The sequence below is a fragment of the Acanthochromis polyacanthus genome, chromosome 5 (genome assembly GCF_021347895.1).
Source record: "Acanthochromis polyacanthus isolate Apoly-LR-REF ecotype Palm Island chromosome 5, KAUST_Apoly_ChrSc, whole genome shotgun sequence".
NCBI lineage: Eukaryota > Metazoa > Chordata > Actinopteri > Pomacentridae > Acanthochromis > Acanthochromis polyacanthus.
In genome coordinates, this window is record NC_067117.1 from 8,822,967 (window position 1) to 8,929,858 (window position 106,892).

At 39.2% G+C, this 106,892-nt stretch overlaps 4 protein-coding genes across 5 annotated transcripts; 2 read left to right on the top strand and 2 right to left on the bottom strand.

Annotated features, from left to right (window-relative positions):
• The first annotated feature begins 206 nt into the window (after window positions 1-206).
• Window positions 207-24,747, top strand: nckap1l (NCK associated protein 1 like). The gene is made up of 31 exons (XM_022208662.2): window positions 207-415; window positions 1,643-1,753; window positions 2,280-2,372; window positions 2,996-3,052; window positions 4,899-5,041; window positions 5,990-6,080; window positions 6,875-7,012; window positions 7,560-7,608; window positions 8,094-8,250; window positions 9,124-9,180; window positions 9,299-9,395; window positions 9,621-9,730; window positions 10,044-10,176; window positions 10,328-10,409; window positions 10,497-10,555; window positions 10,663-10,808; window positions 10,950-11,082; window positions 11,463-11,582; window positions 11,964-12,103; window positions 12,828-12,959; window positions 14,035-14,253; window positions 14,575-14,705; window positions 16,424-16,521; window positions 17,321-17,414; window positions 18,555-18,637; window positions 18,813-18,893; window positions 20,767-20,860; window positions 20,960-21,076; window positions 21,693-21,802; window positions 23,362-23,451; window positions 24,149-24,747. The coding sequence occupies exons 1-31, from the start codon at window positions 326-328 to the stop codon at window positions 24,263-24,265; spliced, it is 3,372 nt and encodes a 1,123-aa protein (XP_022064354.1). The 5' UTR covers window positions 207-325; the 3' UTR covers window positions 24,266-24,747.
• Window positions 24,748-25,858: 1,111 nt separating this feature from the next.
• LOC110961210 (dual specificity calcium/calmodulin-dependent 3',5'-cyclic nucleotide phosphodiesterase 1B) lies at window positions 25,859-49,223 on the top strand. Of its 2 annotated transcripts, none has more exons than XM_051948568.1 (14): window positions 25,859-26,295; window positions 32,780-32,893; window positions 35,250-35,432; window positions 35,877-35,943; window positions 36,060-36,176; window positions 36,539-36,679; window positions 38,478-38,578; window positions 40,549-40,674; window positions 42,648-42,749; window positions 42,937-43,057; window positions 45,726-45,807; window positions 46,104-46,221; window positions 48,180-48,316; window positions 48,762-49,223. In XM_051948568.1, exons 1-14 carry the CDS (start codon window positions 26,219-26,221, stop codon window positions 48,857-48,859), a joined length of 1,584 nt encoding a protein of 527 aa, XP_051804528.1. In that variant the 5' UTR covers window positions 25,859-26,218; the 3' UTR covers window positions 48,860-49,223. The 2 variants fall into 2 exon arrangements, with proteins under 2 accessions (XP_051804528.1, XP_022064470.2); XM_022208778.2 differs by lacking the exon at window positions 25,859-26,295 and adding an exon at window positions 30,520-30,743.
• Window positions 49,224-58,077: 8,854 nt separating this feature from the next.
• On the bottom strand, window positions 58,078-93,156 carry LOC110949918 (protein phosphatase 1 regulatory subunit 1A-like). Its single transcript, XM_022192242.2, has 7 exons — window positions 92,755-93,156; window positions 78,044-78,104; window positions 68,817-68,854; window positions 68,646-68,709; window positions 66,790-66,972; window positions 64,233-64,361; window positions 58,078-62,054 (listed from the first exon to the last, which is right to left on the bottom strand). The coding sequence occupies exons 1-7, from the start codon at window positions 92,833-92,835 to the stop codon at window positions 61,975-61,977; spliced, it is 636 nt and encodes a 211-aa protein (XP_022047934.1). The 5' UTR covers window positions 92,836-93,156; the 3' UTR covers window positions 58,078-61,974.
• A 7,329-nt stretch (window positions 93,157-100,485) lies between these two features.
• npffl (neuropeptide FF-amide peptide precursor like) lies at window positions 100,486-103,206 on the bottom strand. Its single transcript, XM_022191073.2, has 3 exons — window positions 102,896-103,206; window positions 101,745-101,860; window positions 100,486-101,002 (listed from the first exon to the last, which is right to left on the bottom strand). The coding sequence occupies exons 1-3, from the start codon at window positions 103,043-103,045 to the stop codon at window positions 100,882-100,884; spliced, it is 387 nt and encodes a 128-aa protein (XP_022046765.1). The 5' UTR covers window positions 103,046-103,206; the 3' UTR covers window positions 100,486-100,881.
• Between the last annotated feature and the right edge of the window lie 3,686 nt (window positions 103,207-106,892).

Below are 106,892 nucleotides of genomic sequence, written 5' to 3' on the forward strand. Positions count from 1 at the left end.
CACAAAAGAGCATCCTTTATCCTTTTCACCTTCCCTGACAACTTTTTTGGAATTTCATATTTTCCTTATTTATAATCCTGACATTTACATGACAAGTTTGAAAAAAGAATCTTTAAAAAACAAAACAAAAAAAAAACTTCCATGTAATTATGTTATGAGTGATTCCCACTCAGTTTCGCTCATGACTCCACCTCCACAGACAATCCCCATGTGACCTAGTGACAGGGTGAGGCTCCGGGTGCACTTGTTTCCGAGGGTTCAACCGCTACGAAGGACCAGGAGGCCAAGGCTTGAACGGAGGGAGAGGTGTAGCGTGCCCAAAGCCATGGACTACCAACAGAAATTGGCTGAAAAGCTCACCATCCTCAATGAGAGAGGGAATGGGGTGCTGATACGAATGAACTACATTAAGAAGGTGAGGGAGACTTCAGAAACTAATAGTGTGCGCAACAGAGACGAGAAAGAAGGAACTTCTTCTTTCTTCATGTTTTGGTAATTTTCTCAGACATATGTGCCTACAGACAATTATTACACAAAACATAAACATATCACTATATACTTATTCACTGCTCAGCAATTTACTGAATTTGAAATTATTTGGATTAGTTTATTTTAATGTTTGTCTTAAGTTTCCTCAGAGCTGTTAAAGTGGAACAATGTGACTAATTTTATAGATTACAATCAGCTTTTAAATACACACACACACAACAGAATGAATAATGATGTATAAAGTAAATACAACAGGACATGTCAACATACTTTACATCTGTAAGGCACGGAAGTACAACAGAGTCCTCTAAGAATGCATGCCAGCAGTCAGGACCCAGTAATGCACAATTTCCCAAAGTCAAGAGAATCTTCAGACGGTGTAACTTAAACTGTAGTAATGAGATTTTGTGAAATAAACTGTGCTGTTGGTGCGGATTGTCTGCGTACTGACCGCACTTTATGAGCAGCACAATCTCCCAACTGCAACTGAGCGTTTTTCTCCAAAGAGGAAGTGCAATCAGGAAGTCAGTCTGTGCTGTCAGTCAAAATTTAAGTTCTGAACTGAAAGCTGTGAAGCTCACACACAGCAGAAGGAAATATACTGAACTAAGAGGGGCTCCAGGGCCACCGTCTATTCTTCTGTTGTCCAATTTCACAAACCAAATCAGATTTGCTACCAAATATAAATGTGCGCCACATCTCTTCCAAGTTTAACGAGAAATGACTTTTTTTTTCTATAATCTTGCTGACAGTCAAACAAATAGTCATGAAAACACTGCTGCCCTGGCAGAGGTAGCCTATCAGGGAATGTGATTATTTAAGCAACACCTTGGGACAGGTCCATGGTTTGGAGCTTAGCTATTATAAAATCACCACGTGAAAGCATGTTTGGTTCATGATAGTATAGACATTTGTGACATGTAATACATAAGCATGTGCATACACAAACTTCATGCTTGCATTTATCAGGAGAAGAAGTGAATGAACAGCTTTAATTTGAGCTATTTTAAATTTTAAATGTTGTCCAGTGAAGTTTTATGATGCATGCATTATTAAAGGTTCTGCACTCAGACATCACACTTGTGATCTACTACTCAGTTCAAGATTAGAGAATAACATCCTCACATAATTCATTATCTCACTTCCGTTCCAGTTATGTGCAGACCCCAAACTGCGACCCTCCATCCTGACAGACAAAGCTATGGAACCTGCTATCAAGTATATCAACAAGAAATTCCCGAACATCGACTTCAGAGGAAACATTGTAAGTATGAAGCAGAATCTTTGTCTAACCTAATCAGTGTGATCGTTTTTCATGCTTAGTTTGCTTGTTTCAGATTTCACTGAGATTTCATTGTCAGTTAATAATTATAATAGTGTGTGATCCAGTGAAAATACTGTGATTTAATGCTTCTCTGTTCTGTGTTGTGACAAAATGATTATCTCATGAAAACAAAAGTCTGCTATCTTGTGATCATATAATAATGCTTTTGAGAACAAAGTGTTGCATCAAAAGAAATATTCAAGATATTTATGATGTGCAAAGATACAGCATGTTACAGTATGTTACGGTTTTTGTTGTATTGGATTATGCTGTTTTGTCCAAATATCTCTGTTCATATTCTTTTTATAGGCATTTATAATTATCATTTATTTAATTTTATGCATTTTAAAGAATTGATTGATTTGAGTATTAAAGGGAGATTCTATGTTCAACCACTGGAGAAAGGATTCATACAGTTTGTCACCTCACACCTGACCAGTAATGTTTTCATTATTCTTCATCACAGCAACATCTGACCAACATTCAGCGACAGAAATCTGAAGTGCTTTCAGCCACAAGCAGCTACTACGACTCTTTCATGGATGTCATAGAATTCAGGGTGAGTTTTGTTTGCTTTGTTTTGTCCTTCTTATCTTCCCCCCTCTAAAATTTCACTTTTGGCATGACATGGAAATGACACCAAGCAAAGCATCGGACGATTAACAAATAGTGAAAAATACTCAAATTAGACCAGTGTAAACTAGACGTACGTCAGTCTTCAGATTTGAAAAGACAACTTTGAAAACCGTGGAGGTGGTTGCAGCAAACAGAGCCCTCTTTCTTTCTGTATACCTTTTATTTTACCTTTATTTTAGACTTCGTTACCACAAAATACATTTACATATAGAGTGGTTTATTATGAAACCAGAGAGTAATTGATTATATTCCTAATATCAAGGACGCTTACTGTAACTCAGTGTGGTTTGTTGCAGTTTTTACTAACTTCTTTACATTTGCATATTTCTGTGATGGGGGTCGCAGCCAAGCCAAAGGCATCACTGGTATTTGTGAGCTTACAAATGACTCAATCTTGATGCTATAGAAATACATACTAATGGTTAATGGTTAGCATGATAATATGCTTTGAAAATTTCATTAGAGACGTGAAATTAATGCAGATATTGCTTTGTTATTGTGCAGGTCTTTGTTTTCTAATCGATCTCTTCTCTGTTCTTCCCTCAGGACCACGTTTATGAGCTGCTGAACACCATCGATGCCTGTCAGTGCTTCTTTGATATTGTAAGTATTTGCTGGATGGCTTGTAATTGCTTTAGTCATGCTCAACCTCTGCTCATAATCTACAAAGCTGTCACTCTTGTCTCCTATCTTATTTCATGCTGCTGATGCACATTGTTTGCTGCTCCATGCTGCATTCTGCTGTCATTTTGGACTTTATGTTGTTTATTTCTTACTGCCCCTGGTGACATTTGTCAGATGTTCTCAGTATCACAAATAACCCTCCAGTTATCCTCAAATATTACTAACACACTCCAGGGATATTTGTCTCCAAAAAAATGATTTGCATAAAATTGCTGACCAAGTTTGTTCCAGGCACTGTATTTATTGAATACATAAAAAAACAACCCTTGATAATGAAACCTACCAGTGAGTTGACCTGTACTCTAGCGCCACCATCAGTCCAAACTTTAAATTAGAATTAATGTGTCTTGAAAAGGTGCCATACAAAATGTTAAATCTTATTTTCTGACAACATTAATGACCCCAAGAGTCTGAACCCTATTGGTTTTAGTGATGATATGACCTTTCCTGTAGCGCCACCATCAGGGCAAACTTTCAGTTTAGACTTAGTGTGTCTTGTATGACACTTGTATTATGGGACAAAGCTTGTATATTCCTGCCAAAAAGAACAAGCTAATCTAAGTTGTTCCAACTGTCCCCATACACATGCTTCCCCTCTAAATTTGTCATCCCAGGTACAATATGTTCCATCGGTGTAATGAAGAGCTCTAATGATGACATGATGACTTGATGTCTACAACATGGCTGACTGCATTTCTGGTTGGGCCTGGAACCATTTTGATAATATTAGGAGTGCTAAGTCTACCCTGCTGTTGAAGAGGGTAAAGGGACCACATTATCTTTCAATTTTTGGAAGGGATTGTGTCTGCTGGTTGAGAGACAACAGGAAGGTCAACACTCGTATTCGCATCAGATGAAAATTCTTCAAAGTCAGGGTCCTCCTCAACACAATCCTCTGTCTCAGAAACATTCTCCCCTTTCACTGTCAAAGAGCTATTCCAAAACACCATTGACAGTAAACTTTTCCCCACAGGACATTTTCAAGGGAAAGAGCCCACAGATTGCAGTACACAGAGCACAATGAGGAATGATTTAGATAGAGGGCTGCCCTGCAAGCTTTTATGTGTTTATTCCTCACTAATTTTGTATGAACAACCAATGTCCTTGGGAGAATACCCTCCACAGCATAGGAAGTACCAGTTCTACTTCAGCAGGCATCAGATGATAATTTTAGAGGGGGGAAATATCCGCAAGATGTATCAAAGTTCTCATGGAAATAGTTGTTTTGTTCACCCTTCTGTTATCAAATGTGCACCTGCAGGTGTGAGGATGTTAAGTTACACAGACAGACAGGTTTTAAACAGCTAAAGCAGGCTGGGGTCAATGTGACCCCAGAGGAACACCAATGAATGCAATATGTGTTCAGCACAGTGAAAAATATGAACATGATAATTTTATGCTTAAGCAGTTGTCACCGTCAAATTAGGAAAAGTCATGATTATGAAGCAAAAAAATAGTCAGTTTGACCCCATTCAATGAATGGCAAGCCAAGGCCTCCTTGTTCTTCAGTTATAAAAAAGAAAAAGTGAAAGCTACAACTTCTATAAATTAAGTGCTGTAAAAGAAGGCACTAAAATCAAAAACCATAAATACTGTACATAACTATCCTTTTCTGGTCAAATTTACCCCAAGAATAATAGGAGGGTTAAATTGCTTGTGATGTCTACAAAATAATCTCTCAAGCCATTTTACTCTGCTGTATCTGTGTTACACTATAAGCTGGAAGGAGGTAGTTTCTGACTCTACTGCAATTTTTTTATCTCAGTCAGTCAACTTTGACTTCACCAAGAATTACCTGGATCTGATCGTCACCTACACGTCAGTTATCATAACGCTGTCTCGCATCGACGACAAGAAGGCTCTGGTCGGAATGTTCAACTGTGCCCATGAGATGACCAATGGGAGCAGGTAAGAAAATGAAAAACTGCTGAATGGATCTGCACCGATCTCACTGATAGAGTACAGTGTAATTTGATGGATGACTGTGTTTTCCATTTACCTACTGCTGAAAATCCCATCTTTCCATCCTTGAGCACTTTAATTGAAAAAAGTTCCCACATCAATCAATTGGAGTACTCTGCTGATTATCATAATTAATAAGTATTATAATTCATCATGGGACCGACACGAACTTTTGTGCCAAGTGGTATTTTGTATTCACCGGTTTTGGAGGATGTATTCACACATTTCAAAACGAAGACATGGGCATAAGACATGAACAAATACGTGATAGAATAACAAGAATGTTATCTTCATTTGTATAGCACTATCAAAGCAAAATTAGAAACACTTAACATTGCAGATAAATGTCATAAAAAACATAGAAACAAAACATATGATGACAGTAAAGAGAAATAAAGAGCCCAACTAATCAAATTAAAATTAGAAAATGGATGGTTTGCAAACATGCAGATACCACAGAAAATGTAATAAACATAGTAAAATAAATATGAGTACTACCAGTAACAGTAACAGAATAACAGCAACCATAGTCAGATAAAATCAAGGAAGGAAAAATGATAAAAGCTTGCATAAAGTATAAGATATAAAAGAAACAATTTACTCAGTCTGCCTTATTTCCTCAGGCACACTTAGAATAGAAGTCACATTTGACTTGAGTAAGACCCCACACAGTTAAACCCCCACAGAGGGGCCTCAGCGCTTGGTTATTTCTGTCGCCCCAAAATTAAGCTGTGCAAGATGATTCAATTTCTTAAAGACTAAATTTGTACCCTCAATAAAATCCCTGCAGCTAGATGACCGTACTTACATAGTGCATCATTATTATGATGTCCTGCTTCTTTTCTTCTTCTTGTGACTCCACTGACTAATTACATGCTACATTGGATCCTGCAGTGACCCCTCCTACCCACGACTTGGCCAGATGTTTGTGGAGTACGATCATCCCTGGAAGAAGCTCACTGAGGAGTTTGGCCCCCATACAAGGGTAAATTCATCTGAGATAAAAATGTGTATTTGCTCATCATTAGCTAAAAATGGTACGTAAACATGTTATGATTCATTTCAGAGTCAAAGGTGGCTGGTGGCCTGGCAAAATATATAAAAATATGTTAATAAATTATGCAAAATGTTCAGTTTGATTTACTTTTCTGCTTATATTAATGTGATGTTTTTCTCCTTGCACCCCCTCTCTATATTTTTATACCTTTATTTATTTAAACACCGCACATTTAGTCCAAATTATAGACACTTTCGTCCTATCATGGTACTGTCTTGACAAACAATTCGTCATTTGATATTTTTTATTATCTTTAAGCTGGTTAAAGGTATTTTTATTCCAATCTGTCTAGCAGTATAATATGTTGTTATTAATCATAGCAGCATATTGTTGCAGCTCATTGTGAAAACAGAATCATGTTTTCACTTAGGAAGTTATTGCTATGGATTTCATGACTGCACCACTCCATCAAATGAAAATATTTTATATTCATCTTTCCAAAAATTACATATTATGGTATCCGTGGAATCCTCACTTTAGCTGTACAGAGGTAGGAATTTGCATCAGGTCACTAACTGCTGAGACGCTGACAGTTAGAAAGGGTTTGCTTGTGGTTTATCATGAAATATGCCTGTGTGTGCTTTAGACCACAGACTGCAGTTTATGAGCCTTGGATTTGAGGTTTGAAGCGCTGCCATCTCTTAATATCTGTGTATTTTGCTTTCTTTTTTTATTTTCCTTCTCTCTCTCTGTATCTCCCCCACTCTCTGTCCTCCCCTCAGTCTGTGACTACAGCGTTGCTTTCCCTGAAGATGCTCTATCCACGTAGGAACCTGCCAGCAGAGCAGTGGCGGAGCGCCCAGCTCCTCAGCCTGCTCAGCGCTCCAGCTGCCATGCTGGATCCAGCCTGTTGTGATACCGTGAGTCCCCCTCTGCTCACCTCTCCTCTGGTATTTATCTGTGACAGAGGGAGAAGGGCGCTAAGAGAAATTACAGAAGGAGTCACAGCCAAGATGAAGTAACAGCAAATGTATTATTCTATAGGTCACATACAGACTTCTTGAAATTAGGAGCTCTATGTCCCATTTTATATATCATTTCAGCATAACTTGCTGTATTGCCTTTTAACTTCTTTGCTCCTTCCTTACATCCATCTCACTAGAGGATATTTAAAAACACCCACTTATTTAACTTCCTGCATCAGCACATTTTGGGAGAACAGTCAATATTTCTTTGAAGTAAAAAAAAATCAATAAGCTCAGAATAACATGCAGAAAATTGCTGAGCTTCCTCTGCAAATATACAAGAGAACAGTGGCAAAGCAGTACATAACAGAAAACACAATGGCATGGTATGCTATACTGCCACCTCTTAAATAGACTTTTCTTAGGCTTTTCTTTTTTGTCACAAGATTGCTTTAGAAAACATGTCTGCGCTGGCAGCTTATACACTTGTCCTCCACCACAGATGGCATGTGAATACCTGTCTATGGAGGTGATGGAGCGATGGATCATTAGTAAGTGTTTCTCCTTCTGACAGGATGTTACCATTTGCAAATTACACATTAGTACGAGCAGGATTCAAGAGTTTTTTCAGCACATCTCAGACACTCTGACATCTTGTACATATGAGGAGAAATGCGGAAGCACAGCTACAGCTAATAAAAGGATCTGACTTCAGACACATTTATAATTGGCATTTCCCATAAATGACAAGTAACTTTAACATTATCAGTGCATAACAGCTAATTTTCAAATTAATTTTTTTTACTGTAACTGTCTTGATTTTGGTATTGCTTTTACTCTTTGTGTTAATATTGTTTTTGTGCCATCATATCTCCAGAATAGCAATTTTGTCTTCACACCTCACATCTTAATGATTGAAAGAAAAAGCAAACAGAGCCCTTGACCCAATTATTGACGATGTAATCACAAACAACAGCGGGATTCCCACAGATTTTTTAGACTTTCTAGTGATTGTTGCTGACCTTCCTCTTTGTAGTCGGCTTCCTGCTGTGCCACAGCAGCCTGAATTCGAACCAGGCTTCCCAGGAGCTGTGGAAGATGGCTCTGCGGAGCGGCATCTACCTCACCCTCACCAGAGGCGAAGTCCTCAACATACACAAGGTGTCTGAGGACCTCTTTGACAGTATTAAAGGGTATGAAATCTGTGCTGCTATGCTATGAGAAACGGTTGATGTATAAATATTTTAGAAACAAGATAACAGACAGTAGGCGCAAAATAATAAACCCTCACATCTCAAGCAGTAACGAATGGGAACTGATTTAAAAATGGATCTTAGATGCCGTACTCTGAGAGAGAACAGTCCTCAGCAGTAGCGTGAGTCATTTGGTTGTGTAAATTACTCATGGGTTGAGCCTGTATCAGCAGTGCTAACTGCCATATTTTGCAAATACCTAATAATTTTATGTACGAGTTTTAGGAGGACTTATTCTTCATGAGATTGCATATTGGTAGTAGCTAATACAATATGACTTGGGTGAGCAATACAAAATCATCAGGCTGAATTTTTGACATAATCAGAGCAGAGCAACTGTGGAGATAAACTACATTTTTTCTAAATCCACCTCTCCATAACATTGCTGGATATACACTCAATTTAAAATGAGTAAAATAATCCAAACTCAGCCTTCGACAGTTTCAAAATTGCAAAGGAAAAATGCCTTGACGCTGTAACTCTGGCAATAAGAGAGGAGCTCAGAGTAAAAATAGACCAAGGTTAGCAAGAGAGGACACAAGGTTGAAGAGCAATTATAGTGAGTAATCCCTTCCATGGATGAGTGTTATGATTTATAGTAAAACAGTTAAAGCACAGGACTGATCGCAGTGCAGGAGTGCAGTGTTTCCACGCAATCTTTTTCAACCTATTGAAAATTGAAACTGCCATGAAGTGAATAAATATCAAGAAAAAGACATTGTCAATCCCTGAAGACTGGCATTAATCCATCTATGAAATGAGCTTCTTACTGTGTCTGTTTAATTCTTTTTTCTTTACTTTTCTTTTTATCAGATATAGCAAGAGAGTCGCAGACATCAAGGAGTGCCGTGAGCATGCTATAGTGAACAGGTGAGCCTGGAAGGAAAATAATGAGTGTTTTTACCATTTTTGTACCATAAATGTGCAACCATGTGTATTTACTTTGGAACGAGCTGTGAGAGCGTAATGTTTTGAATGCTATTACCAGTGGAGCTATGCACAGAGAGAGGAGGCACTTTCTGAGAGGAGCGCTGAAGGAATTATTTAAAGTTCTGGAGGATGAACCTGGACTCCTGGGACCAAAGGTAGAAGTACAGTAAGGAGCATAACAGTGGTACTTGAGGAATATAAACCATGCCATTACTGCAAGTTATGACTCCAAAATAAAATTCTGGTCACATGACTTCTGATGTCTTTGATCCAACTTCCATCCGACTTGTATTTCATAGTAATTTAACTTTCACCAATCGAAGCTGAGGCTCTTTCTAACATTCATCTTCTGTGTTCTGTGGACCAATCAAATCCCCAAGGCTCTGTTTGTCTTCATGGCTCTGTCATTTTCCCGTGACGAGGTCCTGTGGCTCGTCAGACACTCTGAGAATATGCCAAAGATAAAGACGCCCGAGGACTACATTGACAAGTAGGTCACAGGTATATTGGAAGTAAACCACTGCTGTGGACTGCTGCAGCTATCTCTGCCATACTAGTCTGCAGAAGTATGGAAGCTATGTTGAATTTCAGTCACACAGAGAGCATCAGCAGTGAAGTAAATGAGGCATAACAATCACAAAACATCTTGTATTCATTTGATATAAGCAGGAAAAGCAGCAGTTATACACAGCAAAATTATCTATGCAGATGAGATTTTACAGTGGATTAAACATTTTAATTCTGCAAAGAAATAGCTACTAGTATTTCTGTGTCTGGTGTTGATTTGTTTCCTTTTTCTCCAGTCAGATGGCTGAGTTGCTGTTCCACATGGAGAAATTAAGAGGTCTGATGAGGAAACACATCCATGTAGTTCAGCGCTACCATGTTCAGTACCTGGCACAGTATGATGCCCTGGTCCTCAATGACACCATACAGGTACCTGCAGTCAGAAAGTGCAAATGTGCCCATAAATTGTTGAAAATGAACATGAGTGTTTCCACAGTTTTAAATTGTACATGGCAGGAATAAAAACAATGATGCTAACTGCATCTGTTGCTCACAATCAAATCATCTTTATCCACCACAGAACATGTATGTGTGTCCAGAGGAGGAATCAGTCCTGATGACCTCGTTTGTCTCAACCCTGTCTGCCCTCTCAATCAAACAAGGTAATCACAAGGAAATACTGAGCATCATCCACATTTAGAATTAATAGTAATGATCTAATGATAATAGCTATGTATTTTTCTTTACAGTGGAAAACAAAGAAGAGTTTGATTTCAGAGCGCTTAGACTCGACTGGTTAAGATTACAGGTATGAAAATGTGTTGCACAGCTTCATATGTCACGTAGTGTTCGTTTGAGAGTGTAAGATTTAGAAATGTATGGAAGATGTCACGTTTTCTTCATCTTCTGCTTCAGGCCTACACAAGTGTGAATAAGGCCCCTCTCCCACTAAAAGACTATCCTGACCTGGCAAAGGTGATGAACATGATCCAGTTTCACACCAGGACTGTGGACAGTCTGGAAGAGCTGCTGCAGGAGTCATCTGATGTGTCCATCCTCTGGTCAGTCCTCTTCTCTTCTCTTCTCTTCTCTTCTCTTCTCTTCTCTTCTCTTCTCTTCTCTTCTCTTCTCTTCTCTTCTCTTCTCTTCTCTTCTCTTCTCTTCTCTTCTCTTCGATAACTGCTTATTCTCGGTGTTTCCAGTTTCTACCCTCGCGTCTTTGAGAAGATGTTCATCCAGAGCAGTGAGGAGATGACCATGAAGCGTTACCTCATGGCCTTCCCGACCGTCTGTTCTCACTTCCATCACTGTGGACACCCTCTCTGCCCAGAAGAGGTCAGTGTTCAGTCACCTGTTGAAGAACAGTAGTTAGGAGATAGTTTTCTAACTCTCACACTGCACGGTGGATCATGACATTTGTTTCATACAGTCTACATTGATGCTGAAGTTTTCAGTCTATATAAAAATAGAGACATTACTTTGCTGATGCTATCTAACATAAGGGAACTAGTGATTATTTACAGGGATATGCTGTACATGCTTATTTGCTCCATTTGCCAGCTTAGTCTGCAAAACTAAAAACATGTGAAACAGTTTGTATTTTCAGCAGATTCATAATTAGTGTACACAGTGTTTGTGTAATATTTTGTGCATTACTACCTGTGTATTCAGTGTGTCAACCTGTTTGCACAGTCTCTCTCTACACTTGTGTCCAGATGGATCATATGGAAAAGAAGAGTCTGCGCCTGTGTGTGACCTTCCTGGAGCAGATAGCCAAGCAGACCAGCAGTGTTGTGTTAGAGATATGTGCCGAGCAGCGAAACCTCCATGACCAGGTGGAGTCTGAGTCTATTTCAGATTTGAAAAAAAACTAATTATCTAGCAGAGATTGATTCTGTGCTAGTTCATGTCCAAATATAATCACACTAGCTGTAGCTTGGCATCATTCTGTGTAGCTGGAGGCAATCAACACACTTGCAAAGTTGAATAAAATGATAAGACAGGTCTAAAAGTGTGGAGTTGATTAGTATAGTAGTGTTGTTTCTGTAATCTATTCATAAAAATATGACTATATAGAACAATGTTGCTTGTTTGTCTTAAAGGATGATATCTAATATTTGCTTTCCTGGTTTTTATTCTTTCACCCTTTCTCTCTGTTTCTTTTGTGCTCATTCTCTCCTTCTTTGCATCCAATTTTCCACATGATACCTCCTTAGTTGCTGCCAAAGCACTGTGCTGAGACCATCAGTGCAGCTCGTCACCGAAAGCAGAAGAAGCCCGTGCAAAAAAAAGGAGAGGTCCAGAAAGAGAAGCCAGGCGCTGAGAGTTTGAGGAAAGACCGGACAGTCGCGACCAAGTCAGCTTCTCCTTTATTTTCCTTTGATTATTCTCAACGTGTCCTCCATTTATCTCACACTGTCTGAACCTTTGATCATTATACTGAACTGGCAGAAGTTTAGAGTAAATCTGAGTGTAACTGATACACCCCAGATTTCTGGAGATGTACAGCTTTATCAACAGAACTGACTCAAGTGAAGTAGTTGTTAAGTAAACACTCGACAGTGTTGGAGTCTCGCTCTGCACTGTAGCTTCAGTTCTGCTGACATTTTCAAATTGTTTTCTTCAACCAGTGATGCATTTCTTGCCTTCAGTTACTAGGAAGACAGGATGAAAATGCTCTTGATTGCAAGACACAATTTGTTTTGAACTTTATTACCTTCAAATTGAATCAGTCAGTGTGGAAAAGTACTGAATCAAACCAGTAAAAGTTAGAAACATAACCACATAGCAGTTTTACTGGCATCAAGTTTATTTTGGTGTTCTCATTGTTTGGTCATATTCTGGATTTAGCCACACTCAGAGGGCTCTGAAGTCTGAAGAGTTGTAATTCTGTCTCTTTCCCTCATCTCAGTTTTCCTCCCCTTTTCCTCAGTTTGGAGGTTTTTCAATTCGTTAAGATCTTTATTACCTTATTTGTCTGAGAATAGAACATCCACAGTAAAGTCATTGTCAAAATATATGTCCTAATTTTCTAAAGACGTGCGTCGTCCCTACTCTTTATCCGCTTCTTTTTCTCCTAGTGTGGACAAGCTGCATCTGATGCTGACAGAGCTCTGCTCCTCCTACAGTCTCTGCAGTGACTTTATTGTTTTCAACCACATCGTCGTTCCCACAGAGTTCCTCCTTTCTCATCTGGAGACACGCCTCTCTGAGTATGCTGCCATTACATTTGTCTAAATAACTGAAGATGATATAATGAGTCCTGAAGGTGTAGAAAAAGTAGTGAGTCTCTGAAGTGACAGTTGTGGATTTTTCTCCCTCTTCATGTGCACCTTTAAGAGGATGTCACTTGAGCAGCTCTATAAACAATTAGTGCCAGAAATATGATAATTGCTGATATGAGTGCCTGCTTTCATTGTGAAAGGAACAAGCTGTCCATGAAATATTGTTTTGTCTGCTCGTGCACAAAGACTCTGTGCGAGTTCAACCCTGCATATTAACATAATGCCATTATTTTTTTCCCCCTGTTTTTACTCTGCTGATGTTAAAACTAATTGACTGAAAGCTTCCTATTCTGCAAGCTGTCATCCATGCTTAACAGAAACTGCAGAAATGGTAAAAACAAAAAGTCGAATCACTCCAGCCAGTGTGTGACAGAGAAAACTGAAAATCACCTCAAGTTGCATTTTCTCCAAATTGTCACTTCTTTGGGGTGCAGACAGGTTTTTGTCCTCCAGAAACTCAGGGAATCATTTGAAGCTTGACTCTTGTGAAATGTCTTCTCCATCTCTGTAATGAACCTGAATTCCCCCGTGTCAAGCTGTGTTGCACCCACTTAAAAATCTGAGCGGAGATCCATCATGTCACTCCCATGCTCTGTGTCATTTCAGTGCTAAATGCTGTTTAGATTAGGGCCTTGGTACCAGGGTAACCTAATGTTTCTCTGTATATGCTCTGTTTAGTCTCCCTGTCTTAGCTGATGATTATCTCCCCTGTCACCTTAAAATTAGCGACCTCGAGTAGCAGCATGCTCGCAGTGATCAGTCCTTCTGTGGCCAAAAATTGTAAATACAGTCAGGGAGAAGAAAAAAAAAAGTGAGAGAACGGAGGGTCCCAGCAAAAAATAAATACATTCACAGTGAAGCCCTGGAGCGGTGAATGTGCTGACCTAATGAGGGTAGGGCCGAGTCGCCATGGCTCGTTTAACCTGCTTTAAGTTCCCATCTGTCCACCCTCAGTCCACTTCAGCGCGGTGACAAGTGACGTTGGTTCAACATGTTTCCCCAGGATCATTGTGATAATGGCAAATTACAACCAGACCACCCAGGAGATAGCCCGCCCCTCTGACCTCCTGGCAGGGATAAGGGCCTATACAACCAACCTGCACAGCCTCTCCAGCTACATCAATGTGGACGTCACCCGGCTGGTGAAGAGTGTCCTGCTGCAGCAAACACAGCCGTTGGACTCTCGTGGAGCCCAGACTGTCACCACAATCTACACAAACTGGTGTGTGTGTGATATATAGGTGTACCTATTGTGTGCTGCATCTGCATATTTTTCTGAAACATATGTATCCAAGTATATATTCGCGTGTTGCCACCTGTAGCTCAAACATGTCACACACACAGAAACCCACAGGAAGCAGAACTACACATGCACGTTGCACAACTTGTACTGTAGCACACAGAAGTGCATCCTCCAGAACATTCTCAGCCTTGTTTCCTTTTCTTGCGTTCTCTTTGTCTCTCACCTCGTGCTGTTTAACTGGAAGCTAAAGTTGCTGAGGAAATTATATCTTGTTTTGCGTGTTTCCTTTCTGCATCTCAGGTTCCTGGAAAGTCTTCTGCGTCAAGCGAGCAACTCCCTCATCGTCCACTGTCCCACAATGCAGTGCTTTGTCAGCCAGGCTACTGACAATGAACCAACTTTCAGAGCAGAGGAGTTCTCAGATATTTCAGGTCAGCACTGGAGCTTGATTATGGTAATTTTATCTACAGTAAAAATGGAAGTGTTAAAAGTTAGAAGTGCTACTTTTTGAAGTATCACTTTTGTATTCACAAAAAAAGGCACTGACAGATAAGTGAGACAAATAATATAAAAGCAGCACACGTGGTAATGAGGAAATTATTCTTTGACCTTTATTGCACGTTACACTGTGTGATAAAGCAATTTACAAGACGTTTATCAGTGATGTGCAGCCCTTAGTATCCATAGCAACAACTTCAACTTTTGAGAGGTTTTGTTTTGAGCTTGTCCATGTTGTACAGTAACTTCACGTTATTAAGCTGCAGCCTTATAAAATATTTTAGACATGGTGTGTTACCTTGTTGCATTCTTCAACACATTTTACTCTATGAGAATGGAGTCAAAAAGTGTCAGTAAGAGAGATTTTATTTAGTCATTTTTACTTTTTTCGAATACATTTTTATATTTGACAGGTTTGAAAAGTTTCTCTGTGCCCACAGTTTTAATGATCACAAGGATCACCAATCCAAGAGATGACTCACACTTATTAAATGCCACAACTTGTAGATCTTGCTCACTCCTGTCACATCGCATGCAGACGGAGCGTTGTTGCTCAAGAGGATGTGAAGCTTGTCATCGCGGTGGTGTGTAGCGTTTTCTTCCACACCGCATGTCGTTCAATTTATTCTGATTCTGCCGGGCTAATGTGAACTTCAGAATTTGCTTCTCATCTCCTCCACTCTTCCGTCGCTGCCTCATAACTATTCCAGCATCACTTGTCTCTCCTCCACACAGCCTCCTGGTCCTCCTCCACACTACCTCGTATGAGTAGTGGACTCCTGTGACTGTGTTTGGGCTATATTCGTGCCACGTCAAACCATGGCTCACGCACACGCAAGCAAACATGAGCAGAATACATGCATTTATAAAGGAGACCGCTGCACTTAAGTAGACACCCCCACACAGTTTCATCATTATTGTCTATATTTACTCCAGAGTGAGGTATCTACTTGCCTCACAGTGACTCACCTGCACATCCATTAACCATTTCCAATTTTAGCCGCCCACATCCCTGTGCATCCATATTCATTTAGATGTCAAGCCGAGTTGAAGGTCTAATAGCTGCAGTCGCCTCTGTTTGACTGATTCAGACACTTTGAAATTACGTTGAATCATCTTTATCATCTGCTTCACTAGTAGAAAGTCTATCCATCCATCCAATACACTGCTTAATCCTTATTACGGTCACAGCGGGGCTGGAGCCAATCCCAGGTGACTTAGGGCGAAGGCAGGGGACACTCTGGACAGGTTGAATGTCTATCGCAGGGCTATATACAGTATATAGACACTTGCGTTCACACCTATGGACATTTTAGGGTTACCAGTTAACCTGAGAATGTTTTTAGACGGTTGGAGAAAGCCGGAGTACCCAGAGAAACCCACATATGCACAGGGAGAACATGCAAACCCCACACAGAAAGATCCCAGGAAAGCCGTGATGCAAACTGAGGATCTTCTAGCTAAAAGGCGAAAGTGCTAACCACCAAGTCACAGTTCAGCCCCAGTAGAAAGTCAAGCTTTGCATTCGATTCCTGTAAAAACGATGTAACGAAACAATGCATCTTCATTCAGGCTTTCTTTTGTGAATTCATTTAGGCAGGGCTGCATGATAACCACGATACTTAAATTATTCATGTCAACTTTCAAACAGAGTTACAGGCTCTGGCAGAGCTGCTGGGTCCATATGGCCTGAAGTTTCTGAGTGAGAACCTGATGTGGCACATCACCTCTCAAGTCAGCGAGCTGAAGGTACAGTGTGTAGCAATGAACTTGTTTTAAAGATGTAAACTAGTGGTTTGCAGTTGCAGTATGCATTGATGTGTCAAATTTAGTTTAAGCTAAAGTTAGCTCTTGTTTTTTCACCGGATAGCATTCATTTTATACAGTCAGATCTCATCAGATGTCTTGCATTAGGTGTTTTGGCTGTTAGTATGCAGCAGACAATGCAGCAAGTGTGGTAGATTGGCTTCTAAAGCCCACGAATTATCAAGCTACAGATCAGTTATTACTGTCTTTGTATAGAGACACAAAGACACAATGAAATAACTAAACACAATCTATTGATACAGTTCAGTGACTTCTGTTTGGAATTGATTTTAAATTCTGTTAAAAAGGAAATGGAAATTGGAAAGTTTTTTTTTTCACAGAAATGAAACATCATATGTTTCAATGGCATGATATTTTGTCAAAAAAAATCTGTCATTTCCAAATATATTATTTTTGCTACCAAAGATGTAGTCACAGTCTATAAATAAAAGTTAATTCAAATAAATTTACACACTTCCTTGTATTGTGTAAAAAGGTTCATGTAAAGGCAGTTTTATGCATAAAAGCTGTAGATCTCTTTTTAAACCAACCCTAGATCATCACACACAAGAGACCAGTTAATAATGCTGTACTGCGTCATGCTTCCCACTTTGACACCTTTAACTGAAGCGAGAGGTTGCAGGATGTACTGCCAGACAGACCTGTCACAGCTATGACCTCGCCATTGTAACTCCCTACTGTAAATGGTTTTATCACTTATTTCACTTTCATGTCTTCTTAGAAAATGGTGATTGAGAACATGGACATCCTGGTACAGATGAAGAACAACTTTGATAAGCCCGAGGAAATGTCCAATCTGAAAAAGAGGCTGACAGGTGAGAAGCACAGAGGGAAGAGATGTGATGGAAGAGGCAAAGGTGCTGAAAAGAGTTGTAGAAAAAAGGAGACTGGAGGAGGAGGAGGATCTGATGAAAAGTACGAGGTGAGAAGAGCGAATACGAAACAGATTAGAGGAAGAACGATACTAAGAAGTGAGGAGGAGTACTTTAGATAAATTAGTCTAAGCATGGACCACAATTACTTTTGTTCTTGTTGACATACAGATTCAAATTACATCTTTCACCCTCAGAAGGAAAGAAAGTGTGATCCTGCTTTAAGCTTAAAAACAGGCGTGGGCTGACTTTTTCATTATGAATGAAGCAATTTAGAAAAAACTGAATTAAGATGTTAAATGTAAGAAAATCTGATGCAGTGGCAGGCACAAGTATGAAGTACTGCAGACAACACTCAGGTGCCAGTAAAGAGATAGATGGAAAAAAATACAGCAAGAATAAGAGTTAGAAATCCCGATACATGCACCAGTACATCTATGTAAGTACTTTGCTAAAGTAGGCTTTTGAAATTCAATTTTGTGCATCTACATGTTCTCCTTAAACACCTAGTTTTTACTCCTTAAAGTACATTTGATTGCTCTAGTTATAGGTTTCATTGCTGTTTAGGATTTTTACACAATAAACATACAGTTATACATCCATGCAATGATAATCCAGTAAGACTTTAGATTCTGATGATAATGGTTACCAGTAAGAGTTTGAATGTGGGATTTTTTTCATTCATTTTTTTACTGTGTATGGGTTTTTCCACCGCATGCTTTTCCTACTCCAACGCACGACACGTCAATATCTATTCTTCTTCAGGCTGTAATTCTCATGATAATATATGATCTTAAGCCTCATCTGCTCCCCCAGAGTGACATTCTCATCCATGTAGGAGCCAGAAGTTAATTAAGTGCAAATAACCAGTTGTGCTGACAAACCCTGAACAATTGTTGTTTGTTGTTGTTATCAGTAATTTCATGTTTTTGTTCGTTACGACAGCAATTTGTCACACATTCAGCCATAGTGTTATAATTGGGGACACTGCACTAGCAGAGCAGCAGGCTTCATTTCATGCTCAAGTGTACATTATGAAAACAACAGGTGTAAAGCTCAGATTTCTTCCATATGTGCTTGTAGGTGGAGAGAATGTGCTGAAGAGGATGACCATCATCGGGGTGATCCTGTCCTTCAGATCAATGGCACAGAGCTGTCTGAAAGATGTACTGTCCAAGATTTTATTATATAACCTATATAATGATGCTGTGTAGAGTGTGGTGTAGATATGAAAGATATCTGGAGCTGATATTATCTTAAGTCCTTGACATTATATATAAAGGTCTTTCCTTTGTTATGGATGATCCCATTAATATTGTGTCATATAATTCTGCAATCTAGATCCTGCGAAAGCATTGTCCCTACCTGATGGGGCCCATCGAGTGCCTGAGAGACCTCATCTCTCCTGAAACCGATGTTAAGGTAAAGCACAGCTGTTCTCCCATTTTGAGAGAGCTACACTGTAAAAAAAAAAGAAAAAAAGTCATCCATATGTTAGAATCCCACTGAGGAACAAACGTTCAGTAATCAGGTTTCCACTGTGCATGAATCATCACATCACAGTTTACCAACAGTGTATTCACAATTTGTTTTCACTGGGTTACCTTGTTGAGGGAAACTTTGTATTGAAAGTCAAACACAATTTTGTCAAATTGTGTTGACAAAATATCTGTTTCCTTTGAGACTGTAAAGGCTGATGAGGTGATCGACTGTCATCAGAGGCTAAGAATGCAGAATATGCCTGTGTATGTGTGGCAGAATTTAATATATTTAAATAATAGACAGAAAGCAATGGTAAATCTGAGCTAAGGGGCTTAAGAGAAACATTTTTTTTGTTCTTTAGTACTAACCAAATTAAATTCCTTATCTCCCTCTGGGGTAATCTGTGTGACTTTGACTCATGAACTCTCCCTCCCTGTACTGACGTCTGGCCTCTGAGTACGGCATGACAGCCGTGCCACAGCCCGGGCCAGGATAACCTCAAAGACGTCAGCAGCCCTCCTTGTGCCTCCGTGAGAGACTCTGATCGCTGCTGCAGCTCTGCTCTCTGAGCCACATTAGTGGAAACATTCTGCCCAGACAGGCCAACCATGCATGTAACCAGAAATAGGGCAAGATCAAAAGCCGAGTGTCAAGACAAAGACACCCACCACTGGTTTAGTGTCACTCCTGGAAGAATATGGTGTATGTCACTTCTGTTACCGTCATGTGAAATACAAAGCATAGAAAAGTGTGTTTTGAAGAAGTTGGTGGGACTGTAAAATGTAAAGTGTTCAATTTGGACCACAGCGGTTCAGTCATTAAAAACGCATGACGTGCAGATTCAAGGGAAAGTGAAGGAGAATTCCATCAGTATCTGTCTAGATTTAATCTTTGACCTTGTGGATATAAAATGTCATCACTTCATCATTTTATCTCGTCAGATATCTCAGCCCGATCTCACGAGGATTCGTGAAACTGTCACGTAAGTTTTAGTTTCGGTTTCATGCGCACCAACACGATTTCGTCATGTTTTTCGTGCCGCTCACCACGAAATGCGCACCAATGTATTTTAAACGGCGGACTTTTCGTGCCACTCAGAACATATTTCAAAAGAATGTGTATATTATATTTTTAATGTAAAACCGTGGCGAATCCAACGCTATATTTTCCATGACATCGTTCCTAAACATAACCCTAACCATAACCATAACCATAACCTAACCATAAGCCGGTGGTACACTTACCAATTTGCATAGGAATTTCAAGCATGTCCGGCGGCCGGCGGCCGCAAACGCGATCGCACAAGCAGTATACGCCGATGGACAGCTTAGATCGTCATGAATCCGCCGGTATAAACCACTTTCAGATGTGAGTACCACAGCGAAAAACATTTCGTGGTGAGCAGCACGAAAAACATGACGAAATCGTGTTGGTGCGCACGAAACCGAAACTAAAACTTACATGACAGTTTCACGAATCCCCGTGAGACCGGGTTGGATATCTGTGTGACATTTTGCATCAAATAAGAATTAGGACCAAAAATGTGTTTTGGGAGTTGGTAGTATCCCTGATCTTTGACCATCAAAATCTAATCACTTCATCCATGAGTCCAGCTGAACATTTGCATCACATTTCAAGAAATTCCATCCAGTTGATGTAGTTTGGTGCAGAGACACTAAAGAGACCAAACTGTGGAAGCACTAAAAGGGAAAACTGCATGCAAAGGGGTTAAATGCACCTCATGTCAGCATTTTCTGAGGCTTTAAACTGCTTTTATTAGATAAACTTCCCTTAATGCTTCCTGACCTTACAGGTGACTCTGAGCGTGTTTGAGCTGGCGTCTGCTGCAGGGCTGCCGTGTGATATTGATCCCGCCCTAGTCGCAGCTATTGGCAGCATGCAGACAGGTAACACTAAAGCTACACATCATGCTATACTTTACCAGTTTACTCACCAGGAAGACAGTGTGTTCTTTTCTTTATTTGTAATTTACTGCAACCTTGCAGACAACACATCCATTGATGAGGAGTACAAATTGTCCCGTTTGTTGCTTGTCTACATCGCCGTGTCCCTGCCTACCTTGGCCCTGGACCCCAACTCGTACTACAGCCGAGAGCATGGAGGTGCATATTCATTCATTCATTTCAGCTTGCTTGACAGTAATTATTCTCCAGACAGCCCTCAAACAAACACTAATCACTTGTACTTCCAGCCATTATTTACCAGCTGCTGATGTGTAAAATGAAGGACTCCACCCAGGAACATGAGGCTTATTAGCGTCTCTGTGTAGCATATTTTCCAGTCTGACATGGTCCGAAGCAAAGCAAGTTGGTTAATGAGAAACACGTTTCTGCTGAGAGACTTTTGTTTACAGATAACTGTGGCTGACGTGCATTGATACAGTTACTCTTGGCATGTGGCCTTGCCGACCCCAACCGCTTGGCTCCGAGCCGAGACTGAAACATTAGAGCAGTAAATAGCTCAGATTTCTATCAAAGCACAAAGTGGCATTTTTGTCATAGATTATTTCCTTTGTCTCTATTTTCCATTGACATATTTTAACTAAATCTAGCCAGTGACCCTGTGGAAATACGCTCAGCATGCTTCCTCTTAAGCGTTACAGTTCATTAAGTAAATTTCTCCAATCACTGGGCTACAAAAACATCCTCTTTGCGGCTAAATTACAGGACATGCTATTCTATTATTCATCAATGCCTTTTGGGTTTTTTATTTCCTTAGGCCACAACAACAACATCCACTGCTTAGCGACGGCTATCAACCAGCTGGCTGCTGCTATGTTCACCATTCAGGACCAGAACATAGAGCAGCAGCTCAAAGATTTTCTCCTGGTGAGTGGCTAGCATTTTGTTTAGGAAACTTTACAGTGTGGAAACAAAGAGAGAAATGTTCATTGTTATATAGGATTGGCAAATATTTTACACATTTGACCATTCTATACATGCCACTGATTGCAGCCCCTTTATTAAGCTTATTAAGCTGTTGTTATAATTACTAGTATTAACCGTCCTGTCGTCCTCATTTACGGGCACCAAAAAATATTGTTTCCTTGTCTGAAAAAAATCCAAAATTCAGCAAAAAAAAAATTCTCCAAATTTCTGAAAATTTGCAAAACATTCAGGAATAAAATTCAAATAATTCAGTAAAGTTTCCCTTAAAAGTTTTATTTTTAAAAAATCCCCCAAATTTGACAAGAAAATTTTAGTAATTTTTTTTTAAATGAGTAAAAATCTTCCCAAAAAATTCCAAAAATATATATCAGTAACAATTCGCTAGATTTTGGTTGATTTTTTTGTGAATGTTCTTAAGAAACATTTTTAACATTTCTTTTTTTCCACCAAAAAATGTTCAAAGATTTCCTAAAAATGTTGAAAATGTGGACATCAGAAGTTTCACTGTGAAAATATGTATTTTTTTCCCCACATTTTCAAACTTTAAAACGGGTCAATTTTGACCCGCAGGACAACACGAAGGTTAAAACAGAGAATTATTCCAAATCTTTTGTGAGCTTCACACTATTCATGGATTTTTATTGTAAACCTTTGTCAAATGAAATGGATCACAGTAACATTGGGCTGCTAGGTGACACATTCAAAATGTTGTTGACTGTGTAAAACTTAAGATCTATTGTCCTATATGTTTTTAGTATGATGTGTTGATGATGTGTTGCTGCAATTACTGTTGCAACAACACATCATCAGTAGGGTAAAACTGGCCTGCCTCTCGACAGCTTAAACCCAGCTCTCGTTTCCTGTTGGGTGAACAATCCAACGCTTGGTATATTCTGCTTCACAATGATAGGAAGAGCCGACATGGAAGGATCAAACACAGAAAAGTTTGAGAACCAATAATTCAGTTACAGTATTTATAATCATAGAAATTAAAAAATAAACATTTATCACAGATTCTACACACCCAAATTTAATTATATTTATATATTCTTATAACAAGTACTAAACAAAGCACTTCTCATTGTAGACAAACTAGAAGCGTTAAATACATCTTTTTCTCTAGCAAGTACTTTACATTTCATGTGGAATAAATGTATAAAATTATTCACATGACATACAGTAGGCCTGAGAGGGAAAAATCACTCAGCTGAACAGTGCATTCCTCACAGACCTGGACAATTAGGCCATTTCACAGCAAACACAGGTGAGTTTCATGACTGTGTTTTGGTGCTGAGACCTTTATTAAAGCCACTAAAAGTAAAAGACACATGACGAAGGACGAATGGTTTTCTTGGGCACACAACTCTGACAATATTTTATTTGAAGAGCTTTCTCAAGACACTGCCAACCTTTTGCCCCAGTTAAGGTCAAGTCCAGCAGCGTGAAAACGTTCCAGTTGTTTGATTTTCTTCTCTTTGAAACTTCCTGTCACTCCACAGCTGGCCTCCTCCACTCTGCTTCAGTTGGGACAAAATGTGGAAAGAGTGGAGAGCAAAAACCGCGAGTCTGTCTACCTGCTCCTACACATGGTAGGTTCTCAGGGATTCATTTACTTTAAAAACGCAATAAGGAATTTGTGGGATTAGAACTTGACTAATGGAAAACCTTATGACCCTTAATTAGCTGAGTTTTTTTTCTCTTTACAATAACCCATCAGACCTGCAGTGTCTTCTATAATGGCTTGCTGCTTATCTCTGAAGCACTAATAAATGAACTTTATAGTAATTATGCATATTTTAGAGTGCTTCTACAGTTTTAAATGGATGGAGAGAGCTTTTGCCACAACCAAAATGAAAATTAGAAGGTAGATTTTTAATGTTAAGGTTAAAGTATTATAATTTTATCCAATCCTCAGTATCTTTAGAATATATTGTGGTTTATTCCTCTTTATTACTGTGGTAAAAACGATCAAAAATACATCAATGACCCTCACTGGAAACTGTGATCCTCTACTATCATGACCACAGGAACTTCAGTTTATTTTAAGTCAGTCCCACACATACCATCCTACTGATGTAAAAACCCAAATTCCCCACAAGCGCTCAATATCATCCTATTTGAGTATCATTTCTTACGAATTTCACTGTGCGGCTATTTTAAGGAAATGACTTTTTGTCAAATGAAACGATAAGTAAGTTGCTTTTAAAGATGATCAAATGCACGTATGGCTTTTGATCTCTTAACTGGATATGTTAACAATAAGAAAAACTCCTGTGATTCATCTAGATTGTGGAGGAGTCTCCGTTCTTGAGCCAAGACATGCTGGAGAGCTGCTTCCCGTATGTCCTCCTCCGAAACGCCTACAGGGAAGTGTACAGATCCTTCGTTGTCACTCTGGGCTGAAGACTCTGTTAAAGGCTTTGAGTTTAATGTTATTTATCCAAAAGATTTTTTCAGCGAGCATCCTTGCTTTGCTTTCATCACCACTCGGCAGCCTGTGATTCATGCAGGTCTCCAGGTTAAACGTGGCCTTGGATATTTTGATCGCAGTACATGTTGATTCCTGTGAGTCAGAACTCTGTATGTACCCACTTAAAAAAAATCCTCCTCCCTCATTTTACGTGATCTAGACTTACTTGTTTTCATGGTGCAGAATTGTAATGTAGATTAGAAGTTTTGTGAATATCAGCTTGAATAATTCTAATCAGCAGCTCTGGTCAATTTGGTAACATCAATTTTAAACTTACTTCTGTCATAAACATGTTTTTTTTAATATTTTTAGACTTGAGCCACAACCAGTATTACATAGAATATTGTAATAACAGTTCATGTGTAACATTATTTCTTACGATTGTAACCAAATTAAAAAAAAACAAAAAAAACAATAATAACATGCTTGTTTTCTTTTTGTCTGTATTCAACATATGTACTTTGTCTATTTCCAGTCTGTCCTCCATCGTCGCTACCCTCCCAGCTCTCCTCCTTGTCCTCTTCATATTTCATGTACAATTTAAATGATGCACTCCAGCTTTGCAGAGCTGAAAGTGCTCTTTCCGTTCGGTTGCCACACTGGAGATACGGGTGCTTACTTCTGTTTGCGTACAGGTTGTGCATGTGTGTGCATGTGTCTATGTGCAAAGTGTATTTAAGGTTTTACCATCTGAGGCCGAGGGACTCAGCCTTCTCACAAGAGCACAAAAGGCTCAATTCCCACTACAGGCAACATTTATGCATTCATGAATAAACAAACAACAGATCCTGAAAGCAGCACCTGACCAAATAACAATGCAATACTGTTATGCATAAACAAGAGTAAACAGTAGGAGTGAGTCAGTGTTTGTTGTGTGCATGCAAAGTCAGTGAGCGCAGTATGTAACAAGGTTTTGTGAGATATAATGTGGCATTTATGCACACACACACACATAATTGTCCTTCCTTCCTTTTACATTTTCATATTTTGCGTGTCCGGGGAATAGACACACATCAGTCAACAGGTTTGCTCATTCTTATTTCATCACACTTTCCATTAAGCACCTACCAGACCTGCCAGCTGCCTCTTTTTCTAAGAACCTTGATGCTTTTTTTCCCTTCATTTGCTTTACTGTTAAAGATTTAATGGTGATTTTTTTTCTTGACTGCTTGCTGCTCTCATCCATCAGGTTTGATATGACCATAACACAGTAATTGACCAAAAAAAAGACACATTATAATGCAGTTTTAACTATTTTTTGCTCACAAAAAAGAACTACTGGCTTAATGTGGAGAAAAGTGCAACATTTTCCTCTGAAATGTAGTTGTATGTGTAAAGTAAGTGAATTCTAACATGCTTTTGTTTTGTCATCAAAAACAATACATATTAAAGTTCTTTTATTGCTAATATCATAATTAGATTTAGTAATAATTTTGGTATAATGCATCTTCTGCCTGAGAATCTAACATGCAAATCAAGTGTCCCTGTGCAACTCCACAGTGGATCCTGTCCCGAGACCCTGAGGACGCTTAATGGTGGAAACTCTGGTCCTGATATAAAGACTCTCTGCTGATTGTGTTGGTGACGGAGCCTCTCCTGCTGACTTGTGGAACACTGAGGATTACACACACACACACACACACACACACACACACACACACACACACACTGTACTTATTGTACACACTGCAAAATAGAGTATACACACACACACACACACAGAGGGAAGATCTACATGTATCTGTGAGTGTAAACACAGAGCAAACTACAGCAGCTACACTCTCATTCAAACTACCACACATGCTGGATTTACAGTAACACACAGTCTATATCTCTCCAGCACTGACAAACACACACATGCACGTGGTCCTCACAAGCCAGAGATCATGACACCGACGTGTAAGATACAAGGAGCAGCTGACAGAAATGTCATTCGTGTGATGCAGACGACCGCACTGGAACGGTAAGGTTGTTATTATTTTTCTTACTGTACACTTTTGCATCGAATTACAACATTAAATAGTCCTAATTTTTGCAGTGGCACTGTGTGTTTGTGTGAGGGTGTTGGCCCATAAAGATGCAGGGGAGTAGTTTTGTTTCAGCAGTTATTGTCTTTTCATATTCTGTCTAATTGATCTTGAAGGGTTTTCTTAAGTAACACTTAAAGGCATTATGGAGGTTTTTTTTTTTGTTTAATTTGTCTGATTCACATAAAATGAATATACTGACCTTTAGTGGACTTGTATGTATGGTCTCTAAAAGAATAAAAAGTAAAAAAAAATAACTGTGGACATGGCAGGACCTGAAAAACATCAGCCAATCATTGCGCTCGGACCGAGGCATTTGGTTTGCTCCCTTTCCTGTCAATCAAAAATCTTCCGGCTCAGGCCTAGTTACGTAGATTACGTACGCCTTGGACTTACGTGTTTTCTGTATGTGTTGCTTTGGTATAGCTTCATAGTTAGCTGGCGACTTGTTTTGCTCATCTTTTTTTACATAATGGCAGATAAAGATCCAAGGGGACCCAGCCGTAAAAGACAACTTCACGAGTGCTACGCAAGTTTCTGGAGGGGGGGCGTTTCTTCGTAAATGTTAAGAGGGGGGAGGTTAGAGGGGGGTGAGGGAGAGGTTGTATGTGCGCATGCGCATGCTACGTTCAAGTCGTAGGAAATTAAATCTCCTCTAATGCCTTTAAGAAATCAAATTTAAATAGAGACAGTTGAGGGAGGAATAAACTAAGAATGTAAAACACTGCATTAGTTAAAGAGACCTAAATGAATAAATACATAAAATTCTAATTTACTTCCATTGGCATCAATCCATGCAAATATTTTTGGTTTTAGAGGCTCACTTGAAGTTGAGAAATCTCTCTGATATTTTTGTCTTCACTCCACTTCAGTGAAAGTAAACACATTTTTATTTGTGGTGCACAACTCAGAAAAAAACAACATTTAAACAAGACAAGCACTTAGAGAGCGCAGTACTCCTCCATGACTCCACAGTCGTATGATTTTCAACGGCTGAAATCTTGGAAATAAAAATTGTGCCTCTAATCACGGCACTATAGAATGTAGCCATTTAATATAGATGTAAACACAAACAAAATGACCTTGAGCTGAGCACAGGCATGTGTTATGTGTACCTTATGTACAGATGACATAAATATGCAGCAGGCAATGGGAATTGATGGAACTCGGAAACACCCTCACAATTTAATCAATTGTTCCCTGTATGATTTTCGATGGACAAGTCCCAATAAGTCCGCAGCGGTCAATTTATAGTAGGATCACAATCATGAGATCATCAGCAGGCAGCTGACCTACTGTTCACTTGTTGTCATGGTTACAGTGACGCCGTGCTGCTATCTCGGAATGATACGGAAACCTTAACAAATCCGTAGATCCAGGCTATAAGCTGCATCACTGCAAAAACCTAATCAGGTGGTCCTCGTGTCATTTTTGATCTTCCCTGAAAATTTCGTTCAAATCCGTTGGTCCGTTTTTGAGTAATGTTGCTAACAGACAGACAAACAGACAAACGTACACCAATCATTACAAAACTCCTCCAAGGCGCCGCCTTCTTGTGAGACCATACTGAGACATGTTTACTGTGTTTACTATCTGAGTGAACTAAATTTACCACTTAAAGGCATTATGGAGGATGTTTTTTTTTGTTTGTTTAATTTGTCTGATTCACATAAAATGAATATACTGACCTTTAGTGGACTTGTATGTATGGTTTCTAAAAAAATTAAAAATTAAAAAAAATAACTGTGGACATGGCAGGACCTGAAAAACATCAGCCAATCATTGCGCTCGGACCGAGGCATTTGGTTTGCTCCCTTTCCTGTCAATCAAAAATCTTCCGGCTTTGAGACGGCTTTGTTGCTTTGGTATAGCTTCATAGTTAGCTGGCGACTTGTTTTGCTCATCTTTTTTTACATAATGGCAGATGAAGATCCAGGGGGACCCAGCCGTAAAAGAAAGGCATTTTTTGATGTCAGAGAAAATAAAAGACAACTGGATCACGAGAATGCAAAAACAAAAGTGATTATTGGCGAGTCATTTGGGCGATGGCGTCAGCTCAAGCAACAAATGGACCTAAAGACAGATGCCTTGGTTGCTAAATTCCTTCTGGACAGGTAAAATGTATTATTGTATTATACTGCGGCTGTAGGCAACTTCACGAGTCCTACGCAAGTTTATGGAGGGGGGCGTTTCTTCGTAAATGTTAAGAGGGGGGAGGTTAGAGGTGGGTGAGGGAGAGCTTGTTTGTGCACATGCGCATGCTACGTTCAAAGTCGTAGGAAATAAAATCTCCTCTAATGCCTTTAAGATTGAACACGAAGTAGAAATGAGCTTGAGGGCAATGTCATTGGTTTGGCAGGGATTTGGTTGTAAACACAGGTATCGAATAAACTAGAAAAATAAAAAACTTTCTGCGTCAATAGTAATGATGTTTTAGAAAGAAGGATCAATGTGGTGAACCCATTGGCTTCCCTTTAGTCATAAAGCAAATGTAGCTAAACTTCAATCATAACAAACTTTTTTTTTTTAAAAAACCCAAAAACTAAATAATAGTTCTGTGAAAAAATCTTGTGTGAAATCTGAGCAAAACAAACCCAAAGCTATCTGCACTGATATATATCACAGCAAGAAACAGAGAAAATATGATTTCTGTAGTTTTATTGAACTGTCCCTTTAATCAAACCCACATTGTTCAGACTGAGGATCTCACAGGAGAACCTTTGACCTTTTCTCTACTTTGTTCAGCCAAAAGCCTTTAATTGATTCCAAAGCTGTAAAACAGAAATAACGGCTCTCCGTGCCCCTCAGCACCCTCAGCTCCTCAAACATCCAGTTCTCATGCAGAGACACATAACATTTAGATGTGATTTATGGTGCCACAAAGTCAGATTTCTCCCTCTGAAGTGTAGAGGCGGTGAGTAATAACTGGCTCAGGTCAGTCGGTGGACACGGACAGATCAGAGGGTGTTTGTTCGTCATCAACAGAGAGAAACTGTGATAATGACAGATGAATGGAGGAAAAAACGCAGCGCTAGATTAGAGTGTAACGCAAGAGGCTGGCAAGCACACAAAGGGAAATTACTTAAGAGTTTTTTAAATAATTATGAGCGACGCTGGATGAATTGCTCCTCTGCAGTCTGTAATTTACATCTACAATTGACATCCCAGCATGAATGTGACTGCAAGTCTGTTCTCTGGTATTTATACACGTTGATGCTTTTCTTTCGGCAGCTAACAGTGACACAGGAGATGGAGAATCATATGTCGCCGTGCTACGTTTCTTCATTTTTGCAATATGTCGTGCCATGTCAAAGAGCATGGGAGCATGAGAGTCAGCCTGACCCAGCAGCCGAAGCAGAGAGACGGACAGGAGGCAGGGGTTTTCCCAAGCCACGTTGTCGCACTGCTCTCACAATACTCTATAAATAAGGACCAGTAATGGTTTTTAGGACCTAGAACTGTAAAAGTGTTTAGGGCCGACTTTTAATGATTCCTCTGATCTTGTAGGTTTGTGTGCTGCCCTTTTATGGCGTCTCAGTGGACCAGAAATTGCTTTTTTTTGGCCAGACTTGCTCTCACTAAACACTCAGCTGACAGTTATTCATGTGGCATTTCAGTCTAGAGTTACAGGCTCTGTCACTGAAGTCGGCTTTTAATATGATTTTAACTGTTTTTGAAATTTTGTACACAAACTGGGCTATTTAGAGATTCAATATTATTTTCCAGGCTAACTTTTGTGGCCATTTTGTGTACCCAATGACAGCAGTCAACCTATCGCGCTGTTGTGGACGGCTTTCGAGGACAAGTTTTGTTTGTGTATTTTGGTTCGGGAGCCTCTGGTGGGTTTCAGTGAAAGGCTCTCTGTGTAGTTCCCTGATTTGAGGCTGCGGTGGAAAATTCTCATTTGGGATTTGAGTACACACGGCTTGAAAGCCTCGCAGTCAACACTTCATCAGTGAGTGAGGTCAACTCTCTCACACTTCACACAACGGGTGTACACATATACACAAACACTCACTGACTGACAGACACTCACAGCAGCTCTCTCTCTCTCTCTCACACACACACACAGATGTACACACACACACAGATGTGCACACACTGACACAATTTGGGCCTGCCCAACCAATCAGAGTGAAGTGGAGTAGGTCCCCCCAGAAGTGGGTGGGGGAGCTGTTGAAACAGAAGTCTGTCTCAGGACACACAAAGTTTGCGCTGGTGATTTGGAGAACTTTTCTGCTTACTACTCCTCTGCATCAAGTTTTTCTTTTCACCTTCTTATTATTTTTTATTGAACTCTGGGGTCCATTAGAGCGCAGCTTGAGTGTGGAATGGCTGAACTGGTTCGAATCCGTAAGAAAAGGCTGCAGATTCCCATCTCTAGGTAAGACGGGGTTGACAGTAGATTAAATTTAGTTAACTACACTCAACCTCCCTGGAAGACTTCACCAAACGTGCCACGTCTTTCATTGTAACATGATTAAGAAGCGTTTGGTGCAGCGAGGTTGTACTTCTATGTAGGAGAAGTTTTCTTGTTTTGCAGAAGTGGAAAGATATGACTCAAAAATACACCACAGGCTAGAGGCTGATGGTTTGACACCTTTTATAGTTGCAGATCTTGATCACTTCAGAAGCAAAGAATGAGAACTTTAACAAGTATACAATTCAAATAAACTGCAGTACACCTATAACAGTTCACCTATATGACTATACTTACCAGCTTGTGAGAAAACATTTGTCACTGCAGGTTGATGTGCAAACCATTGCCTTGCCCATGCTTTTGCTGTGGGAGGGAAATGTGATGCAGAGGTGACAGGTCATGTGGTTTTGTTTTGGTTAACAGGCTGATGTATTTGTGTCTACATAGATCAGAGTTTGCTTGAAGCCTTGTTGAGTTTTTTTGGGGTCATATTTGATTTCATACCTTTCCCAGAGAGTGACAGTCACATTTTAGTAGCTTACAGCTTGTTGAATGTTTGTGGTATTGTGTAACTTGATCTGATTGAAATCCAAGCTTTCATTTTCATCTTTTATTGAAGAGTTTTCTTTGAAGATTTGTGATGACAAAGCTGGTGCCACCACACTGATCTACTGATACATAGTGAGGAAAACACTATGCAGTGTGTAGATTCAACAAAGCCTCAGCCAAAGGAGGATTTGTCATCTTTCTCTATAAACAAAGTTTCACGAGTGCACTCGACGAGTAATTTCCTGTAAACGTCCTGTCAGAGGCTCTTCTACGGCAAACAGTTGAAACAAAAAAGACTGTGTTATCACGAAAGATTACTCGAGATTGAAAGTGAGCGGTGGCATTCAGATGCATGCTATTTTTGTGACTCAACAGCTTTTGAAAGCCCTTGCCAGCGTGATAAACACTTGAAAAGCTGTGAGCGTCTCATCCCCATGAGTTGGCTCCATGTCGTGGCCTCACGCAGTTTGCACACATTCATTCCGGTCACCATATGGGCAGCACACCAAGTTGTTTTAGAGGAATTATCCCTGGAACAAATATCTTATCATATCAAATAAATCTCGTTTTCAAACAGGCAGAGGGAGAACAAAATCCAATCACAGTCGAAAGATTCCATTACGAACCGGGTGAGATTTTTTTCGTATTAGACAATGAAAGCTTTTGGATTCATTCTTGAGATGAGATTACATTAAGACCCAGCAGGTGGGTTTCACTGTAGGTGACACATGCCTCGAGCATTTGCTTCTTATTACGCTGCTGGAGACAAACGCGTTTCCAGCAGTGTTCTATTGTAATTTGATTAAAAGTTTCAAGAGTGAGCAACATGTTCTCAGAAAACATCGGAATGTAGCCAACATTTCAAAACTCAAAAACATCATTTTTTTTTGGAGTGTATTTTGACAAAAATGTGGATTACATAAGAGCCTAACTATGGGAAGTTTTCCTCTCATGGAAAATTTGGCACTAATGATGCCCTTTTGCCAGTGGACAATTTGGCATTTCCGAGTAAGCTCTTTCTGCTCATGAGGATTTCTCAACCTGTTTCTGAAGCAGTTTGTTTCATTCACTCAAGGCTATGACAAGTGCTGTCAATTTAAAAAGCATTGGTCACAGAGCTAGTTCAAGTTAATTTGTATTTAACAGTATCACGCAAACCACCTCAAAGTGCTTAACAGAGTGACAGAACACAGAGAATAAATCACACAAATCTCACATTTTGTTCAAAATAGCCTTTCTTCTGTAGCTGTAACTTTTAGTGCTGTTCACGGTGGGATTTAATGCAGATACTTTGAAGACAAACTGCCGTCACCTTCAGCAATTTTTCCTCTCAGTGATTGCTGTCGGTTGCGGTGAGGTGAAACAGTTTTCCAGTACGTTCAAAAAGAGAATCGACCTTTTTTTATTTTGTTCTGCATCACATCCCAACAAATGATTGCTTTTCTTTTCAGGCTGCGGAGCATGCTGAAGCAGCTGGAGGAAAAAGATGTCGATTTTGAAGAAATCAAAAAGAATCTGGATTTCACCGCGTCATTGCTGGAGGCAGTATACCTCGATGGAACGAGGTAAAATAACAGAACATCAAAAGGAGTTTGAAAACAGAGGCAAACATATTGGGATTGTTGAGTAGTTTTCAGGCCAGAGTAGACATGTGTTCATGCTTTAAACAGAGTTATCAGTATTCATAGGTCAGTGACTATATTCGGTCTCAGCAATCAGAGCAGGGAAAAAAGACATTATTTGTTTTCAAACGTAATATTAGAAATAGATTCCCTGAAAAATTGCACACAGTTTCTTTTGACCTTCCACCACCACACCCCTGAATATTAGTGTTATACAACAGGTGCTAAAAGGACCCTAAAAATTCAAAAGGGTGTAACACAAATTGTAGTGCAAAGCAAGTGCTCCAGACCACAAATTCTGCTTTTTTTCACATGTTTGACTGAGATGGTGTGTTGAGGGACTTCACAGACTGCACTGTGCGACCACAGAAGAACTTGTAACTTCCTCAAAGATAAAGGATGACATTTTAAGAAAGACTCTTTTTGACAAAGGCATAGATGACAAGGCAGATAACATGCTCAAGTCTGCACAAGAAATATTCAGTTCACTTCAGTTTTTTTTAATATAGCACTGCTTAACAGCACATGTCATCTCAGTGTATTTTACATGGTAAGGTCAGACCTTACAGTATTGTGAAGAGAAGCCCAGCAAGTTCCTCTTAAGCAAATGCTTGGCGACAGTGGGTGAGAAAAAGTCCCTTTAAAGAGGAAGAAGCCTTCTGCAGAAACAGTCAGGGTGGACAACTGTTAGTAGTTAGCTTAGCTTGCAACAAAGACTGGAAACAGGTGACACTGTCTATGCTCTCTGTTTAATCCATACAAATTGCTACAGAAATCTTCTGCTTACAGTACTTGGATTCAAATCACATTGGAGCTAGAGCTGGATATCATCTGCACCTGGAACTGTTTCTCGTAAGAATCTGTTGTTTTGCCTTCACTGAAAGATGTACAGTGTCTCTGCTGCCCTGTCTTCAGTTGAGCTCTTGTTTCACCACTGTGACCAAGATGAGCAACCACAAGATCCTCTGAGTGATGGAATGTCTAACCGTCCAGAGGCTGCGGGTTTGCATGACTTATAAACACTTTCTTACATTGCTCTGCTGGCCAGCGGCGGAGGTTTGAACTTGTCGTAAGTAGCAACAGGAAGCCGTTCTGAATGAAGAAGAAGTGTGGGAAAATTTAGGAAAGGCTGAATACCATGTGGACAGCAGAATTCAGGATTAGCTGCAGACAACTGATAGCAGACACAAGAGCTCCAGCGAGGAGACAGTTGCAATAGTCCAGGCAGGAGATGACATGATCTTGGATGAGCACCCGGTCCGTGAGCAGCCATGTGTACCTGCACCTGAGTGTCAAGTCAAGAAAATGAATAGAGCAGCTGGGTGTCATAAGCATAGTGCCTATGTGAGTGTGTGACGGAACATGCATCCTTATGTAGAGGCAGAAGAAGGAGGGGCCCCTGGACGGAGCATATGGGGCTCCTGTTGTCAGCCTCTGAGGCTCAGACACAGATCTTCTTCACACCACCTGGTACGAGTGCAGAGCCTGAGGCAGTCAGTCCTTTAATGGTGGAGAGGAGGATCTGGTGGTTATCTGTGTTATATCATGTTTTATGGCACTTTGTGTGTTATTTCTCTGCTGATTTTTAGCTGGGAACAGAAATGTCCTGGAGTCTCTGCTGGTTGTGTTTGGACAGAACCAAGCTAGCTATTTTCAGTCTTTCTGCAAAGCAAAGCTGAACAGCTGCTGGCAATAGTCATATATCGGACAGAAACGAGAGTGATCCTCTAACGTAACTCTCTACCATCAGCCATAATAGTTTTAAAAATACTTACCAAACTATTCCTTCAAAAATGTTCCTTTTCATTCACTAAGCTGTACACACACTACTGTTCACCCAGGCAATTTCCATGAAAACTCACGTGTGCTAGCATAATTGCACAAGGGTTTTGTAATCATTAATTAGCTAACACAATGTAGCTTTAGAACACATGAGTGATGGTTGCTGGAAATGTTCCTCTGTACCCCTATGGAGATATTCTATTAAAAACAGCTTTTTCCAGCGAGAAAAGTCATTTTATCACATTAACAATGTCAAGACTGTATTTATGATTAATTTAATCCTATCTTCATTGAAAAAAACTGCTTTTCTTTCAACAATAAGGACATTTCTAAGTGACCCCAAACTTTTTATTGGTAGTGTGTATTATTTGTACTTTTTTTATTTTTCCTTTCTTAGCCTTTAAAAGTTATTCAACTCCAGTGACACTATACGAAAACATTTTCTCTGCTGCTTTCACTCTGCCCTCATTTGCCGCTCCGTTTCTTTACACTGTCTAACAATCACTGTCTCTAACAGGCAGTGTCTGGAATCTGAGGACGACCTTCAGCAGCTGCAATCAGACGGCGTGCCGTCAGAGGTCACTGATTGGCTGGCGTCCACCTTCACCCAGAGGATCCGACGCCCTGTGCGACGCTCAGACGAGAAGCCCAAGTTTCGCAGCATTGTGCATGCAGTGCAAGCGGGAATATTTGTGGAGAGGTATAGAAGCAGAAATGTTCGTTTTACTCCTATTCCAGTGATATAAGGTTGTGATTTTTGTCTGTGAAAGCCTGCATGAGTCTAACTGGATGTTGAAATAACAATGCAGCTGTTACAGAAATGAAGCTGTATGTTGTATTCATGACACATAAATACCATGAAATGAGGAAATAATCTCATACAATAAGACTCCCATTGTAAATGACTGATTTCCTTGTTTGTACTATCCCTCTAATATAAGCTCATACAGTGTTGTTACTATTATAACCACAGAAAACACAGACAGCTACACTGGCCTGTGAAATATTAGCCTCCTTTTGTCTTTAAAACATCCTTCCAAAGCAGACAGAGACTTTAGATGATTTATATAAACAGCTCCTGAGTTGAGTTTGCTGCACAGTGTCAACATCTGAACTTTAACTGAACTCAACATAAACATTGCAGGATGTTCAAGAGGGCCTACACAGCAGCCATGCCAGACCAACCTGCAGCGGTCGTAAACTGCCTTCGGGTAAGTCTCCACTAATCATCAAAGTACGCTGTGTGTTTGTTCAATAAATCAGACATCACAAAAGGGATCATTTGCCAGCATCAGTAATGCCGTCACTTTCCTTTCTTTCTCCTCAGGATATTGATCGCTGGAGCTTTGACGTGTTTGCTTTGAACTCGGTCAGCTCTGATCACGTACTACAGACTCTGTTCTTTGAACTGATCACCAGATATGAGCTCAACAGCCGTTTTAAGGTCTTTTAACTTTCCTTTTCATAGTATAGTACATATAACTCACTTTGCATGCAATACACTTTCAAAGTCTTGCAAGATTGCTTAAGCTTTAAATGGAACATCTCACAGTAACACAATCATTACTGGCTTGGTAGAATGTATTTTTGTGTGTTGTAATTTGCAGATAAAATCGGGCATATGGGTTTTGTTACCACTTTGCGGTGTTTGAAGGCATAATTATGTGTTATGCATCATACCGCAGTCAGTCTCAATCTTATTACAACATTCAGGTTGTTTTAGCTTTTGTTGTTGACACAAACTTTGTGAACTTTTGGCATTTTAACTCAACTTCACTTTCAGTGATTATGTAATGCTTTTTGCAGATCCCCATCTCGTGCCTGACAGAATTCCTCTCTGCGCTGGAGAGAGGATACTGCAAACACAACAACCCCTACCACAGCCACGTTCATGCTGCTGATGTGACTCAGACACTGCACTGCCTGCTGCTGCGCTCTGGACTCGTGGTACCCTGAGCTCACTAGAACACTCAACTGCTTCATCCTGTTTTTAGAACGATAAGGCTGATGTTCCAGTTTAAACACATGTTGAAAGATGGAGTAATGTATGTTAGATCATGTTCAACACTTTCCAGCCTCACTGATCTCTCTGTGGCTCTGTGCCACGTTTATTCTGGCTGAACACACAAATCTTACAAAACCAAATGTAAGCTATTTGTTAAGCGGAACTATATTTTCCTAAAACATCTAGGATCTCTCCTCTGTAGCAAGCATTACTCAACATCTTTTGGCATCTATTTACAGCTGTGGATTAAGGCACGCTTGGCCACTCATAATGTATAATTTTATGGCTCATTTATGTGTTTTAAGACATGCTGGGTTTATATGGACCATAGAAAGGTCAGAATTTCAAATTGGACTGAGGTTTAAGACCAAATACCCACAAAGATATACACATTCCCATTAGCCTCAGCTATACTTTCTGTTTTAGGCTAATAAGCAAATCCTAAGATCGTGAACATTGGAGCTACAGAGTTGGACTTTCATATAACTGGACATCTGTTACTTTCAACCCTTTGCCAATGAATACACAAAATTACTGATTGAGCTTATCAGTTCCAGATAAATCTCTCTCTGTATTTTAAAGCTGGTGTCTGAGATGGCATTCTTCTCCTGTCACACCCATAGCAATGATAGATTTATCAGAGCTGAAAGGGGAAGTGATTGTAGCAACAGAGATGGAGACGGCTACAGTAACTCAGGGTAAAGAAGACTCAAGAACCCAAGAAGGGTTTCTGATGCTCTTGATACAGAAGAATGTCAGTGTTAAGAAGAAGTATTACAGTAAAAAACAAAACAAGCACATAAACACTGAAAGCGATTAATGACAAGGTGTACGTCACACATCAACAGTGTTTGAATAATTACTCTCGCTGCCAGAAGGAGGAGACAAAAGTTCCTCATTGCAGGTTTAATCCTGCTAAGAATCAGCATTTCTATTAAGTCTGCTGATGCTAATACTTGGACAATCTAGTGACTTAGAGATCTGCAATGATTAGTCAATTAGTTGTGAACTCTTCAATTAATTACAAACTATTTGTATATTCAACTAAACATCCTGAGCATTTTTTTCAAGAAAAAAAGAAGACTAATTCCCCTGATTCCAGATTGTTAAATTTGAATATGTTTGGTTTCTTTGCTTCTGAATATGTTTGGGTTGTGGACAAAAAAAAAGGACATTTGAGGATGCCATCTTCGACTTTAGGAAACATTACATGACATTTTGTATTAATTGATTAATTGAGAAAAAAAATCACAAGATTATTTGACAATGAAAAGTTTGTTTACAGCAGCCCTAATTAGCAGTTGTTGCTGTGAGTATGTTAGCATACTGATGTTAGCATTTAGCTCAAAGTCCAGTTGAACCTCAGTAAGGCCTCGTTTATGAGTATTGACACTTCTGCATCACCAAAAACAAATTAATGCATCAGACTTTGCATCTTAGGGCAAATTCATTGTTATTTCTGATCTGCGGTGTGTATACTGCAGAAAAAACAAAAAATGTATGCAGCCTTTTACTTTTAATGTCAGCGGGTTACCGTTTTACACACAGCCACTTCTTTCTTAGCAAAATGTGTCGGATTAAGTCATAATTTGGAGATATTGCTTCTTTTCATCTCACAATGCTAACACAGTTTGATGTTTTCATACAGTAAAGAACATAAAAAACATGCTGTTGTCATTATACATGTATGTTCCCCGCTACAAAGGCAATATATTTATTTCTACATTTGTTTCCATCAAGCACTGGCTGACAGAGCTTGAAGTGATGGCGTCGTTATTTGCTGCAGCCATCCATGACTACGAACACACCGGAACTACAAACAACTTTCACATCCACACAAAGTAAGCTTTATTTCTGCAGCATGCTTTTTAAAGTCTCCCACGTTTAAGGCATCCGCTATATATACGCCACATCCTGTTGTGACATTTAAAAAATAGTAAGAGATATCAGAGAATGTAGAAATAGTAAGGTGGTGTTTGTTAAAGGCCTTTGTGCTGTTTGAGAAAGAGAGCGTGGAGAGCACTCTAAAGCAAACACATCTTCATGGAGGGAACATCATATTTTTAGATTTTCCACATAGGAGGGCTGAAGAACGCAGTCTCTTGGCACCCATCATCATCATCATGCTTTATTTTGGGAATAAAGCACAAAGATGGTTGTCCACAGCAAAAGAACACATCTTAGTTACAGCATCTAAACAGCGGCTATTAAAGTTATATTCCACTTAAAATTTATCTTCTGAATGTCAAACACTCTCCTCCCGTAGGCTTAGAAGATTAGGTGTTGTTGTTTTTGACCTCATGAAGAACACTGGCAGTGTTTAGGCTGAATTTAGGTTGTTTACGCTTTTATTTGACTTGGGATGTGTTTTCATAATGGAATAAAGCATCACATACCTCTCCTACTGCAAAAAGCAGTTTCACACCGTTGACTTGTAACATCCAAGATCTCACAATTTCCCAACACATTATGAATCTCTTTTCATATTTTCTTTTATTTCAGACAAGCTTTAAATGCTTAATTTCCATTAAATTGACAACAATTAACTGCTAACACATCTTTAAGTCAGTATACTTCTTGCAAAAACATAAAATTTGTCTACAGGTATGCATGCAATTTAGCATGCTTAATCTACATTTTTGCTAAAGTAACTGATGAAATAAAAACCATTGTCTTGGTTTTAGATGAAGCAGCTCTTTCAGTTAAAGTCCTCCACACAATACGGACTGCTTACACTAAACATAAATAACTAAAGCAATCTGGAAATGACTGCAGTGTTGACAAGTGGAGTACTTGGGACTAATGTGGTAACATAAAGCCCGTCATCTTCACAGTAGGAAAAGGCAGCAGTAGTGACAGTTTAATTAGCAAAGTGACAGCTAACGGCTGTCTCTCATATGGAAATGCTCTGAGCATATTCACTCTTTATATACAGTGTAGATATACTGTACATGTGTCATAAAAATAGCACAGAAGCCATCAAACTTCCTACACATCATATAAAACAAAACACTAGTTCCTTTAAACTCCACAGGAAAATCAAAGAAGACAAGACAGTAATTTCTTCATTTAGTCCATATCTTTAATTAGTTAGTTGTTCATAAGCAAATTAATCTTTTTAAAACTTCAGAATTTAGGTGCAGCACGCACACTACAGGAATTTTACCTAAAATATCAGTCTCAGAAAAATACTATTTTCTCTTAAGAAAATTTATACCACCACCGGTAAAATTAGGAAATTATGCACACATACATTTATTGGATTTTTTTTCACAATTAGAATCACCAATGTGGAATGAAGCTGACTGTAGCTGCTAAAACTGCAAACATTAAAGACCATTTCAACACACACATGAATGTTACCTCTGAAGAGGAGTGCTTTTTTGAATGTTTGGTTTCACTATAAAGAGTGATGAGGCTTAAAAATAAATACTAATTAAATTTTTTTTTTTTACGATTGACTCCTTTTTAACAGTCTAACAGAGTAGTTATGCAAATAACTGGACACTGAATGCCTAATTGAGAAATTGGTTAATTATCTTGCTATAGTGAGTCATTAATACCCACATGGTACCAGCTTTATCACATCCCACTCCCTCTTCAGCACCTCTAAATTCATCATTACAGACCTGCAGTCACAGAGCTTAAATTGCTCCCTGAGGACTCTCCTTTTATCTCATTCTCACCTCCTCCACCTTCAACAACCACTGCATTAGACTACACTTTTATGCACATGCACACTTTACACCCTACAACCTCTCTGTCTTCTGTCTGCCCTAATTTCTTCCCTGTCTTCCTGTCTGTCTTGCAGGTCAGAGTTTGCATTGATCTACAATGATCGGTCAGTACAAGAGAGCCATCACCTGAGTGCCGCATTTCGCCTGCTGCAGGATGATCAAATGAACATCTTTATTAATTTGACACGAGAGGAATGGATGTAAGAGGACAAATTTTCTACCATTTGAACATTTTTAGCAATTTAATGTTGATTTAACAATAAGAACGACTAAATAATGATCCATACCAAAAGCTTTAAAATGATCCGGATGGTTCTTTTCATCAGTGATCAAACAGCTGCAGGAAGAAACAAATCGATTTTAGCAGAGGCAGAAAAAAGAACTCCTCTCCATCAGCGGTATCAGTAATAGACCAAGATGTCATGTGAAGTCGACCCAGTATGTTGCATTTTGAACCTCTGCTCTACTACTTTCTCCACCCACAGGACTTCACAGCTGAATGTAACAAGTTCTTGGCTGTTCTCGGTTTGTCAAAGGGCTTTCTGAAAAATCTTTTCCTGAAATGGAACGAGCTGAAAATATTTCAAAGGAGTTCAGAAAATAACACAAGCTACGCTTTACTGCAGTGAGAAATAAACCGCAAAAAACAAGGATGTTTGACAATAAAGAAGATGTTTTTTTCCTAAAATTTTCCTAATATAGGACAGGTTGATAGCTACAGTGCTCTTCAATTTCTCTTCCCCTTTTATTATGGACATATGGGATGAAATGTTGGACAAAGAGGACAAAGACTGAGTGAATTTAGCATGAAATGAAAAGATATTTTTATAGTCAATAAATGCCATAATGCAGACAAAAGGGAGAAAAATACTACTAACATGATTTACAGGTTTAGCTAATGTCTGACATATCAGTAATTTATAATTCTGTGCTATAGGCTGCCAGTTTTTCCCAAAATCTATTTAAAAAAATCACTAACACTTAGGCTTTATTTGAGTCATTTGCACAAACATTGTCCAGCTGTTATCTTGTAAATAATCAGTTGAGCATCATTTGTGCATTAATCTGTTTCTGAAAATAATCCCAGAACAAATGAACTGTTAATGTCTGATAGAGTAACCTTTGCGAAAATCTGCACAGATGTACTTTTGTGAACTTTTTTTTTTTTTTTTTTAAGATTTCCACATTTAATCATCAGGAATGGTTTTGAGAAAGAGTCTGATGAAGGGAGAGTCAGAAAGTATTAGGAGACAGACTAGCATGTTGTTGGTTTTGGACTCAGTGAATGTTGATGTTAGGGGGAAATATCTGAAACACCAGCCATATTCAGCAATATAAACTAAATTATATTAGTACACGTGAACTGGCTATGGTCGATTTTGTGAAATGACTTTATGGAAACAGTGACAAATGTGGCAACATACTGATACTGATAGAAGACAAAGACCCCACGAGGGCAATTATCTTCCTGGCATGCACTGGCCTTTACTAAGACTTTATAGTTGCCTCTCTGGCTGACCTCTGACCTCTGACTTCCTGAGATAAAATTTCTCCTCGGACAATCAATAAAAGATCGTGTTCCTCTTACTGTTTAATGACTCATTCACCAACCAGCAGTGGAGCAGTGAATGAGTCACACGTACGTCCTCAGAATGCAGTGTCTAAACTTGGACGTGCAGGAGATGAGTTTAATTTGTCAGACAAAACAGTTATGATAAAATGCAGAATTTACATAAGCAACTAAACGTTAAAATCAACTGTGGCTGATGGATATTGACTGTGATGTTAAACTAAATGAGTGGCAGATGTTTTCTAGTCCGTGTAAACAGTCCATGTCTACACAAGAGTACGGTTTGTGGTTAGAAAATATTTAGACTGTTTATACAGCTTCACATTCATGGAGACTATTTCTATAGTATATATATGATGGAAACAGTATGTGACTGTGTTATCCATACAAGAGCTCTGCAGATATCACCAGAGATAAACACCTGCAGTATATTGTAATGACAGTCAGTGTTACCATGGGAACAAGAAAATCCATCTGGAAATCTAAAAAGGCTACAACCCTACCGAGTCTTGCTGCCTGCCCTTTTTACTTAACGCAGTTTTTTTTCCCTATCATGCAAGGTCAAACAGTAAACTGTGTGTCTTTGTGTGTGTTTGTTTAAAGGGAGTTGCGATCACTCGTTATAGAGATGGTGTTGTCCACCGACATGTCCTCCCACCTACTCCAAGTCAAAGCGATGAAATCCTGTCTACAACAACAAGAACGGTAATGCTCAAACGCTGCGCTGTTGTTCACACTGTGGCACACAACAGAGAGGTCATACAGCCAGTGCTCAGAGCTCATCCTGCTGGTAAATGGGCAAAAACAATGTCAGGCTGGCTGATGTTAGGTCTGTTTCTCAGACATGTCTGGAGTCACAACAACAAGAAGTGCATTATGCTTTCTCCAACAGGATTGACAAGCCCAAAGCGCTGTCTCTGTTACTGCACACGGCTGACATTAGCCATCCATCCAAGCCCTGGGCTCTGCACTCTCGCTGGACCAAAGCCCTGATGGAGGAGTTTTTCAGGCAGGTAGGCACTTTAATAGACCTCAGCTGCCAAAGTAACTTTGGCCTCTCTCTTGTTTTCTTATTTCTCTTCTTACTTGAAGTTTCTATGCTATGATTTTTGCTCAATAAAATGTTCAAATGCAACAAAAGATAAATTAGGATGCTGTAATGCTGCAATGCTCAGTGAGATGACAAGATCGATATCACTCTCATGTGGTGATTTTAGAGTTTAAAATCTGCAGGCTGCTGGTTTAGCTTGGAGGGACCGGGTAAACAACTTGACTTACTCTCTCAGAATCAGCCAACTAATATGTCAAAAGCTAAATAATTAAGACATTACATCTTGTTTCTTTTCTTTGTACAAAAAAATGAAGTGTAGCTGAGTTTTTGGACAGGCCAGCAGTTTCACCCTGTGGTTCTAATTTTCATCATCTCTCCACTGGTTCCTTGTTGCTGCTGGTGTAGAGATGAAGTTGCACAACCAAGATTCAAGTTTTTGAGCTTTTTCATTTGCTATGATCAGCAAATTAGTGACATCTTGTCCTCATACTACTTGATTTGGTCACCAAAACTCCTTTGTTTGTAGCTATTCCCACTAGAATACCCAATTAATATGTTATCTCTCTCACTTTCTCCTTGATCCTTCTCTAGTTTCCTCTGTAACTGTAATTGTTTGTACCCGAAAGCCTTATGGTACTTCAATTAAGTGGAGCGTAGTGTTGCGACTCTGAGTCACAGAAGCTTCTCCTTGATCTACTATTGCTTGGATTGTGCTTCATTTGTTGCCACATAAACTGAAAGCATCTGCAACATGAAAACACGCTAATTTAAAATGTAAAGAAAAGGGTTTTTTTCTGTTCTCGGATCACATCAACTGTTCCTGTCGTATCGACCTCTATTCTTATCTGACTGGTCTGATCTAGTATTATCTCAGCATGAGTGGTGAGTCAAAAGGATGGATGTCCAATAGCAACGCAACAGCTTTTCAAATGGCTCATTTTTGCCTGAAAGGGAGAGTAGGAAACTTTCAAAGGGGTTTATTAAATCAGAGCTAAAGAAAACCACATAAATAGCCTCTCAGGTATGAAGCATAGACAGCCAGAGAGGGCAAAAACTCTTTGAAGAGTTGTACACTGACAGTCATTAAAAACTTTGAGACCATATTTTTCAACATAATTTTTATTTTGAAGCCTGAAACTGGATTTTCTTCATATGAATCATTTGTTTAGCATATTGGCTTACAGAAACAAAAATCTAAAGTTTCAAGAATGATTTCAAAATAAAGAATTTCACAAAAGAAAGCGGCACCTGCCAGACACAAAGTCACAACAGTCAATACCGAGTACGGCCTCCATTTGCTCCGATTCAGGCAGCAATCCGTCGGCGCATGCTTTGGACCAGGCTTCTGATTGTGGGTTGGGAACAGCCCATACGCCTGGTTACATCACTGGAGCTCAAACCGGCCTCCACCATACCCAGTGCCCGGAGACGTTGTTCATGTGATAGACGCGGCATGATGCTGTTCACTGGACTAACAATGGTGGCCTTTTTTGGGCCTTTATATAGGCCTTCAAAACCCATTCTCAAATTGTGCAGATACTCACTGAGTATTGCTTGGTGTGTATTTGGTTCACTTTTGCAAAGTGACCAACCCATGTGCAATGAATCATGACAAAATGACAACTCATCATTATCTCAACTACCAGGGCACTAGATCATCAGTAAATCCACAATGAATAATTACAACCCCCCTACAAGTAGAATTCTGCATACATTTCTACCTCAAAGTTTCTATGGACTGTCAGTATACATTAATTAGTCGTCAAAGTAGTCGGAGCCAGAAAGGACATTACAAGATTTAAGTCTAGAAAACATTCAGAGAATCAGTTGAGCCAGATATGTGACAAAGCAACGGATGTTGTTGAAATGATGTTGTCTTCCTTAAAATCTCACAAACCTCATTATGCACTCACCGATCTTTAGGAGCAACGTGGAACATTAAACAAAGCTATTCAGTCTAAAAATGAAAGAAGACTAGAAGACGTGGTTTAAAGTCACAAAAATCCTTGGAGGTTTGTGCATCCACCATTGAGTGACAGCTGACAAGTCTCATGTTTCAAAGTAGGTAATGTAATACGATTGAAATCTCCTGCTACTAAATGGGTTTTGAGTTGAAAGGTGCCCAACACCTTGTGAAAAACTACGCTGAACTCCATAAAAATCAGTGTCAATCACATAAAATGAAAGATAGTTCTACAACTTAGTATGAGATGCATTCATACAATCAGGTGTAGGGAGTCTTTGTGTTGTTGGAGTTGATCTGAGAAGGAAACAGTCTTAAAATGACAATTACACCAATGACTGAGGGTGGTTTTTGGTACTGCTGGATTAGGTGGATTTGCAGTAAATGCACCAGTAAGTTGCTCCCACTCTTCTATTTTCTCTGCCATGTCTTGAAAAAGACATAGAATAGAGGAGGTGTTGGACGGTCCTACTCTCTTTGAAAATGAGATCCGATCTAATGTTTGTTTTGTTACTTTAAATATAAAACCACTCACATGGTGTTATTTGAACAATCCGAAAGTCTCAGGTGGTGAGTGTTGGAGCGAAATAACCTTTAAGAAGCTATTTCCAGGCGATGTGTGGGATTCCCTTTAAGGATCTTCTCTCTCTCTTCCTATCTTTGTGAGGGTGATAGAGAGGCGGAGCTCGGCCTGCCCTTCTCTCCACTGTGTGATCGAAAAAGCACCCTCGTAGCCGAGTCCCAGATTGGTATGTCTCACACAGCGCTCTCTACATACTGTTTCTTGACCTCAGGTTCCTAATCTGTAAACATAAATTTCATTCCTGTACATAGTTCTTATGTTACATATCCAATTAATAGCAATCCTTACTGCACAAGTATGAAAAATAGGTTTTTATATCACCCTTCATAGTGGTATTTCTTCAACTTTTTCTCTTTCAAAATGCAACAAGTCAGTCAATAATGAGCTTTGTGCTAATTTTATAGCAATTTATCATGAATGTCTTATTCTCGCATGTTGATTCAGTGTCATTTGCTCTTGCAGGATTTATAGACTTCATTGTGTATCCGACGTTCTCTCTGCTGACGGACATGGCTGAAAAAATCGTTATTCCTTTGGTGGAAGAGAACCCCGGCCCACCAGATCCCTGCAACAGACATAGGTAAACACACTGACAATTCCTGACCACAGTGATACCTATTACAAAAAGAGACCTTATTACATGTTTAGTTTTAGATACGGCAAAAGATGTGAAAGACAAACGCCAAAGTATCTGAGAGACACATGAGCACAGGACAACCCAGTGCAATATCACTTAAATGTCAAATAATTTAAACTCATCAACTCTTGATGATTACTTTATTTCTTCATTGACAAATACAGCATGTATTCTTTAATAACATTCAAAAACAAGTACTTTAGAAAGACTGCATTGAAAAGACAGGCCCCAACATGAAAACTCAATGCAGCAAAAGTGAATACACTTGTGTTTACTAAGAGACAAGTTACAAGACCAGTGATTACTGACACTAAAAGGAATACATCTGTGATTTACAATTAGCCTGAACCTGGTTATGAAATGACCCGAGAACTTTTTCAGTTTTGGGCCTATGAGCTGTGTCTATCAGTATGTCTGCATCATGGCTCCACAGGACAAAGAACTGCTAAAGGAAATGAACTGTGAGCCTTCAAAAAGATGGAAAAGGATACAGGAAAGATGGTGATCAGCTAAGAATTAGTGGAAGCACATTTAGAATTTCAATCAGGAAGGATGGAACGAGTCATAGCAGCATTTATCAGTGCTGCAGTGGTTGTATTTATAAAACGACACCATGGACAGTGTGCTACTTTCAAAATCTAGCTGAGAAAAACAGACAGACAAATGCTTCTGACGTAGCACTGGGGCTATTAATGCAAAAATGTAAGTTTCTGTGATAGCTGATGCAACATAATGGACATCGCATAGTGTCAGCTTCTATAAATTAAAAAAAAAAAAAAAAGCTTTTGCTTGCTCTTTGGCACAACACTACTAGATGATCTTTGTCTACAAAGATGTAAAGAAGCCTGGTGAGCGTTGGAAGAGAATTATTTGGGGAAATAATTCACCAAGATAAATTAGTTTGGGAAGGATGTGATCCTAGAATGCTTGGTGCAAACTACCACAGTCATTCCATAATCCTGATAGTGAAGCATGTAGGTGGAAGAGTGATGACATGGTGCCGCATGAGTGCAAAAGGTGTTGGGGAAATTACATTTATAAATGGCATCATGAATGCCTGTGGATGTATCAAAATGCTAGCTGACAAGATGACGCCCAGTCTTCAGACGTCTGGCAGAAGAGGAGTAATCCAGCATGACAACAAATCCGCAACTCTTTGTCAGAATCACACTAGGGTGTCTGAAGAAGGGAAAAGGGAAAACTATGACTTGGCCAATCATGTTGACTGACGTGAATCCAATAGAACACCTTTGGGGTCTTCAAAAGAGAAAGATAGCTCAAAAAATGAGCAGCTGAAAGAAACTGTCTCTGAAGAATGAAAGAGTATATGTGCAGAAATTTGTACAGCACTTGTATCCTCCATGCTGAGGAGAACTGAGCTTATCATCAGAAATGAAGGTAGACACACAAAGGGTTGAAAAAATTTAATATCTGAATCCCAGTACTAAAAAGTCTGCTCACTTTTGTTGCATTGAATTCCTACTGTGGGATCTTCATTTTTAATATAGTACATCTAAACTGATTTCATCAATTTAAAACCTGTAATTTTAACCTATGATCAAAGGTAAATGGCTCATCAAGTAGTTCCTGTTCATGCTGATGGGAACAAATCCGTTTGTACCAAATTTGAAGGCAGTCTATCCAATCATTGGCAACACATTTCACCCAAAACCACAAAGGCAAACCTCACAATGACACTAAAGTCATCAGAAAGCATCACGTGGGAAACACAAATGTCTTTACAAACTTATGTTTTGTTTGTAGATAATTTACAGGACAAGAGAAAATGATTGACCTACTGAGGGCACTAGATAAAAAGGCAGAGGATACCAGCAGTCGTTAGGATTCATCCTGTGGGGAAAATAAACGTCTGTGCAAAAAGTGCTGTTATTTCTCAACAGTAATCTTTGGAAGGAGAGCTCCAGAGGTCTGCAATGGAGTCGCGCTCACATCACAGCTGAGCTGGTGAGCTTCCGTTCTACTTGGACACGACACACCGAAGACAACAAGCTCAAGTGGAAGGAAAGTGGCTCAAATGGTGTGTTGTATATTCATTTGTCTTTGTTATGGATATGCTGTGTAAAATCATCTGTGTAAAAGCTACTTTGAAGTAAAATATGAAAGAAATTTAGATCTAACCAGCATTATTTCATGCAGTCATTTAATATTTGAAATATAGTTACATTGCTAAAATATTCACTGCACTTCTTAATAACAGTCTTGAGAAATGATTATATTTTTCTGATGTCACCTTTAGCAACAATTCTGTTTTTAATCTGTCATATCCTCTGTCAAGATGTTGGACTGATTTGGCAGGGACAAAGCCTCTTTGCTCCATAAATGTACTCAGTCCCCTTGATTTGATTTGTTATCTAAATTCATTTCAGAGTGATCTCATGTTGAGATCAACAGACACAGATATTGTTTTCCTTTCAGCTTAACTACATTTTCCACTGGCTTTTCCAATCTTCTTTCTCCTCCAGGATTTTCAGACCCCAGTGTGACCAAAGGACAGAGATCCAGACAAGAAGTGACGACAGAAAAATCCCTGCAAGACCCCACTACAGATACAAAACCGTAGACGGGATTCCATTTGTGATATGTGTTGGTTTCATAGAATATCTACACGGGTTAACTGAGGTTAACAGTGAGTCACTTTTTGTAACAAAATCACAATACCTTTTATTGTAATGACTGAGAGATGGAGGAGGACGGATGTTTTAAGATATCTTCCCAAGGTAAGATGCATTGTAATCACAGAAATGTTCTCATGTCTTATTTTAAGTGTAGTATACGACAATAATTTAAATGCCGAGTATACATGCTGGTCATGTTATACAGAATAGTCTGTGTCAATAATTTAATTTGCCACCTAAACACAACAACAGGAGCGTTTGAATTGTGCACCAATCATTTAACCTTGCATTAAACTTTAATATTTGCAATTTTTGTGTTTTGGTAGTTCATTATGAGACTGGCATTTTTTTTGATAGGATAAAGTGTTGTTTTGTTTCTTCTTTAAAACATTTTGCTGTGAGTAAATCCCTGTTGCTTGAGTTGCATCATTTGATCCACTTTCAAGTCTGGGAATAAGTTAGAGCACATCCATTGGCCTATTTTGTAAACCGAAAATAAAAATAACAGAAAAATGCAACTAATTGCAAGAGATGTTTTGCATTTTACTGACAACACTGTACACTTACAAGACAATAGTAAAGCCCATTTTAAAGCCCCTTTCGAAAATGCATGCTTAACAACAAGAAGTAAAGCTTGTAGCATACAAACTGCCCCTCCTTCGGTTTATTTAATTAGATTTAGTTGAAAATTTTCATCAGAATTACAGCAAATTACCGTACATTGTTCTTTGATGAAAAGACTCGAGAATCCAAAAAAAATGGAGCCTTTGTTCAAAAAAGTATCAGGACATATGACAAATGTTATATTTATTAATATTTACAAGGGCATAATCTGTAACTACTAAAACCAGTCCTTTAGCCATTTTAAAAGAGCACTGAAGCCTTCGTATGAGCAAATAAAATGTACAAAAAAAAATGGATCAAACACCAAATCCACTCAAATGCATTTATACTACACTTCCTATCATGTAACTAGAAAGTTTTCTTTGTTAGACTCTCCTTTGACTTCAACTTGCACAGTTAAAAATGTTAAAGTGCCCTTTTAAAGATGACCCAAAAAGATGACCCTCTGCTGGTTTGAGTTCTCTGCTCCTCCAGCAGGAGGGGCTGTGGAGCAACAGCACACTCAGCTCCAGGGTTGCCCAGAGGACTCAGCTTCAAACCCAGTTTCTTGTTTGAACATTTGTCAGCAAAGCATTTTAAAATTCCATCTCTGGTTTAGCACAGGGGACGGAATTATTACGTTTGAGTTAGACTGTAAATGAATAAATAACACAACAGCGACTGAACATGCAGATTCTCAGTAAAATGTGCATAACTTGAGCTTGCACCACAACACATGCATATGAAAATAATCTCATCACACAGCAGTGAATGTATTAAAGTAACACCAATCCTTCAAATGGTTATTGAGCCGTGTATATTTTGGCAGTTGGATTTTCCGTTCCGAATCGGGTATTGAAAAACAAAAATGAGTGGTTATTTAATTTTTGTTTTAAAATACAAAAAATAAAATTGAAATACAAAGCATTTTTTCCTTTTCATGATTAAAAGTGGATATACAAATTTTTTTAAATGCTTTGATTTTCATTTTATATTTAGAATAACAAAAAAATAAAGTCAGGAAGAGAGAGAAATGAAAGAAAGTCCTTTTTTTCATTGTCTGAGACCGGAAGTGGTCATTAACAAGTGTGGAGCAGGCGTGAACTAACCGTGATGTGACCCGTTGGTTTCAACGGCAAGAAAATGAAGCCCGGATTTTGCTGCTTCCTGGTCGCCATTTTGGATTTTTTGGAGCCAGTGACGTAAAAAGCGTCATCAAACAGGCTGGACCGGAGAGCAACTAGGGGCAGGACCAGTCTATGGGGAGGCCAGACTGAGAGGTGAAGACTCTCTTATCCCACCCACATTTTACGGCAGTGGCTTCGATGTCACAAAAACGTCATAGTTTAGTATGTCGTCCAAAATGTGACCAAAAACGTCATAGTTTAGTATGTCGTCCAAAATATGACAAAAACGATATAGTTTAGTATGTCGTCCAAAATGATTACGAAACTTCATAGTTTTGTATGTCGTCCAAAATGATTACAAAACGTCCAAAATATGACAAAAACGTCATATTTTAGTATGCTGTCGAAAATGTCATTAAAAACATCATAGTTTAGTATGTCGTCCAAAATGCCATTATAAACATCATAGTTTAGTATGTCGTCCAAAAAAATGACAAAAATGTCATAGTTTCATATGTCATCCAAAATGGGACAAAAAAAGTCATAGTTTAGTATGTCGTCCAAAATGTGGACAAAAACGTCATAGTTTAAAATGTCGTCCAAAATATGGATTAAAATGTCATAGTTTGGTATGACGTCCAAAATGTCATGAAAAACATCATAGTTTAGTATGTCGATCAAAATATAGACAAAAATATCATAGTTTAGTATGTCGTCCAAAATGTCACAAAAATGTCGTATTTTAGTATGTTGTCGAAAATGTCATTAAAAACATCATAGTTTAGTATGTCGTCGAAAATATCACAAAAACGTCATAGTTTAGTATGTCGTCCAAAACGTCACAAACATGTCATAGTTTAGTATGTCGTCCAAAATGTCACAAACATGTCATAGTTTAGTATGTCGTCCAAAATGTCACAAAAATGTCATATTTTAGTATGCTGTTGAAAATGTCATTAAAAACATCATAGTTTAGTATGTCGTCCAAAATGCCATTAAAAACATCATAGTTTATTATGTTGTCCAAAATGTGACAAAAACGTCACAGTTTAGTATGTCGTCGAAAATGTCATAACAAAATCATAGTTTAGTATGTCGTCCAAAATGTCACAAAAACGTCATAGTTTAGTATGTCGTCAAAAATGTCACAAAAACGTCATACTTTCGTATGTCGTCCAAAACGTGACAAAAACGTCACAGTTTAATATGTCGTCCAAAATGTGACAAAAACGTCATAGTTTGGTATGTCGACCAAAATGTCAAAAAACGTCATAGTTTAGTATGTCGTCCAAAATGTGGACAAAAACGTCATAGTTTAAAATGTCGTCCAAAATATGGATTAAAATGTCATAGGTTAGTATGTCGTCCAAAATGTCGCAAAAATGTCATATTTTAGTATGCTGTCGAAAATGTCATTAAAAACATCATAGTTTGGTATGTCGTCCAAAATGTCACAAAAACGTCATAGTTTAGTATGTCATCCAAAATGTGGACAAAAACGTCATAGTTTAGTATGTCGTCCAAAATGTCACAAAAACGTCATAGTTTAGTATGTCATCCAAAATGTGGACAAAAACGTCATAGTTTAGTATGTCGTCCAAAATGTCACAAAAACGTCATATTTTAGTATGTCGTCCAAAATGTCACAAAAACGTCATAGTTTAGTATGTCGTCCAAAATGTCACAAAAACGTCATACTTTCGTATGTCGTCCAAAACGTGACAAAACGTCATAGTTTAATATGTCGTCCAAAATGTGACAAAAACGTCATAGTTTGGTATGTCGACCAAAATGTCAAAAAAACGTCATAGTTTAGTATGTCGTCCAAAATGTGGACAAAAACGTCATAGTTTAAAATGTCGTCCAAAATATGGATTAAAATGTCATAGGTTAGTATGCCGTCCAAAATATGTACAAAAATGTCATAGATTAGTATGTCGTCCAAATTGTGACAAAAACGTCATACTTTAGTATGTCGTCCAAAATGTCACAAAAACGTCATATTTTAGTATGTCGTCCAACATGTCACAAAAAAATCATAGTTTAGTATGTCGACCAAAATATAGACAAAAATGTCATAGGTTAGTATGTCATCCAAAATGTGGACAAAAATGTCATAGTTTAGTACATCGTCCAAAATATGGACAAAACGTCAGAGTTTAGGATGCCATCCAACATGGGGTGAAGCTTGAAATGATGCCTATCAGTGAAGTGATTCTTCTTTCTGTCTTTTAGACCCAAGAGAACCAGAGCACAACATACACTTCTAACCATCAAGACATCTTTTGTGGAGATCTTCTGTTCACCCTCATTCAGATCTTTAACTTTTCTGCACCATCTTTTTTAAAAGTGTCACTATACACTCGTTATCAACTTTTATTTTACCCCTTGATTTCATGATCACACCTATGGAGAGATCATCTTTTTCATCTTGTTTTTTTTATTTGTAGATTCACATGCAGTTGTTGCTGTTTTTGTAGTCAGCAATTATGCAACGAATTCTGAATATATAGAAGCTACCTGATATCATTCCATAAAGTTTAACACACCTGTAAATATGTGAAATCTTTCACAGACTGATGAATTGTACATACTAAGTCATTTACATGTGTTTAATGAGATTTCAGAATACTGTATGTTGTGTGAAACAGATTTAAGTAAATGATTGCAAAGAGTGATGCATGTATGAAATTAATAAATGACTTCATTTTTTAAATCACACAAACATCTTATGTACAGTATTTACACAATGTACAATGGCAGGTTTAGCATCTAAACAGCGGTTTCGGTTGAAATCATTACTGGTGAGGTGGATCAGACGAAAGGAAAGAAGAAGTCAAAGATGCAGTTTGGCGTCGATGGTAGGCATGGTTCTGTAACCAGGAAGAGCAGCAGCAAACACAGGTATGAAAGCCACCGAGCTTCTGATTGGCAGGACACTGCTGCCTCCAGACGACAGGTACTGCACAAAACAGTGCAAATACGGACAAATACGACATACTAACCTATGACGTTTTTGTCACATTTTGGACGACATACTAAACTGTGACGTTTGTGTCCACATTTTGGACGACGTACTAAACTGACATTTTTGTGACATTTTGGACGACATACTAAACTATGACGGTTTCGTCCATATTTTGGCCGACATACTAAACTATGACATTTTTGTCATTTTTAGGACGACATAGAGGCACCCCATCTGAGCGGATTCTTCCTCTTTGGGTCTCGGTGTGTTCATTGCTCATGAATAATCCCTATGACTTTTTTTTCCACATTTTGGACGACATACTAAACTATGACATTTTTGTGACGTTTTGGATGACATACTAAACTATGACTTTTTTCTATTATTTTTTTTGGCCTTTTTTCAGTTTTATTTGATAGGAGAGATAGAGGGAGACAGCAAAAAAGGAAAAGAGACAGGGCAGGCACACAGCAAAGGGTCACAAGCAGGAATTGAACCTGGGCCCCTTTGTCAGTTTCCCTGCTTAACCCATTGAGCTATACAGGTGCCCGAACTATGATGTTTTTGTCCACATATTGGACAGCATACTATGACGTTTTTGTCACATTTTGGACGACATACTAAACTATGACGTTTTTGTCACATTTTGGACGACATACTAAACTAGAAAACCACTCAGAGAGCTCAGACCTCCGCCAAGGATAGAGGGGAAAACAGGAAACCCATGCAGTAAGAGATCATGAGCTGGAATTGAACCTTCACCTCTGACAAAGCTCTGTTTATGAATCCCCTTCTTAACCAGTTGAGCTATCTAGACACCTTGTTGTGATCCGTTGGACGACATACTAAACTATGATGTTTTCTTTTTAATATTTTTTTTGGGCTTTGTCCCGCTTTCTTTGATCGGAGAGGTACAGACAGAAAGGAAATAGCGAGAAGAGTTCAGGGAAGACATGCAGCTAAGGGTCACAAGCAAGAGTCGAACCCGGGCCACTGTGTCGGAGACCAGCCCCTACACATGGCTCGCCTGCTTAACACATTGAGCTATACATGTGCCCAAACTAAGATGTTTTTGTCCATATTTTTGGACGACATACTAAACTATGACATTTTTTCAATATTTTGGGCAACATACTAAACTGTGACGTTTTTGTCCACATTTTGGACGACATACTAAACTATAACGTTTTTGTAATCATTTAGGGCCACATACGAAACTGTGACATTTTTGTCCCATTTTGGATGACACACTAAACTATGACGTTTTTTGTCCACATTTTGGACGACATACTAACCTATGACGTTTTTGTCCACATTTTGGATGACGTACTAAACTATGATGTTTTTGTCCACATTTTGGATGACATACTAAACTATGACGTTTTTGTCCACATTTTGGACGACATATTAAACTATGATGTTTTTGTCCACATTTTGGACGACATACTAAACTATGAGTTTTTTGGTCCCATTTTGGACGACATATGAAACTATGACATTTTTGTCATTTTTTGGACGACATACTAAGCTATGATGTTTTGTCCCATTCTGGACGACATATTAACCTATGACGTTTTTGTCCACATTTTGGATGACGTACTAAACTATGACGTTTTTGTCCACATTTTGGACGACATACTAAACTATGACGTTTTTGTCCACATTTTGGACGACATATTAAACTATGATGTTTTTGTCCACATTTTGGACGACATACTAAACTATGAGTTTTTTGGTCCCATTTTGGACGACATATGAAACTATGACATTTTTGTCATTTTTTGGACGACATACTAAGCTATGATGTTTTGTCCCATTCTGGACGACATATTAACCTATGACGTTTTTGTCCACATTTTGGATGACGTACTAAACTATGACGTTTTTGTCCACATTTTGGACGACATACTAAACTAGAAAACCACTCAGAGAGCTCAGACCTCCGCCAAGGATAGAGGGGAAAACAGGAAACCCATGCAGTAAAAGATCATGAGCTGGAATTGAACCTTCACCTCTGGCAGAGCTCTGTTTATGAATCCCCTTCTTAACCAGTTGAGCTATCTAGACACCTTGTTGTGATCTGTTGGACGACATACTAAACTATGATGTTTTCTTTTTAATATTTTTTTTGGGCTTTCTCCAGCTCTCTTTGATAGGAGAGGTACAGACAGGAAGGAAATAGCAAGAAGAGTTGAGGGAAGACGTGCAGCTAAGGGTCACAAGCAAGAGTCGAACCCGGGCCACTGTGTCGGAGACCAGCCCCTACACATGGCTCGCCTGCTTAACACACTGAGCTATACATGCGCCCAAACTAAGATGTTTTTGTCCATATTTTTGGATGGCATACTAAACTATGGCGTTTTTGTGACATTTTGAACGACATACTAAACTATGACGGTTTTGTCCACATTTTGGACCACTTACTAAAATGTGACATTTTTGTCACATTTTGGACGACATACTAAACTATGACATTTTTTCAATATTTTGGGCAACATACTAAACTGTGACGTTTTTGTCCACATTTTGGACGACACACTAAACTATAACGTTTTTGTAATCATTTAGGGCCACATACGAAACTGTGACATTTTTGTCCCATTTTGGATGACACACTAAACTATGACGTTTTTGTCCACATTTTGGACGACATACTAACCTATGACGTTTTTGTCCACATTTTGGATGACGTACTAAACTATGATGTTTTTGTCCACATTTTGGACGACATACTAAACTATGTCGTTTTTGTCCACATTTTGGATGACATACTAAACTATGAGTTTTTTGGTCCCATTTTGGACGACATACGAAACTATGACATTTTTGTCATTTTTTGGACGACATACTAAGCTATGATGTTTTGTCCCATTCTGGACGACATACTAACCTATGACGTTTTTGTCCACATTTTGGATGACGTACTAAACTCTGACGTTTTTCTCCACATTTTGGACGACATACTAAACTATGATGTTTTTGTCCACATTTTGGACGACATACTAAACTATGACGTTTTTGTACACATTTTGGACGACATACTAACCTATGACGTTTTTGTCCACATTTTGGATGACGTACTAAACTATGATGTTTTTGTCCACATTTTGGACGACATACGAAACTATGACATTTTTGTCATTTTTTGGACGACATACTAAGCTATGATATTTTGTCCCATTCTGGACGACATACTAACCTATGACGTTTTTGTCCACATTTTGGATGACGTACTAAACTCTGACGTTTTTCTCCACATTTTGGACGACATACTAAACTATGACGTTTTTGTCCACATTTTGGACGACATACTAAACTATGACGTTTTTGTAATCATTTAGGGCCACATACTAAACTATGACGTTTTTGTCACATTTTGGACGACATACTAAACTAGAAAACCACTCAGAGAGCTCAGACCTCCGCCAAGGATAGAGGGGAAAACAGGAAACCCATGCAGTAAAAGATCATGAGCTGGAATTGAACCTTCACCTCTGGCAGAGCTCTGTTTATGAATCCCCTTCTTAACCAGTTGAGCTATCTAGACACCTTGTTGTGATCTGTTGGACGACATACTAAACTATGTCGTTTTTGTCCACATTTTGGACGACATACTAAACTATGAGTTTTTTGGTCCCATTTTGGACGACATACGAAACTATGACATTTTTGTCATTTTTTTGGACGACATACTAAGCTATGATGTTTTGTCCCATTCTGGACGACATACTAACCTATGACGTTTTTGTCCACATTTTGGATGACGTACTAAACTCTGACGTTTTTCTCCACATTTTGGACGACATACTAAACTATGACGTTTTTGTCCACATTTTGGACGACATACTAAACTATGACGTTTTTGTACACATTTTGGACGACATAGTAAACTATGACGTTTTTGTACACATTTTAGACGACATACTAAACCACCCTGTCCCCTGTGTGTCCCACCCCCCACCCCACTCAAATTAACCTGGATCCGCCCTGGGACATCGCCCCGAAGTCATCAAAAATTTGCACTAGAAGTGATCAGTCTCACACATATTACCCTAAAAGGCAGCTGTACAAATCTGCATAAATATCAAGTGTAACTTGCTGCAGTGTTACAAAATGCATTTGTGAAATCTCGTGCTGTTTATGAAAAATGGATGTGTTTTTAATGCTCTCGGCAGCAAGCACATTGAATATTTAATGACAGAGTGCCTATTTTTAGGGTAAAGTCAAAGTCAACCCCAACTAAATGCATCAAAAGCGGTGTGGGGATAAGTTGAACTTGAACATTTTGGAGACTTTCCACTAAAATATCTTTTTTTTGGCATTTTAACAGGAAAGCAGACCCTGGCTTATTCTGCTTTGAGCACTCAAGGTGACATCCTGTTGACACGATCAAACAATCTGTCATCTGTAATTGTAAAACTGATAAACTGGTGCTGGACAAGCATACAAATAAAATAACCAATCACCAATTTAAACATTTTATTGTATCAAACAAATTTAGATTACAGACGTAATCTTCAATCAATTCAAGTAAAACTGGAACAAAAACTCCCCAGGTTTAAATCATGAAAAGTACACTATTACCATTCAAAAACAGAACAAACATTACATGGTCCATAAATACATTGCAGAAGAAGAAAACGAAAGCTTTCAGAGGAATGTTTTACTGTCTTTCTTCATCGTGGATAAAGTGGCCACTGTTGACAACTGGGAACTTAACCGCTGAAGCTGTGGCTGATTAATCTGCTATGGTGACATCAATACTAAGGTGGCTTCAGTTTTCTGTTTCACTTCTGTTCATTTCTTTCTTTCAGACATGTCAAGTATGATGTGAAGCTTATGGAAGGATTGTCACATAATCTACATGATAATGCCACTTCAGTGATGCAAATAACAGCTGAAATGATGTAAAACATTTAAGAGTGTGGTGATGATTTTGTAATGTTTCTGTTACATATAAAACTAGAATTAAAAGAAAATGCAGCAATGACAATATGTGTCTCGTATTGAAAATGCTTGAGTTGCTGCTTACATTTGTTCCTGTACGAAATAAAGTACAGTAAATGACTTGGGCTGAAATTGAGAAGTCAATGTACATTCAGTGCCATGCAAGAACGTGTTTTATGACTAGGATTTAGATTCCCGAGGAGCATTCATGTGTCAAAAATGAGGGTGCAATTTGTTCGCTGGAAATGAATTCCTCCTTGTTAATCCAAAATATGTAAATGTCTCTGCAGACACAATGCTCTGTTATGTAGTCTGCTTGTCAACTATACCTTTACCCGTGGTCTGAGTGGTAAAAGTCAGGTTATCAATATATTCCTATAAACAGACATATCAGTGTCGTTAATTAATGACTGATTAATTACTCGACACCCTGTTCAAAGAGTAAAACACATTTCAGTTTGAATATTAGGAAGATAAAGGAAGTCTGAAGTCCGGCTGAAATCGCATTAATCATCCCTTTTTGCAGTCAGAATTAATTTAACTGTCTTTCTTCCATTAATAGCTTTTATACTATTAAAAGAAAGAAAAGAAAGGTCTTCTCAGGAAAATGTTACCGCCTGTGTTTGACTGACAGCAGCCGGAGCCTTGTTGGGACAATAAAGTTTAAGGTTGAAAAAATAGCTTTTTCTCTGTGTTTTGGTCTTTTGCAAACACACAAAAGATATTTCAGGTCATTGAAAACATACTGGACAACTCCTTCCAGGGTGAAGATGATCAGAAACTCTGACTGCAGTTTGGTTTTTGGCCTGTGACGTCAGAGTGTGCGTTACTATTTCCTTTGTTCACATGAGGCGCATTTGTGCCACGACTTGCATGGCCGAAACAAGGCTAATGCTAACCTTCCTAACAGGACCTTTTACATGCTTACACTTAAATCTACAGCTTCTCCTGTACGAGAGCGAGAAACGGAGCACAGCATCAATCCTTCTTCAGTGCACCGTTGTTGGGAGTCTACTGAAACCGTCTTTTTTGAAGCTTCTGATTGGCCAGCATGATTTTAGGATTATATTACCATCTGTTGATTTTGTTCACACTTTCATTGTGTTTTTATGTTTTAATGTGGAAACATATTTTTTGGGAACAAAGTAGGAAAAAGCCAGTTTTAAAAACAACATATTCAGGTCTAGACTGGGCCTCAGAGACGAAGTAAACAAACCTGCCCTGTAACGTACAATTTACAGGCATACAGCAGTTAGCAATTTTAATGAAGGGGACCCAGAGAAATACACCAGCTTCTAAATGCACCAAAGACATTTCCAGGTATGTCTACATCCAGTTTAATGAGCTACAGCTGAGCTAGACTGACATTATTGGTGCATTTTCCACTGGTGAATGATTGTTTGGTTGATTGTTAAGCAAGCTAAGGTGCAGGACAAGATGTGTGCTGAAGCTAGTTAAGCAGGAATGCTAGTGTGGGTTGTTGTTCAGAGTCTGCTGCTCCTGTACACAACTTATGATGTACAGAAAAAAGTGAATCACAGACTCAAAGATGGCAGCCATTCACTTGAATGGTAGTTGCTTGTTTTGAAAATACAAAAACTACTAATAGAAAGAATAAATCAGTCCTTGCTTGAAGTTGTGTTGTTGAAGTTGTGTCCCATCAGCAAGGTTACACGTGATAATAATGCTTTGAATAAAGCATTCTAGGCCTCTATGCCAGATGATTTTATGTTGCCATATCACAAGTGGCCACTGGGAAAAATTAGCAGCAAGTCTGAGAGGTGGTGCTGAATCCAAATCTCTGAACAATCCATCAAGGGATTTAATTGACTGTGTGGACATGAAGTCTCCAAATATTTCCATATGGTGGTATTTTGATGAATTAATGTGAAAACAGAGGGTACATTTACAAAGCAAAGATTAAAAAAAAAAGAAATCTAAGTTTCTCTCTTTGCGCTTCTATTTTTCTTTCTCCAAAATAAGTGTTTATGTTATTTTGTGACTCCTTTCATTGTGTTATCAGTCTGCCTAAAAGACAGCCAAAAAGTTGGGGTGCCATTCTGACGACTGACCCAACCTGGCAACCTTTTTCACAGAGCAGATATGTATGCTGACATTTTAATTAGCAGGTAATATGCTGATGACTTTCTTGATGCATTCATTATTCATGTCATGTACAAATTGTCATAAAATAAAAAATAAAATACCCCCAAAATTTCCCAGTGCTCAAAGTAACATTTTTCAATGTCTTGTTTTTTCCGATCAACTGTCCAGAGCCTATAAATTACAATTATAGAAGACAAACTGTATCTACAGAGAGGTCATGAGCAGTACATTAGCTGTGCTCCATTTGTGTCACACAGGAGGCTTTCAGGCACAGCACTGAGTTGTAGGCCACCCGCATTTTAGAGGCTTTAATAGGCAAATACAACACAATAACTGTGGGTATGAGCTTAAAATGTACTTCAGTGTAAATGCAAGCTGTTACTCCTGTGAAAATGCCCGGTTTCATTTAAATAGGAGCATATCAGTATGAAAGACTGAAAACATGGCTGAAATGCATTCTGTGTAAACACAGTTTAGCAAAAGCAGCAAAGCTGGAACCAGAAAAATCATATATTTTTAGTCTTAAAATTAGATATCAAAATATTTGCTGATTAAAATTTCTTTCATTTGTCAAACTCACAGGTTAACTATTAATTACCTAATTTTGTCATTCTGTAACAGAAATCCGTTGTATTTCTTGAGAACACTCTGTATTTGTAGTTGTTGAATCCAGTAATGTAAAATAAGTAAATATATTTGAATGTAAACTGTCAATCAACCCAGATGTGATCTCCACCAAGCTACGATTCAGCATCTACCTCAGTGGGACAAAGTGTTGGCATTTGAATTAAAATAGACGGTTTTGGCTCCAGTTACTTATGAGGTACGGATACAGTTTTATTGCTCTGAGATGGAACATTAATTGCTGAAGCCATGGCACATATTTGATGGTAAAAACTGTCCAGAAGAATTGCAAATAAAGCATTTGTTGCCTTTGAACATTATAAGGGACATTAAACACATCAGCTATAGTTTATGATGATGACTGTGTGACTGAGAAAGGAAAAGACTGCCATTAAATCGACTCTCCGTCTGGTTCATACGTACAGTAGGCTAGTTTTAGTTTAGTGCTGGGAAAGCTGGAACAGACAAACACAATTAAATAACTGTCCCTTTACACTGGGTTTTTGACACAAAATAAACGTAGAAACCTTTGTTCTTGTTCTCGAGGTGGTAACTAAGGCCTGAATGTAGAAGAATAAGAGATGCCCTGATGTTTCTAAAGAGTGAATCTGCAGACACAATCTTCTGTCATTGTGTTGGGCCGACTGAGCACACTGAACAGCATTGTGTTGTACAGAGGACTGCTCTATTTTTCTTTCTCCAGGCTGCATTTCTTTGTCTTCTCCTCTGCTGGCTGACTCGCACTGGATGCTCCCGCTTTTGTGTCTACAAAACGTAATCAGAGACATAACAGACAGAAGTGAGTGAGGAGGCTGACTGGCGATTTAAATGGATTCCTGAAGCTAAACATGTTCTGACACTCTTTACTGCCATTTATTGAATCTTTACTCTGTTGCTTTGTGTTTTTCTACATGCGAATAAAGGCAGTTGACGTATATACAACCAGACATCATTCTATTTATGAGTCTGAGTGGGGTATTTTGTATCAAATACAGTAGCATGACACTGTATTTGACACAAAATACAGTATCATGTTGAGATAAATATCAGGCTCCTGACAAGTCTACTTTCACCAGGGCTTTTTTGTTTGTACTTTTACTTTGAAAGTCATTCTGAAGCCTTCAGACATGCACCTTACTGGATAAATATGGTGTTCACCTCAATATGCAAAGGTCACAGACTTATCAGATCCAGTAACATTCTTAAAACAATTCCAAAAATTAAAGCTCCTCTTGCGTATCACAAGCCAAATATTGCGTGAGCATTGTTTCTGTTCCCACAAAGGTTCTGTCGCGCCGAAATGATTAAGTATTTAGATATCACAGGCTTGTATCTGTTCAGCAAAATGCCATGAACAGCAGAAACCAGATGCAGCCAGAAATGTTACAAAGTCCATGAATGAAAAAAATGTTTAAAGGGTTTAAATACAAAGCTTTAATTTCAGATCAGCAAAAGAAGCGTTGCCGGCTTCTGTTGGAGCATCGTACTCTGTTTGCTGTACATCTGTACATGTAGTGTTTTGGCATTTCATAGCTACAGCCTCCATCTGTGACGATTACATAAAGCACCATGAGATTCCTACTTTTATGACTTTATATGCAATCATCATGAGCACCAAGGCTGCCTGTTGAGAATATGCTTCTTATATATTCCTAGAAGACAAATTAAGCAAAGCACAACCAAACAGTGTGTAGATCACTGGAGAGGGACTTTATGAATGTCATGGCATCATAGTGGAGCTCAGCTGGATCTCCTTGACAACCAGTTCTGCCCACCAGGCTGCTGCAGGTATAGAGGCCTGCTCCAAACAGTGATTATCTACACATAGCATAACAACTATTTCTATGCAGCTTGGTCAAGTTCCACATTTCTTCACATGGTTGAGTGATATGCATGATGATGTTATTTTCAAGCTGTTCCAAGACCAGAGATACAAATGTGGGGAATTAGTCAAACAGAGGGTCAGATAATATTTCCAGTTCAAACTAAGAAGTGTATTATCTGCAGAACTGTGCTCCTTCTGGGCCAAGGAGCACATGGTTAACTGATTAAATTAGTTTGAAGAGTTACAGATTAGTGGTAATGCCCTGCTTTTTATTTAATTTGGAGAGTTCAAACCATAAGTGAGCAACTACAGACAAATTTATTAACACTTATCTGTATTTCTCAAAGCTGTATTTGTACTAAAACACACCCTTTGACTATATGAACATTAAAACAAAAACATGACATTTAAATAGCTAACTGCAGTTAAAATGTGCGAGCAAACACCTGGGATTTTAGCCAGTAAAGTCAACACACTTCATGCAGAAATTATGTGAAACCATATTTAAAAATCAACATGAGCTTCATTTGTTCAGTTTCCCCTTCTTTTTATCACTATAAATTGCATTAATAGAACAGGAATGGTAAGTTTACCAAGCATTAAAAAGCAGTAACTCAGGGGGGCACAGCAGCTGTAACATCTTAACTTTGATAATCACACCATCAGTATCTTGTGATTGTACTGTATACTTGTAAGACATCATAATTCACAACACTTACAGAAGCCACAAAAGACCACAAAGATCAACTTTGGAGAGACAGAATAAAAACATGAGGAGAGAAAAAAACCCATTAAAATCTACACTAATGACAGCATATGCACCGTAACAGCTCAACTCCACCAGTGAACAAATTTTTCCACTTTGGTGTGTAGCCAACTCCCAGGGTATTTCAGCCACAGCGCTGCTCTGTGAAGTGTGGATCAAAGCCACTTCACAGATGTCTGTTGACAAGCCATGATTACATGACACCAAGCCAAGGCCACTGAACTGTTTAACATACTTAAATAAACCCCGCCTGCTGAACAGAGGAAGAGGAGTCCCCTGAGAAAAAGACCATCAAGGAGCTGCGAGGGGCAAAGACTCCTGCCTAAGTGAGGCTCTCCCGACTCCTATGTACCTGCTTGTGCGCTGTTTTGTTGCGACGAGGGATCTGCTACATTGGCAACACTGGAACAATCCTCTTTCTCCTTGGAGAGAGGGCACTCGAGTCCACCTGCAGCCTCTAATAGACTCTCCCTCGAGAACTCTGCGGAGGTTGGAGAGACAAATAGAGGACAAGATAGAGGGGAAGATAGTGATACAATCAGACATTCATCATAAATCTGACTCGACAGAGATGAAGTGACACATTTTATTCCACAAAGATGTTGGTAAAACACCGATATGTCCTCTTAAATATCACAAAAGTCCACCTCAGCTCATCAATCAGTGCTACCTGACATTTACAGTTGTGTGTTGTTTGAATTTAAAAGTCTAATCTTTAAGTGAAACCACACTCGCGATAATGTTCATTTATTTGCTTCCTCTTTGCTCCTTTCATCTGGACCGACATTTGCAGCTCCTCTATAAGGAGAACAATCCAAAAAGAACATGGTCACTGCCTTATTTTGGACTCCAACTGTTCAGGCTTTTATAATACAAAAAAATATTTGTCTCAGTGAGTTAAATTTTTTTTTTTCATTGTGGTTACTGCCTCAGATAAACAGCCCCGTCCACTCATGATGCATTAGTCCTGGGCAATTACTGAATAGTGTGTACAGTATGTGCTGTACACTCTGAGCATCTCACCACCTGCCATTACACTGAATTATTTGGCCCAAGCTGGAGAGCTGACCTTTGTTTTTTGCCATTAGAAGTGAAGCATTTGGAACAGAAACAAGATAGTCTCTGCCAAGGTGGCGGTCTGGCCTTGATATTTTGGGAAACACACAGTTTTTTGTGTAATTTACACACCTCAACTGAAGAACTTGCTAATTAAAACAGTGCATTTCATTTGCTCAATGCATATGAAAACCAAACAGCTGATGTTTGACTGCAAACTGCTCCTGGCACACATACCCTGTAAAAATGGGATGAACCAGGCTCTCTGGCTTTATATTCACCAAACTGACAAAAGTGCCGTCTTCTTATTTAAGTCCTGGCAAAAAAGTGAATAAATGTACTTCCCAAAGTGTTGATATTTTCCTTTAAATACTTCTTCCCGCCTACCACCCTTCCCCAATGCCTTAGTTTCACTTTTCTTCTTCCCCCTCTTCCTCCTAATCTTCTTGCATTTACATACATCCCTTCCAGACATGCTCATGCTTCCTACCTCATTCTCTGCTTTACTTTCATCCCCTTTCCCCTCCTAACTCTACACCCCTCTCCCCTGGTAATAAGCTTTGTTTGTTATTCCTTTTTACTTTCTACATTTTCTGTTTTTAATGGTACCTCACTATACATTTGTAAACGATCTCCCCTACATAATCTCATGTCCGTCTTTTTATTCTTTTTATGCGTCTTTTCTTGACACAGATACGTTTCAATAGACACCCTTTTGACTCTACTCGTACATAAAACCATCTTCTTTATATTGCTCATTGACAGCTAGGCTGAAAATCTGAGGTTCTTGTATTCAGTTTTCTTTTAGTGCCGCTTCTGCTTCGCTATGTCTCAAAGAGAAATCTAATTTTTAGCTCTACAATGTTCAGGTTGAGCTTCTACATAAAAAAAAAAAAAAAAAACACAGCAGGCTTGTATTGAAAATATCATTTTCACAACCTTGGCTTATCCTTTTCAAATTTAAAACCTCTTAGAAAATGGCAGTGTCGTGTATTTGGTAATTAAAGGACCTGAGTATCACTGCTTAAATACCACTTGACAAGGTGCAGTTCCAAGTCCATGTAATCACTCAAAAAATTCATCCTGAAGTGGAATCTAAGTCACAAATCAAGGGCCAGAGTCTAAGACTTGACCGTGTTGAAATGTTAAATATCTTCAAAAAACAATCACCAAGAAAAGTCACTATTCGGAAGCAGCAGGGTGTATTGTCGATACAAATCCAGGAGTAGTTCTTAGCAATGATTAACACCCCAAGAAAAACCAGAGATACTGAGCTGTGCATGGTCTTTTGTGCTATGAAAGAGTTGGTCATTTTTCGACGCCTACAGGCGGTATGATAAGAGTAACAGTCCATTATACTTCTCTAAATCTATTGGTCAGATCATGATGTCAGGTTATTATATTTCACCCCCAGATCATGTGCATTAAGTTATCATTAGGTCATCTTTTACAGAGAATGTGCCCAGACATGTTCAGACTTTGCTCTATTATTTTAAAACAAATTTCATACATATTATACCTTTATGTATTGCTATGTTTCTGATGCCCTTCTTTTAAAAGTTATATTGCTCTGCAGCATGATGTTTTGAGTACACAACATATAACTTTCTTCAAAGCTTGCATCTTCACACCAAAGTTACAGGTTGTAGTTTGTGATCTTCCAGCTGTACATGTGTGTCCTCCACAGACACACATCATACCATCAAAACATCAGTCATTACTAGAATGAATCATTATGTATTTTACACGTGTTTTAGCTCTGGTCTTCAGTCTAGTCGCATTTGCTGTGGCAGATTTTCAGGGAGGTTTATTTTGCTGAATGAGTAGCTGCAAACACACGTCTCTATACATACCCTCCATTTGGCAGCGCAGTTTCTCAAAGGCCTCCGCAGTGGTCTCGTCATCGTGTGGGAGCTCCTCTCCGGTAGGAACAGAGTCGGGGCTGGGCCGGTCCGACAGGCAGCTCTCGGAGGAGCACTCGTCCCCAGCTCCCTGCTGCTGCCTGTACAGGTGGTGCTCCACCATGAACTGCAGCTCTGGGAGGAAGGAGGTGGAGAGAGAAGAGGTTGAAGCCAGGAAGAGGAAGAAAAAGAACAGAGAAAGAAAGTTGAAAAAAGAGGGAATGGGTAACATGCCAGGGAAGATTAGAGGGGAACGGAGTGGGTTGGTAAGAATATTAAAGTGAGATATGGGGAGATTCATTGGGGAGATGGGAGCAGAAAGAGGACAAGCAACAAGAGTAAAGTGGTGTGAGATGAAAGCAGCCAATGGGAGGAAAGAAGGGTTATGAGTAGCACAAATTTAAAAAAAAAAAAAAAAAGATGGAAGGAAGGAGAGCCAGTGTAGGTGGAAATTCAACAAGAAATCCAACACTTGAAAAAAATACCGTAGGTTGAGCATTTTAATAAACTGGCAACATTTAATTAACCCCCTGCAACTGTCTGGAGTGAGGGGGCAGGTAAAGACACATCAGAGTGGAGATATGATTTCTTTAATCACCGTCTTAGGCCTCCTTCATCCATGGTTTTATTAGTTTTAATCCCCTTGTAGCAAGAAACCAAAGTGCACTTGCTACCACACAGTTTTTTCTCTAAGAAGTGACTCATTATCATTATAGCAGTTTAGCTGTAAAACTAATTGAAAAATAAACATCCTAGAGCTTCAAATTTCACTTATCTTCTCATTATGGTCCTCTTGCTTCACTTCCTTTATTGGAAATTTGCTTATTCTCTCTTTTACTACAAATACTCTGTACAAAACCATTTGTATATATATAAATAAATATACACTTAAAATGGAATTTGCATTGCACTGATGTGACCAAACCACCGAAAGAAATATTAGACTTTTTTTGTTCCTGAGGCTTCCTTTAGGTTTTTTAGGACTCTATGCTACAATTCGACCCCCTTTCTAAATTAAAAACACAGAAAATGAAGGGAATTTTGGTCAGAAAATGGGATAATGAGTCGTAACTGAAGTATGTGCAGCACTGATTGGCTCTGAGTTCGAAATAGGACACTCAATTTCAAACTTGGCTACTTTACCAAGGAAATTCATGTTAAAATCTGCACTTGAATACTTTAAAGGCTAGAAACTGGACACACCACTGGCTTCATTTTTTTAAATTATACTTTAGATTTTTTCAAACAGTGGTTGCATGACTGTATGTAAGTTTAAATAGTTTTATAATGCTGTAATCTTTGCTTCTGCCCACATTGGAAGTGAAGAGACTCTGTCTTAACATGAATAAACTTAGCGAGAACAGATGGGTTTGATTAACTCACATTTGTTGTCTTTACAACCTTTAGCACATGAATACTTCTTTTGTATTTCATCTTCTTCAGGACATATGAGACACTTTTTGAGTTTTGGGTAAGGGTTAACTATATTTTGCTGACACATACACCTGCAAGAATCTTAAATGCTTCCATGTTTTGTTTTGTTTTTTTGCAAAATACAGCTATTCTGATACTGTGGTTTTTAAAGCTAGAGCCGACTGTGATAATACCCCTGCAAAGGACTGAAGTATTTGAATTATTTAAATGTGTATCTGCATTTTACATAGAGCAACGATGAAATTACAGTTTATAAAGCAGCTTTGAGAGCAACACAGATATGGCATTTGCTGTTTGCACACCAAAGGTGTGATCTAACACTTAAAAAGTCAGCATCACTCATACAAGAGTGTTGGTGACTCATAATAGACTACCTTTCATCGTAGGTGTTCCTTTTTGCCCTTTTCGCCGCTGTCGAGGGGAGTTCAACAAAGCTGCCTGTAAAATATCAACACTGAAAATCAACTGGGCAGAGAGCACAAAAATGGACGAGATTCTTTTAATAGACATAAACCTTTTTTTTTAAAGAGCATAAATTTGATTACCTTGTATAACTGGTTTGGGAGGCGATCTTCATCTATTTCTGTGAGAAAAGCAAATAATCAGTTAAATTCAGAATAAAAGTATGGAAACATGGAGTGTAAAGCGGAAACACAATGACCAGGCAAATATATGACACAGTAACTTCAACATAAACCACAAGAAAAGGTCCCACATTTTGCAGTCTTGATACTGTTTGTAATAGCACAGAGTACTGTAGCTGCTGTGTCCAGACAGAGTGGATTTAAGGCGACCTCCAGGCAGATGGTTATCTGACACACTACAAGCACAAGCTCTGCAAAAGTGCTCAATTTTTATCAGGCACTGGGGGTGGTGTTGTTTTATTTTTTACAATCATCTATCAAGGTAAACAGATTCTCTTTAAAAACGGGGTTGCTGATCCACTCTCATCATATTCCTAATAGACTCCATATACAGCCAACAGCTGGTAACAGATAAACAGTAAAACACTGTTTATGCAAAAACCCCTGAGGGGGAGTACATGTGAGGCATACTGAGGTGTACCCTGGAACAGAGCTGATTTATATTACTAAAAGCAGCCACTGATGGAAGTACATTTATACTTATTTATTTATAATACTGTATATAAATGCACAGCAGAGGCTCTGGATTTAATTTAGTTTAGCATTTTAAAATGTGCATATATAACACAATGCATTCCTCCACAGTTAGTTAAACCATCCACCAGCATATAAAATGAATAAAACTCTTTCTATGGCAGCTGTTTACGACATTAAAGTGCTCCATTAATAGCTGTAAACAAATAGTACAAAACATGATAATGCAGCACTGATCGAGTCCATTTTGACTGCACATCGAGTCCTTTAACTTTTCTATTCTATGTACATTTTTCCTAGAATATTTTTACTTATTGGTGTTACTGGTGTTGTTAATTGAATATTTCTTCCACCGTAGAAGCAGCTCCAATATGTACAAACACAGGAGTAGAGATTGTATTTGCCTCTCAGTGGAAGTGAAGGTCCAACACAATATAAGAGTATGAAACTCATATGAGCTTCAATGGATGAAGAAAAGCTCAATAAAAAAAGTCAATATGTGGAAACATGACTCTGTGGTCATTACATGAAAGGACGAAAATAGAATAAAAAGTCTGACTGGAGTACAGTGAAACCATTAGCTGTGATCAATAATGAGCACGTTGAACCCTCATCCAAATCTGCGTTTTACAGCCTTGAAACTTTTTTTTTCTAGGACACCGCCTTGTTGCTTGGCAACCTATGCATCCCTCGGCACTGGGAAGCCACTGTGTGTGTGTGTGTGTGTGTGTGTGTGTGTGTGTGTGTGTGTGTGTGCGCTACAGAACATGTGCATATATTATTCCTACTTAAAAGTATGCGCTAGGCTGTTCAAAATGCCAGTGATGTGCTTGTCGCTTCATTCATCTCTCTCTCTCTCTCTGCTCCAAACACAAATGCAGCGGTGTGTAAAAATCTGACATAAAAGCGAATAAATTTTATTTTGTGAAGAATTTATCTTCATGCTGTGTGTTTATACAGTGACGCCTGCAACTGAAATTTATCTTTAGCATCTCCCAGGAGTTGGAGAATGTTCCTACAACCGTTATGGATTTTGTTTCAAATCAATCCCAGGAAATGGGCCAGTCATGGACTGTCCTTCTAGTCAGCAGCTTACGATTTATAAATTACTTGACAGACAGCTGTCAAACAGTCTGAAATTAGACTTTCAGCTTAATACTGCAAAACACCGCAAATCTGATGCGTTTTCCACAGTAATGAAAAAGTTGCCGACATGTTTTCAAACAGAGGAAGCAAATATCATAAATCGAGCATGTTTAATACTAATAAGGACAAATTCAAAAATATTTATGCATTTCAGTAAAAGATCTAAACATGTGGAACAATCTTTAAGGATGAACTTTATACAGAAATTGAAAACATCGTTTGAAAACAGCTAATGAACAAACATGAGAGTGTAAAAGGCCATACATTGTGTACATATCATGCTCTTGTCAAAATCACACTTAATAGGGGGCAAAAATCTGTGTTATGATGTGAAATGGAGACATAAACAACACTGTGGTTGGATTAAAGTGAATGTTAAAGAAACGTGCAAGTTAAGAATTGATCATGTTAAGCAAAATATCACCTGAATTCCATCTTTACTCGTATTGCTACCGCTGCTGGAGGACTTTATCACATAAGCAAATGTTGCTGCTGAAATAATGCAGCTCAAATGTACAGTACATGTACGACATACACACTATATGTGGGTTTATATGTGTATTTACAGAGCTGACTGTTATTTCATCTGTACTATGTAGACTGTGTAGCTTCTACTGTATATTGCACATGGAGAGATTTGGTTAGTGCTAAGATCAGGAGTAAAACCTCCAGACTATGGTTAAGCTGTTAACATTTTCTACTTTTAATGAATATTTTTAATGGAAAAAGCTTTTAATTCCAGAGAACAATTTAGCACCTGCTGTGAGACAAAGTAGATGCTGTAGTTAGAGAACATGAAGGTGTCTTAACCCTGAAAACATGGACGTAGAATTAGAGGCACCACAGATGGAATCAACAAGGATTAAGATTTATCAGGAGCCTCCTTAGTTAGTGCATCGGATGACTGCACTGCAGTCGAAGACTTTAAATTTTAGAACAGCAGCTGTGCTTTAATTTGAACAAGCAATAAGATTAGTATTGTTCGACATGGCTGAAATATCATTTGGGTCAAGAAACATAAATTGTGGTGTTTCCGAGGCTGATATTCAGATTGCTTTGTCTGTGCGTGGAGCCCATCTGTGCTGCAGAATGAAAGAAAAGGCCAATAAAAAAAAAAAAGCCTCTCCAGCAGTGATGAGTCTATCGCTGCAACTCCCAGCTGACTGACTGTCTGACACAAAGCCAGATGCGAACAGAGAGGGTCTTCTGACTCCACTTTACTCAGCCAAGCTGCTCCAATTTAGCTTTCCACTGTAGCTGGTGTCAGATTATGGTTGTTCTGCTGCATCTGATGAAGAAAAATGAGCTAAACAGCAAAACCTCTTGCGTGGTGCGTTCTGTGAAAAAGAAGTGGATGTCTAAACAGTCAGCCATTTATGCATCTGAATGGGTTGTTTCATCTGTGCTCCTTTTGCTCTTGTTTACTGTTGCTAAGAGCAAAGGGAGTGGAGGGGGGTGGTTTTCTTTATTGCACGCATAATAACAAGTGGCTCCTTTCTTTTCATTTTACAGAAAACACAGATCCTCTGCCCCTCATTTCCACTTCTTTGAGCTTAAACAAACCAGCCACCAAATGCATTTCTGATGCAAATATGATCTACTCATAAATAATAGGAAAAAAACAACAAATGATGCTAATATGGAAATGTAGACATAAGGGCTGGGGGTCACAGTGTGAGGTAAACCACAATCATTTTATGTTGTTCATCATAAATATAAGGTAGCAATGAAAGTGTTGTTTTTACACTTTGGTTTATGATACAGTTTAGCTGTTCTACCTCCACTGGAAACACAATCAGAGTAGGTGTCCTGATGGCTGCTGAAGCCAACTCATTACACTGACCATATGGTCTTTAATGCCAGCGTTTCTACACTGTCCTTCAATACGCTGGCAGTTAAGTCTTTAGTTTTGACCAATTAAAAGTTTTTTCATGATAAAATAAAGTCATTAAAATTTACTTTATATGTCCATATCCATAGATAGACAATACAGTGTTAAAAATGTGGAAAAAAGTGGAATACTGTAACCTAAAAAAGCTATAAAATTGCAAAAAAAAAAAAATGATAAAAAAACAGCAAATATCTATGAAATGATTAAGTATTTAGATGATTTCCATTTACAAACTGTGTAATTTTACAGTCATGCAATGAAAGAATTCATTGCTTTTTGTAAAAAAAAAATTGATGTGGACCTTATGGCTGTTTTGCCTCATATTTTTTAACTGACTTGTACATTAAGATTTTTCTGTGATCCAATAGACATTATCTGTAATTCAATAAAACAGCAAACATTCGTCAAACAACAGTGTTAAAAATTGTTCACACTTTTTCAGTCCTTAAAACACATTATTTGTCTTTCAAATAACAGCAAAAGGTATGAAAAATAACTTTTCCCCCTGATTTAAAAACAATAAAAGCAGTAAAACTAGTGTAATTTTCCATTTAAACTTCATAAAAGAACAAATTATCCAGCCCGGTCTCACGGGGATTCGTGAAACTGTCACGTCAGTTTTTGTTTCGGTTTCGTGCGCACCAACACGATGTCGTCATGTTTTTCGTGCCGCTCACCACGAGCGAAACCTGCTGTGGTAATCACATCTGAAAGTGGTTTATACCGGCGGATTCATGACGATCTAAGCTGTCCATCGGCGTTTGCGGCCGCCGCTGCGGCCGCTGCTTCGGCCGCCGGACATTCTTTAAATTCCTATGCAAATTAGGCGGATTCATGACGATTTAAGCTGTCCATCGGCGTTTGTGGCCGCCGCTGCGGCCGCCGCTGCGGCGGTGGCCGCAAACGCCGATGGACAGCTTAAATCGTCATGAATCCGCCGGTATAAACCACTTTCAGATGAGATTACCACAGCGGGTTTCGCTCGTGGTGAGCAGCACGAAAAACATGACGACATCGTGTTGGTGCGCACGAAACCGAAACAAAAACTGACGTGACAGTTTCACGAATCCCCGTTATCTTATGTAAAAATACAGATTTCTGAAGTTGACATTGTCTGCGATGTTTTACATTTTATGTATTTTTTTTACCTTTAACATGTAAATTAACCTATATTTCCTGGAATTTGAAATAACAGTAAATTCCTCAAAACAAATGAGCTACAAAAAAAAGGTTCAAACCAGTTAATTTTCTACAATGCATCTAGATTTTAAAAATCAATACCTCACTTTTAAATATTTAATTCTATCTAGTTGCTACATGTAGAAATACAAAGAAGTCACAGTATGTTAATCATTGTCCCCGTTGAATTAGTTTTCAACTTAAACTTAAATTGTGTCACTCTATCTTAAATTTCCCATGCTGGTTCATCAATACTCCTTTTTTATTGCCGTCATCCAAGCAGGAAATGTGCGTGCCTGCATGTGTAATATTCATAAACATCTAGTCTTTAATTATAGATCAAATAGTATACATTCTAATGCTGTATTTTCTTTCATTTCATGTTAAGATTTTCTAGCGTCATGTGAGCCAAAGTGTTTCGCGTGGCAGCACAGACTTTACACAGACTCACTAACCAGCTGCTACGGCTGCTTCTGGGTATTTAATGTCTCAAAGGGGAACTATATATAAAAGTGAACATAATAAGTATGTACTAATGTTGTAATGTTCCAAATGTTCCAGTTCTATCTGCAGGAAACACAAAACTTCAGAACAGATGTTAATTAACCCATAAGAACCCACGGAGACACCAGTGTAACAAGCACTTTGAGTGCCCCAGTCTCTTCCTTGTAAAGCTTTATGTCTGACCTTAACTCATTAAGTCCTTTAAGGAAAAATGGGTCTGGATTCTTATGGGTTAAGAAGACATTACTCCAAGTTTTATTTATCAGTAAACTCATGACTGCACTCATAAGCCAAGCTCTTCTTGACAGAAAAATTCAAATCAGCAACCGTCTTGTAATAATTTCTGCTTCCTCATTATTTAGCCGGCAGCCTGTGTCTCGCTTGTCTGTGCATCTGTGGCTCTTCCTCTGATGTGCTTTTGGGGTTCGCGGTGCACAGGGCAGAGCAATCTGCAGTGCATTAAATAATGCAGGGCTCTGTGTGATGTGGGGCACACCATTACTGCACCAGCACAGCTCCTCTCCCTCATCATCATATCTATTCCTCCCCATCCCCCTCTTCTCTGGCTCATCCTCGTTGCCTCTCTCTCACACAAACACCCATAAAACTGTAACTGTCTCTGATCGAGTCTTTGCATCTGATTTGACGTCTGCCTCAGGAAAGAATTTAGTTTTGATACGTGCCCTTGTGTGTGTTTTTGTTGCTGACGTCAGATTTGCTTTTGAAAGCATGCACACAGCAAGGTGCCATTAAATATGAATCCATCAAGAAGAAACAAGAAAAACATGAACCTAATTCTACAAATATGAGGCCTTCATTGGCCTAAATGTGATTAACACTCCAATGAGGGCAACATAGCAAAATATTTGCAAGAAATACATTACATACAGATTTAGATTTGATAACTTTAGGGGTGAGACTTGTTTGGACAACCAGTTAAATGTACAAGATCAGATATCAGGAAGGTCACAGTAGACCAACAGATGGAAAACATGAAGTCACTGCCTAATAAACATCAACAGAGAAACTAAAACATGTTTATTTGATGGACATTTCCTAAGAGGCTATTTTGGAAAAATGCACTTCTCTGCTAGAACCATCAGCTGTTTATACAGTAAATGTTCAATCAATATAAAAAACATGAAAAAACACTCAAAATCAACTCATCAGTGTGCCTGCAAACAACAGCAACACAACGCAGCACATTCGTATTCTTTCTCTTCATAAATGATTTCTCCTACACTCCGCTTCATAAGTGCCTCCGTTCTCTCTCCTCTCTGCTCGTCTCTGAACTACTAAGCATGGAGGATTGTTGAGAGTTCTCTCTGCACTTTTGCTCACAGATCAAGGGTTACTCCACATGCTCGCTCTCCAGTTAGGGATTCAAACAAGCACATACTCACACATAGGCACACTGATCACAGGTAACGGCACCTGCTTTTACTCTGCTCCAATCAGAGACTCTTGTTTTCAGGACAAAAACACAAATGACGTCATCTTGCAGAGATGAAAATGCTGTGATATAAACAAACTATAACAAAGGCGTTCTCCATCTGTATTCTCAGTGACGCATCAACTCTTATTTATTTATGCACGGCAGAGAACCCCACCGCCACCTGGAAAAAATGACTTTGTCTGCCCCATGTTCCCTGCTGATTGTTTCTTTATTTTGTAGTGGGTCACATTACACGCTCACAACCCAGAGCACAGCAGCGGCAGGAAGGGATGCAGGGAGCCACTGGATGACTCATACAACCGAATAACTCTCTGGAGCTTCGCTGTTGTGTTTGATCATTAAGATCCCACAGGAGGACACACGCACTCGGCTGTTTCTTCTCCTTCCTTCTAATGCAGCAGGAAGATTCATTTGCTGCATAATAGAGCTGAGCTGTATGATCATAGCAATCAAAATAAGATATGGAAATGTGGAACCGTGTGAAACATACTGCAGCTAAGGTTTGATTGTGAGAGGGACAATAAATGACTTACTTCAAGTCAAAGTTTATTACAGCTCAGTATCACACAGCATGCTTGAAAGGGCTGTAAGCAATTATAAAAATATAAATGAGAGATATATGACATATAAAAACTAATAAGTATATTATTAAGTATAAAAAAGTGCAATTCATGCAAATAACACTCCAAGAGGTCAGACAATGCACAATTTACAGAATACATAACCACATTTGGTAGTTTAATGTTGCATTATATCACGAATCACTACACATAAACTGTGCGATGTAAGATGATTAATTATATTTTAGTACTTGAAGAAGGCTAAACGGTTGAAGACTGATGCAAATAGATGTGCATTGTGTGTGAAGGTGGAGCCCCAACTGCTAAATGAGGAGTGACTAAAGGTAATAAGTAGGATAGGTGAAGCCTGTGTAATAACAGCATGTACAGGAAGCCAGCGTAATCAAATAAGCACAGGGGTAATGTGATCAAAATGTCCAGTCTTAGTTAATATCTTACAGCAGCACTGTTTTGCAGAAGTCGTAATTAGCTTCTGGCTGAATAGTTGCCAAGCGCAGCTCCCTTTGGCACACCATAAGTCACCTGATGAGCAGATGGTGTGTATAACAAGATGAGATCTGTCCATTAAATGTGATCTAAACCAGGAGAGAGCAATGTCACAGAGACCAATATAACTTTCTAAATCATCTAATAGAATGTGGTGATCCGTCAAACTGCACCGATGCCCACGAGCACCAGTTCTGAAACGGAGTCAGAGTTTGCAGCAGGTAATAAATCATTTACCACTTTTATCAGTCGTTTCTGTGCTGTGGAATTTTTTGAAAGTGGGATGTTGAGGTTCAAACAGATTATTGAACGAGAGGTGAGTTACAAGTTGCTGAGCGACTGCTTCTTTAAGGAGTTTTGGCAAGAATGGCAGATTTTGACTGTAGCTACCGACTACATCATGATTCATTAATTAAGCACATGGAGGGGAGAAAAAGCTACTCACACAGTTAGATTCTTGGCACAAAAAGCTGGAACCCACAGCGCCAAGCATCTGTTTAAGTGTCAAGACTTAGTTTAAGGCAGGTTTGGCCGCAGGTAAGGTCAGCTGAGGTTACACGTGTTAAGGGATAATTCAGGTTTATTGCAACTTGGGTTCTATTTTTGTAGTCTTATTTCTTTTGATTATACTTCATCACAATAAAGTCAGACACAGCAACAAACTGTCAGATGAGGTCAGGTTATAAACAATCTGTTGGACAGATTACAGTATCTGAACCACTTATCATCAAGATGAAAACGAACACCGGGTGCAAGCAAAATGTGGACCATAATTTCTCCTTAACCGTGAAGCCTCAGTTTGCATCAGTCAGTGTCAACCAAGGAATTCAGTCTCTTCACAACTGACAGTTTATTATTTTCCAAACATCTCAGGAGAAGACCGAGTTCAGCCATGTGTAAAATATGCAGATATCTCATAAATTTGAATGAGGTCACTCCATTCAAACACAGAGGAATCCAGCAAGAAAACACAGTCAACAGAAAAACCACTCAATCTGGCCAGTATATATGTCCATATGTTCTTGTATACAGTCCTGATAGATGACTTTCCGATGTAAACACCCCCATATGCCTACATATTTCTCTCATCTGTCAATCATTAGAACAAATATAATAATGGAATAATCAACAGACATCCTGTATTTTACGTCTCACCTGGTGTCAAAGCAACATTGGTATAAACTGATTTTATTTTCTTTGCTGGAAAGCACTTTAGGTCTATTGTTATAATTTGCTATAAAAGTAACTGACTTAAACTGTCATAGATGGCATCATGCCCGAAAATCCCAATCCACTTCACTGAAACTGAGTAATCTATAAAGCATAAGCTCAGCCTTCAGATAATGAATATGATCCACAAGTGGCAAAAATAGTCTGTATGAAAGTGCATGTTTGCTTTAAAGTGCCTTACCAGGTGATGATTGATCACTGGATGCCACTAAGGTGGCAGGTGTTGGTCTACGTCTTCTGATCTGAAAACGACAAAAAGAACAAGTTCATTCTAAAGTGAGGCTTGAATTATATTGAGAAAAAGACGTCTTCATTACAAATTAATTGCTGTAATGACAGTAAGTCACAGCAATTCATTTGGAATCGCTCAAGATCTTTGTTCAAATGCCGGTTCTTGCAGATTTTTACATGTTGTGAAATAAGGGGAATAACTTGCAGGCTGTAATTTCTCACAGGGTTCATTTTTAATAACTAGCTCCACCAATTAAAATCCTAAAAAGTAACACATTGGTAATTATCATATTCTTATGACTTAACCAGTTAGAGTTGGTTTACACTTTTCCCCTCAATGGCATGTTGTGTGGTTCACGCTTTGGCCAGTTTCTCTGCCATGAAGCTGTCAGACCAGAACAGGCCTGTGTGATCCACGCTTTGGGTTTGACAGTCATAACCTTGAAGATGTCTGGGCTGCATGAGAGCAATGCTGCATCCTGCAGTGCTGTGGAAAGAGACCAGCAGGGCTGCCTGCCTCCTACTGGCTTCTTGGCCCACACAGTGGAGTGTGGCAGCTACGGACCATTTTGGAACAATCTATGGAAGGAATGCACATTTCACTGAGCCGCTCAGCTGTTAGCAAATTTCTACCCATTACTGGAAAAATAAATACCTAAAACCATTTTTGTGTAATTGTCTCAGGTGAAAATAAATTTTAAAAATTGCCAAAATTTCCAGTGAGAAATAAGTCAGGGCGAGAGACTTTACTATTGATTATACTGTCAATCAAACTTTAATGGAAACAGCCACAATGGGGTTAAAACTGTTGGGAGAAAATCAATAGCAGCCCTGTCTGACACTAGAGAAAAGCTGTACTCAAACACCTAGACAGCATAGCATATCACAATCCCCTGCGGTGGCTACAAACATACACAAGAAATGTTATTTTTAAATCCATTTATATCTTTATTTTCTACAGAGGTAAAGCTACTAGTTTTGTAAAGCAATGCAACATACTATAACCTACTTTCATCTTTAATTTTGGTGAAACTGCACATCAGAATCTTCCAGTTCAACCCTTGTTCCCAGTTGCATTTATACTGAATCCGACTACTGCCTTTTTAGTGGCAACAAATGGCAGATGGACCCATTTTTACTTGTTCTTGCTGGACTGGTGGCTGTAATCCACAATCGTTTTCAGAGAAATTCCATGGTATAAAATGTGTTTTCCATCTCAGAGCTCATGGATAATTTTAGAGTAAGTATGGACGATGTGGTGATGCAGCTGCCAAACAGAATCACTACTGAACCGTTGTCCCCAGAGCTTTAGGATTTTAGGGGAAAGCACAGCGATTCATTGACAGCTGCTGGATCAGGTGATTGCATTTTAATTTTATTGCTCCATAAAAGTAAAGGGCTCTGATGAAGCAATTTAAACAGACAGTCGATCATTCACACACACAAACACACGTATCCACACATACCCTGCACACACGGAGGTGACAGAGTTGCTGACTGATGCTGTAAGTCATGTCGGCTCCATCGTTTCTAAATGCTGTTTGTGCACTTACAAAGCAGCGCTACCTCCGCCTTCACAGCTGCAGGGCCACATAGCAAGTAGGTTAGAGGCTCTTTTTATTAAAAAGAAATAGGAGTCAAAATTACAAGTAGTGAGATGTGTTAAGATGTAAATCTACAAGGGAAATTAAAGAGTTGGGAGTCATTTTATTGCTTTCAAAATCATAATTTAAAAAAAAGTGACTGAGTAGAATCAGCAACAGAATCATTGAATTACAGTCCCAGAGTGCAGGTCTGACTTTGAGGCTTTGCTGTGACTGAACAAAAACAGCACAAGGAAATTATTAAATAGCGCAAGATAGTAAAATGCACAAAACATCACTTCAGACTTTAATAATCTGGATTGTTGGCGGTTTCCCTCTATTCAGAAATCCCTCCTGCCAAACCAATATCTCCCTGCACACACACAGCCTGATATAGCAGCTATTAGAGCTCTGCAGAGTTCAATACTTAAATTGATTAGCTTCTCTTTATAATGATATGACACAGATGTAACTGCAGAAATAATGTGCTGGAATGAAAAGTGAGCAGAGTCAGTAGTACGTGGCAGCGTACAGTCAATGGCTTTTCAGATCTGAAGAGGCTTCATTACCTTTGAATTCTCAGCCGTGGAGAGCAGGAAGACTGTGCATAAGAACAGACACTTAGGGCCTTTTCTTTTCTATAACAGACATGCTGCTGAGGTATTTTACTTCTTCGAACACTTGACTTCCGAGAAAATTGCTGACTTCATACCCTGAGACGCATGTCAGCTATTCAGTGTTACCTCCCTGCGGCACTGCAACCTTCTCTTTAAGCTTGTGAGTCTCCTTTCTGTATCCATGCATGCCTTTTAACAGTAATATGCTATCTTTGAGACGTCAGTGTCAAGACTGATAAAAACACAGACACAGTGAGGTTGATTTTTCTTTGCTAGGGACTGTGCCATGTGTCACTGGATGACAGTTTGGTTATGCATAACCAGAAACACATCCAGACAAGCCTAAGAAACAGTGTTTGAAAATCCAATCACTAAATTTCAAACAAGACAGATTAACAGGGATAAAGTTTCTGAATCTCATATGCCTATATGTAGTACAGTATGTGGTGGATACATACAAACATTTCCAGTAACCATCACTCCTGTGTTCTAATGCTGCACTGTGTTAGCTAATGGTGTTGAAAGGCTAACTGATGATTAGAAAACCCTTGTGCAGTTATGTTAGCACATGATTAAAAGTGTGAATTTTCATAGAAAACATGAAATTGTCGGGGCGATCCCAAACTTCTGAACGGTAGCGTACATTGACACAAACAGATGAAGTGCTAAACACTCTCACGGAAAGTAAATTTTTTTCTGTTAAATCTTATTTTGAAAGCAAAATCTGCATCCTTGTAGCCTGAAACACGAGTCCTGCAAAATACAGGGCTGACGTTCTTATCCCCTGGTGAAAAAAAAAAGCCAATTCTTCTTGTAATTTATACAGCCTTAAGCAACTCTATGACTGTTACATTACCGATACCCTGAGCACAGTCTACCATGCATCACAATCAGAGCATGATATAATTGTGTATTGATGTTCTCTTGAAGTATATTAAATATTTATTAATTTAATTTACTTTCCTGCTTAAGTTTATAGTACGTTAATTGACTTTCATTGTATATTTACAACCTCTTGAGAAGCTCTGTGGGCTCAAGTTTTAAAAGCTGCATTAGAAATGTTGTACTAAGTACTCTTGTGGATACTAAAAATAGTGAAATATTATTTTAGCCTGGTGAGTGAGTGTGTGTATGTGTTTTGTTGCCATTACAGAAAATCCACCCTGCCAGCATACGTTTAAGCAACACAGACCGTGGCTGTGTAGAACTGATTATACCAAGAGTCATTGTTATTCTTCTCACCCGGCAGCAGAGCAGAGAACTCCCTGATCCCCTCGCTCACACAAATACCACCGCTAACTGGACGGGCTCACCCCTCCTACCGCCACGCCTGCCTTTCAGCCCACAGTCAAATGCAGTTTTATCATTTCTCCCAACAGTAAACAAAAACAGCCTTCAAAAGTGATGGGTGGGCAGGAAAACTGGTGCATGCCTGATATTCTTGTTGTGTGGGGGGGCAGTGGACAAAGTACCCTTGGCTGGAAAATGTAGGTCAGGCCACAAGACAGCAGAGTCAGAGTTTTTTTGTGTGCTGAAGTCCCAAGTTGTATGGGCTTTACTCTCTAAATGTGTGGTCTCCAAAGGATCCCAATTCTGTATAGAGCTGCAATAAGTCAATAAATGGATTTGTTGTTGTCCATTGAATTTGCTGTCAACTATTTTTATAGCCAATGAATCACTGTTTTTTAAAAGAAAAAATGAAGTCAGAATTCTCAGATTTTAATCAAGAAGATAACTGGCAGAATAATAAACAAATAAAAGAATTGTATGTTGCAGCCCTCGTGTGCAGTAAAGTAAGAACTAAAGTAAGAACAGTTGCAAAAAAACTTGACAAATGATCTATTTTCGTCTTGTTCCAACATGAAAAACTAAATTGAATTGTTAACACTTCCTTTTGCTACAGACTGATTGAGCACACCCGAAAGATGAAAGGTGACACAAAGTTAGGAAATCAACATAAAACAAGTTGCTGCATCAAATAAGGAAAAAAATCATCTGATAATTTTTTAAACTCAAATCAGTTGCTTGGCTTCAGCTGTGGGCCCATCTTTTTTCCTAACTGTCTAATCAAAAAATCATGTAAACAGGTGGAGCATCAATCAGATCTGGGCCATGGACTGTCCCATGATGGTACTAACCTGTTAGAGCCTTTAATTATACAAAAAACATTGGGCCTTGATAGATTTCAAACCTGTCAGTTATTTGAAAATTCATCCTTTATACTGTTGTCATGAATAGAGCAATTAGCTAAAGAGACCAAAAACTATTTTTGGTAGAGACTGTAAACTTGTTAGTTTCTACTGTAGAGTTGGTCGTTTTAACATTGAGGTCTATGAGGCCTGACCTGGTTCAGAGCCAACCTCATTTGAGTATTTGTGGAACTGCAGTTTTTGCGACTTCTGTGACCATTTTTCAATCAATTGTTTGGTCTAATTCCAAGTCTGAGAGTAGAAAGTGTTTCAGAAATAAATTACCAGCAGGATGGTAATCTTTTCTGTTTCTGCATGTTTTTTGACTGGGATTTCTGAGAAGGGTTAGGGTTAGGATTAGGGTTAGGTTCTTTTTTGGCCCTACAACAAAGACCCTTACTCTTATGGTCCTTGTTGTAGGGCCAAAAAACCTGCATTGTTTCAACCAGTGGATTTCTCACAGATTAGGAAAAGGCAAGAATGTTATTTCAAGGATTTATGTGGGATATTCTGAGTGGGAAGTTTTAGCATTTTGATGAGATTTAGTCAGATTTAGACTCCAGGAGGGTTTAAAGACATCCAGTTATGAACTTAGTGGCTTTTCTTATCACAGAATAAAATTACTCATAGCTTACTGATATGTCAGAGGACGACAAGAGGCGACAACAGCGTAAAATTCAAGATTTTAATTGAAAAGTTTGAGGGCAGAAAGTCCACCCATTACCTTAATTTTCCATAATTTGCTTTAGAACTCAATGTTAAAGAAAGCTTTCCCAAAAACTTTGTTCCTGGGTGGGCCAAAGTAGTTCAGAGTTGTCATATTCGGTCCAGTGCACAGAACATATTAGACTGGAGGATTTATGTGAATCATCATCCTTCATCCCGTCATTTGAAATATGATCTTGTTATTGTTCAGGCTAAAATCGGGGCTCAGCTATAATAAATCCCCACAGACTTTCTCCAGCAGTGGTCTCATTTGGTTTTGAATGGAAGGAGCTATTATAGTCGAAGGACTTTGAGAATCCACATCACTGACTTCTGCTTTCTTTCACCTGAATTTCTTCAGTCCTCAGACTCCTTCTCAATTTCTATCAATCCTTTGTTTTCCCCCTGACAGCCCTCCTTATCATCTTCTCTCTTATTGATTTGTATCATCCAGCCAGGTGCTGATGTTGAATGGGGGTTTGATGCACTGCACAAGCTATAATTGAATCACTGTACTAGATCCAAGAAAATTAAATTTTTGAGAGTCACACAGGTAAATTCTAGCAGTTTATCATAAAATAAAATATAGGAGTAATGAGGGCTTCAGTGTTGGGGCTGTTATCGTAGCTGTATCTGTCATTTGACTGACAAAAATAGACATAAATGAGGGAAACCAAAAAGTTACAGTTTACTAAGCCGTTCTCTTGTATTATTGCAGTTTACAATAACAACAATGGCTTCTCAGACAGAGGTGGACCAAAGAAGGTTTCATTTGCAGCTGCAAACACAGACTGATCTCAGATGACAACTGTTTCTAGGAGACTGTCTTGAGAAAATGCTGTCTTCAGCTGACATTTTAATGATTGTTTTTGCTGAATTCTAAAAACTTGCTCATTCACATGCACTTCACAGCTGCATTTTTTTTAGAACACTGAGACTAAAGCCACATGTCCCTGCCAAAAAGTCACATCCTGGTTTGGATGAGCATTTAACAAGAAAAACAGTCAATTCAGACTATAATTTCTTACATAGAAATTTGTTCATATTTTCAAACTGTAGCCTCTGTTTCCACTTCTGAGACCACAAGAGGAAAGACCTGCATGATGAGGACAAACCGATGTAGTAACATGACACTGCTTTGCCTAATTCTTGCCTATTTACCCAAATAAAATTAGGAGTGGGTCACAGCTGCGCGAGGCTAACCTAAACTCAATAAGCAGGATTAATAAAATGGAGAAATAGCCTACGACACAATGCTGCCTGGTTCCCAACAATGTTTAGGTGAGTGGTCCATGTCAAAGTAGCAACCACAAAGATGCAGGACCCAAGGTTTCCAGCCTGTCCTCAAACAAAAAACGACCACATAGGTCGTCTGTACAGGCCCGTATTATGACCCAGTGTTACGTTTTGACGTATGCGACCTCTGGCGGTTGAGTAAATATCGACACTCTGGAGTCGCAGGTGAAACGTCACCATGAACAAACTTTTATCTAACACTATCCCTGTCCTTATCCCTAACCCTAACCTTAAGCATAACCCTAAAAACGTGTTGGGAAAGTGAGAAAAAAGCCGTTTTGCGACGGAAAAGCCGTTTCGCGAATTAAATCCCGTAATGCGTTCGTTTTCCCCGTAGGGGCGCAAACGTTCATATTCCGGTGCACGGTGCAAACGACCGATGCGGTCGTATGAATATGAGGACTTGTTGCGGTTTCCCAGCAGAACACTGCATTGTAACAAGATGATCAATGTTTTTCACTTTTCAGTGGTTTTAATGTGGCTGACTGCTGTAGTGTCATTAACCAGCAGGCTAATGTTTGGAGCTTAATCAAACAAATATTAATCCATTCTATAAACTTTTACTCTTGCATCTTTGGGATAGGGCTGCACAGAGGAGTAGTGGTTAGCACTTTCGCCTGCAGCAAGAAGATTCCCGGGGTGGGCCTGGGATCTTTCTGCATGAAGTTTGCATGTTCTCCCTTTGCATGCGTGGGTTTTCTCCGGATACTCCGGCTTCCTCCCACAGTCCAAAAATATGCTAAGGTTAATTGGTTATTGTAAATTGCCCGTAGGTGTGAATGTGAGTGTGATTGTTTGTCTGTATATGTAGCCCTACGACAGACTGGCAACCTGTCCAGGGTGTCCCCTGCCTTCACCCGAGTCAGCTGGGATAGACTCCAGCACCCCCCGCGACCCTAGTGAGGATAAAGCGGTGTATAGAGAATGGATGGATGGATCTTTGGGATAGGAAAGGCTTTAAAAAAAAAACATCGATTCTCTCCTCCAAACTCTTTAAACAGCCGGTATCATTCTGACTTCAGCCTCATGCACACCGCTTCCACATGTGAAGATGTCCAAAGCTTGACAGACCCGCTTAGTTACATTTGCAGAGCTGTGCTTGGACTATCACTACTTGGGGAAGAGATTTAGCAAATACTCAATTTCGTGAAGGTGTTGAAAAGCTGAAAAATGACATACAAAAAAGTGCTGTTTCTACTTGTACAAAGCTGTAGTGACCACGTGCTCCGGTTAAGATGAATTTTAGTTTAACGGGTTTGCTAATGTGCAAAAGCTATGCGTGGTGTGATTATGACAATCTGCTGCAATCAATGTTCTTCTTGGAAAATGACCCTCCTGAGGCAATATAAGCAGCCCATTTAATGGTTATGTTTTCGGTGAAGGACAAAGATGGTCTGACACATCAGTAAAGGGAATATTAGGGAGGTGATGTCTCAGCCCTGAACCGTCTGCAATAACAGATAATTGCGTCAATGTGACACGATTCATCATCTCAACTAGGAATACTCTGACTGCATTTATGAATGTAGTTGTTCAAGTGAGCTCTCCTCGTCTGAATGACAGATAAGAGAGTTGTAGCTCCCGGTTTGTAGATCTTTCTGTGAACAGCATTGTCACTCAAAGAATAAAAAAGCAGAGAGAAATTTAGGCTTCATTCACAGTTAAACCTGCTGCTAATAGTTTTATAAATACTCCAACCCTAATGACAGCAAAATTACCTTATGCTACCACTAAAACTGCACTAATCACACCGCTGCCTATGTCTGGTAATAACAGATTAATTCGTGGGGGAACATTTGCATTAACTGTAATGTTGGCATCAACCAATGGTATATCTGTTCCTTTGAATCAAGCTTAGTTCAGTTTAACGAAAAGACTGCAGACAGAACAAACTCCCTGTAACCAGCCTTAAATGAACCATAAGGAACAAGACCGGTCTTCTCAATCAATCAGCAAGAACACAAATTAGCATAAAAATTAAAAGTGGTCTCAATACAACATAAAAGCTATAAGTGGATTTGACATTTTTCAAGATATTACACTCATAACTAGCTGTTAGATATTCATTTGGGGCAAGCAGGTGAGATTGGAAAAGACTGAAACAAGGCGAACAGATCTAACAGAATCTGCCAAACAACACCCTTAAGGCTGAATAATGGCCTCGGTAGCACAGCACCAAAAATAAATAAAATCACTCCCATCACTCATTCGAATGAGTTGTTCTATCAATACAGTAGGGGGAAGCACAAAGATGACAAGTTGCAGTTTTGTGGGAGTTTATGTACCAGACCATTGTGTGGCTGGCAGCAGAGACTTCCTGAAGTCTTGTTTTCAGGCTGGCTGCTTCCCCCTGAGTCGAATCTTACAGATAACAAGATGTTCGTACACGCAGATTCAAAGATCTGTGCCCTCCCATGACCTCTAAAGACTCAAAAGGTTCCCTTTGTACAGGCTAAAGTTGAGAAAGATATCCCAGAGGCATCGCTGTGGTACTAAAACAGTTTCAAAACACAGCATACAGGGATTTTATGTGCTCAGGAACAGATAATGACCACTACATGTATATAGTTGTAAGTATGAGTGAGGAGATTACCCATTACATTTCTCTTCGGGGATGAATAAAGTGATTCTTTTCTATTCTAAAATGTTAACCTGTTTCTTGAAATCGTCAGTAAGTGTCTTTCATGATGTGTAATATGAGTGACTATTGTAACCTCTGAATGGAATAGCAATAATATAATTATTGCTGGGGAAAAGGATTCTAGAGGGTACAATCCTCACGTCATTCAGGGGGCACCATCTGGTCTTGGCCTCTATTAGGTACAGTTTGTTTGTGGCCATAAATACACAATGAGCTTTCATGTAAGGTTATGACATCTGTGACACACACTGCATTGTGTGGATAAGAGGATGCGTGTGTGCTTTTGTTGTGATCAAGGAGGCTGTTCTGACTGATGGCCTGTTCTCCACGGAGGCTGATTCGCCCTGCTGGGAGGTGTCAGGTTGCAGGGATTACTGAACCATGGGTGAAACCCCCTGATGTGGCATCCGTAAGTGTGCTTTTAAACATGGCCACACGTTTTCCTTTTACATCCACAGCATCCCTTTGTTTATTTTCTTTCTCTTCAGATCTGACTGTGACACAGTTAGGCTCCTTGTTTCGGTCAGCTTTCTCACTCACACACACACACACACACACACACACACACACACACACACACACACACACACACACACACACACACACACACACACACACACACACACACACACACACACACACAAACACACATATAAATCCACACACTTGAGAACCAGCATGCTGTGCAGGCTCAGCAGCCACTCACAGTGGTCTTAGAATAAATTGAAAATGGATCCTAAAAGGGTAAAGTCCCAGTGGCTATTAGGAAAGCTTCAGTCATGCTTATTGAGGCTGTGAGCTAAGAACTCTCTTGAGTCTTTGCGGAAAAAGTAAACAGAATTTTACTTACATACAGCTAAAACGAAATCTATCTGCTGGTGAAGAGAATTAAGTAAACACCAGGCTTAAGGTGTTTAAGCTCCTATATAGAATGGCTGTTGCAGCCTGGGATCAAATGTGGGACTAAATAAATGCAGACAGTGGACACCAGCTCCCTGACACAAACAGGACAGACAGGGAGGCCACAGAAACCTGAATTACATCTGTATTTTTCAGATTCACATAAAAATAATGAGACAGAGAAAAGGACAATGATGCACTGCAAAGAAGCACAGACTGACCTAAAGATACAGATATACAACTAAAGAAGACAAGCATACTATTTTACACAAATGCAACATAGGTTTAAATTAACAGTATTGTTCAATATAGCACTTGACCAATTGAACAAACTGAACAAACATAATGAGTCCACAGTGGAGTAAAACAAAAGGCTCCATGGCATCCAACTCTCATGACCATATGCTGGCAGATTCGTTTAAGTTAAAATCTGTAAAAATTCAATTACAGTTGATTTGGCGACATCTGTGGCTCCTGGTCATTACAGAACAACACTTAATGAACAGATATTTTGTCAGATACAACTTGTGTATTTAATACAGCCAAACAAACACTGATTTAATAAAGAGCTCTGTCACTAATCATCCATCAGCGCCATTTAAACTGTGTGATAGTCAAAGCAACCAGGTTTCACTAGTTATACTGTGTGGCAGCAGCAGTAACAAGCAGTAACTTAGTACGTGCTTCCTCTACTATCCCTCAAACAACAGCACTAGCAGTCAGAAATAGTCCTCTGGAGTCACGACACCAACATAAACTGTCATCGTTTCCTTGGAGACACTTGCGTGTGTTAGTTTTGCCTGTCAGACACACTTCAACAATGGCAACAGTAGCCAGCAACAACAAAACATGACCAAAGGAAGGTGATCATGTTATGATATGAGAATGGCTCAGTTTTCCAAAGTCTGACATCAAACCGACCAGCATCAGGCGTAAAACTGGAAGTGATAAACTTTTCACTGTACCTGAGACAAACAACCATCCAGTGGAGTGGAAGCAATGTGTGTCTCTTTGAGATTCAGATGCAAACTCCTGTCAAAATTCCAAAATTGCCACTAGTTAGCAGCAAACGTTAGCTGTCACACTTTTAAGTCTCACCTCATTTGACGAGGGAGGAAAGCAGTGGAAGGAAATTGCAGAGTTGTTGGCAGTTTACATCAGGAAGGACATTGTACCCATTTGCACTGTAAATGAAGTATGAGCCATCTGCAGATTTCACCAGAGGTAGCGCTGTTTTTTTGTATTTTTTTCTTTCTTTCTTTGCAGTTGTTGTGCAGCTGCTGCTCCACCATTTAAAATGGTAACAGCCTGGTTGGTGGTGTTTGTTTTTTGTAAGTCTTGCACATGAAGCCCTTATTACTCGAGAAACTCTTATAGTCTTAATATAGAAAGCTGTTTTTGCATCACACCGGTCATGTCTTGAGTGTATGTAACCTAAAAATATCACTTTTTTTATTTTGTCTATATGACAGAACATTTTATTACTGCTGAATGAATCACCAACACAACCAGACAAGTGCAAAACAAGTGGAAATAAAGGCAAAATTTGACTAAATGAAACATAAAAGTACAAAATAGCATAACTGTATGTTAATAAAAGTCTAGGTTTTTTGAAAGTTATTTTTTGTGATGCTCATTAAAGCAAGGAGGCTCTTGATCTGAAAAGTTTCATTCATTAACTCTTAAACAACACACTTAAGGTGTTTTTGTCAGTGAGGTCTTCGAGTGCTCTTCTTTGAACAGCACTACAGCCTTTTTATCTGTCTTTTCTTTCATGAGAGTAGGTTGCCTCTGTCATCTACTGAATGTTTCTGTATGGAGCGGAACTCTTCAAGGTTAATTTTGTAAGGATATGAAAAGGATATTTCATTGCACAATGTGTCCACACAACAGCATACATCCTGCCAGACTGCAGCTTCAGTAGCTGGAAATCACAATCTGAGAGAGGATGTCAGTAAAATGTGTTTATATGAAACCTGTTGATGTCAGGTGATCTCTATTTAAGTAATTATGCAATCAGTTGGCTACTCCAGTGGTGATTTCAGTCTGTCCTCTCGATACTCATTGGCAGAATTAAACTAATGATTTGTATGTTACTTGAGTATGTACATTTTATGCTACTTTCTACTTAAATATTGCACTTTTCACTCCCCTATATTTATGGAATGTTTTAGTTACTAATTTCTTTGTAGAATGAAATTATTAATATACATATTTGCAGGACAATCAGCAATCTTAGATTCAGAGGAAACAATGTGGATTGTGTCCTGGCCATGGAACATTGGCCAAGCGTTTTACCCATGCAGAGTTGCTGAGATTGCTGACCATCCAATGTACAATGTTTTTTGTGGACTTGGAGAAAGCCTATGACCATGTGGAACCCTGTGCGGAGTACTGCAGAGGCCACTGCTACAAGCCATCTGGTCCTTGTACAACCAAAGGAAGAGCCATATTTGTATTCTCAGCACAAATTCCAACACTTTTCCACTCTGCTAGCATTGCCCCCCATCTCTCATCCTGTTTGTGAGATTTATAGACTAGATCTCAAGGTGCGGCTAAGGAGAGTTTCTGGTTTGGGAACCTCTAAGGTCCATCTGTTTCTTTGCAGATGATGTGGTTCTGTGGGCTGAACTAAACTATGACTTTGAGCACACACTGAGCTGGTTTGCGGCCGAGAAATGAAAATCTGAGTCAGTATTTCCAAGTCTGAGGCCTGACCTGAGCTGAAAGACAAGAGTCTTGATTTACTAGTCAATCTATGTTCCAACCCTCACCTGTGGACACAAACCCTGGGTAATGACTTAAATAATGAGAGGGCAGACACAAGCAAATGAGGTTTCTCTGTAGAGTGGCTCAGCCTGTGAAACAGGGTGAGAAGCTCTGGCATGTGCAAGAAGCTTGGAGTAGAGTCTTTGCTTCTGTATGTTGAAAGAAGTCAGCTGAGAGAGTTTAAGTACCAGATTAGGATGCCCCCTGAGCACCTTCCTTTGAGGGATTTCCTGAAACATACACCAGAGAGGAGTGCCAAGGGGTGCACTAAGAACTCACTAGAAGGTATACCTATCTCATCTGGCCTGGGAACACTTTAGGATCTCTAAGGAGGAGCTGAAAAACATTGCATTGAGAGGGAGAAATCTAGAATAGACAGATGATTGCTTTAGCTATAGATGAAGCTAACCAACAGCAAATTACATACTTAAATTTAGCATGACAGTATTAGAGTCTGATATGGTAAGCAGAGGGGGAAATCTAATTACATATTTCTGTTTCTTTTTGCACTGTACCATTACAAAAAGTGACACAGAATGTAAAAAATAGTTTGTGCAGTCAAGCGGATTTCCTGTCTGATAATCATTTTTTCCTGCCAACAGGGAATCTGTAAGCAGAGGTGAACACATGAGTGATATAGTCATAGAATTCTACACAGGAGTAGGCTCCAGATTTCGTACCATCTGTCTTATCTGGCTGTACATGGTTCACGTACGTTCATTAACACTATGTGTAGGTAGATGCATGCCACACCGACCGTACTCTCACTGAAATGCATGTTCACACAAACACATTCTGTTCCTCACATCTGAGGCTTCTAATCATCTAATTCTAATATCGTACCAGGAGTTCCATCTCAAAGAAACTCGGCCATGCTCTTTAACAATCCCATAAAATGCCTTGGCAAGGGCAAACTCCCACACATATACACAGCACACACCCATTAAGCAGTCTCCTAACATCCACTTTCCCTTTGAGTCTCACAGTGAGGAAAACAGTGAGCAGCAGAAAAAGACAGGGAGAGAGAGAGAGAGAGAGAAAAAAAAAAGGGGGGAAGAGAGACATAAATTCAACATGGCCAGACTCCTAAATCCTTGCTGGCTTTACTCGAGGCTCATTCATTATGAATGACCTGTCCTGTTAATGTTATATTTATAAAATGTGAAAATGGGACACAGCTTTTCACTATATTCTCTGAAGACACACAAATTGGACCCAGTGGGCTTTTTTTGAGCTACTAATCAGAGTTCTTTGCTGTGATGCCACAAAGTGAGGTCCAGTTTAGAAAGTCCAGAAACTAGAGTTCTGGCATCCCTCCATCCTTTCACATATGCTCGAAATTGCTTTGAATCCATTTGCAATTAGGCTGCCTTGAGAGAAGAAATAATGGCAGAAATAATAAGCAATTTAATTAGTTTCTTATTATGCCACACAACTTTTGTCAGTACCTCACTGCTGTGGTCGCTCACTCAACAGAAAATAACACCAGCCCCTTGGAGACACATCGACACACTGCAACACACCGTTTATAAGACCGCTGAGAGGCTGAGTGTCTCCACAAATGTGCCACACTGCGAGTGTAGGTGGAAAATCAATCTTAAATTCATCAGTGCTGCATTCAAAAGAAACACTCCGCTAATGAGGTGAATGGGAGTAACATGACAGCGAAACTGTGGTTTCTTGAAAGCAGCAGTTTGTCATCAGACTGTGACTGTACTACAGCATTTGGGACACAGTTGCTCAGCTGTGACTGCACCTGCTAAATATTTCTCAGTTATGTGTTCGCATTTTTGTCACAAGTGTAAACTGCGATTTCTTCTCACGTCGTTACTACAATCATCTGTACTCAAAGTGGGAGTACTTCATCGCTCTCCCACGGTCTCTGACGCATGATAGAGACCTTTAAAAGCCTGAAAGTCCTGAAACGCCCACACCACCTCTTCTTCCTCCCTCCTCCTTACCTGTTCAGCTGCCTCTGGGTCCAGGTGGGTGTCCAGCAGGGGGACGGTGAACTGTATCTTCCTGGGACTCCCAGTTTCCATGGTGGCACCGTCTATCAGAGAGGATGAGAGGAGGAGGAGATGGGGATGAACGAGAAGGAGAATCCGCACGAAAGAAGGGCAGCAAAAAGCTCAGTGAAGGTGGCTGAAAAAGAAAATAAGTGGGTTCCAGTTGAGTATAAAAATAAGCTGATTTAGTTTGTGCCTTTACTTTTATCTTTTAACACACTTTACTTTAAATACCCTTCTTTCTGGCACCCTATTTCTATTCCAGTGCTTTTTTTTCCTATCCTCAGCACCTGCTGGTGTCTATCCTAGCTTCCCTCTCCTTCCTCTCTGTCTCTCTGGGCTCTCAGCGCTCAGACAAGGACATTCTGGACTAGGAACACCTCTCCTTCACTCCCATTCGCTGTGGCAAGCTCGCTTTCCCACTAAGTCCCTCCCTCACTCACATTTCCTTCTGTCTTTATTGGCTGTCTGAGCTTGGGGCTGTTCTGCAGCAGTTTCTGCACAGTCGGGAGAGCAAGGATGACAAAGACACACTCTCTCTCTTTGTGTGTTTAAAGGGTAAAAAGGATGCACAATCTTTCCTTTAAGAGTATTTTTTAAATTACCTACCGACATGTGCTGAAAAGCAACCTACACGGCATTTGCGAAGTCTCATTCAGAAGGTGTCTTTCAGAAACAAGTTTTATAAACATATACACCTCTGACAATATTTAATAATAAAATTGCACACAGTAATTTGTTTTCACCCACACTGAGAGCCCACGTTAATAGACACAGGTGTAAACACATTAGTGCTGAGAGGCTGTTCTGTGCAAAATGTTACAAAGTCATCTGTGATTCAGGCGAAGATGAGATGAAATAATTGATGAGCTACATCTGCAGCCGTCATTGCAGTATCATTTATAAATAAGAGGCCCACATAATGACAGTTTTGAGTCCACAGTGCAAATAAACCTGTGAAATGACTGCCTGAGCTTTGTTCATAACTGACCAGCGTGTCCTCTCTGCCGCCTGGCCAGCACAGGCTTTATTGATCGCCTCTTAGCCCGAGTGTCCCTACAGTACATGTCTACTGGGCCCTGATACCTGACACCCCACAGAAGCAAATCACTGGTGTGTGAGATTTGCAGCACATTTTGGGAGGAAAATGAATATGATGCATTTTAACCGTGCTCTAGCATTTTTTTTTTAGAAATGTTACTTGGTCAGCAGATATGTCAGAATCAGTTTTCTATAATTTTATGACTACATTAGTATGACAATAGAACTGATGATGAAAAGGATCAAATCCATGGCCCCCCACCCCCGTAGCTCAACAAAAAGTCTCAGCAGGAATTGAACAACTGATGAAACAGCCTCATGGCCATTTGTAGCTTTCAGAGTGAACCAAGACAGTTTTTATGTGGTTTTTAGCTCCTCATCTAGACGTCCCTGGAGAGGATGACACACAATTGGTAAATAATGTGACCTTAAAAAGTCCAGACTTCAAACTATCACGAGATGAACAATAACATCAGAATCATTTTTTGGTTGTTTTTTTCCTCAGTCATTGTGTTGCTCCTCCAGACATCTGCACGTAAACCATTCAAACACAAGACACAGTTTCTCTTTTTTGTAGCGGAGAGTGAAAGAGCGACAATAAAACCCTGTCACTGTAATTAGAGCTTTTCTTGAATTATGTATTTGTCCCCAAAGCAGAAAACCGTGTTAATAAGAGACCACATGTTCTGTGTGAGTATGTGAGTTATTTTATTATACAACCTCTGGTGTTTATGGCGACTGAAGAAATAATGTTTGGGAAAATACTGCCACTAAATAATAACGTAGATATTTTATGTTGGATACACTCCTCTAAATAGTGTCGAGATAATGCTTTTGTATTATTTAAATTCTATGTCATATTTAGTGGGGGATTTGTGATATTTCTTCATGTGCTATAATTCTCTTTTTGAAGTCAAACAATAATCTTTTGTTATTCTGAAATCTGTTATGAGCTTTTGCAAAGTTTAGACCTCACTTTAAATCTTTAGCATTTTTGATATTTTTTCAAATGGATGCTGTGCTTTTTTTATTTTTTAGCTCTCTGAAAATTCATCAGATGCAAAACCAAAAAAAGAAAGATGGAAAGAAAGAAAATGCTTTATTCTACTAAAAAAAAAAACAGTTTATTGCTATTAAAGCAGGCACTTTTTTATTGACTTGAGTGTAGTATTGTCAAACAGTAGGATAGGTAAACCGGGAAGTTGTTCTGGAGGGGTCTCGGTTCTGCTGCATGATTATTTTGAAGGTGCTTTTTATTTTATTTTACACTTATTCTTCACACTGAGATTTGTTTCAACCATGTTGTCTGATTCAACAATATACCTCTCTGTTTAATGTGCTACAATTCACCAGCACCATAAACTACATCCTCCAAAAAGACTACAAAGTTCAATGAACTAATCAATATGCAAATGGAACAAAACAAAAGCAGAATATTACACATGAAAGAGGATTTTTGTATTAGACTACATTAATGTCAATCAAATATACTGTATTCAAATTGCTGCATATTGTCTAAAACATGTAAAACCACTGATGTGTGTCTTTAAAACAAGGAAATACAACAAAGCAGCTGGAGAGCAACCTGTGATGTGTGTTCTACAGCCATCATTATGGCATTTAATGTAGAATTAAGTCCCCAGAAGACAAAATTGCCACTCTGTGCAGCAGAGCGCATCACTGCACTTTATCCTTGACTCGTCCTTGCTTTTCTTTTTTTTTAAAATAAGATCATTCACTCACCAGTGGCCATTAAAGCCTGTTGTGTGTGACAAATTGTGCTGCGTCATGGCCATGGCCACTAACGACTGAGACCTCCCTCTGCGCCGTTCAAGATAGCTGCCTTCCAAGATGACGGCCACGAGGGAACGTAGGAGTGTGGGGGTCGAGGAAAGGTCAGCAAGCCCGAGATGGATGAAGACAGAGAGGCGAATACAGTCTGTGAGTTGTTTTATTGTAAAATTACTGTACACAGAAGGTGCAAATAATCTTTATACTGAGTGTGTCCGTCTGTTTGTGTTTTCCATCTCCCTCTCCCCCGTCTCTCTTTGTCTGTCTTTTATAATTGCTGCACACACATATGTTTTGGCTGAGCCCCCCCTGCAGACTCATGAAATTCAGATGAGGCGAGTTGTTCTCTAACTCAGTTGTGCGCATCAGAGGCTACAGCTGTGTGGACAGCAGCACCCGCTCTGCCTTTGTCTTGTCTTCTCGTCTCAGTACGCTCCCTGTCACCTCAGATTTACCTTTCATGTCTTGTTGCCGTTGCTGCTGTGTAAGACAGTTGTCAGTCAGGTGCAGGCTGCACATGTTCACAAAGCCTGAGCAGAGCTGGGATCAGGCAGACTAAGTGAAAACATCTCTGAGGGGGAGTGTGGGGTGTTTAATATTTAACAGCTTAATAACTAAATTCTTGTAGTCTGAACAAAACTGGCCAATTTTTTTTTACCTCATCATTAATTTGGTGCTAATGTGCTAATAATTGACTGTCCAAATATGGAGAGTATTATTTCCTACTGTTGTCAGCTACGGAGTCATGAATCCATACATTTATATAGCATACATACATGTACAACAAATCACAGTGGTGTGCACAGACATTTTGAGGGGCAGGTGCTCAGTGGAAAAAAAAAGGGCACCTTGTGTGGCATGTAAAACCACTGGCTGCCTTAATATAACAGTGTGAGATTTGAAAAATAATAATTTTCTGTAAGTTCATTTATTTTACTATCTTAATAATGACACACAAAGTGTCAATAAAATATTGTACAGTATCATTGTAAATGTAAATGACATGCAACTCCCTTTCTTTGTCTTTCTTGATTCTTTTCCTTCTGGGCATGCTGCAATAGGTAAATGAAAAGAGATCGACAATATCAAGACTGATTCCTGACATTAGGTTACAACAAGGCAGAAAGCTACTTTTTCTTTTTGTCATTTAGCAAATAAGTCACAGCAAGTGTTGCCTCTACCTAATGTAGACTAATAATAAACCTACACAAACTAAATATTCAGTTATAGCATACTGATCATATGCACCAATTCACCAATTCTGTACCAATTCACCAAATAACTTTGGTTGTGTGGTCATCGTCATCACATTATGTGATTAACTGATTATTAGTATGGGTAGCCTGGAGCTTGTTAAGCAGGAGGGCTAAAAAGGAGAGAGGGTCTCCAGGTGGGTGGTTTCAGAGTGGAACAAGGTATGAGGTGTTCCAGTTAGAAAACAGGCAACCAGACTTTCCAGGTTATTGGTATTTACTGTTGGATAACTCAAAAGGTACTACAGACAGCTGTGGCAGATATCTGTGCTGTGATAGCTGTGGTTCTGAAATATTACAAACAGAAAAAATAAATCAGTGACACATTTGCCATAAGTACAGCCACAAAAAATAATAATTATACTGAGAAATAACATCAAATGCACCTAAACACAATAGCATAAACAGCAAAATACTGTGTATGGCTTAGCATTTCAATCACATTAACTCACATAACATTAGCAAACACGCACTGACAAACCCACAACTTGATAGGCTAATAGCTAAGCTAATGTCCGTCACATAAAGTATCAAACAGTCAACAGGTAACAATCAGGCGTAAACTAACCGTGACGTCACCCGTGGGTTTCAACGGCGAGAAAATGAAGCCCGGATTTTGCTACTTCCTGGTCGCCATTTTGGATTTTTTGGAGCCAGTGATGTAAAAAGCGTCATCAAACAGACTGGACTGGAGAGCAACTAGGGGCAGGATTGGCTGAGAACTCTCTTATCCCGCCCACATTTTGCCACAGAGGCTTCTGTTGCTGTCTATCAAGTATAGCCACGGCCCCTGGCTCCGCCAACTTTAACGATTTATTTAAAATTCAGTATTGATTTATTTTAAGATCAGCCACCTGATCTCTCATTTTGACCATGAAAACTAACAGGGAAAAAATCCTGAGCTGTAGAAAATCAGTCTATCAAATTTTGTTTTTTCCAAAAATGAATTGGGGTCTATGGAGCAAAAGCTTTTTGGAGCCAACCCTAGCGGACGGTGTGATATTGCAAGTTTTTGACACTTCCGGGTTTGCTTCAATTCTGGAGCCAGATGCTACGTCCATTATATATACAGTCTATGGTAACAATGAACAGTGAGCTCTCTACACTGGGGGAAAGCAAGACCACTCACCTTTGGTCATTTACACACAGCAAGTAAATGAAAAATGCAACATGTATTCAGTCCGAACATGTGCACTGGAGAAACTAGTCAACAAATTGCAGCTATAAAGAAAAACACGCCACTTGAGGTTCAGAGACATTAAGGAAAAAACATCAACATTCGATTAACCCAGCAAAGGACGAAATGCACATGTATAACACAACCAAGATAATATTCCAACACGGGCAGTTGGCTAATTTAGGCAGCCCTGCTTGAGACAGGCTACTTCACAACAGAGACAAATAAATGTACCATGTGGTTGGCAACTGTGACTTATGAACAATACACTTGATTCATTTACATGTTACCTGGTTGGTGGCTACAGTCAGGGTGGAGATGCCTGTGGACTGTACAGCTGATGACACACGCATGTCCACTCCTACTGTTCACGTTACAAGATGGGGCGGGGCAAGTAGCGACACGGGTAGTTTGTGTTTAATGTAAAAAAAATTAAAGTTGAGAGGGAAGGGCACCTGCTTGATACTGAGGGCAAGAAGCAGGTCTAGCCCCACCTAGTGTCTATCTGTGCACACCACTGGTCTGCAGCAATGCTTAGGTAGGTGGTACCTGTCAAAGTAACATCCACATGGATGGCAGGACCGAAGGTTTCCCAGCAGAACATTGCCCAAAGCATCACACTGCCTCCACCAGCTTGCCTTCTTCCCATAGTGCATTCTGGGGACGTGTTCTTACGCAGGTAAGCGACGCACCTGTCCATTCACATGATGGAAAAGAAAACGTGATTCATCAGACCAGATCACCTTCTTCCATTGCTCCATGGTCGAGGTCTGACGTGCTCATTGCTGGCGTTTTTGGCACAGAAGTCATCATGGGCCCCTGACTGATCTGTTGCTATGTAGAACAAATTGCGATGCACTGTGTGTTCTGACACCTTTCTGTGAGAACCAGCATTAACTTCTTCACTAATCTGAGCAACAGTAGCTCGTCTGTTGGCTCGGACCACGCAGGCCAGCCTTCGCTCCCCACACGCATTAGTAAACCTGGGCCTCCCATGACCCTGTTGTTGGTTCACCACTGTTCCTTCGTTGGACCACTTCTGATAGATACTGACCACTGCAGACCAGGAACACCCCACAAGAGCTGCAGTTGTGAAGATGCTCTGACCCAGTCATCTAGTCATCACAATTTGGCCCTTGTCAAACTCTCAAATCCTTACTCTTGCCTGTTTTTCTTGCTTCTAACACATCAACTGTGAGGACAAAATGTTCACTTACTGCCTAATATATCCAACCCACTGGCAGGTGCTGTGATGAAGAGAAAATCAGTGTTATTCACTTTACCTGTCAGTGGTCATAATTTTATACTGATCTATATATACATATTTATATAGCTGAAAATGACGTGAAGTGCACATGCAACACAGCACCTTGATTAGACCAAAATGGCTCTATGAAGTTATCCGTGAGGAGGCAATGATTTAAGATCACCCATCAATAGTTCCAATCAGCACTGGTTATTCTTCACACCGTATTCTGGAAAGGACTAGGAGGTCAAGCTAATGAAAGACTTTTTCTCTAAGAGGGACTGGCGTGCTTTCCTTCCCAGTAATTGGCTGTGGAAACCATTAATGCGTAGAGTAATTGCATGTTGCTGTGTTTTAATTAGTGTTCAGGCTCATTGCAGGCGGCTTCCCCAGGTGGCCTGTAAATCCACCACAGAAAACAGCCACTGCAAGCCTGTGGAGTCGAGCTGAGCATCACTTTACATTAAACAGATGATGGCCGGACAAGACAGTTTCCATCCTTGTCTCGTGAAACCCAATCCTGCACACTGCTGTCTATGTGGAGACAAAAGTGAAGTAACTAAATGTGTTGCTTTACGAATGAGATATAATTTTTCATTGGTATCTTTCTTTTCAGTCTTTAATGATTTTACACTGATGAGAGTAAGAGTGAGTCAACAGAGATATATTCAAACCTGGTGGGAAATTATCTTCATGCATGTGATCTAGCTGCTGTGCATAACTGTTTACATTCAGCTTATAAGACAATAGGATTTTAATAGAAAAAAAAACAGCTAGTTTAGCAACTAAATCCAAATAAATCATGTTTCCTTCAAAATATAATTAAGACACTGACTGCTGAAGCAATGACTTAACTACGCAACATTACAGTAAGTAAACTTCCTTATCTGAAACAATCCTGCAAATGTTAATTTAGTGGTCGATCAGTCAGTCATCAAGTCAAATGATTATATATTTGTTTGTTTAGGACTTTTGGCCAAAAGAGGACGTTTGCTGATGAAACTGAAAACTTGTGATGGCTATTTTTTGCTTCTAATTACATTTCATAGACTAATTATTGCGAAATATGAACTAATTCTTATTTAATTTGTCATATTCTGACTTTCTTTGTATAACAACAACAGATGTCAAAGCTCAGACATGAACTGAACTTTCTCTGGCTTTCTCAAATGAACACATAAATGAAGCTTTTCCAATGTTAAAGCTCTTTTATTTGATCAGTGAACTGAAGAATAACAAAAACTATAGCAAAACTATTTACAGCAAACACACTTGGTCCTTGATCACGTTTAAGTAAGAGAAGACACGACCTGCTGGGAAAATCTTAATGGGCACCAGTCAGCGTGCTCTTCAGCATTAGAAATCAGGAAAAACAGCTGGAAGATGAAGCTTGTGTTATCTTTAACTGAGCGCCAGGTGCCATGTGAGGCCTCATGGGCAGGAACAGAACTGAAAGGAATGGGAGACTTTTGTAATACAGTTCAGATTTATTCATTCAAATTTAGTCTCTCCACATGCGCCCACTGCTTGGCCTCAAACCAGGACAGCGATGTGTGGATGTGTCTGCCACGTTATTTCTTGCCAAATCTCTGGGGCACGGCCATACTCCAGATCTGACCGGGGGCAGACTCCCAGTCACGAGAATGAAACTGTTCCTCCGACAGTATCGGTCCTCTGGAGTCACGGCCAAACCTGCGAGGGAGGAATAACAGGAATGGGAACCGATGTCGGCTTGACTTAAAGGGCTTTTTGTATATTTTTGTGTTAAATATCTCCGCAAAACATGCTTAATACGAGGAATAAATTATAGCCTTCAAATATAAAGCAGGTTTTGTGTGTTGGGGCTCAATTATATTTAACTGCAACAGTACACCACAGGCAACAATTTTAGCATAATGTACGAGGCTCTGGTAATAATTTCAGATCAAAAACAGGAACTAATCTTTGCCATAAGAGTGGAGTTCAGCTGATGAACCACTTTTACAAATGGACATTTCAAGTACATGATAATTATTAATGGTACTTGTGCCATTTTCAAATTCAGATATGGAGAGCAGTTGTAAATGGGTAAATGGATTGTCCTTTCATCTCATCACTCTTGTAACACATTAAAGTACTGATGCCAGGACCACTTTAAGGAGTTATAAAAAGGGTCATGGATGCTGTATTTTTACTGAAATCCGTAAGTGACCTTAAAGTGGTATTTTTATGCGCAGTAGTGATTTTTGCCAGATCTGAGTGAACCTTCTGTTGGTATTTAATATTACACTTTCCTGCAACAGAAAAGCTCAACATTTCATTTTTATCCTTTGCTGATAGAAAAGTGCTGTGCAGAAGGTTGAGATCTCACAGTTTCATCCATTGCAAACTCCCTGCATGTGTGTTTTTTTACACGTGATTATGTGATAAATGCAGGCTCTGTAATGGCACTGACCTCTGTGGCTGATGGAGGACCGAGTTCCTGGTTTCTCTCTGGGATCCCAGCAGCAGAGCTCTCAGCACTGAGGCCAGCAGACGATCCTCCACGCTGCTTTCTCTGTTCTCACTCTCCTGGAGCACACACACCAACCCACATCCACACAGATGCAAAGCCTCGTATCAAAACGCCCTTGAATAAAAACCCCACAAACACATCAAGAGCACTGACTGCATTCAGTTTTGGGTTGCAACACAAACCCTGGGGCTGGTAACTCCATCCAGATTGGGATGTAGATATCAGCAGACAGAGGTGAAGAAATATACCTCCTTGTTTACTGCAGCCTTCTCTTAGATGCTCAATCTAATTTCTTGATGTTTAATGCACTTCTATTTCTTGATTATATTTTATTTTCTCTGATTTTAATGTATTATCTTAATGCCTACCTTTAAATCATTTTATAATTAATTTTAAAGTTGTGTGCTGAATGTATTTCTTTGCCATTGTAAAGCACCTTGTATGAATTGTGCTATATGAATAAACTTGCCTTGCCTTGAATTGTCTCCTTCTCACCCAAATAGGCATTCATCCTTTTTGTTCTATGCAAAATAAAACTCAGATCTGTCTGTTCCTGCGTGCCGCTGACTAGTGATCTGAGTCCTCGTCCTTCATCATCCTGCTCCGACTGTCTGCTGACCCCAGAATTTGCAACAGTGTATTTCACACTGTTGCATGAACAGGGCTCTATCTGAAATCTAAACGGGCTGTGTGATTTATTCTGTCTCTCGTCTGACAAAAAGCTCAGATCCCATTAACATGCTGCGTCACATGGAGTGACAGATTTCTCTGAACATGTTGGCATGACTCCTTGTTGTGGGCAGAGTCTATCATTCACTCTAATGTAGCAGAACAGACGGTCCATATTTAAATCAGACAGACAGTATATTTTAACACGTAACCATGTGTGCCTCAGATATGTTTGAACATCACATTTCCATTTCCAGGTGCCAAGATTATTTTGGACTTGCTGTGAATTATATAGCAGGAAATGTACATAAATGCAGTGATATTTTCACACCAGCTGCACAGAAAAGTCAAAGAGCTGAGCTATGATCATTCAGTAACTCGAATGAAAAATTTGAGAGTTTGAGAGTGGCTTGTTGTCTCACCAGCCCCAGCAGGCGGTCGGCCATGTTCTCCTCTGAGCTGCCAGGCATAATGTCATTTTTGTCCAGACTGCCTTGGATGTGAAGAGCCTGACTGACGCCAGCCATCGCCATAACCACTGCCAGAAGAGTCGCCACTGCAGCTGCGTCCATGGTCTCAGGCTGGAGAGAGGGTCAGGTGAAAGTTGATGACAAAGGGTGAAGAAGAACAAGTTGGCTGTCCCAGTAAGCTTCGAAGGTCACAGACGAGCTCGTCCTGGTTGGGGTTAGCGTCCTCTTTGTGCTGTATCCTGGCTAACTTCAGTGGTGGTAGCATCCTCGCTGGGTCTTATATACACCTCGCAGTGACTGGACGGAAACCCCAGGAGAAGTGAAAAAAGATGCTACCGTACAAAGGGGGACAGGGGACAGGATGGAAGAAGAAGGAGCTTCTAATATGAGACTTAACTAGGTCCATTTAGCAGGATCAGAGCATTAGTGATGACGGAGCACCAGAGTGCGTTATTATGTGACCCTTAGGGTAGTGCAACACAACTCTCCCAGTTATTAAACAGATAAATCCCCACAAATGGACTCTGATCCAGTAGTCCCAGTTGTCCACTAGTTCGCACTGTGATTACAGAGAGATAAACATACATTAACCACTCAATTATGAGTCAGTGTGACGCAGATTAGTCCGGAATTTAGTCATCTTAAACGACAAAGTAATGAACTGAATGTGCAAATACACTTTCATTTCTTTATTTGATAGGGACAGTGCACTTTAATGAACATCTACGCAGACAGCAATAGATGTAAATATGCCAGATTATGGCAAGAATGCTAATTTAGATAGGTTAAAAAAAACTAACAGAGAAACATAAGACAATAGGTGACAATAAAAGCACATCACAAGAAGTGCACACAGAAAACATAACAGTGAAACATACAATGAAACACAGGACAATAGGTCAACAGCAAAACCGCTTAAAGAAAATTTCTCACATTTTGCAGTGATAGTTTCACTCAAAGTTTCCAGATAATAAACCCATATCCCAATCACATTTCGTCTCACGTCTCGGATATTTTGCAGAGTCACTGATGCAGTCATCAGTGACGGATCAGTTAATGAGATCAGATTAATTCTACGAATCCTTGGTTTCATTTAAAGCATCATTTTACAAGTGCAGGTAGCCTGAATTGAATTTAATGCTTTGTATGTAGATGGATTGTTTGGTGTTATTTAAAAATCTATTATCAGAACCATGAAAACTTCAACCTAAATGTTTTACACTCTCTCTTCATCATGGCATGAATCTAAAGTAAACTACAGGTCACGTTTAACATTACATGCCATCAAAACATTTATTTACACAGTCAAATGGACAATTTTAAGAGCTTTATTTTTATTTCCAAATGCTGATCAAGGTTTTTTTTCCAGACAGAAGCTTCTCCCAAAGATCTTAGGATAGGTTCAATGTCAGCTTCCTTCATTTGGTTAATCTCAAATGAAGACAACTTTCAACTTGATTAGTGAGAGTGACGTTTGCTCTATTAATGCCATATGTATTCATTTTGTCTTTGCCTCAGAATGTGTGTGTGTGTGAGGGTGTTTTTATGTTTGTGAGTAATAATTAGTCACTTCCTCCATACTAGATGCGGCATGAACACATTTGGCTCATCAAAGTGCCTAATGGGCGACAATCCGCTTAAACACACACTCACGCAAACGCACACAAACACACACACACACACACACACACACACACACACACACACACACACACACACACACATGTTTGTTTTTCTATACCGGTGGGGACTTACCATTGACTCCCATTCATATCTAACTCCTAACCCTTACCCTAACCCTAACCTTAACCATCACCAAATCAATGCCTAACCCTAAACAAACGTTTTTGCACTTTTACATTTTTTATTAACAACAATATGGCCAAGAAAACGGTGTTGCCACCCGTGGGGACCTCATTTTAGGTCCCCACCGTAAGACAAGTCCCCACCTTTATAGCAAATAGTCAGGTCAAAGTCCCCACCGGTATAGCAGAAACAAGTACACACACACACACACACACACACACACACACACACACACACACACACACACACACACACACACACACACACACACACACAAACTGTCCCTGTTTAACTGCCATGGCAACTAGGATGACATCTAAAGGATTCTGCAGGGAATTAGTTTTCATGACTATAATAAGATCAGAAGCTTTAGGATTAGAGAAAAATCTAATTCGCTCACTCTGACTTAAAAAAAAAAAAAAAGCGAAATGCATGTTTAGCCCGTACCACTTTGTTCAAGATTGTTCAGTTTAGTGTAATCGTCTTGTTCAAGTAATTTACCTCAGCTCCAAACACTTTTTAAAAAAAAATCATCATCATTTAAACATCCTCTTTCAGACATCAGCTGTTCATTGAGCCACAGTGTCATACGAGACTGTGTTAAAATCTGTTTTTTACTTTCACAACATTTTGGGGAATACACTTTGTTTTTGTTTAACTAAAGTTACGTGATAAATCAGTTTTATACCGTATCTGTCTGTTTAATATGAAGCTGCAGTTAGACACCAGCTGAGGTGAAACTGAGGGAAACAGCTTGGATCTGAAGCCCAAAGGTTAAAACATTTCTGTTCCTGCGTCACCTCTGTTTTAAAAAGGAGGTACAGTGTGACATGTTAATTATTGAGCTGCCAAGTTACTCACTCCTATAGGTCCTCAGATTTATATGGTTCATAATGGGAATAGGACAAAATTCTTCGTATGTATCCACCAGCTGCTTGTCATATCACCGAATAGAAAGCTGAAAAACATACTTCCCAGCTCTGTGTTTGCTTTATATGACATGGAGGGGAAAAAAATTCAGACACCCTTAAAATTTTACAGAATCCCTGATATTATCATGAAATATTTGTGGAAAACTCCTTTTGTGTTAAAGTGGAAATACTGGATAATTAGCTGAACAAGGATTTCAAATCAATTGGCTGCTAATCCAAAGGTAGGACCATAGTCAGTGTCCAAGTGCAATAGATCAAAGTAACAACCAAACAACGTAAGGAAATACACTTCTTTTGCCATTACAGAGATACAGGTATAGAAATATAGTGTAATATAATACAATTTCACTCGAAGGTATAACCCTTTCTGAACATGTCTTGAAGTAATGAATAAAAGCATTGAGACCTATTTCACACACACAATTAAGACAGCAATAATCATGGACTATTCTGTCGCTCAGCTTTATGTACAGGCTAACCACATCTCTGCAGCATCACTGGAGTTTGGTGAGATAGAAAAAAAAACTTCTCTTCTCCCAGAGGTGGTGCTGGCATAAAGTCAGTGCTCCCCACAGCAGCCTATTGGATCAGTTCCTCAAACAAAGCGGACGTCTTTAGCATTAACGAAGAACTGAATTTGTCAGATTTCTCCAAGTCGTCTAACTTAACAGATACTTACAGTTGCCCTTCTGTGCCCTTTATCCTTGAAACTTTCAGAGAGGTTTGTTCTAAGACTTACATGATGTTCCATCTCTGATATACAACAACTTATTGATTTGTTATGTTTCCTCTGCTTTGACAAACTTGGACAGATGTTAGTTCTGATGCTTTTTTTGTTACTGTATGTCTCCAGCTATAAGACCGGTCTGTTTTACTTTACTTTTCCTCTGACATGGTGTTGAAGGTGTTGCACTCGGACCCTGACTATGGCAAGTTATCATTTACTCAAGAACAAAGATAGGTGGAAAACTTCTCTGACAGGTCTGGTTAGTATAGTATAAAGACTGTTAAAGAAGCAGCTTGTCAATTCTTTTGGAAAGTGTCAAAATCTGGCAAGAACAATTTCAGATTCAGGATTACTCATCAATCAAGACATGTCATCTAGAGGTCATCTGTCCTCTAATCGCTTTTCTGTTGCATTACATATATGAAGGTAAACATCTCTGTAACACCTACTGCGGCTGTATGTAACGGCTAGGATTTTAATCAAA

What these genes read in the sequence shown, in the direction of transcription:
- npffl (XM_022191073.2), bottom strand. Translation starts at nt 103,045, where the DNA reads ATGGACGCAGCTGCAGTGGCGACTCTTCTGGCAGTGGTTATGGCGATG. An exon ending in CCGACCGCCTGCTGGGGCTG is followed by an intron (nt 101,861 to 102,895) that starts GTGAGACAACAA and finishes TGTGTGCTCCAG; the next exon opens with GAGAGTGAGAACAGAGAAAG. An exon ending in GTCCTCCATCAGCCACAGAG is followed by an intron (nt 101,003 to 101,744) that starts GTCAGTGCCATT and finishes CCTCCCTCGCAG; the next exon opens with GTTTGGCCGTGACTCCAGAG.
- nckap1l (XM_022208662.2), top strand. Translation starts at nt 326, where the DNA reads ATGGACTACCAACAGAAATTGGCTGAAAAGCTCACCATCCTCAATGAG. An exon ending in ATCCAGCCTGTTGTGATACC is followed by an intron (nt 7,013 to 7,559) that starts GTGAGTCCCCCT and finishes CCTCCACCACAG; the next exon opens with ATGGCATGTGAATACCTGTC. An exon ending in CTCCTGAAACCGATGTTAAG is followed by an intron (nt 18,894 to 20,766) that starts GTAAAGCACAGC and finishes CTGACCTTACAG; the next exon opens with GTGACTCTGAGCGTGTTTGA.
- LOC110961210 (XM_051948568.1), top strand. Translation starts at nt 26,219, where the DNA reads ATGACACCGACGTGTAAGATACAAGGAGCAGCTGACAGAAATGTCATT. An exon ending in CAGACGACCGCACTGGAACG is followed by an intron (nt 26,296 to 32,779) that starts GTAAGGTTGTTA and finishes TTTTCTTTTCAG; the next exon opens with GCTGCGGAGCATGCTGAAGC. An exon ending in GATCCCTGCAACAGACATAG is followed by an intron (nt 46,222 to 48,179) that starts GTAAACACACTG and finishes ATTTCTCAACAG; the next exon opens with TAATCTTTGGAAGGAGAGCT.
- LOC110949918 (XM_022192242.2), bottom strand. Translation starts at nt 92,835, where the DNA reads ATGGAAACTGGGAGTCCCAGGAAGATACAGTTCACCGTCCCCCTGCTG. An exon ending in AGGAACACCTACGATGAAAG is followed by an intron (nt 66,973 to 68,645) that starts GTAGTCTATTAT and finishes CCTTCCTCCCAG; the next exon opens with AGCTGCAGTTCATGGTGGAG. An exon ending in ACTGCGCTGCCAAATGGAGG is followed by an intron (nt 64,362 to 66,789) that starts GTATGTATAGAG and finishes CAACCTCCGCAG; the next exon opens with AGTTCTCGAGGGAGAGTCTA.